The following is a 121993-nucleotide window of genomic DNA, read 5'->3' on the forward strand; positions in this document are numbered from 1 at the left end:
TCAAGAGATCCTCCTGCCTCAGCCTCCCAAGTAGCTGGAACTACAGGCCCCACTGCACCAAGCTCATTATTTTTTTGTAGAGATGGAGATTTGTTATGTTTCTCAGTTTGTTCTCGAACTCATGGCCTCTTGCCTTGACCTCCCAAAGTGTGGGGATTACAAAAGTGAGCTACCACGCCTGGCCCCTAGAAAGTTATTTATGGTTCTTCCCAGTGACTCCTCCCCTCTCCCTCACACAAGCAACCATAGTCAGTTCCAATTTCTATTGCCAAAAATGAATTTTTGCCCATTCTTAAATATCATGTAAATGGAACCATAGAATACAATCACAGACTTGCAGTCTTCTTGTGTCTGGCTTCTTTTGCTCAACCTAATGTTTTGGAGATTCATCCAAGTTGTTACATGTATTAGGAATTCATTCCTTTTCACCGCTGAGTAGTATTTCACTGTATGAGTAGATCACAATTTGTTTATCCACTCTCTGCTTGATGGATATTTGGATATTCAGTTTTTTTGCTATTTTGAATAAAGCAGTATATCAGTATTTTATGGCTGTATCACAAATTACCATAACCAAAATGGCTTAAAACACCACAGGTGTATTACCTCACTGTTTCTCTGGGTTAGGTGTCCACGCATGGATGGGTTGGGTCCTGTGCCAGGGGTCTCACCAGGTTTAAATCAAGGTGTCACCCAGTGCTGTGATCTCATCTGAGGCTCAGGGTCCTCTGCTAAGTTCACAGCATTGTTGGTGGAATTCAGTTCCTTGTGGTGGTTGGACCGAGGCCTTGAGCTCCTAGAGGTCACCTTGCCTGGTACATGGCCTTCTCCACAACATGCCAGTTTTCTTCTTCAAGGCCAACAGGAGTGTGTCTGCTGTGGCATCAGATCTCTCTGACTTCTTCTATCTGGGATCTCTAGACCTTCTTTTAAAGGGTGCACCTGATTAGGTCAGGCCCCCTGAGGGTAACACGGTTTGGATGTGCATCACCTCCAGATCTTTTAAAAAAAGTTTGTGAGTATATAGCAGGTGTATATATTTATGGGGTACATGAGATGATTTGATACAGGCATGCAATGCATAACAATCCCATTATGGAAGATGGTGTATCCATCCCCTCAAGCATTTGTCCTTTGTGTTACAAACAATCCAATTACATTATTTTAGTTATTTTAAATCACCCTGTTGTGCTATCAAATACTAGGTCTTATTCATTCATTCTAACTAATTTTTTGTACCCATTATCCCCTCCAAACCGTATGCTGAAACGTGACCTCCAATGTTAGAGGTGGGTGTAGTGAGAGGTGTTTGGGTCATGGAGGTAGATCTTTTATGAATGGCTCACCATGGTAATGAGTGAGTTTTTGCTCTGGTGGTTCCTGTGAGAGCTTGTTGTCTAAAAGAGTATGGCACCTCCCCCTCACCCCTACTCCCTCTTTTGCCATGAGACGTGCTTGCTCCCCCTTTGCCTTCTGCCATGGTTGGAAGCTTTCTGAGGCCTTTGTCAGAAGCTGAGTGATGTTGGTGCCATGCTTGTGCAGCCTGTAGAGCCATGAACCAAAATAAACCTCTTTTCTTTATAAATTACCCAGTCTCAGGTGTTCCTTTAGAGTAACGCAAATGGACTAATATACAAGATAACCTCCCTTTTGATTGAAGTCAACTGATTAGGGGCCTTAATTACATCTGCATACTTTCTTCACCTCTGTCATATGATTAACCTAGTCACAAGAATGACATCCCATCCTATTCACATTTAGGGTGTGCACTCCAGGGATGACAGTCTTGGGGGCCACCTTAGAATTCTGTCTGTCACAAGCAACTATGAACATTCTGGAGCTTATCATTTAAGTATGCACCTTTAAAAAGTAAGAGTATTTCTGGCTGGGTGCAGTGGCTCATGCCTGCAATTCCAACACTTTGGGAGGCTGAGTGGGAGGATCACTTGAAGCCAGGAGTTGAAGGCCAGCCTGGGCAACACAGCAAGAGCCCTGTCTCTACAAAAAAAATACACAATTAGCCAGACATGGTGGCATGCACCTGTAGTCCCAGCATACTCAGGAGGCTGAGGTGGGAGGCTGCAGTGAGCTATGATCGTGCCAATGGATGACAGAGTGAGACCCTATCTCTTAAATAAAAAAAAGAGCATTTCTTATTAACCCCAAAATAACATGATCCCACTTAACAAAGTAAACACTTATTTCTAAATATCATCTTATACCTGACCCATATTTAAGTTTTCTTGCCAGGCAAGGTGACTCATGCTTGTAATCCCAGCTCTTTGGGAGGCCAATGCTGGAGGATCACTTGAGCCCAGGAGTTCAAGACCAGCCTGGGCAATATAGTGAGACCTCGCCACTACAAAAAATAAAAATAAAATAAAAAATAACCAGGTGTAGTGGTACTCACCTGTAGTCTCAGCTACTTGGGAGGCTGAGGAAGGAGGATCACTTGAGCCTGGGATGTCGAGGCTGCAGTGAGGCATGATTGCGCCACTGTACTCCAGCCTAGGTGACAGAGGGAGATGCTGTCTCATAAAGAAAATATACCAAACTACAGAGAGGGTTGACAGACGGTCGACCCTGTCTCTAAAAATAAATAAGAAATAAAGAAAGAAATTTTTCTCAGTTGCCTCAACAATGTGTTTTAGCTGGTATGTCCAAGGCAGTATCCAAAAAGGGCAACACATTGATCCAGGAATCAGTCTTGTAAAACCAACCATGGGTCAACTGGATAGCATGTGTCTCTGGACAACGGACCCTTCCAGTTGCTTTCCATCTAGCACAGTGTCCTTACTGTGGTTGGCTGGAGAGAGTGGGTCTGTTGTCCTGCAGAATATCTGACCACCTGGTTTGGAGTGGTTGCTTCCTTTTGTCCTCATTTAGCTTGTTCCTATATCCCCTTTACATCTTCTGAACTGGAAATCAAATCTGAAGTTTGATGGACTCAGGTGAACATTTTTTTGGCTGGAGCAAATCATGGGAGATGCTGAGAGCTTCAAACTGCATCACTTGGGGAGACCATGACATGCGGTTGACCCATGGTTGGTTGTGCAAGACTGACTCCCGGATCAGGGTGGGGACCGCCTGGCTCCTCCAGTTCTGTTTCTTCCTCCTGGCCAGAAGGAAGTCTGCAGAGTCTCACTTTGACACCATTTGAATGTCCAGTTATACATCGACCCTTGGCCTAATGGTCTGCTATGGTGTGAATGTTTGTTTCTCCCCCAGATTCATACCTCAAGACCTACTCCCCAATGCAACAGTATTAAGAGGTGGGGCCTTTGGGAGGTGATTAGGTCATGAGAGTTCCACCCTCATAAATGAGGTGAGTGCCCTTAGACCAGAGGCCTGAGGGAGCCTGTGAGTCCCTTTTTGCCCTTTCAACATGAGGACTCGGCAAGAAATTGCCATCTATGAGGAATGGGCCCTCACCGGAAACCAAATCTGCTGTTGCCTTTATGTTGGACTTTCCAGCCTTCAGAACCATGAGCAATAAATTCTGTTGTTTGTAAATTACCAGTCTTGGATATTTTGTTACAGCAGCCAGAACAGACTAAGACATGGTCCTAACACATCAATTGATAACTCTTGCCTGAATCAATGATTTCATTAGAGTTCAGGGTGGAATTTTGATCTGGCGTTCCCTCTCTGTGGAACTATGATTTGGTCTGAAATATGCTTTTGGTCTCTGAGGGCCTGATCTCCCTCCAAGTTGGACCATCTGGCTTAGATCCATCCTCACCAGGCCCAGGGGCAGAGGTGGCCTGAGATGGGAAGGGGTTGGGAGACCTGGTGACTGGTACCTGCTTCTGAAAGGTGGCCACCTTGGTGTGTCTATGCCCCTCTCTCTATCCAATGCCCCTGAGGGCCTGGGCTCTGTCTGGGTGGGGTTGTATCTTCCTGCAGCAGAGCTCTGCCTGTCTGTTGGATTAGACTCTCCTAAAGCCTATCTTGTTCCTTGGGGCCCCATCACAATGAACCTGCCATGCAGAGCTGCATCTGGAGATACAGTCATGCAATGCTGGCACCACCAACCACTGGTAGGGTGTCCATTAGATAACAAACATCAGGACACTTAGGAAAGTTTGGGTGGGGTGCACATACTCTCTCCACCCTGGCCTCCCTCCTGGAAAATGGTTCAGCAGCTGGGTTCTGACATCAGGCCAGTTGCCCCCACCCTCCGGGCAGAGAAATCTGCCTTTAATTTAGCAGTTCTATTTCTTTCTCCCTGGAAAAGTCTTTGTGGTAACAATTAAGGAACTCTTTTATCCCCTCCTGTTTGAGGAGTGAGGAATTTGGGGATAGCGTAGGAAAGGCTCCTTCCCTTGCTAATTCCCAAGACACAGGAACTTTTTCTTGGAAAGGGCATCTGGCAGGAGCCTCTGGGAGAGTCCCGATTGGTGATTTGCTGGTTGACATCTATGGAGGGCCATAGATGCGCCAGGCACCACACCAGGCACACCGCATGGGTTACCTTACAGCATCTTCACAACCATCCCTCAAAGAAGGAAGGTCCTGAGCTCACAAGATCCATTCTAGTAGCATGTTAATGCCATCTCCCAAGTCCTGGGCATTAAGTCTGACCGTGGGTGTTAAATCCGACCATGGGACAGTGCTCCCAAATCAATACACTCTCCCTCATCCAGCTTTAAAGTCTGCTCCCCATCCAACCCCCTTAACTCAGACATTTCAGGATCCAATTCCATGTATATTATCTGGTTCCTGCCACTATAGATTGATAAGACCCCACAGCTCCCCCAAAGGATAGACTTCTCCATCACACAGCAGGCCCAGCACCATGGCCAGGTTGTGACTTGACCCCAGTTATTGGGCTGGTGACCAGGAGGAGAGGTGGGGTAATTCCTGAGGGGGTGTGTGCTGTTTTACAAGGTAGAGGACTCTGCACCATTTTCAAGCAAAGAGAAGCATTGGCCTTTAAAAGGGAGGAGAGGAGTCATTTCTGCAGTGTCAGAGGGTTCAGGACGATCAAGGGTTTCAAGATTCCTAAGTGTCAATGTCCTACTCATTCCCTCCTTCCCAATCAGGGTGCTAATTTTGGCATAAGCAGATTTGCTGGGGTTGTAAATTCAACTTTCTCTGGAGCAGTGCTATTTTTATAATTATGTCTTGAGCTTGAGGTTTTTATACCTTCTTGCTACAGAAGACGAGAGTCTTGTATTTCAACCTTATATTGAAGATTAATCACCTACAGCCTCTCTTTGTCTTTATTTTTATAGGGACAGGGTCCCTCTATGTTCCTAGACTGGTCTTGAACTTCTGACCTCAAGAGATTCTACTGCCTTGGCCTCCCAAAGTCCTGGGATTACAGTCATGCGCTACCATGCCTGGCCCTCTTTGTCTTCCTCTACAGCACTGATAGCCCTCAACAATGGCTATCCATAGTATGTCTCAAATGCCTAAGCTACCGTATCAGCCATCGCATTCCTTCCCACCCTTCTCCTATCCTAGTTCACCCCTGGTGAACATGTGAGCAAATGCACCACTTTTGCATGCAAGGTGTTTTCTGTATTCTAGCTACCACTAGTAATGGGGTCCTCATTCTCAACTGGCCAGTAGGGTGATCCAGTTCTAAAATCCCAATTTAGAGTGACTGCCCTCAGACCACCTCTGTTACAGGTGAGTTTCCAGAGAATCCAATTTTGAGACAGATTTGCATGCAGATGGTTTACTGGGGGACCAATACCTGTCAGAGGCTGTGGGCAGCAGGGCTGGATGAGGAGAAACTGAGCAAGAGTGCAGCAGTCTCATTAGAAGTCTCAGCTGATTCTGTGGGGAGTGTGGGGGCAGGAGAACCCTCCTGAATTGTGTTGGAGACCGAGGATCTGGATCTTTATACTCTTGCACTGACCTGTCACTGGACATGAGTTCCCCAGGGAAGGTGTGTGATATGGTTTGGCTATGTCCCCACCTAAATCTCATCTTGAATTGTAGCCCCCATAATTCCTATGTGTTGTGGGAGGAACCTGGTGGGAGAATCAAGGTGGCAGTTCCCACCATACTGTTCTCTTGGTAGTGAGTAAGTCTCATGAAATCTGATGGTTTTATAAGGAGAAACCCCTTTTGCTTGGCTCTCATTTCTCTCTTGCCTGCTGCCGTGTAAGACGTGCCTTTCACGTTCCGCCATGATTGTGAGGCCTCCTCAGCCACTCGGAACTCTGAGTCCATTAATCTCTTTTTCTTTGTAAATCACCCAGTCTCTGGTATGTCTTTATTAGCAGTGTGAGAACAGATTCATACAGTATGTCACCTTGGGCGAGGCAACTCTTTTTGAGTGAAGGCCAATCTCAGAGAAGAAGTCAGGGATGAGCCATTAGCAGCTAACACCCTTGAAAGATGGGAAAATGAGTACCTCAGTCCTGAAGGGGGAACTGGGCAGCTCATAACAGTATCCACTACAGAGAAGTAAGTTTTTTTCCAATTTTCCTCTTACTATAACAATACTGTAATGAACATCTCTGCACATCTCTCTCCTTGTGTAAATGTTTGAGCAATGATTCCCTGCTTTGCACATCACATAGTGTAAACAGAATATGAGGATTTATGTATAACACACGGGAGTAAATAGGAAAGAGTGTGAAACCCTGGTTGTGTGGGCAGCTGGCAGGGGTTCACACTGCTCCAGGTATCTTCTTCCCCCCACTGCTGCCTCATGGCCTGAGAGGATCAATATTTTCATTCTACACAAAAGGGTCTGAGCTCTCTACTCTGGGTTTGGATGCACCTGGAAGAGTAATCGCTGGATGTAAGGCCTGTACACTGTCATCTTAATGAGGTATTGACATTTTACCTATAAAACTAGAAGATGCCCTTTTACATCTTTCAGGTTTAGTATTGTTGTCAACTCGATAGGTGTGAAATAGTGTCTTATTGCTTAACTTTCCCTTTCTCTGTTTACCCATGTCATCGGGCATCTTTTCACAAGTCTATTGGCCATCTGCTTCCCTCTTCGGAGACTTGCTTGTTCATTTCCATTGCCCTTTTTGCTGATGAGTTGTTCATCTTTTCCTTATTCATTTGTGGGACTCACTGCTCTGCTCCCTGCGGCTGTCTCTGTCAATTCAATGCTCCTGCTGCTATGGTCACTGCCTCCCCCTATCCATATACCAAATAGAGTCTTTGATTCTCTCCGTCTTTATGTCTGGGGAGGTACACCTGGTTGCCTGAGAGAGTTCAAGCCACACACTTTCCCCTGAGCTGAATGGGAGCCTGAGAATATGAGCACCTGGCACTTTCGTCTTCCCTCATTGGAGGTGGACTCAGCTTCTCAACCAGTTTCATAAGGTGAAGAATTGCTCAGAAGGACATCCGATTTGGGAAAGTCTCCCTCAAAAATGGATAAACATCTATCCCAGTGTTAGTAGATCTTTACTTCACAAGGTCAGTGAGGGCTTAAAGAAAATAGAGTATGCAAAAGTGCCCAGCAGATGCTCATAGGATAGCCCATCCTCTTCCTTTGCAGCTTTGCTGGGACAAATGTCCATTCGGGATGGCAAATTAAGTGGACTCACATCGTGTAGGCATTGAACTAATGCAAACTCCACACTCTCTCAACTGTGTGCTTACAGGTTGTGGTAGAGGAAACTAACAGTTTGTCTGGACAGTTGGTTTTATCTGACCAGTGCACAGCTACCTGGGAGTGAATGGGAGGAAACGGGATTCTGTTTTTGCTGTGCCTTCAGGAAAGCTCAGTGCCTCCCTCCCCTGTGCCTCTCCCAATTCCCTGATGGATTCTAGTTTTTAAAGACAGGCATTTTCATACACCCCAGCCTCTCAACAGTAGTCAAGCCCATCACTTGGGGCTCAACCAACAACACAGTGATCTATGGCAAGACTGGAGGAAAACCTCCTGGCTGGACTCATTATGAGCCTGAGCTATCCTATACTTTGTTTGAGATTTAGGAGATTTTCAAGGATAATCTTTGATTTGACACAGTTTTCCTTTCATGCCAGGACTTTAGAATCTACCTTCTGCAGAAGAGGCAATTCCCGACAGAAGACAGCGGTCTCATTTAAAGTGTTGTATGTAATTGATTGACTATGATGGTCTGGAGAGTCGCAGGAAAGAGGGTGGTGATGGAAGGTCTGCCAGGAGGGCAGGAATGGGCACATGTGCACCGGTGCTGGGTATGAGATGGAGCAGGACCCCTGTTAGGTCTTTATGACCTGTATCTTGTGCCGACCTCCTATCTGATCCTGTGACTTAGAATGCATTAACTGTCTGGGAATGTAACCCAGTGGGTTTCAGCCTTCTTTTACCCAGCTCCTATTCAAAATGGAGTTGCTCTGGTTCTAAGGCCTCTGACAACCCTAACTCCTCAGGGAGATGGATTTGTGGTTTCCTCCCGTCTCCTCATTTGGTGGCCCTACAATTAAACCTCCTTCTCTACTGTCTTGGAGAAGAGCCTAGGAAGACACAACCACTAAATACGATGTGGTGTCCCAGTGTCCGGGAAGAGGGCATCAAGTCCAAGCTAAGGAAATGTGAATAAGCAATGGACTTTAGTTAATAACAATGGATGGATATTGGTTCGTTCACTGTAATAAATGTTCCACACTAATGTAAGACATCAGTAATAGGGGAAACTGTGTGTAGGGGTATACAGAAATTCTTTGTACTATATGCTCAATCTTTCTGTAAAACTAAAACTGTTCTAAAAAACAGTGCATTTCATTGTCATTATCAAAAAACAAATACAACCAACAAAAACCTCTTTCTCTGCTGCATGCCAGTGTCTTGGTGTATTGACTTGCTGTGTGCATTGGACAATGGGCTTATTATGGTTACACCCTCTATCAGCCCAAGGTTAATGCTTGAGTGTACTCCTGGACATAAATGTGTTCTGTCTCTTGCGAGTTTGAGAAATGCAGAAATTTCCAGAGCCTGGAGACTCAGTCCAGGTCAGGTCCTGCTAAGCTAAGAGCTGACAAGCAGCTGAAGAGCTCACCCCGGGCTGTATACACTGCTTGGGGGCTGCCAACTGCTGGGCACTCCCCTGTCGATCTGGAGTCCCGGAGCATCTTTGCTGCAGAGGTCTGCAGAGAATGTGTGGTATAACAGAAAAGTATTTAGGCCAGGCACGGTGGCTCACACCTGTAATTCTAACACTTTGGGAGGCTGAGGTGGAAGAGTCATTTGAGCCCAGGAGTGCGAGAGCAGCCTGGGCAACATATGGAGACCTCATCTCTACAAAAAGTCACAAAATTAACCAGGTGGCACATGTGGTGGCACATGCCTGTAGTCCCAGCTACTAGAGAGGCCGAGGCAGGAGGATCACTTGAATCTGGGAGGTCAAGGCTGTAGTGAGTTATGATCGCACCACCGCACTCCAGCCTGGGTGACAGAGCCAAATCCTGTCACTGATATATGTATATAATTAAAAATATATTTCTGATGATGATGAAGAAGATGATGATGATGATGATGATGTATGTTTGGTCCTTGTCCCTGGTTCCTGGCATTGAGCCCCTAAAATCCCCGGAATTTCTCCAGTGATGGGAGTATCTTTTGTTACTACAGTGAGCACCTTTCAACCATGTCAGAGTTTATGCTAGTGAAGTGACTCAGGGTGGGGCCCCTAGATAACCTCAGGATGGGGCTGGTCACCAAAAAGACCAAACACAGGATTAGGAGGTTGGGACTTTCAGCCACACCCCTGATCTCGGGCAAAGAAAGGGCTGGACATTGGATTATAAATAAACTCTTAAATAAAGACATTTGCAGCGCTTCGGGTTGTTGACCACACTGATGTGCCGGAAGGGTGGCGCAGCCCAGGAGGACATGGAAGCCCCGGGCCATCCTGTCCCAGAACCTTACTTCAGGCACATCTTCCATTAGGCTGTTGCTGAGTTTCATCCTTTATAAGGAACCAGTAATAGTAAGTAAAAGGCTTTCCCGAGTTCTGTGAATCAATCTAGGAAATTACTGAACTTGAGAAGGCGATCATGAGAATCCTTGAGTTTGTAGTTGCCTGGGCAGAAGTGTGGGTCACCTACGGACCCCATTTGTGCCTAGCATCTGAAGTGGGGGGCAGTGCTGTGGGACTGAGCACTAAACCTGTGGAGTCTGACACCAACTCTGAGCCATTAGTGTCAGAATTAAATTGAACTGTTAGAAACCCAGTTGGTGTTGGAGAGTTGGAGAACCAGTGTCAGGAAATACCACAGGGCTGGGCACGGGAGCTCATGCCTATAATCTCAAGACTTAGGGAGGCCGAAGTGGGGAGATCACTTGAGCCTAGGAGTTCAAGACCAGCCTGGGCAACCCAGCAAGACACCCTATCTCTACAAAAAAGAAGGAAGAAAGAAAGAAAATACCACATACAGGTCCTCAATGGATATCTGTTGAATGAACAGAGAACACTAGCTAACATAAATTAGGCACTATATCCTGAGTGGTAGGCTAAATACTTTCTATGCACTCATTTAAAAAATACTTTTTGAGTTAGTACTATGTCATGTGCCTGGCTTGGTGCTTGGTACAGCTGTGAACAATTAAGCCAATTCAGCACATCTGTTTTAGTGCCTAACTGCGTGCCATGCACTGTTCTAGGTCCTGGAGATACAGCTGTGGGCAATTTAAGTTTACCTAACAAATATTTATTGAGTTCCTACTGTGTGTCAGACACCTTTCCAGGCCTGCAGAATACAGCAGCGACCGCACGTCAAATCCCCACCCTATGTGCATTTTGCAGGAGCCCTAGGAGGTAAGTCATTTTGCTCTTGAGGAAATTAAGGGCTGGGTGGGCTGGGTGCGGTGGTTCACACATGTAATTCCAGCTCTTTGGGAGGCTAGTTAGGAGAATCTCAAACTCAGGTGTTCAAGATCAGCCTGAGGAACATAGTGAGACTGCCATCTTTACCAAAAAAATAAAATAAAATAAAATTAGCATAGTGGCATGCATCTGTACACCAGCTATTTGGGAGTCTGAGGCTGGAGGATTGCCTGAGCCCAGGAATTTGAGGCTGCAGTGAACCATGATTTGGCTCCGCACTCCAGCCTTGGTAACAGAGCCAGATTTTGTCTCTAAGAACAAAAGCAAACAAACAAATTGAGACTCAGAGAGGTTAATTGTCTTTCACAAGGTCACACAGCCAGGGTAGTAAGGCTAGACCTAACCCTTGCCCAACTGACATCACTGCTTATGTTCTCACTCTCTGGCCTAGGCTGAGTCTTTTTCTGTGTGTGTGTGTGTGTGTGAGAGACAGGGTCTCATTCTGCCACCCAGGCTGGAGTGCAGTAGCCTGATCGCAGCTCGCTGCAGCCTCGACCTCCTGAGCTCAAGCAATCCTCCCACCTCAGCCTCCTGAGTAGCTGGGTCCAGAGGCTTGTGCCACCACACCCACCTAACCAGGCTGAGTCTTAATGTTGGAGTGAGTCCTGTGGTCCAGCAGGCTGGGCAATTTAGGGGCTCCTAAGTCACCCACACAAGCCTCCCTCTTCCAGGCCCCCCAGCCCTGCTCCCTCTTCTCTGGTACACAGAACGCATAATGAGGCTGGCACTGTTCCCAAGTGACACCCCCAAGTGCCGTAATGTGTTCTTGTGTGCAAAACCCTGTGTTCAGCAAATTGCTGTGACCAAGACCCTATCCAGTTACCTGACGCATCAGAGGTATGTTCTGCGGGGCTGCCAAGCAAAGCAGAGAATAATACTTCTAAGAATTTTAACCATTGGGTAGAAAAAGTGTGGTCCTGGCAGCCCCTGGCAGGAGCTGCTGAGTGGGAACCAGATACAAAGCAAATAAGAAGGGCGAGTGGCATGTGTGGCCTGTTGTCCTTGCCGGTGGCTTGGCTGCCCTGGCCCGACAGTCGCGTCGTCAAAGCCACCAGTCGCCTGACTCTTGTTGCTGGCTGGCTGGAGACTGTGGCCCTGGGGTTTCCATACACCAGCTTGGAACTCTGAGCTGAGATCAGCTTCCTGGAGGGGTGGGTTCAGTTTAGACAACCACTGAGCAGAGGGGCATTGGCTCTGATGCCACACTGCAAGCTTCCGTGGCTGTCCCTCATCTCGGTGGCCTGTGAACTTCAGGCAGGTGACTCATCCTCACTGGGCCTCACTGGGGATGGCAATCAGAATACCTCCTTCACTTGGGAGGATTAGAGAAGTGAGTGAGTTCAGAGAAGCAAAAAAGAACCAAATCTGGCTCATTCCTGAGACTGCTGCTGCTAGCTGTTATCTGAAAGTCAGGCATTCATGCAACAAATATCCATGAAGCACTGCCGAGGTGCCCTGCCAAGTGTGCACAACGGTGAGTAGAACAGATGTAGTGCCTGCTTTCATGGTGCTTAGAGTCCAATGGGGGTGATGGGCGGTTAAGGAGTCCTATCAACAAATATGACATTAGAATGGGGTCCAGTGCTGGGGAGAGAGTCCTAAGGGGTCCATGATGGAGGTTTTGTTGGGTAGGGAAGTTGGGGAAAGTCACTCTGGGGGACTTTGTGGGTGCTCTAGACTTCAAAAATGAGGACATTCTCAAGAAGCAATGACAATACAACAGAGCAAATAAACTCTTTTCAACAAATGGTTCTGGAACAGCTGGACATTCACATGCTAAAAAATGAATCTAGATACAGAGTTTATACCCCTCACAAAAATTAACTCAAAATGGATCACAGACCTAAAAGTAAAATAAAAAACTATAAAACTCCTAGAAGATAACAGGAGAAAATCTAGATGACCTTGGGTTTGGCAATGACTTTACAGATACAGCACCAGAAGTGCAACCCATGAAAGAAAGAATTGATAAGCTGAGCTTCATTAAAATGAAATGCTTCTGCTATGGGAAAGACAGTGTCAAAATAATGACAAAAAAAGCCATGGACTGGGAGAAAATATTTGCAAAATATACATCCGATAAAGAACTGTTATCCAAAATATGCAAATAACTCTTTAAAAAATCAACAATAAGAAAGCAAGCCAATTAAAAAGTGTGCCAAGGACTTTAAGAGACTCCTCACTAAAGAAGATATACAGATGGGAACCAGCATATGAAGAGATGCTCCACATCATATGTCATCCAGAAAATTCAAATTAAAACAACAATGAGATACCACCATGTGCCTGTTAGAATGGCCAAAATCCAGAACACCAATAGCACCAAATGCTGATAAAGAGGTGGAGCAACAGGAACTCTCACTCATTGCTAGTGGGAACATACAATGGCACAGGCACTTTGAGAGCAGTATGATAGTTTTTTAAAAAAATGTATATATCTATATTTTACAAAAACTCAGCATACTCATCATAGAATCCAAAAATTGCACTCTTTGGTATTTATCCAAAGGTGCTGAATATTTACATCTGCACAAAAACCTGCACATGGAAGTTATAGCCATTTACTTGTCAAAATGTGGCAATTGGAAGACAGCAATCTTCCCATGTCTTTCAGTAGGTGAATGGATAAACTGTGGTGCCTCCAGACAATGGAGTATTATTCAGTGTTAAAAAAATGATCTATCAAGCCATGAAAAGATACAGAGAAAACTTAAGTGCATATTCCTAAATGAAAGAAGCCAATCTGAAATGGCCACAATTGAGTGATTCCAATGATATGACATTCTGAAAAAAGGCAAAACTATGGAAATCAGAAGAGCAGGGATGGCCAGGGGTTAGGAGGAAGGGATGAATAGGTCAAGCACACAGGACTTTTGGGACAGTGAAAGTACTCTCTATGATCCTGTAATGGTGGATACATGTTATTATAAATTTGTCCAAGCCCATAAAATGCACAACACCGAGTGAACCTTAAACTACGGACTTTGAGTGATAATGATGTGCTCATGTAGGTTCATCAGTTGCAGCAAATGTACCACTCTGGTGGGAGATGTCAACGATCGGGAAGGCTTGGGAGGGAAATTTCTGTGCCTTCTACTCAAGGTAGCTGTGAACTGAAAACTGCTGTAAAAAATAAAGTCTATTAAATTAAAAACAATGAGGATGCTATGAGGGTAAAGGAAGGGACAAGCTTTCCAGGTAGATGGAACAGCGTGGGCAAAGGCCTAGTGGCAAGAGGAAGCCTAATGACTCCAAGGACTTGAGATGAGTTCAGTGTGGCTGACTGCAGAGGGACAGGGAACTTGGAGATGATGCTGGAGAGGCAGGTGGGTAGGGGCTGAGTCTTGTGCACTTAGTAGGCTAAATTCAGCAGTTTAGCCTGTGACCTAAGAGCAGTAGGAAACATAAAAATGCTTTAGCCAGGTGATGACTTGATTTGATTGGTGTTTTAGTAAAGATTACTCTGGCTGCTATGTGGAAAACAGAGCATAAGGGGCCAGGAGGGGAAGCCCAGAAACCAGCAAGGGAAGATGGTGGCTTGGATCCAGATGTGGTGATGGTGGGTGGGTTTGAAAGGCAGCAGAGCTTATTGCTACGTTAGATGTGGCTGGGCTGCAAGGGGTGGGGGAGGGGCTCATAAATGAATGTCATTGTGCCTGGGTTCCTGTGGAGAACCAGCAGGGCCTGCCCAAGTCACACTCAGTTCCCAGGCAGGTGAACCTGCATCTGATTATCTGCCCCTAAGAAGCTTCCAAAGGCCAAGAAAGCCTGAGCTAGCCACAGCTCTTCCCTTGTTCCCCACACTTCCCAGCCTCTCTCCAGGTGCTCATAAAGGTAAAGTGAAGCCTCTGGAGGATGGACCTGCTGCTTTCCCTCCCCTGGTGCTGGGAGGAGCTTGGGGATCTGACCCTCTCTCCTCTTCACTTAGGGCAGGCCCCTCTGATGGCAGCAGCAGCCTGTCTGGAGTGGCTCCTGCAAAGATGCCAGCTGCAGTGGGGAAAGCGTGGCTGGGGCTGCATGTCCCATGGGAATAGGCAGAAGCCCTACCCACTTCTGAGGGAGCAGGGTGGGAGCCCCACCCTCATGGGCACGGCTGCAGCTGCCCAGCTGCAACCACAGACCTGGTGATATCTGCACTCTCAGGGACCTGGGAAGCCCCCTTGCCTCTGCAGGCTCGGAAATTTCTGCTCCTGCTGCCTGGCTTCTCTCCACTCCCAGTACCCACTCTGATCTTGGAGTAAAGTAGAGGCCAAGGCTGGGTGCTGTTGCAACCCAATTGGGTGTGTGGATGCTCAGTGCAGTGCTGACATGCCAGCTCCCTGCCACCTTGGCCTCCTCTAGACTTTGGGTATTGACGAGCATGGGAGGGAGGCTGAGGGGGCATTGATGGCAGTTTGGCGCTGGCCTGCAGGTGCCCCTCGGCAGGAACAGCCTGGGAGCCATGAACAGCAGCAGGAGGCAGACAGGCTGCAGAAAGGGACAGATCCCTGGTGAAGGCCCATCTTCAAACTAGGGATGGCCTGAAGCCTGGGGGCCCAGGCTGCCAGTTCTGTGGATGGGAGTGGGAACTTATAGTTCTTTTCCCAGGCCCATTCATGGTTACCCATGGATCAATCAGCATGCACTTCCTCCCCTCCGAAGCTCATAAAAGCCCCAGGCTCAACCAGACTCAGACATCAGGATGACCTGCCTGTGGAAAGGAGCTAGCAACCATGAGTCTTCTCTCAGCTGAGGGCTGAGCAGAAGTTGGGACAACCTGCCTGCAGAGAGGAGCTACTCACTGTGGGTCTCCTGAGAGCTGTACTGCAGTTCAATAAAGAAACTCTTCACCTTGCTTACTCTTCACTTGTCTGTGTACCTCATTCTTCTTGGATGCGGGACAAGAACTTGGAAAACACTGAAAGAGCTGTAATCCAAACGGGGTTGAAACACACCCCTTGTTTGCCACATTGTGGTAATGAGAAGGGAAGAAGAGAGAGGGAGAGAAGAGTTGCAGCCCTTTGGGGTGCCCAGACCAAGGAGCTTCCTGAGCCAGGGCTGTGACACTCACTTTGGGGCTTGGCAGTCCCTGGCTTCTGGGCTCCAAGTTTCTGGGCACCACTACATTCCCCAGCGCCAGCAGTAGAAGCTGCTTGTCATATGCCTGGTGCAGCCATGGCCTTGCAGGGAGCTGCCACCCATCTGGTGCCTGGAGCTGGCCTCTCTGCCACAGCTGGCATGCCTGGCTGTGTGCAGTGGCTGGATCCCACACTCACTCGTATACCCCTCACTACTCTGCACCTGGCTCATTCTTGGCAGATATGGGATCCAGGATGGTAGTGCGAGCTAAGTGCAACCTGCCAGGCTGAATGGGTAGAATGAGCCCAATAGGCCCAAGCAAGACTTGGGCAACTGCACTGCTGGCCACAGAAGTTTCTGGCCAGAAAAGTGACACCCCAAGAATCCCATGACACCTCCAGGGGGTTTTAGTGCAGTGGCTACAGAACTGGTTTTGGTGTCAGACATACCTAGATTTGGGTCCAGATTTTGCCAGTTACAATTATCTGTGGGACTTTGGGGCAAATTCTCAACCTTTCTGTACTTGTTTTCTTGTCTGTATTAAGCTGGGGGGGAGCGGGGGAGGGGGCACTTAACTTGTGAATTATCATGAGGATTTCAATGAGTTATTCCATATAAAACACTTGGGAAAATGCTGGGCACATAGTAGGTGTTTAATAAATATTAGATTTTTAAAAATTTTTGTTTTAAAATTGTAAGTGGACAAATTACAGTTGTATATATTTATGGAGTACAAAGCGATATGATTTGTGAATACAGTGTGGAATAATTTAACCTAATTAACATGTCTCTCACTGCAAACACTTATTTTTTTGTGAAAATCTTAGCAATTTTTGAAATGCACAATGTTATTACTTAGTATATTTGCCACTCTGTGCAATAAACCTCAATATATCTCAAAGTAAAAACCAAAAAACAAAACATTCCTCCTGTCTGACTGATGCTTTGTACCTTTGACCATCCTCTCCCTCAGCCTCTACTAAAGACCATTCTACTCTTTGCTTCTTTGAGTCTTTTGATTGTTTTAGAGTCCACAAATAAGTGAGAACATGTGATATCTGTCTCAGTGTCTGGTTTATTTTGCTTAGCTTAATACTGTCTGATTCCATCTGCGTTGTTGCAAATGACAACATTTCTTTCTGTTTTTAAGGCCAAATAGTATTTTATTGTGTATATATACCACATTTTCTTTATCCATAAACGTCTCTCAAAAGAAGGTGTACAAATGGCCAATAGATATATGAAAAATGCTCAACATCACTCAGCATTAGGGAAATGCAAAGTAAAGCACAAGGAAATACGACCACACCTGTTAGAATGGCGATCATTAAGAAGACAAGTGCTGATGAAGACATGGAGAAAGGTAACCCCGTGTACTGTTGGTGGGAATGTAAATTAGAACAGCCATCACGGAAAACTGCATGGCGGGTCCTCAAAGAGCTAAAAATAGAATTACTATAGGATCCAGCAATCCCCATTCTGGGTATTTACCCAAAAGATTTGAAACTAGCATGTCAAACAGATGTCTGCACTCCCATGTTCACTGCAGCACTATTCACAATAGCCAGCAATGATATGGAACCAATTTAAGTATTCATCAGCAGATGAATGCATATTAGATATTACCATTGAAAATAACCAGAAAATGGGAATAATGATCACAGGGCTGTTGAGAAGACTACACATATAATGTGAGCATCACAATCCCCAAAGTGTTTTTGTTGTTGTTTTTACAACAGGCTAGGTTGGAAACAGCACCACAATCCAATGAGGATCTTTTAAGTCAGTTCTAGAGATCCATACAATGGAATGTGAAAGAGCCATTAGAAAGTTGTTGTAGGAGGATATTTAAAGGTGAACTTGGTTGTTCTCTAACATGAAGTGAAAACAGCTAAAAATGTATGTGTAGGGCCAGGCGTTGTGACTCACGCCTATAATCTCAGCAGTTGGGGAAGCTGAGGTGGGAGGATCACTTAAGGCCAGGGGTTTAAGACCAGCCTAGGCAGCATAGCAAGACCCTGCCTTTACAAATTAAAAAAACCCAAAAATTAGCCAGGTGTGGTGGTGTATACCTGTAATGCCCCCTTCCCAGGAGGCTGAGGCGGGAGGATTGCTTGAGCACAGGAATTTGAGGCTGTAATGAGCTGTGATTGCAGCACTGCACTCCAGCCTGGGTGACAGAGAGAGAGTCTCTAATAAACAAAACAATAAAACAGAAAACATGGCCTCAAATCCTTTGACCTTCTTCCCCTGACCTCAACCCTTGAATCTGGACAGGCATGTGACTGCTTTGATCAACAGCTGTGGCAGAAATGACACAATGTAGCTTCCAAAAGTAGGTCATAAAAGGCCATGGAATTTCCCTTCACTTGCTCAACCTCCATTCTGGGAGACTGAGCCTTAAGGTAAGAAGTGCAACTATCCTGAGGCCGCCATACTGTGAGGAACCCTAAACCACATGGAGAAGCTATGCATAGGCACTTGGGGCAATGGCCTCAGCAGATTCAGCCCAGTTCACAAGCCAGACATATGAATGAAGAAGATTCTAGAAGATTCTAGTCTCCAGCTGTTTGAGTATTTCTAGTTGAGACTTCAGACACCACAAGAGCAGAGATAAGCCATCCCTTATGTGCCTTGTTCAAATTTCTGATGCACAGAATCTGTGAGCATGATTAAATGGTTATTCTCTCCCAGCAAATTTGGGGTGGTTTGTGATATAGTGCTAGAGAATGGGAATGGGGGATTTTAGGATATTTTTATTCTTTTAACTCTACATTTCTGAAACTTTACTTTTTCATGGTGAGTGTATGTTTTTGTGACTAAGAAAATATTTATAAGGAAATATTTATTGAGTGAATAAATAAAGAAAAAATAAATGAAAGAAAATGGGAGAGAGGAAGAGAGGGAGAGAGAAAAGAGGGAAGAAACTGTTTTGTGGGAAGGCCCCGACTCCAACCCTTTCAGGAATTACTGACTTCAGATAAGTGTCCCTTGAACCTTTCTTTCCTCCATGTACCATTCCTTGAGCCACTTTGTTCTCAGGCCATGACCAAAAGGCAGAGCATTTGATGACTCTCAGTGAGACAGAGCCGGGTTTGAGTCTGATGGCTCTACCTCTTACTGCCTGTATGTCTTTGTACAACTCATTCACCCTCTCTGAGTGCATTTCAGAAAGTGGGGTGCACACAAACACTTGGACATGTGGGAGAAGCCTGATTCAAACCTAGAGCTGGCTGACTCTTGCCAGAGCCGCCCCTCTTTCTCCATTAAGGGGGTCCAGGACACCGCCTCGAGGGACATTGGGAGAGGGGGCTACCCTCAGCCAGCTCCATCCTGGGAGCCCTCTGTGTGGGCTGCCATTGGGCCAAGGTGCCGGGCACAGAGAGGGGAGGCTGGGGCCCAGGCAGAGGCCAGGGCTGCTCCAGTCCCTCCAGGAAGTCAAGCGATCCCTCCCCTAAACCTTTCACCTCTGCACGCTCTGAATGAAGCCATTCAGAGGAAGAAACCTGACCAGCGCATGTTTTATGCATGGTCCGGCTGTGCCAGCAGGGGTGGGTCTCCCAGGGTGGTATTATTTTTAGCTGGAGCGTGTGAGGGGGCTGGGGACTTGAAAGAAGCAGGCTGGTCACCCACCTGTCCATCCTCTTCACCCAACGACCCCCATCCTTGCTGGGTGACCATGGGCAGCACTAACTCGGTCTGTGCCCAGCACTAGGGGTGCTGCCCACAGAGCCAGGCCTCTGCCGAGGCTTGGGGGAGGTGGTCTCGTGGCCCCAGGCTGTCTGTTGTGCAGCCAACGAAAGCAACTGGTCACCTCCACACCTGCGTGCCCTCCCACCCCCAACGGGGGCTTGCTCCCTCACTTTCACAGGTGTTGGCTCCGGGTAAGGCTAAACCCTTGGGAGGGGAACAGGCACCTTTCTGAGACTGGGTGAGAGGATGTCACCTTTATCAGCCTTTCAAAATTCCTCTGTGGCTGCAACACATAATCTGGCTGCTGGGGGTGGCTGGCTTTCAGCACTCCCAGTTTCTTCCTGGACAGTGGCCACAGCGGGTAGAGTGTCCGCTTCAGGGGAGAGTGTCAGGGAATCCTGGGTCATTAACATCTTTCACTGTCAAGTTTCCACCCTGTTTCTCGGCCTTCCTGCCCTGTTTTCCACCAAGTTTCCACTGCAATGTGGCTAGCATTTATCAAGCACCTACTGTGTGCCCAGTGTTTTCACACATCATTGCTTTCCACCTGCACCTGTGCCTCTGGGATACGTACTGCTGTGGACTTCATTTTTCCTAAGGGGAAACTGAGACTCAGAGAGAGAGAGTGACTTACTTCGGGCCACACAGCAAGTTAGGGCAGAGTTGGACTCAGACCCAACCCTGCCTGACCCAAGGAACACAGTGCAATTTGAGGCCTCTGACCTGGTAACATCTTTAGGTTAAGAGGCCAAACTCAAGGCTTGGGGGTGTCTTCTCCTTGCTGTGTTCTCTCCTTTTAATGAATCATCAGAAACTTTAAAATATAGGCATTAGGATCTGTGCAGATCATATTTTTCAGTTGGAGAAACTAGATGGAGGCAACAGAGGCCCAGAGAGAAGAGGATACTTCTTCAAGGTCACTTAGTGCCCCAGGGCTGACCCAGAACCCAGGCTCCTTCTGTTTCTGCACAGGACTCCCCAGTCACCTGACCTCCCCGGGCCTCCCTCTGCCCACCTGCCAACTGGAGTGGTCACTCAGCTTGGCTCCCAGGCCATTGCGGACGGGAAGGGGCTTAGGGAGTGGACAGGCCTGCGTTCCCGACGCTAGCTATGGGAACCCTCTCTCCTGCTTGGCCCACGCTCACCACACACTCTGAGCCTGGTCAGCTCATGACCCCTAAGGCAACTGCCTGTCTCCCTGCATTTGAAATGTCTGGGTTGTGGAGGGTCTAGCCAAGAGCACTTGTTGAGTTGTTACTGTGTGGATGAATGGTAAATGCTAATACTACACAGGTGACTGACGGCCTTAGCCATCAGAAAGTTCTCCGGGGCTTCCTTTCCTTTCCTTTCCTTTCCTTTCCTTTCCTTTCCTTTCCTTTCCTTTCCTTTCCTTTCCTTTTCTTTTCTTTTCTTTTCTTTATTTTTTTATTTTTTTATTTTTTGGAATGGAGTCTTACTCTGTCGCCCAGGCTGAAGTGCAGTGGTGTGATCTCGGCTCACTGCAACTGCCTCCCGGGTTCAAGTGATTCTCCTGTCTCAGCCTCCCAAGTAGCTGGATTACAGGCGCACACGGCCACGCCTGGCTAATTTTTGTATTTTCAGTAGAGACAGGGTTTCACCATCTTGGCCAGGCTGGTTTCAAACCCCTGACCTCAAGTGATTCACCGCCGTCAACTCTCTAGGTGCTGGGATTAGAGGTGTGAACCACCACGCCCAGCTGGGTCTTTCAATTAGAGAGAATTCAGTGGAGGGAACGGATTAGAGAGATTACAAGAGACATGAGGGCTGAGAAGCCAAGCAGAGAAAGGTTAAGCCAGCTCAGAGGTTAGCCACTGCGGGAAACTGTTACCAGGAGGCTGGAAGGAGAGAGAGGAGGTGGAGTTGTGAGAGCTTGAGAGCTGGGTCTGTGCAGCAGGAGGCTGAATTTGAAGGTTAGCGGGAGCTCTCTGTTGGGGGCTGAGAGCTGACACAGCGACGTTGGGGACACCACAGGAAACACAGTGAGGGGAGAAATACCTTAGCTTTTCCCTCCCCTGGCTCTCCACAGTGCTGCCCATTGGCCAAACCAACCCAGAAACCAGGTGGCCAAGAAGTCCGGGGAACGTCTCTCCTGGATTCAGAGCCGAGTGGAAGGGCAGAGATAAGACCCGATATCAAACGGGCAGGTGAGTGGCACAGGAAATTCACATCACTAAGGAGGATCCAGCACTAAGTGTGGTAACAGCAATCACTGATTAATGGCATCACTTGGGGCTTTCCCTGCAGTGGCGCCCTTGCACTGGGAGAACTCGATTATGGGTGAGGAGGCGAAGGCACAGTGCCGTCTGCATGGTCACTCAGAGGGGAGAGGAGAAGCGGCTGTCACCCTGCCTCCTGCTCTGGACTCTGCTGTCCCTTCCAGGCTGCAGATGCCCTCCAAGGCTGGTCTCCACCTGTCCTTAGGAGACCATGGCTCTGGGTTGAGGGATGCTTCCCTCTGACAGCACCGCACATGGAACGTGGAGTTCTCAATAAAGGGTAGTTATTAACACGTCCATGGCCCCATCTCACGGCTGAGAAAATGGAGGTGCCAGCAGGTTATGGGACACCCCCTCGCCCCTGCCAGGTTTCCTAGCTCGCTGGTGGCAGTGCTGGGAGCTTGAAACCATCACTTCTGGCTCCAGAGCAATTGCTCTTAACTTCTGGGGTCCCTGCCCCATCCAGGATACTCCTTGGCACTCCTTCTTGTGGTCACTGTTGGGATCCACACCCAGGCCCCTCTCTGGCTCATTAACTCTGCCAGGACGGCTGGGCTGCCTGGGCTCAGGCGTGATCCACACGCCCAGTTAGAGGGATTCAAAACGCCGTTTACTTATCAATGACCTAAGCTCATTTGATGATGAAGGATGGAGCCCAAACTGTTCTCCAAAGCCACTGTCATCCCTCAGCTGTGCCAAATCCTCTTTTGATCTGCTAATCCTGAGTTTATAAGGGTAGGAGATAAGCAGGCGGAACGAAATTCTGTTCTTTTTTGGTCCACCTAAGTGGCCATGAAACCCCTAACCATCATAGACCTCCTGGGCCGCTGTGGCCTCCCTGTCTGAATAATTCAGACGGTGTGTGAAGGAAGCCCCCTTAGTCCTGGTACGCGCAGGCCATCTGGGGCAGGCAGTCCCCACCGATCAGCCTGGCTCCTCCTTCTCCTGCTCTTCCTTTTTTTTTTTTTCCCCTCCTCTTTCTTGTACCGGCCTCCTTATGCTCACCTAAGACTTGGGAAAACCAGGCAGACACCCCAGCCAATGACCCACCGAACTGTGGGGACCTGCTCCTCCTTGCGCCTCCTTTTGTTCCAGGCACAAATAGATTCCCTCCACCTCAAGCCCCGATGCGTGATATTCACCATGAATAGGTGATAGATCCTGTCCCTAAGGCATTTCCATTCTAGTGGGGGACAAGACTTCAGCCGCTTGAGCCCAAACCATACTTAGGGTGTTCCTGTGGAGAAAGACCCCAGGTATTTACGACGCAATGCTCGCTGAAAGAGCTGAGGGACTCCTCAGCCAGACAACGGGGGTGTCAGTGCCAGCTTTCACCAGCTGTGTGACCTTGGGCAACCAGTTAGCCTCTCTGAACCTCTATTTCTTCATTAATAAAATGGGGATAATGAAGGTACCTGTCATCACGATTTTAATTCTCACAATAAGAAGCAAATGGGGACACCTACAGCCTGGTACAGAATAAACCCTTAATAAAGGACGTTTGTGATGACTTCTGTTCTCTGTAATTACAAGGACAGCTTACACTGTACAGCATTTCCCACTTGCCCATTCTGCAGTGGGTCTGCGGCTGCCGTCTGTCCCCACAGACCCCAGGCACAAATTGGAAGGACCCTGCTATGTTTCTTATGCCAATGATGGGAGAGAGATCCCGGGAAAAGGGATTGCGATCCAAATGGTTGGTGGTTTAGGGAGACATTGCCCCGTGCTCTGGCAAACAGCTCTGGCTGTCACTCAAGCTACAGACTGACAGGGCTACAAGGGAGAACTCAGCAGGTCAGAAGAGGCCCAGGCCACTTTGAAGTGAAACTGTCTCATGGTTCAGCCGAGCCTGACAGGTTGGAGAGCTGGGCGTGGAAGGCAGGTGTCCTGACCTATTTAACATGGAATTCGTGCTTTAGATGCAGGAGGCTTTCAAGGGCAGAAGCTGGACCCAGGGGAGAAGAGAGAGGCTGAAGCAACATGGCCTGCTTGCCTTCCACTGGGGGGTGGCAGAGAGGGGATGAGGACAGGAGCACTGCTTTGGAGTCTGGAGACTGCTTCCATCCTCATTGTACTTCATACCAGCTCTCAGTCCTTGGCCAATTTGCCTCACCTGGATGAGCGCCCCTTGGCCTGGCACCTGCCTCTCTGTTTTTCAACTTTGAGTTCCTTTGAGCTGAGATAGCTTTATTCATCTTGGTATAACCCACATGTCAGTAGAGATCACCCCATTTTTAAGAGGTACATGAAATAGATGTAAACTCTGTGTTCACATCTTGGGGTACAGGTGACTAGTGACCAAGCCCACCTGAGATTTCTGCCAATGTCTGTGTTCACGCCTTCACAGTCACTTTTAGCTCTGCCTGCCTGTTCCCCTCCAGCCATCACCTCTCCTCCATGACTGTTTCTTTTCTCCACTCTGTACTGGCTCCAAAGTGGACCTACACGCTTTCCCCATGTCTCTGTCAAACGCCACTTGCACAAGTGATTCAGCTGCATGGTGGACCCTGGTGATGGTTCACAGTCTCTGGGAGAGGAAGGTTATGCTACAGAAGTGGACATGTTAAAATTATACTGAGTCACCTCCTCTGGAAGAGCCCCTGAGCCCTTGTCCCATAGAAGTTTCTCACTCAATACCTTTCTATGTGGGCTCCTGCCACGCCAGCTCACTGATTTCTCCAGCTCGCCTCACCTTCCTGCTAAACCCTTCTGCAGCGGGATGGAGTTTATCATTACCTTCAATCATGTCTTCAGGGCCCCAACCAAGTCATTTTTCTGAACAAATATTGTCTTTATTTATTTATTTATTTTTTAGAGACAGGGTCTCTATCTCCCAGGCTGAAGTGCAGTGGTGCCATCATAGCTCACTGCAGCCTTGAACTCCTGGACTCAAGCGATCCTCCCGCTTCAGCCTCTGGTGTAGCTGGGACTACAGGCACACATCACCATGACCAGCTAATTTTAAAATGTTTCGTAGGGATGGTGTCTCACTATGTTGCCCAGGCTAGTCTCAAACCCTGGGCATCAAGTGATCCACCTGCCTCGGCCTTCCAAAGTGCTGGGATTATAGGCATGAGCCACCATGCCCCTCCTGCAAATGTTTCTCTCTAAATGGGACTTTGGAGCCAACTGTTAAATAGCTCAAAACAAAACAAAGCAAAACCCCTTTGCTACATCTGCATGCCAGTACATTACCTTCTCCGAGTCTGTTTACCATCTTTGTAAAATGAGGGTCACCATCTCTGCCTTCCCATCCAACAAGCCCGGTTTGCAGGGGAGGTCAAAACAGAATAATGCAGGAGGAAGCAATAGGGCCACACACAAGTTGGAGTCCTCATTGTAATACATATTCCAGGATGATACAAATGGCGCTGTCAAACTTTGCAAGAACTTTGGTCTCTTCTGTTTGGATCTCCAAGTAGGAAGTTTTTGACCTTGCTAACAAAAGAGCTCCTTGCTCTCCCCACTGCTGAGGTCTGCCAATTGCAGGAAGGATGGCGTGGAAAGTCTGTTAGAGAAAGAGAAGAGATGTCTGTCTCCTCTCATTCAAGGCCTCTGGGGGGAGGGGGTCTGCTTTATTCTTCTTTTACCATATGTAAATCTTCCTCTTGGCTTCCCTCACAGTTTGATAGATGATTGGTTCTTGCTTTCAACATAAATAGCAAGGCATATATATTTTTTACTTATACGTAATTCTGTGTCTAAGTTCTCAGGCACCGGGAGAAAACAATATACTTCTCCTGCAGGAGGTAGACTGTGTAAATATATATTAGTTTGGGGAGAAGAAATGAGGAATGATCAAATATTCAGAAAGCGGTCTGTTCTTGAGGGATGTTATTCTGCACAGCCAGAGAGCAGATTAATGACACCGTTTGCAAGGAAGGGAGAACGGCCCCATAAAATATGTATTAGTGGAGCTGGTGGTGGGATGGGTAGGAGTGCCTGGGGTTGGCCATGCGGATCCCAGTCTCAGAAGTTGGCACCCACCCTTGGTCTCCCTCATCAGGGGTCCCGACAGCTAGCTCAAGGACCCTGGAGGGTGAAAGCTCTAAGGTAGGGTGTGCTGACCATACTAGCCAGACATAGGGGACTGAGTAGGTTCTTTGGTAGGACTACTGGGTGGAAAGTCAGGAGGTCTATCCTTGTCTCTAACCTGCTGTGTGACCTTAGGTTAGTCACTTACCCTCTCTGAGTCTTTGTTTCTTCCACCATAAAATGGAGACTAGATGATGATCATTATTCGTTGTTGTTGTTTTGAGACAGAGTCTTACTGTGTCTCCCAGGCTGGAGTGCAGTGGTGAGATCGAAGCTCACTGCAGCCTCAACTTCCAGGGCTCAAGCAATCCTCCCACCTCAGCCTCCTGAGTAGCTAGGACCACAGGTGTGTGCCACCATGCCTGGCTAATTATTTTTTATTTCTCTAGAGATGGGGTCTTACCATATTGCCCAGACTGGTTTTGAACTTCTGGGCATAAGCAAGCCTCCCACCTCAGCTGCCCAAAGTGGTGGGATAACAGGCATGAACCATCATGCCCGGCCTAGATGATTCTTAAGAAGGCTTGTGTAAGTGATGGGTCAGGTGGCAGGGTCACTGGAAATGAAGCAAGATGGGAAGTAGTTGTATTTGCTGGACCTCACCATCAGGGGGTGTACTGGAAGAACACTTCTGTGGTTCTGGAAGAAACTCTTCGATAAATAAGTTGGAGGTAGGGGTAAGACACCAAGGAACATGCATGAGTAACAAAGGAGGGTCCCCAAGTTGCCTTCTAAGTTGGATGGTGCTGTTAACTTTAGACTTTTGTTTGCCTGAATGCAGGGGCGAGAGCTGAATTGCTTGGAGAAGCAGCAGAAGAGGAGAGGCTGAGGGCAGTGAGCACAGGGTTTGGCTTCTCGAAGTCGGGAGTGAATAGATATTTACATTCTATGAGCCTCCTGAGGGACCTGCACATCTTGGTCCAGTTCTGATCCCTTAGGTTACTTCTACCTCGAACATTGCAGGATTTTTGTCTCATCCCTACGCACCCCTAATTCAAGCCTTTCCTCAGGCCTAATGCAACAGAACTTAGCTTTTCTTTTATAGGCAGCTTCATGCTACTCCTTCAGATCTCACACAGCAATATGAACAGTTTTTTTTTTTTTTTTTTTTTTGAGACGGAGTCTCGCTCTGCCGCCCAGGCTGGAGTGCAGTGGCCGGATCTCAGCTCACTGCAAGCTCCGCCTCCCGGGTCCACGCCATTCTCCTGCCTCAGCCTCCCCAGCAGCTGGGACTACAGGCGCCCGTCACCTCGCCCGGCTAGTTTTTTGTATTTTTTAGTAGAGACGGGGTTTCACCATGTCAGCCAGGATGGTCTCGATCTCCTGACCTCGTGATCCGCCCGCCTCGGCCTCCCAAAGTGCTGGGATTACAGGCTTGAGCCCCCGCGCCCGGCCATGAACAGTTTTTACAGCACTTAGCATGCACCTAGGCATTATGCTACAGGTAGGATCTCGTTTCATTCCTAGTACAATGCTAGGAGGTAAATTTTATTATTCTGTTTTACAAATGAAGAGGCTGGGGCTCAGAAAAGTCAAAGAACTAGTCCAGGGTAACACAGCAAGTAGGTGAGTCAGATACAGAGGCCAAGGCCTTACCCACTTATGATGCTATCTTGTCCCATGTCTATCTCCTTTTTCCCAGGTAGACTGAAGCTTCTCGGGGCAGGGTTCTAGTTCCACTGGCCTCCCTGAGGCAGTGCCCAGGCATGGCCTGCGGGGTTCGGCAGACACTGGTAATCCACGGGCTTAGCCATACTAGGCCTTCCCACCCTCGTCCTGGCAGAGTCCTTGTCAGCTTATGGGTTTGAGCGAGTCTCGTGGGAGGATCCCCACTCGGGGTCATGGAGGCTCAGACATCTTGGGTTTAGAGGACTCCCTGCCAGGGTCTTCTGTCATTTTCAATGTCAAGGCCTCACTGACGATTGCTTTTTTTTTTTTTTTTTTGAGATGGAGTCTCAGTATTTTGCCCAGGCTGGGTGCGATGGCACGATCTCAGCTTACTGCAACCTCAGCTTTCCGGGTTCAAGTGATTCTCCTGCCTCAGCCTCCTGAGTAGCTGGGATTACAGGTGTGCGCCACCATACCCAGCTACTTTTTGTATTTTTAGTAGAGACTGAGTTTCGCCATGTTGGTCAGGCTGGTCCCAAACTCCTGGACTCAGGTGATTCACTCCCTTCAGCCTTCTAAAGTGCTGGGATTTCAGGCGTGAGCCACTGAACACCCTACACGGCCTTATCTGTGGTTTCCAGCAGCACCTGGTCAGACCTGAAGACTGGTATGTGAGCCTCTGCTTTATGATGGGGGTCCCAGTTAGGAGCGCAGTTAGTCAGCCCCCACCTTACAGCTGAGAAACTGTTAAGACTTTATGTCAGACGAGTGAACTCCCACGTCACAGAAAACGTTATTGACAGAACCGGGAAATGTTATTTGTATGCATATATCTGAAAAGCGTTCCTATCCATACTACCCAACTAACCTACCAAACACGAAAAAGATGGCAAACAACTCCATAGGAAAGTAAGTGGGCAAATGGTGGGAAGAGTCAGTGTGCAGGGCTGTTGAAGCAGGATGGGTACCCGTGGGCACGCCAAGGCTGCTGCCTGGCTGGGTGTCAGCCTGCAGCCAAGGCATGAGGAGATGCTCAACCCACTTGTGATCAGGGCAAGCCATGCCCCAAACACGCTGCGGCACAGCTCCGGCGGGCCCGCCCCTGCCCTTTGCTGAAGACGCGGCCTCCACCCCCGAGATCCCTCCCACTTGGGTTCTTCCAGTAAATTTTCAGTTCACCAGGTTGTGTTTTTCTGAGGAGCAGAGACAGAAAGACACCAGTTGGTCTTCGGATTCTGAGAATCCACTCTCTGTAGATTCCCTAAAATGGAGCCCTTCCTTCTAACTCAAGATCAGAAGAGGAGGTGCCCTCTCCTTGTCTTCTGTTATGGGAGCTGGACATGGAGTCATAGGAAGCTGGAGGTTCAGTCCCCTTGCAGCTCTAATCTGATTGGGTAAATAATCAGCAAAGCAGAGAGGACTCAGAGAGACATGCTGTCTGCCTTCCTCGAGGGTCTTGGGCTGGATGGCAGGGACTTCCTTCCACACTGCCTTCTTCCCTACAGTGACAGGGGTGGGTGTCTCTCTCTCTCTTTCTCTCTCTGTCTGTCTCGTGCTGTTGAAGGAGGCCTGAATAGCTTAGAGTGTGCCATAACTTCTCTCTTTTCTTTTTTTCTTTTTCTTTTTTGAGATAGAATCTAGCTCTGTCACCCAGGTTGGAGTGCAGTGGTGTGATCTCGGCTCACTGCACCCTCCACCTCCCGGGTTCAAGTGATTCTCCTGCCTCAGTCTTCTGAGTAGTTGGAACTACAGGTGCGTGCCACCATGCCCAGCTACTTTTTTGTATTTTTAGTAGAGACGTGGTTTCACTGTGTTAGCCAGGATGGTCTCCATCTCTTGACCTTGTGATTTGCCCACCTTGGCCTCCCAAAGTACTGGGATTACAGGCGTGAGCCACCATACCTGGCCAGGTTCTCTCTTTTCAAGGAGCCAGAAGACAGCCTGAGAATGGGGCCATTTCAGCATCCAAAGGTGGACAAGGCTGGGCATCGGTCTTAGTGCTGAGCAGAGGAGAAGAGACCCCTCCCTCCACCTTGTGAGGATCTTGGGGAGCAGGATGAAGCTGGCCCCTACACAGAAAATTTTCTTTGGTCTCTACTTTAGGAAACACTGGCTGTGGTTACTGAGCACAGGAACCCTGTCCCTTTCCCCTTGGGTGTAACAGGTGTGACTGGCACTCAGCTCTGAAGGCCGACCCTTTGGCCCCCTGCTACAACCTCTGTGGCTCTTTCTGGAGGCTTCCTGTGGCTGCTGGGATGTGCATAGCAAAAGTGTGGAAGAGCCAACATCCCTGGGATCAGACTTCAACCAATGCCTGACAGTGTCCCTGCCCCTTGGTGGGGCGACTCTCTTACAGTCCCCAGTGGGCCTCAGCCCCAGCGGCCCACAGCGGTGACCTGCTCGTCCATGCACCCCGACTGGCTCCCTTCCCTTCCCCCGTCTCTCATCTCCTGCCAGTGCTTGCTAGAACCACCTCTCAGATAAACTCCCAGTTTTCAAATCCTTGTCTCGGGATGTGGTTCTGGGGAGCCTGGCCTAAGGCAATAGAGGTAGCAGAACTAAAACAATTATGGGCTGGGCAGTCTGATCTTCATGAGTCACGGCACAGTCTGAGGTGAGAATGGTCCATTATACTTCCCTGCCCTGGGGCACCAGCAAATCCGGCCAATTTCTCCCTGGCGCAGGGCCTTCTATTTATTTTTTCAATTTGATTTTCTTATATTTTTCACACCATAAAACATAGAACTGTGGCTTGGGTTTCACAGTTTACTAGCTGATTCCATGTGCTTTTGACAGTTCTGATGCGTTTTTGACTGTTGCTATATACATATATATATACACACACACACACACATATATATGTATATATATGGGGATGTGTGTTCCCCTGAAGCTACACTTCCTCATGCTCCCCATCCCCCAGCCCATGGAGCCTCTGCGAAAGCCAGGGGAGCAGCTCCGAGGAGAGGAGATGAGGAGGCAGAGGGAGCTGGGAAGGTTCCCAGGTCTCCTCTCACAAAAACTGGGCTCACCTTCTCCAAGCAGAATCTGCAGCCACATCGCGCTACTGCAACAAGGGGATGAGTCTGCTAAGTTGTCACTTAGCGGATGGATACCTGCCAGCAAATTCGACTGTGATTATGACGGAGTCATGTTGCAGTTGTGTAAATTTGGTTTCTGGTGGTTGGTCTGGAAGATGGTCCCAGGAAACACCAGCAAAAGCATAGGTTGGTGAGATGGGGAAGGGAAGTCAGGCAATACCAGGCATGTTGTCCATCCAGGTGCCCATGTAGGCAGCTGGAACGCAATCTTGCCGGGGAATCTGGGAAGCAGTGTGGAAGACGTACTTCTGAGTTCTCCCACCTCCCCAAGCAGAAGGGATCTGGGGTATTTAGACACAAGGTAGAGGGCTGTTCCTGGGGAGTGTTAATTTTCTAGCAGCTTGGGGCTCTGGCCATCAGAGAAGCCTTCGGGTAGAGAGATGTGGATGTTGGAGGGAGAAAGCCCAGACATCCGGGGAGGGTGCCACCAGCACCTGCTCCGCTCCTTTCTGGAAGTTCTCCATGGCTCATGCAGTCCTCAGTCCTGACCTTCCAGGCCCTTCACCACCGGGTATCCACCCACATGACAGCCTCACCTCTCACCCCACAAACCATCTTCAGTGTGGGCTCCTCAGGCATCCCTTTCCGTTTCTGGAATCCTAACCTCATCCTCTCCATCTTTCTGAGTCAGTCTTCACTGATCTGCCCTGGTTCCTCTTCCTTTCTCTAGCTCTCACTTCCAGAAGGCTCTGGGAGCTCAGGTTCTCTGTAACACTAACTTTGTCCATAACTCGGGCTGGATGCCATTGGTGTTCTCACTCCCAGAACATGGCTTTTTTCTCACCCAGCTCTGATTCAGTGCCCACAACAGAGTCTCACATATCAGGTGTTCAATAAATGCCTATCGTTATTGCTGATGGTATGATGATGGTGGTGAAGATGGCGAGGCCTCCAAAGAGCAGGTGGTGGGTCTTGCACCTTAGTTAACCTGCTGTGTTTCTTTTTATTTTTTTGATTTTTATTTTTTTAGGACAGGGTCTCACTCTGTTGCCTAAGCTGGAGTGCAGTGGCGCAATCACTTGACCTCCTGGGCTCAAGTGATCCTCCCAGCTCAGCCTCCCAGGTAGCTGGGACTACAGGTGTGCACTCCCACACCCAGATAATTTTTGTATTTTTAGTAGAGATGGGGTATTGCCATGTTGCCCAGGCTGGTCTTGAACTCCTAGGCTCAAGCGAGCCGCCCGCCTTGGCCTCCCAGTCTGTTTCTTCTTGACAAGTCACTCGGTTCCTCTGAATCTGCTTTCCTGTTTTCACTAAGTGGTTCTTTTTCCTCCTGGGCACCACAGCTAAACCACACTTCCCTGTCTGCCATGTGACTGGCAACAAAATGTGGGCAGAAGGGAATCCCCATCCCAGGTTTGTCCTGGAAAATCCTCCCAGGCACGACCCTTTATTGTCCTTTTCTCTGAGACTAAAGACGGAAGGAGCATGGCCCTTGAGTCACCACTGAAGAAAAACTACCCCAGGGAGCCCCACCCATGGACACCAACCTTAGGCTACTGGGTGAACAGGAAATAAACTTTTACTGTTTTAAGCCACTGAAGTTTTAGGATGATTAGAGCATTCTCTCCAACCTGATGAATGTGGAAATCTTTAAACTGAGAATATCAACATCGGTAGGCTGTCATCAAGACTAATGACAGAAACTGTTTAAAAGATGCTCAGTGAATGTTCCTTCTCTTCCTCTCTAGAAAACTTTAAGACACTCCAGTCATTAAGAATGATGTCCACAGCACACCCAGCTTGCTCTGAAATGTAGTGTCTGGGAATGTCATGCAGCTCTTTAATTCAAAGTAGATCCTTATGGACCATGCAGCAGACTTGGCTGTGAACCATCCATCTCTATAGATGGGGGTGCTGGAATCATCAGAGGCTTTCGAACCAGAGCGACTCCACCTTGAACAGGGGCTGGGAGAAATAAGGCCGAGACCTACTGGACTGCATTCCCAGGAGGTGAGGCATTCTAAGCCACAGGATGAGATGGGAGGTTGGCACAAGGTACAAGTCACAAAGAACCTTTCTGATACAACAGGATGCAGTAAAGAAGCGGCCAAATCCCGCCAAAACCAAGATGGCCATGAAAGTGACTTCTGGTCATCCTCACTGCTCACTATACGCTAATTACAATGCATTAGCATGCTAAAAGCACCCCTGATAGCGCCATGACAGTTTACAAATGCCATGGCAATGCCCGGAGGTTGCCCTAGATGGTCCAAAAGGGGGAGGAACCCTTTGTTCAGGGAATTGCCCACCCCTTTCCTGAGAAACTCATGAATAATCCACCCCTTGTTTAGTATATAATCAAGAAATAACTACAAGTATAATCAGTGAACAGCCCAAGCCATTGTTCTGCCTATGGAGTAGCCATTCTTTGATTCCTTTACTTTCTTAATAAACTTGCATTCACTTTACTTATGGACTTGCCCTGAATTCTGTCTTGCACGAGGTCCAAGAACCCTCTCATGGGGTCTGGATCGGGATCCCTTTCCGGTAACAGAATGGTCATTGTGCCTATCTGGATGTTGGTTACTGCGTCAGTGACGTCTCTGTTCATCTGCCACCTGGCTTCCTCTTTCTCCTGCCTCCAATCTGTGCTAGAGAATGCCAAGGCATAATCATGACATTAACTGCAAACAACTTCTTGAGCACTTACTAAGCGTCAGTCATTGCACGGAGCACTCTACATGCATTTCGTCACTGAATCTTCTCTAAGCGGGTCCTCTTGTTATCTCTATTTTAAAGAGAGACTTAGAGAGGTTAGCCAACTTGCACAACACCTAAGAGGCAAGGATGGTGGTTGGGCCAGCAGCTGGGGGTAGGCTGGATAATTTGTTTGATAAAAGATGCAGGTGTTCCTTTTTCAATGCGCCAGCCAGGTGCCGACCACATCAACCAGGCTCGACCCTGACATTTTTATCCCTTGGCTTGGGCTGGAGCCCGCTCTCATCTGCCTTTAGGACAAGAAAGCCCCCTCCAGCCCCCTTCAGCATTCATCCTGAAGTCTGGCCACCCTCCCTGTCGCCATGCCGGTGGCTGGGAGCTTTCATTTGAGTGGAATTTAGCCCAGGACCTTTGTAGCACTTCATTTACATGTATGCCAACAAGCTGAGATGTGCGGCAACCTTGGAACACTTTCAAAGGCGGGAATAATTCCTCTGAAATAGGTCTTCCGAAAGCTTTATCTTGTCCTTTCTCTTTTTGTTAATCTTGGAGCCCCTTAGCATGTCAAAGCAATTTTTCTAATGTCACATCTCCTAGACATTAGCATGAAAGGGCTTTAAGAGATGATTTGAGAAAGAATAAATGTTGAATGAGCATTTATTATAGAGTCGTTTATGCTACATTTGCATTTTGACTCTATTTCTGCCACGCGGGATGGAGAAGCAGGCTGATTTGAAAGTCAATGCTGTCTAAACTGGCGACGCTACAACACTGTTTACACTCAGCTGTTTCCTCCACGAATTCATTTACAAAAAAAGATTTCATTAGGCTGATTTGTTTGCGGGAATGAGATTAAGCCGAATTTGCATGCCTTAACACAGAGATGAAATTGACCCAGTCGTCAGGAGGCCGTGGGGCGAAGGCAGGGGAGGCTCATTCTGAGTCCCGATTTCTTTCTGGGCACCTCTAAGGAAATTAATTAATGGTGCTGCCTCCTTCAGGAAGCTGGCCTGCCGCGCGTGCCATAATGTGCAGTGATCAGGAGCCCAGCCTGTGAGCAGGGGCTGCTTGGGTTTGGCTCCAGCCTCCGCCACTTCCCTTTGTCTCGCAGGGTTAAAGAGTGAATAGACAGAATGTGTCTAGTACAATGCCTGGCACACAGTGGCCACTTTTAGCTGTTAGTCATATTTTCATTGCTTTTTGGCCTGTGAGACTTAGCCAGGGTTCCAGAGGAGATAACCCAGAAGCACTTGCTTTGGGCCAGGTATAGATGTTTCCATCTCTGCCCCTGGAGGAAGTCCATTCTGTGGGTCCCAGCCACAGGCAGGTGGATGTAAGTGGGTTCTGGAGCTGTGGGTGTCTTAGGGATTGCTTCGGGCTCTGTGTGTATTGAAAGAAAGGGAGAGAGATCAGCTTCAAGAGCCGGAAGCCTGCGTCTCCAGCCCATGCTCCTCCCAGTCTTGGGTAAACCCACCACTCCATTTCCTTGGAAGTTTCTCTCTGTCTCCGCATCAGCCAAAAGCTCTTTGAGGGCAGGGGTTGGCTCACATGGATCTTCATCAGCACCTGGCACTGCATGGATGCTCAGGACATCTGTTTTCCACCAACCTTTGGGGCAGTTTTCAAGCTTGCTCTTTTAAAGCCAGCACACATGGGTTCCAGTGCACCCTTAAGTCAGGGCCCAATCTGTGCCGGTTCAGGGGGACTGCACTGGTTGCAGTTGAGGTGGGAGCCAGTTTCCTTGGCAGGCCCTTCCCCCTAGGCCTTTTTGGGGCACAGGAGCAATTCTCCACAAAACTAGGGCACCCCCTTCATTTCACAGGTGAGGGAAGCTGAGCTTCAGGGAGGGGCTTCCCTTGCCCCTTGGTCACACAGCAAGCCAGTCGGCTGAGCTGGGCCAAGCGTTGGGGCCTATTGAGGCTGGGCCCAGTAGCCCCGGCCACCCAGGCCAGTCCTCTCGAGCCCGTCCCATCTCCGGGCTGTGGCGCTCTGCCTCTCTTTGTCTTGCTGGGTTCTTTCTGAAACTGTCCTTGAAGCCAGGCCCAGGTCCAGTGTGTTCCTAGCTCCTGCTACTCACCCCTCCCACCTCTTACCTCTTGCTCCTGGTCTCCAGGTCCTGCCCTCTGCCCGCAGCTCTACCAATTGCTCTCCCGGCCCCAAGGGCTGATACTCAGGCCTCAAACAAATCTCTGCCTCCCCTGTCCTGTTTCCTTGATTTTTTTTTTCAAGAAACAGCAGCTGTACCATTTCTCGAGCTTTCCCTGTGTGCTGGGTGCTGCCGGAGGCTTTTTTTCCTACAGGGCAGATGCCACTGCACGTTCTATTGATGGCTGCCCAAGGTCACGTGGCTCAGGCAGCAGAGCTGGAATTTGAACCCAAGTTCAGACTGACTCTAGGGAGCCTGCTGCTGACATCGGGCCTGGCTGCTTCCACACACGCATCTCCTGCCTTCTGAGGATAGGGTCTGCCCTGCCTGCTCCCCTCTTCTGGAGCTTCTGACCTCAGGGCCAGGGATGCTGCTCAGTCTCTCAATTCAGACTCACCGACTTGATTGGAGGAGGTGATCATTTCCCCCTCCCATTCCTATTCCCAAGGGCCTGATCCTGAGGCACTGCACACAGTGTACCTAAGGGGACAACTCAGGGCCAAAGGACAGGTGCCATTTAATGTCCCGCTGAATCAGGCAGAGTGGGATTCAAGCCCCAGCTCTATTACAAACTAGCTGTGGGACTCTGTGCGAGTTACTTAACCTCTCTGAGCCTCGCTCTCCTTCACCCTCAAAGGGGAATAATAATAGTATCTCTCCTCTAGGATTTTTGGGTCAAGTTCAACACTGTGTCAAGTGCCAGGCTTGTGGTACCTAAGTCCTGAAATGATGGCTATTATGATTCCTGTTGCTGTGACATTCCTGAAGATTGGGGCTTTCTTTTCCTTGGTGCATCTGCCATCTCCTCTGCCATGTGAATATCTCACACCTCAGGAGATCCGGTACTGAGATGCACTCCATTAGGCCTGGGGTTGCTACCTCGACCTCCGTCTTCTCTCCATAGAGTGTGCCTGGTAATCTGCTTCCAGGAGGGCAGGGTGCTCAGAGTTGGTTCAAACGAACAGCATACAAATCCCAGCCTTGGCCAGACACGGTGGCTCACGCCTGTAATCCCAGCACTTTGGGAAGTTGAGACAGGCAGATCACTTGAGGTCAGGAGTTCAAGACAAGCCGGGCCAATATGGCAATACCCCATCTCTACTAAAAATACAAAAATTAGCCAAGCATGGCAGCTCAAGTCTCTAATCGCAGCTACTCAGGAAGCTGAGGCATGAGAATCACTTGAACATGGGAGGTGGAGGTTGCAGTGAGTTGAGATCGTGCCACTGCACTCCAACCTGGCTACAGAGCAAGACTGTCTCAAACCGAAACAAACAAACAAAATCCCAGCCTTGTGGACTCTCTCTGTAGTTTGATGTATTTTCTTTTTTCTTTTTGAGACAGGGTCTCACTCTGCCACCCATGCTGGAGTGCAGTGGCACACTCTTGGATCACTACAGCCTCTACCTCCCAGGCTTATGTGATCCTCCCAGCTCAGCCTCCCAAGTAGCTGGGACTACAGGTGTGCACCCCCATGCCTGGCTAATTTTTGTATTTTTAGTAGGGATGGGGTTTTGCCATGTTGCCCAGGCTGGTCTTGAACTCCTGAGTTCAAATGATCCACCCTCTTCAGCCTCCCAAAGTGCTGGGATTACAGCATGAGTCACCTTGCCTGGTCTGGTATATTTTCCGTATGGTGACCTGGTGTCCTGTGAGCAGCTGAAGGCTTCAGGTCTTCCCTGGCTCAGGGGCTTTCCCTGGGCCCCAGGAAATAAAAGAGCACTGGACTGGGTGTCAGGACACCTGGATTCAACCCCAGCTGTGCCCCAGCCTCTCTGTGAGCCCTAGGGCGAGTTGCTCTACATCTGTGGGCCTCAGTTTCCTCTTCTATAAAATCAAGGTTGAGTAATCTATCTCTAAATTCCCACTTAGCCCAGCAGGTCTCAGATCCCCTGGTGCCAGGACTGAAATTCACCCCTCCCTATTACCCGAGTAGCTAAAAATGATTCATCTGCTTCCCAGAGGGGCCAACAGTCCTCCCAGGCTCCCACCCCACAAGAGAGCCCCAGCAGTCCTGCAGCAGACCTGTAGCCTGGGGCAAATCCCGCTTGTTCTGCAGAGAAAGTGAGAGGGAAAGGTTGCCGATCAGATGCTGCTTTAAAATGTAATCATAAGTTTTGGCTCAGGGAGTGAGAGAGAATGAGAGAGAGAGAGGGAGAAACAACAGAAGAGAGAGGGGGAAAAAAACCACTTCAAGGCCAGCTCCCCTCCCTGGCTGGAAACCTGTGCCTGTGAGGATGAAGGGACCAGAGCAGAGACAGAGGCTGGCCTTCTGAAGGAGCGTGTGGTGCCCACTTTGAACGCGTGGCCTTTGTGCCTGCCTATTCAGGGCGGCCTCAGGACAATGGGGGGCAGGCATACAGGGGAGGACAATGACTGGGACATCGCTGCCGCTTTGCATTCCCTTTGAAGTGGCTCTGCCCTGGCCCCCTGCTGGCTCCAAAAAGAATGCTTTTGTTGCCTGCTCCAAAGATGCTGTAAGATGCTGCGGAAAAAGTAACTGGAGGGGATCTGCCCGATTAAAAAAAATTAAAGATAAGAAACAAATCAAGCTGGCTGTGTGGGGACCAGTGGTAGCTTTGAACCCTGAGAAGAGAAGGGATGCAGTGATCCAACCCTTTCTCTCCCCAGGGAAAGGGACTGGCTTGGGCGGGGGCGGGGCCACTCTTAATGGGAGCAGAGGCCTGGGGGATGGGAGTCGGGGGTGGAGTGAGGATTCCTAGCCCATTGGGGTGTCCTAGAAGGGTCTGCAAAGCTGGGGCTGGGACTCTGAAAGCCAAAGTCCATTCCAGTCCTGGGGTTTGGGCAGAAAAATGCTGGAGGCAAAACAAAATCACAGGTACTATTTACCAAGTTTGCTGTGTGCCAAGCACAGAGCTAATGTCTTGCTTTATTGCCGGTGTGATGGCCTTAAAAATGCCTCACTATTAACCATGTGATGAATATGTGTACACAAGATTACATCCTAGAGATGGACATTAGCATCTGAACTACCGAAATCAGAAATCCAAATTGTTGGGTTCAGGGCTGCAGGGAGCACATTGAACAAGCTGGGCACTAACAAGTTCCAAGGAGTGCCATTTATACTGTGTTTTTTGTTGTGGTACCTCCTGGAGTTGTGCAGTGTACGACCTGTGCATCTGTACATGGTGCCCTTGCCAGGGGTGGTAAAATAATAAATGAAGGGTTCTCATCAGGAATCCACACTCTCAAACATTGTTAACAAAAGCAACACCAGGGTTTGTTAATTAGCATGCGGATTGTTAGAAATAGTTTTTTTTTTTCACTGGGGACATGAGTGGTATTCAAGACAGGTGTTTGGGTGGTAAGACTGTACAGGCCCCACTGCCTGTGAGAAGTGAGGAGTAGGGTCCTGGGAAGCCCAGCAGTCTCACACCAGCTCAGCATGGTGTCTGGCTCACTGTAAGTACTCAGTGACGATCATGACTATCCCCATCCTACTGCAGAGGAGGCCAAGGCTCAGAGAGGTGAAATATTGATCCCAGACACACACAGTTGGTACATAGTGGGACCAGGTTTTTTGATACCTTTGGGCTTTCAAGCCCTGGTCTGTCCTGACTTTGAGAGGGAGCCTTTTTCAGTTGGGCAGTCACTTGGTCAAATCATGACTTTGTGAACCCTCCTCGCAGGCCACATGTGCCAAGGCCACGTGCTGGAGGCACCAGTACCCTGACAATGGGCCCTGGGACATTTTGGACCTATCTGGATGCCCAGCAGGACATTTTGGACCTATCTGGAGCATCTGTGAACCTGTTGGTGGCTGCCACACCTGCGATTGCCTCCAGGGGGCTCTTTTCCCAGAAAGTGTTCCAAGGGGTACGGCCAAAGGAGATCTTGGATGGGCTGCACTGGTGGACCTCGGTCCTCAGCCCAGATTCCCTGGGACTCTTTTTACCATTTCTGAGCACCCCCACCACGCTTCTGTGTGCTTTCAAGGGCCAGCGCCAGCGGCTGGTTTTTGGAGGACTCCCCAGGATATTGCAACTCGCTTTGTCCACACTGCAGTGGGGTTCATCTTTCTCCACTGGTGCAGGAGTATGAAAGCCCACTCCCTTGCCTCAGGTTGGGATAACTTGAGGTGTAACTGGTCCCTCCTGAGGGTCCCTGCAGGATCAGGTTAAAGCTGCCTCTTGCAGGACTTTGCCTGAGCTCACACCCTTACGTCCCCAGCCTGTTTCTCCCACTGTCTTGCCTATCTCCCCTGGGCATATTCCTTGAGCACATCATGTACCCTTGAATCCTCACCCCAGTGCTTCTTCCTGGGGGTTTCAACTGGCCAGTTGCACCCACAGAAAGCCCACGCGGCACAGAAGGCTCGACATGAAATCCAGCTCCATTTTGCGTGGGGACCAAGCATGGTTTTCCCTTGGGGAGTGAGAATGCTGTGTGTGTTTGGAGAAAGTGGTGGAAGTCATGTGCTCTGCCTTGAGGAATGCCAGGAGGACCTGCTGCCACACCCGGGATGCCTTCCAGGATCCCTTCACAGGTCTGCTCAGGAGACCCCTCCGTGTTCCCCAGCTAGTAAGGGACTAAGTCAGGACTCAAACCCAGGTCTTTTTTTTCACAAGTCTATGTATAGCTTAAACACGTATCTCTCCCCAACCCACCCAACACCTACAACTCATTTACTGTCTGCAGGCCTTATGTTTGGGACTTTTCCAAGCACCTCATTTTTCAGGCTCCTTCCTGCTGCCCCACAGGTGACCACAAGCCAGGAGAGACATAGAACCCACAGGAGGGACAGAGACTGTGAGCTGGCCAGAAGCAGAGGACAGAGAGGAAGGGAGAGAGGACCTGAGGGCGCAAGAAGGGTCATGACCCAGGGGTCCAGTGCTCTTCCTGCCTGTCTGCCAGTATCTCTAGGAACTGAGCCCCTTTCTGATTCACTCCAACCCAGGCTGCTCCAACCTGATGGCCTCCTGGACAGATGTTCTAGCTTCATTCCCTGAGGTTACCCTCTTTCGAGCTCCTGGGGCTTCCAAAAAGTCTTCGGTGGCTCTCAAAGATGAAGCCTGGTGATGCTTAGCTCTTGGGCATGCGACAGCCAGTAGGTTGGCGTGGCAGGCGGCTTGAACTCCCACCACCCTGCCTGTGTGTGAAGCCTCTGCCCTCAGGCACCTCCTTGGACCTCTAGGGGCCATAACCCAGTACCTAAGCAGCCTACCTAGCCCCAGCTCCCCACTGGCAGAGCAAGAGCCTGAGAGGGACCCTTGGCTGCTGGATCCAAGGTGTTCAATGTGCCAGGCACTGCAGGGGGAGAAAAGAGAGAGACACAGGGCCAGCTCCCTGCCCTTTGGAGCCTCGGGCCCAGGACACAGGCTCAGAAAGCCCCAAGCATGCAGGAGTAGCTGGATGTCAGCAGCCAGTGGGCTAAGACTGGCAGGATCTCAGCAGAGGGAGAGGAAGCCTAGTTTCAGGTCAGGAGGGCTTCCTGGAGGAGAGAGCATGAACCCAGCTTTGATTCCTGGAGCCAGAGGGCTATGGAAACAATCAGGCAACCATGGCTGCCTTCTACCAGGTGTTTTCCTGGGGCTTTGTGTCTAACCCACCTTGTTTTCCACAACCCTGCAAGGCCTTTTTAAATTCCAGAGGAGAAAATAGAGCCCCAGAAAGGTTATAAGAGCCACACAGTTGCCAACTGGTAGGGTCCAGATTGGGGCTGCCAGTTGGTGGGGGGCACACAGACCCTGAAAAGGAATAAATCCCTCTCATTCGAGGTTGTGTATCCTTTAGTGGGAGAGAAGCACCCAGTGGGTGCGGGTTGGGGACTGGAAAAGGCAGAGAAGGCTTCATAAAGGAGGAAGTTTTTAACCTGGGCTCTTGAAGGATGAGTCGGAAGTTTGTCCAGGGCAGAGGAGCGTATTCCAGGCAGGAAGAACAAGTGCTGGATCTTGGAGTGGGCAAGGAGGAGCTGGTGAATGTGACTGGGGGTGGGGAGGAAGGAAGATGAACCTAAGGGGCAGTAACTGCATGCAGTCAACACTAAAAAATTACTTATTTAAAATCAAGATGTTGCTGTTTTTTTTTTCTAATGGTTTATTGTCCTGGAGCAGTGGCTCATACCTGTAATCCCAGCACTTTGGGAGGCTGAGGCAGGAGGTTTGCTTGAAGTCAGGAGTCTGAGATCAGGCTGGGCAACAGGGCAAAACCCTGTCTCTACAGAAAATAAAAAAGCTGGGTGTGGTGGCACACCTGTAGACCCAGCTACTCAGGAGGCTGAGGTAGGAGGATCACTAGAGCACAGGAGTTGGTGATTGCAGTGAGCGGATATTGCATCACTGCGCTCCAACCTAGGTGACACAACAAGACCCTATCTCTATATTTTTTAAAGGTTTATTGAATGAAGGAAGGAAGGAATGACTGAATTGTACGCCCCCAGGTCTGTTAGTACAAAACAGGAGTTCAACAAACGTTTGTTTAATGAATGAACAAACTGGATTTCCCTCGCCTAGCACATACCAGGCACTCAATAACGATTTGCTGCACTAACCAATGTATTAATGAAGTAGTGATGCACCGCACTAACCAGTGAATGAATGAAGCAGTGATGCACCACATTAATTAGTGCCTCCGTGAAGCAGTGATACACCACACTAACTAGTCCACCCGTGAGGCAGTGATACACGGCACTAACTAGTGCATCCGTGAAGCAGTGATACACCACACTAACCCATGCATCTGTGAAGCAGTGATGCACCACACTAACCCATGCATCCACGAAGCAGTGATACATAGCACTAACTAGTGCATCCGTGAAGCAGTGATGCACCACACTAACCCATGCATCCGTGAAGCAGTGATACACCACACTAATTAGTGCATCTGTGAAGCAGTGATACACGGCACTAACTAGTGCATCCGTGAAGCAGTGATACACCACACTAACTAGTGCATCCATGAAGCAGTGATGCACCACACTAACCGTGCATTGATGAAGCAGTGACGACGTGGAATTAGCTGGGGCAGATAACGCCTGTGTCCTTACAACTCGGATAGCAGTGACTGGCCGTCCCCCTACCGCCGCCCCTGCCCCCAGCCGCGCGAGCTCTAACGCCGAGCAGATGGCGGGGGCGGGAGCCCGGGCGGGCGGGGCTCTGCGCCTAGGCGGCGGCAGCCGGGCCTGATTAGGTCCCCCTCCCGCTGGCGGCCGCTGGCGCTTTGAAGTGAGCCGCTGCCGGGCGGCTCCGGCCGCCTGGCCGTCCCTGCCGCCAGGCCGTCGGACCCAGGCTGGCGGCGGGGCTGGCGGCGCGTGTTGATCCAGGTGCGGGCTGGGGGCTGGGCGCGGGATCCTCTTTCCTGCAGGCCCATCTGGGACTTCAAAGCGCAGCGCGGGGCTCAAAGGCGGCCCGGGTGGGGGTGGGGCGGGGAGGGCGCGCTGGCTTCCTCCCAGGCAGCCGGCCCGGGGCCAGCGGGGGGCCTTCCACGTTAACCCCACCCCCATCCCGTGGAGAGCTTTATGGAGCGCCTACGGGGTGCCAGGCGCTGTGCGATCTGACCTCTCACACAGCTACGGAGGCAGGCGGTGCTGTGATCCCCATACTGCAGGTGAGGATCCCGGCTCAGAAAGGCCAGGGACTCGCCCGAGGCCTCAAGGCCTCCTGACACCCAGGGCCTCTCTGCGCCCCGCCTTTCGCTTCCTTGTGGCTCTGTCTCTTGACGCTGGCATCTCCCTCTGGTGCCTTTGGGCTCTCCAATCCGAGGGCACAGCGGTTAGTTTAGTATAAACGCAGTGGCTGGTATGTCTTGAGCCCCTGCCGCGTGCCGGGTGCGATGGATCTGCTCACACCACCCTGTGAGGTGGTCACACTCCTTGCTGTCCTCACTTCAGAGAGGTCAAGAAACATTCCCAAGGCCACACAGCTAATAAACGCCAGAGCCACAGTTTTAACCTAGGGCCTGTCTGCTCCCGAGTCCTCTCGCTGCGCATCTGATTCTGATACACTTCCTCCACGGAGCCCTCCTTAGGGCCCCAGCTCAGGGCTGTTTCCATCAGCAGAACAGCCAAGAGAACTCTGGTCTGCACCCTCGCCAGGTCTGCACCCTCCCCACGTCTCATCCTGCTACTCAGGCACCTGCAGCACCCCCGTCACCCAGGATCCCATTACTGCACTAACCAGGGTTTCCATGAAGCAGAAATGCAAAATCTCAGACCCCACCCTAGGCCTGCGGAAGGAGAATCTGCTTTTGTAGTGATCCCTGGTGATTCGGTTGCAAAGTTAAAGTCTGAGGAGCACAGGGCTGTCAGGACACTTTGGCTGAAATCCCTTCATGGTCCCTGTGTGGCAACCTGTCTTTGGGAAACTGCCTCCTTCATCAGCCTGGGAACTCCCCAAGGCAAGAGCTGAGCCTTCTCCATCAGATCAGAAGGGCTTCTAGGGCTGTGGCTGCGCTTGCCCCAGCAGCCTGGGATCTCCCTAAGGACAGGGTTTGAACCTCCTTTTCCACACTTGGCCTTTAGCAGAAGCAGAGATGGTTCTAGCGCCTGGACCAGTGGCTTACCTAAAGCCCATGGTGCCTCCTCTATCTGAGTGGGAGCCTCCACAGCCAGTAATGAGTCTCTTTCCTCAAACCTGGGATCCCCTATGAAGTGTGGCTGCCTTTGGGGTAGGAAGCCACCTGCAAGGAGAGGTGGCTGCTGTCCTTGCTGTCCCGTGTGTGGATGGAGCAGCACAGTGGGGAGTGTGCACCCAGCATGCACCGCCCTGGGACCTTCTTGATCTCCTTGGCCCCAGGTGTGCCTGTTAGAGAGACCTGGAGGGGTGAGGGTGGGGGAGAGGGCAGATGCCACAAGCTGGACCATGTGTGCCGCCTGACACCAGGCCTCCCTGGGCACACATTTGTCCTTGTGCGTCACTGAGGGACCATTCAGGCAGCAGAAAGCCCTCGGGCGGGTGCAAGAGTGAGCCTGCCGGCAGCGGGAGAGTATTTTTAGAGCTTTGACTGACACTGACGGCCCTTTATTAAGCTGTTGCTGCCTCCACCCTGGCCCCAGCCCCTTCTGGCCGGGACTAAAAGGAAAGCTCATTGTCATTTTGTTAAGAACAGGATCCTGGCAGCCCTTTTGCGGTCCCTCGCTGACTGGATAGGTTATTTCTCGCCATGTCTGGGGTCCAGGCGCCCCTGCTGGCACTCCCAGCGTGCCCCGCAGCCTGACCCTTCACACATCTGGCAGTGATAAATGGCTTCAGCGTTGCTGCCATCACCTTGCACACTCTGATCCCGCTCACTTTGTTCTCCCTTTAAAGCCAGTGGGCGGGTGGGGGAGGGGGCCTCTCTCTCTTCTTCCCTTTCTCCATCAGCCGTCTCCTGGATACTTGCAGGCCTGTGCTCTGATACCACTTGAAAGGGACCGAGACACTCAGTTATCTGGTCTGGGAAGTCCAGCCTGAGAGTTGTCTGTGCTGACTGGTAGAGTTTGGGAGGGTGGGAGTACATGCCTATGTGTGGATGTATGTGCATGTGCATGAGTACTATGTGCATGTGTGACTGTGCTCGTGTGAGAGTGTGTGTGTGTGTGTATTTAGGGATGTATCAATATGTGTTCCTTTTAACTACTATAGCTTTATAATTTATTTTGATCCCCAGTAGGGCAAGACTGACCCGTTTGTACCGCCTACACAAACATCTTCAGTTCTTTTAAAAAATGTGTTTGTAGTTTTGGGGATATGCCCAATAAAATTTGTGCACAAAGTCTCGTAGTTGTCTCTTGGTCTACATTTGTGTCTTTTGGTGCACAAATGAAAAGACACAAACGTAGACCACAAGACAACTACCAGAATGCTATCTGTAACTTCTCCAAGCTGGAAACTACCCAAATACCTGTGAGCAGTAGAATGGATAAATATATGGGGAGATGGTTGTACATTGGGATATTACACAGAAAGGCGAATAGACGACTGGCAACTCAGGCAACAATATGGATGGATTCTTCAATCATGATGTTGGGTGAAAGAAGACAGATGCAAAAGAGTACATATGGTATGATTCCATAAATAGAAAGTTTAAAAATAGGCAAAACTAGTCAATTGAGATAGAGGCCAGGGGAGTGTTTATCTTTAAACAGGGAGTGACTGCAGGGAAGTTACAAGGGGGGCTTCCGGGGCAGTATTATATTTCTTGATCTGGATATGTGTTACCTGGGCATGTTCCCTTTGTAACAATTTATTGAGCTGCACGTTTATGATTGTGCACTTTCTGTGTATATGTTACACTTCATCAAAAGTTCACAAACTTGTATATTTTTGTGTGATAGTCTTTGTGTGATAGAATTTTTAGAATCAGCTTATTGAATTCAACGAAAAATCCTGTTGGGGTCTTAATTGAAATTGTGTCATGTATTGGAAAGATTTGCCTGCTTTATGATGGTGATCCCTTTTCTCCATGGACATGGTATACCTCCACTTATTCACCACAACTTTTACATCTCAGTAAAGTTTTAGGATTTTCTCCAGGGTCCTGTGACTTTCTGGTTGAGTTTATTCCAAAGTAGCTTGTGGATTTTTTTTTGGTAAAGGGGATTTTTTTTTCTTTTATGTTTTCAAATTGTGTGTGTGTGTGTTTTAAATGGTGATAAAACATAAATAACATAAAATTTACCATTGTAACAATTTTTGGTATACAGCTCAGTGGCATTAAGTACATTCACATTGCTTTGCAACCATCACCACCATCCATCTTCAGAACATTTTCATCTTCTCCAACTGAAGCTCTACACCCATTAAACAATAAATCCCTATTCCCACCTCCCCTCAGCCTCTGGAAACCACCATGCTACATACTTTCTGTCTCTTGATGTACTTAGTTTATGTATCACATGTACGTAAAATAATATATTCACATGTGAGTGAAACATATAATATTTGCCCCTTTCTGACTGGCTTATTTCACCTTGCATAATGTCCTCGAGATTCATCCATGCTGTAGCATAAGTGTGAGAATTTCATTCCTTTTTAAGGGTGAATAGTTCTATTATATGTATATACCACAGTCTATTCATTCATCCATCAAGGGACATTTGAGGTGTTTCCACCTTTTGACTATTGTGAATAATGTTGGTATGAAAGGTGCAATACATATTTGGTCTTTGCTCCCATTTCCTGGTACACAGCTCCTGAAATCCTTGGAATCTCCAAAGTGATATCTTTTTGTATGCTAATAATTGACTGGTAGCTTCAGGATTGGGGCTGGTCACCAGAAAGACCAAGGCAAGATTAGAGGGTTGGGACTTTCAGCCCTGCCCACCAATCTCTGGGGAGGGGAATGGGGCTGAAGGTCAAATTGATCACCAATGACCAATAGTTTAATCAGTCATGCCTATGTAAGAAAGCCTCCCTAAAACCTCAAAAAGACAGAGTTTGGCTTCCCAAAAGCTGATCATGGGGTGGCTGACAGGAAGGTGAACATGAATTCATCCACGTGTCATGAGAGTGATGCACCCCAGCTCTACAGGGACAGAAGCTCCTGGTCTCAGGACCCTTCCAGACCTCACTCTGTGTGTCTCTTCATCTGGCTGATTATGTGTATCCTTAAAATATCCTATAATGAGCTGGTGAATGTAATAGTGTTTCCCTGAGTTCTGTGAGCTGCTCTAGCAAATTAATGGAACCCAAAGGGGGGTGTCATAAGAACCCCACCCTGAAGCCAGTCAGTTAGAAGTTCCAGAGGCCTGAACTTGTGACTGATGTCTGAAGCAGGGGGCAGTCTTGGGGACTGAGCCCCCAACCTGTGGGATCTGATGCAATTGGAGTACACTCAGCTGGTGTCTGCTGTAGAATTGGTTGCTTGCTTGCTGGTGGGGTGAAGTCCCCACATATTTTGGGGTCTCAGAAGTCTTCCATGTTGGTGATTATTGTTGTGTTGGTGTGAGAACAGAGGAAAAACTGTTTCTTTGTTTGGTTTTTTCCCAAAGAGGTGTACATTTATCTGTTTCAATTTCTGCTTTCAAATCTTTTGGGCATACCAAAAGGGAGAATTGCTGGTCATATGGCAATTCTATGTTAAATTTTTTGAGAAACTGCTATACTGTTTTCCACACTGGTTGTGCCATTTTACTTTGTTAGTTTTCTGCTGTTGTGTATCAAAGCTATTGGGTTTTAAAAACTTGCATTTGTGTGCACACTCCTTAGTGTGCATATGCACGAGTGTGTGTACATGTATGGAGCAGCCACACTCACAAGAGCGTGGATCACTTGGACTGCTACTGACTGCACATCATAGAAACCCCACCTCAAGCTGGCTTAGATGGTGAAGAGCTTTATCATCTCATCCACCCTTAACATCAGAGGTGGCTTCCTGTAACAAGAGCGGACACAGAACTCATCCCCATGCATGGATGGTAGCTCTCTGCCTTTCTAAGCAAACTGCTCCAGTAGCCCAAAGGCAGGGTTCTGAAAGAAGTTTCAGGTGTAGGCCATTGGAAAGCATGCAGAGTGGGGGACAGCTGCTTGGAAAGGTGCAAAGCATCAAGGGGGTTGTCTCTGCAGTGGTATTGATTCACTCAGCAGCTGCACTTCATCATGACTCAGAATCCTACTTCCTGTTCATGTGCCTACTCACCCCAGCTACTTTCTCTCCCACAAGGTAGCAGTCATAGCTCCCGGGTCACTTCCAAAATATGACCCTATCTGGCCCATAGTGGAGGGCTGCCACTTCCACTACATCTCATTTTATCAACAAGGAAACTTCACAGAAGCCCCGCCCGCTTTCCCTCATTGGCCAAATAGCATCCAGGCGGATCCTGAACCCTGGGGGAAGTGAGCTTACTATGGCTGGGTGGATTTCTCTAATGGGAGGTGAGGAGAGGAATGCCACCCTGGGTTTGTAGTGGCATGGAGGGGGTGAATAACAGTGGAGACAGAGGTGAGGAGGAGGGCGGAAACTCTGAGCCTTTCCTTCCAGTCTCTCTGTCCTGAAGAGAGGCAAATCTCCAAGGCTCACAATTGCTCTTTGGAGAACAGTGTGTGAGGGTATGCACACCTGTGCACATGGAATTGTGTAGTCAGGGAAGCTCTCCTGCAGGAAGGAGGGAGAGAAGGAGCGAGTTCTCAACTGGGGGGGAAATGTGGGCAAAAGGGAGGAGCCAGAATGAGCAGTCAGAGTGCCACATCTGCAGAGAAAACGCTGGTTGCACCAGATGTGTCTTTCATCTGTACATTTCTTGAACAGAGAAGCAGGCCTTCAAATACGACTCAAGTCTGAAGCCAATGATTCTCTTTCATTTGCTCAACAAATGAAATGTCTTTTGAGCACCTACTCTAAGCAGGACCCCATGCCAAGCACAGATGATTCAGCAGCAGATAAGACAAATGCCAGGCCCTCGTGCACTCCCATTCAAGAGAGCAGGGCTGCCTCACTCAGTCCTCTGTGTAGTGGCTGTGTGCCTAGCTCAGATGGTGATATGATTTGGTTCTGTGTCTCCACCCAAATCTCACCTTGAATTGTAATAATCCCCATGTGTCATGGGAGGGACCCGGTGGGAGGTAATTGAATCATGGGGTAGGGTTTTTCCCATGTTGCTTTCGTGATACTGAACAAGTCTCGTGATATCTGATGGTTTTATACATGGGAGTTCCCCTGCACACACTCTTTTGCCTGCCGGCATGTAAGACGTCCCTTTGCTCTTCTTTTATCTTCTGCCATGATTGTGAGGTGTCTCCAGTCATGTGGAACTGAGTCCATTAAACTTATTTCCTTTATAAATTACCAAGTCTCCAGTATGTCTTTATTAGCAGTGTGAGAACAGACGAATACAGATGGTTAGAGCCATGTCCGCCTTCTATGCCGCTGTGGCCCTTGAGGGCAGAGACCCTTGGAATGAAGTGCTGGTGGCTGCTGGCTCAGAAGAGTCCCCCCTCTGCTAGGGATGTCTGCCCATGGCTACATCTCCTCTCTGTGGCCATCCACATTCAAGGAGTGGTTGAGGTGCAGTACAAAGATCTGGACCCTCTCAATTTGGGACAACTCCAAAGGGCCTATGGGTTTCCAAAGCTCCCTGTGGGGTTAGCAGAGGCCTCTGTTCTAATGACACCTCTGCCCAACTTCTCCCTCTGCTCAACTTCGACACCCTCACCCCCAGGTATGGGTCATGAGAGTGCTCCCAGACAGTCCTCCTGGGTGCACATCTCCATTTCATTGCCTGGATCCCAGAGACCCAGTCTAAGAGAGATCGGTTGTAGTAAATCTAAATGAAAGAACTATTTTAGAATTTTCAAATTTCTCCTTTTGCACATGAACACACACTCACAGACACACATTTATATATACATGGAGGGGGATGTTGAACGCTTGCAGAGTGAGGAAGAGGTATTTTTAATTTAGGTGACAAATGATCAAATTAGGGATATTCAGCTATTTTCTTTCTTTCTTTTTTTAATTTTTATTTTCTAGACAGAGTTTCGCTCTGTCGCCCAGGCTGGAGTGCAATGGCATGATCTCATCTCACTGCAACCTCCACCTCCCGGGTTCAAGCAATTCTCCTGCCTCAGTCTCCCAAGTAGTGGGGATTACAGGTGCCCGCTTCCATGCCCAGCTAATTTTTTGTATTTAATAGAGATGGGGTTTTGCCATATTGGCCAGGCTGGTCTTGAACTCCTGACCTCAGGTGATCCACCCGCCTTGGCCTCCCAAAATGCTGGGATTATAGGTGTGAGCCCGGCTTCAGCTACTTTTTTTCTTCCTCAGTGTTACATAGATAAATGCGTATATCCCACTTAAAAATGCTGCCGTTTTATAACAGATGGCCTTTGTTGAGCATGTGCTAGGTGCCAGGCACTCTGCTGGGCACTTCACATGCCCATCTTATTTTCACTATAACCATATGTGGTAGGCACCATCATGGGCATTTTAAGATGAGGGGAGTGAGGCTCAGAGAGGTTAAGTAACTTGCCTAAGATCACTTACAGAGGGTGTCAGTTGAGGATTGATTGGAGAAGCACAACCTCTACCACAGATACAGCAAAACAGGTTTATTATGGAGCTTAGACCTTACATAATTGTGCAGGTGGTTGCCTCTGCATCAGGTAGAGCCTGGAGTCACGCTACGTCAGCCTCCTGAGGAAGGAAGGCTGCAAGTGGACGAGAGCAGGGTGGATTGGAAGCAGCATCTGCCTGTCTTCACCTTCTCCAGCTTTGGTACTCCGGGTGAGCTGGAGGAAAAGCTGGCGCACTTCCCCATGGAGCTGTACATACACTGGCCAGGACTGGGAGATGCTGAGGGAGGCCTGGGAAAGGGTGGAGAAGCCAGGTGCTATCCCTGCCAATCAGGCAAGACAGCAGGTCAGGGATGGCAATGTGTGAGCTGCCCCAGGGCCTGGGACCCCATGCTGACTTTGAGGATAAATAAATATATATATATATGGCTGCTGCTTCGCTTCCGCCTTTCAGCTGTCACCTAATGTCTGTTTCAGCCAACATGAACTTAGAACCATATGGAAATTCTGGGACAACGTGGTTCCAGCTCAGCTACATTGATGCAGCGCCAAGGCATCGCAGACACGGAAGAGCCAGAATCTGGGTTTGTCTGCCTTGTGCCAAAGCCCATGGAGCCTGATTTTCACTTTGTCCAGCAAGAAGTGGGTAGGTAAGGAAGGGGCTGATGGGGACATGGGGCTGTACCCATGAATGAATGACTTTGGGACTGGCTGGGTAATATAAACAGGGTGAAGTGACCTGGGTTAAGGGTATAGAGTGGTGGGGACTGTGGCAAACTGAAGAACACATGCCCCTCTTAAAGGGGATGGCCACTTGATTGTTGCCATTCAAGAATGTGGGCACAGTGTGGTTGGATCATCTGATTTTTTTTTTTCACTATAAACTGGAGATACTAAGTTTGGTGTGTATGGGTGTATAAAATCTGCCCATTTGAATATGTTGGCAACCAATTTGAATTTTCTAGACATCACTGTGCAAGCCAAACAAAATCTGACTGTAGATTAAATTTGTCCCTGGGCTTCCAGTTTGTGCCCCTTGACCTTGGAGACTTCTCTCCTGGCAGACCCTCCTCAACATGCTGCCCTAACCTCTGAAATGCTGCTGATGGAAGGCTCCCCCGTTCTCCCAGAAGATGGGGAGGCAGCCCCCAGACTCTGGCTCCAGCCCCCATACCAGGATGGTCACAGGAACCTTCTTTTCCCTTTGTTTCTGGCCAAATCTCAATGGGGGACATGTCCAGACCAGACGCAGCCTACAGAAAGGCATTACTGGATTTGAGGCAAGGACAGGGTCTTCTGCCTCCCCTGTTGGTGCTTGCAGTCCCCTCTCCCCTGTGTCTATCAGGGATGTGAATGCCTGTTTTCTCCCACAATAAAGAAGATAGGTTTCGTTTTTCAATATGAAAACATTTTCATGTTTACATCTGTACAGTCATAAATGCAAACATGTGCTCATGTAAACTATTTTTGTCGAGGTACTTTCTCTACCTTATTACTTAGCCCTTATCTACTGTTTTTTCTCCCTCTCCCTCTGAACCCACCCTAGCTGAGCTAGTAGCATTGTTATGAGGTCTCTGGGGTGCCGATTTTTCGGGCTGGAAACTTCTGTGGTCACAACGCCTTTGCCCAAGTTCTTGTCCTGCGTCCAGGAAGAATGAGGTACACAGACAAGTGAAGGGTGAAGAAGAGGAATTTTATTTAGTGTTAGAACAGCTCAGAGGAGTGGGCAGCTCCTCTCTGTAGCCTGGTCGTCCAGCCGAGCCCTCAGCTCTTAACAGAGAGGAGGCCCTGGAGAGGGTGGCTCCTCTCCGCAGGCAACTCATTTGGACGTCTCTGCAGGTCTCTGATGGGCTCAGCAGAGAGGGTACTCCTCTCTGCAGTTGGTCGTCCAGTCCTGTCCTCTTTCTGCCCTCTTAGTTCTCTGGCCATCCTCTGCCCTGCTCTGGCTGAGTCCAGGTCTTTTATAGAACTCAGAGGGGAAGAAGTGCATACTGATTGGTTCATGCAGAGACATGGTGCGGGAGGAGGGAGAGCCGGGTGGAAGAGGCACCATGAGTCCCCACGCCAGTCTGCGGGGTTGGCAGCCCAGGTCCCAGCCTTCAGGCCCTACCTGGCCTGAAGGTGGGGCCTTACTGAGGACCCACCCCTTTCTGCCCAGGACCCTGGCCCTCCGCCAAGAGCACAGACTTGGATCCGTAGCTGCAGTTTGGGCAGCTGTAGCCCCGCCCAGGAGGGTGGGGCTCCTGCCTGCTCCCAGAAGGCCCGGGTCTGCAGCTGCAGTTTGGTTGGCTGCAGCGCACCAGGGAGCTCCTTTCCCAAATCAGAAGGGGTGGGGCTCCCACCGGCACCGTGGAATGTGCAGCCCCAGTCGGGCAATCGGCGTGATGGCAGCAGCCACTGCCATCAGCATCTTCCCATGTTCTTATCCCTTCTTATGTAATCGTATATACACATACATACGTACTTCCATGTTTTTTTTTCTTCTTTTAGAGAGTGAATCTTGCTCTGTTGCCCAGGCTGGAGTGCAGTGGAGCAATCATAGCTCACTGCAGCCTTGAACTCCTGGGCTGTAGTGATCCTCTTGCCTCAACCTTCCAAGTAACTGGGACTACAGGTGCACGCCACTATGCCAGGCTAATTTTAAAATTTTTGTAGAGTCGGGGTTTCACTATGTTGGCCAGGCTGGTCTTGACCTCCTAGCCTCAAGCCATCCTCTCACCTCAGCCTCCCAAAGTGCTGGGATCTCAGGTGGGAGCCCCCATGCCCAGAAAGTCTTTCTGATCATTGTTTAGAATGCCCGGATGAAGCATTATATACGATCTTCTGCATTGCGCTTTTCTTCTCCTACATTTGGCAACCCCGTGGTCCAGGTCTAATTCATTCTTTGTGCTGTCTGTGTAATATTCTTGAGTGTGCTGTGCCATCATTCATTTAGCATTTCTTACTGAAGGACACTTAGCCTGCACGTTAATTAACATGAACCAAGCCTATGCTGTGGCCACAAGGAAACTCTGAAATTGTAGCATCTTAACAAAACAAGGGTGTTGATTTCTTGCTCCTATTGCAATGCAGTACAGTTGGGCAACCCTTGGGTGGCCTCCTCAGAGCTTTCATCTTGGGGATTGAGCTCCTTCCATCTCCGTCTTTGGGTCTTGGCAGTTGCCACAGAAGGGGAAGAGAAAGAAGGGGCATGAGGCCATGGGCTTCATGGCCACACATCACTTCTTCCCCCAGTCCCTAGCCAGAACCCAGTTACATGGTTTCAGCTGAACTGCCAGGGAGGCTGGGAAATAGGGTGTTCCCGGTGTGGCCTGTCTCTGTCATACTGTGTTTCAAGGTTGCTTTTCTTGTCATTATGAAAATTGATTCAATAAACATCTTTCTTTACTTGTCCTCAGGGTATGCTGGTTTCATTTCTATCATATTTCCAGGGTTAGAACTGTTGGGTCAAAGGGAATATTTTAAATGCAAAATTTATATTTTAAAAGTGAAATTTTTCATGTAACTCCTCAAGTTTTAATTGAAGTTGCCAGATTCCTTCTCAAAAAGTCTGTAACAATTTGCATTTTCAGCAACAACGCATGAGAGTAGCTTTTTCCTAAATCTCTGCCAGCCATTGTGTTATTGTTCTTTTCAAGTTTCCTCTGTGATATCTCATTGTCAGTTTCATTTGCATTTCTCTGACCGCTAATGAGTGTGAGCATCTTTTCATTTGTCTGTGGTCATTTGGCTTCCTTCTTTGGTGAATTGCCTATTCATGTCCTTTGCCATAATTTCTTTTGGGTTGCTTGCCCTTTTCTTTTCAATTTGTAAGAGCTCTTTGTATATTATAGATGATAAGCTTTCATCCACCGCATCACAAATATTTTCCCCCAAATGTATTATTTGTCTATCACCTTTGCTTATGGCATGTTTGTCTTTCAGAAGATGAACACATTTGTGAAGTCAAATGTGTCTCCTTCCTTCCTTCCTTCCTTCCTTCCCTCCTTCCCTCCCTCCCTCCCTCCCTCCCTTCTTTCTTTCTCTTTCTTTCTTTCTTTCTTTCTTTCTTTCTTTCTTTCTTTCTTTCTTTCTTTCTTTCTTTCTTTCTTTCTTTCTTTTCTTTCTTTCTTTCTTTCTTTCTTTCTTTCTTTCTTTCTTTCTTTCTTTCTTTCTTTCTTTCTTTCTTTCTTTCTTTCTTTCTTTCTTTCTTTCTTTCTTTCTTTCTTTCTTTCTTTCTTTCTTTCTTTCTTTCTTTCTTTCTTTCTTTCTTTCTTTCTTTCTTTCTTTCTCTTTGAGATGGAGTCTCTCTTCATCACCAGGCTACAGTGCAGTGGCGTGATCTTGGCTCACTGCAGCGTCTACCTCCCAGGTTCAAGCAATTCTCCTGCCTTAGCCTCCCAAGTAGCTGGGATTATAGGCACCTGCCACCATGCCCAGCTAATTTTTGTATTGTTTGGTAGAGATGAGGTTTCACCATGTTGGGCAGGCTTGTCTCAAACTCCTGACCTTAGGTGATTCGCTCACATTGGTCTCCCCAAGTGCTGGGATTACAGGTGTGAGCCACCATGCCTGGCCTATCTGTTTTATTTTTATATGCTGGATTTGCACCCCTGGAGGGTCTCTCCTTACTTGGGTCCTTTAAGAAGCTGCTCTCCATCATGGGCTTTGAACTGTGAAAGGCTTCCCTCATCACCTCTCCTGGGTATCTGCTGTCACCCTTTCTACCTGGCCATGTGATGTCCAATGGTCCCAGACCTGATTCCTACAAAACTTTCCAGGCCTTTGAGAGCTGAGCTATCAAGGTCACACAGAGGGTCAGGGAGGCAAGTATACCCTGGAGGGGCCCTGAGCTTGGAGTCTGAGATCTGAGTACTAGAATTGGCTCTGAGTCACCTGTGTGAGCTTGGCTAAATCACTTGGCCTCTTTGGACCTCAATGGCCTCATCTGAAACATGGGGCATAACCTTTGCTCAGTTGACTTCCAAGGATGCTGTGAATATCAGGGGATACAATAGAGGTCCAGGTACTCTGTACAAGATTTGCAACCCTGTACAGATGTTGAGATGCAACAATATTGTGACAACTGACAATTACTGAGTCTTGACAGTGAGTGACTTTACATGCACAGTCTCATTTAATCCTCAGCAATTCTAGAACATAGGTATCATTACCCTCTTCTTAGAAATAAAGAAACATGGGCTCAGACTGGGTAAGTTTAATGTCCAAGGTTGCACAGCAAGTAAGTGGCAAAGCAAAGATTCCAGAACCTGAGTCACCTCACCCGTAGTGCGTGTGTGTGTGTGTGTGTGTGTGTGTGTGTGAGAGAGAGAGAGAGAGAGGGAGAGAGAGAGAATATGTTGCCCAGGCTAGAGTGCAGTGGCACAATGACAGCTTACTGCTGTCTCCTCTTCCTGGGCTCAAGCTATCCTCCCACCTCAGTCCCTCAAGTAGCTGGGACTACAGGCACATTCCACCATGCCTCATTAATTTTTGTATTTTTTTTCGTAGAGATGGCATTTTGCCATGTTACCCAGGCTGGTCTCAAGCTTCTGAGCTCAAGTGATTCTCCTGCCTTGGCCTCACGCAGTGCTAGGATTACAGGCATGAGCCACTGGGCCTGGTTGAGGACTTTAGTTTTTTTTTTTTTTTTTTTTTTGAGAAATAGACTACGCGGAGCTTGAAGGTTGATATGAGCAACATGGGACATTTTGCAAAATAACTTGGGTGTTTCCTGAGAGGACTGAAAGCTTTCAAGTGAATAGGGGTGGCCTCCAAGCAAAACTGGGGGCAGGGAAGGTACACAGAGCATCCTATATAACATTGTACCAGGCAGAAGGAGGCAGGACCGGCAGTGGGGCCTGGCCCTTGCACCAAGAGAGTGGAGGATTGGCCATGAGAGGTGCTAAGGGCCATGGGTCTGGAGCTCATGGGGCTGAGGTAGCTGTGAAGAGTAGAGGCAGAGGTTCTGCCAGACTCACGCTGGGCTGTGGCTAAATAGCTGATGGGTGGACAGCCAGGGCGCCTTGGGATATGACTGCTGATTCCACAGACTTGAAGTCCCCAGTGGCAATGGCAGGCACTGTGATCACCCCCCCACAGCCTGACCCCCTTTCCTTGCTCATAAAACCCCAATCCGATGGCCATGTCTTCAGAGGAGACTGTCCTTCTCCCTGTCATGGAGGTCCATTTAGACCAGAACAAGACAACCCCATATAGTGCCATTCTCTTGAGCAGAAATGGGCCTGTGATACAATTCGAGACAATGAGAAGAGAAGACAGAAGAGGGGGCCTTCTTGGCTTCTAAAATAAAGCTCAAGGATGGATGCTTCTTTTTCCAGCTTTGGCTATTGTTGTGTCAGGACGTGATGCTTGGCATGGCTGCAGCCATCCTGTAACCATGAGGAGGATGAGCTCTCAAAGGGTAGCAGAGTAGAAGGAAGCAGAAACACAGTGTTTGGAAGTGACGGTACACTTGACCCAGCCCTTGGGCTTGTTTTGTGAGATGGTATGTTTCTCTCATTTAAGTCACTTTGATTTGGGTTTTCTGTCAATTGCTGTCAAATGCAGCCTATCTTAGCATATTTTGCAGGGTAAAACCAGAGAGTCAAGGTCGGATGTGAGAGAAATGATCTAGTTTAGCAGTTCTCAAGTGTTTTGATCTTATAACCACTTTATGCTCTTACATTTTTTAAGGACCTCAAATAACTTTTGCTCATGTGGATTATGCTTATTAATATTTACTATATTAAAAGTTAAATAGAGAATTTGAAAATACATGTATTTAATAATTTTTCAAAAGCCCATCTTATATTAACATAAATAACATTTTTTAAAAATGAAAAAAACCTTAGATTTTCCAAAACAAAAAAGTTTTGTTCAAAGAGTGGCATTGTTTTTCATTTTAGCAAATCTCCTAATGTCTGGCTTAATAAAAAACAGCTGGATTCTCATATCTCCTTCTGCATTCAATTTGTTCTAATACCATATGTCATGTAGACTCTGAAAAACTCCACTGTACACTCAGGAGAGAATGAGATGAAAATGGCAAATGTCTCAGTATTTGTAGTAGTTTTCTGGGGGCGGCCATAACAAATTACCACTAAGTTGGTGACTTCCAACAACAGAAATTTATTCTTTTATGGTTTTGGGGGCCAGAAGCAAGGTCTCAACTAGACCATACCTTCTCCAGAGAACCTAGGAGAGTTCTGTTCTCAGCTTCTGGTACCTGTCTGCATTCCTTGGCTTGTGGCTGCGTCACTTCAATCTCTGTCTCCATCTTCACATTGACTTCCCCTCTGTATTCTGTCTTATGAGGACACTATCATTAGATTTCCAGATAATCCAGATTGACGTCTTTATCTCAAGATCCTTAATTTAATTGCATCTACAAGGATGTTTTTGCTGAATAAAATCGCATTTAATTCGGCAAATGGGCATATCTTAAGACATGGGCATATCTTTTGGGAGCCACCATTCAATCTACTACAGTATTATTATGAAAGTAAATTTGACTGTGGAACCTCTGAAAGGGACTTGCAGATTCTTGGGATCCCTGGATCACACTTTGAAAACCAACGATCTAGTTCAATGGCTTCCACACATGCATAGGTAGGTTCTAAGGCAAACAATGGGAGGAGGCCAAATATTCTTTGCCTAACAAACTGGTGAAAATAAAGTTTCTAGGTAGAATCCTAGGGAAAAGAGCCCAGAAAAGTGGGAAGAGAGATGCACAGTGTGTGAAAGAGGACTAAGACCAGATGGAAGACTGGAGGTTGGGAGAACAATGGCAGATGGAGGGATCAGGGATGCATAATTTGGGGTTTGCTGCATGCTGCTGTGACATAACCCCTTGCATCTCCCTACAACTCATCAAGGCTGATGTTCACAAAGAGCTTCGTGTGAGTGATGCTGGTGGAGAGAGGAGCATTCAGGGGAAGCTGCTGGGGCTCCTCTGTGAAGCAGGACATAAAACAGGACATGGAGAATAGGATGAAATGACCCATAACTTGGCCAGGTCAGATTGGAACTTGGAGGGTAGCAGTGATGAAGAAAACCTAAGAGAGCCCCACAGACTGCAAGAGAGGTGGGGTTCCCATCCCTACACTCCTAGGGCTGGTGGAGAGATCAGCCTGGTGGTTTGGCAAGTGAGGCAGATGTGCTTCACATCTCAAAGGACAGGTACCCCAACCAAGGCCCCAGTTACCTAGTTGAACCATGAGTGGGATCAGGAATCCAGACAGCTCAGACTCCTTTGCATGACCCACCTCCCCATGGTGCCCCTGGGGAGACTGTGGACCCCCTAAGACTAACCCCTAACCCAGGCATGTGGATCACATTTAAAACATCCAAGATGTAGTCCATCCCCTCCCCATTTTACAGACAGGGAATCATAATGAAAATGATTGGTGATCAACACATCAAAAAATGCAAAACAAACAAACAAACAAAAAAACCCTTGGAACCCCATAAACTCCTTTACATCACAAAAATCAGCTTTAGGGTGGAAAAAAACAAAACCAGAAAATGTCTGCCATATATACGAAAGATGAAAGCCTTTCTTTCTTTCTCTCTCTCTCTTTCTTTCTTTCTTTCTTTCTTTCTTTCTTTCTTTCTTTCTTTCTTTCTTTCTTTCTTTCCTTCCTTCCTTCCTTCCTTCCTTCCTTCCTTCCTTCCTTCCTTCCTTCCTTCCTTCCTTCCTTCTTTCTTTCTTTCCTTCTTTTCTTTCTTTTGAGATGGAGTCTTGCTCTGTTGCCCAGGCTGGAGTGCAGTGGCACGATCTTGGCTCACTGCAAGCTCCGCCTCCTGGGTTCACGCCATTCTCCTGCCTCAGCCTCCCTAGTAGCTGGGACTACAGGCATCCACCACTATGCCCAGCTAATTTTTTGTATTGTTAGTAGAGACGGGATTTCACCATGTTAGGCAGGATGATCTCAATCTCCTGATCTCGTGATCCACCTGTCTTGGCCTCCCGAAGTGCTGGGATAACAGGCGTGAGCCACTGCGCTGGCCGTGATGAAAGCCTTTAATATGCAAAAAATAAATCGAGCGCCCTCAGTAGAAAGAAAAATAGGCAAAAGACATGAACAGGCAATTTAGAGAAGAAATACAAATAGCAAATAAATATGAAACAAGATGTTTAGTCTCACTGCTATGGTCTGAATGTTTATGCCCCTCCAAAATTCATATGTTAAAATCTAATCACCAATGTGGCAATAGGAGATGGGACCTTGGGAGGCTCTCCCCTTGTGATCAGGGTTAGTGCCCTTAGATGAACGGCCCCAGTCAACTGCCTTGCCCTGTCCACCTTGTGAGGACACAGCAAGAATGTACCATTTACTATTCAGGAAATGGGCCATCACAAGATGCCAAATCTCCTGGTGCCTTGATCTTGGACTTCCCAGCCTCCAGAACCATGAGAAATAAAGCTCTGTTGTTTGTCAGCCACCCAGTGTATGGTATTTTGTTATAGCACCCTGAACGGACTAAGGCACTCATTAAAAAATGAAAGAAAAACAAATATCTATAATGAGCTATAATTTTTCACATATCAGTTTGGCTACGACTGGCAATTAAAATAATTGATAGTATCCAGCATTGGCAAGCGGGGAAGGGAAATTGACCCTTTGCACTGTTGGGGGTAGAATTAATTGGTACAGTCATTTGGAAGGCAGCTAGAAAATGTGAATCAAGATGCAAAATGTACTTGTCCTTTCACCCAGCAATCCCACTTCTGTAAAATGGGGACAGTAAGAATCCCTATTTCATTGGATTGTTGAGAGGCTCAAATGAGCTAATCTGTGAAAGACACATTAAAAAACACAGTGCCTGGCAGAAAGGGCTTGGGAAATGTCAGCTACTATTCTTAGGAATTTATCCTAGGATGTAAGCTCCCATGTGCAAAATGATGCATGTACAGGAGATGTTTTCTGCCACATTGTTTTCAATACCAAAAAATTGAGTCAAATTGTTTGCTCACCAAGAATCAAGGAGGCTAATTTCAGTAGGGCAGTGCTCTCCACTAATGCAGGATGAACAGAAAAATCCTGAAAGTCCTTGGCTGACTCTTCTGTTTTGCTGCCTGGGTCTGATCCCCTCTCCTGTGCCCTGTTGCCTTAATAACTCTCCTTCTTCTCTTCTTCTTTCTTCTTCCTTCTCCTTCCCCTTCTTGTCCATTTTTTTTTTTTGAGACAGAGTCTCACTGTGTTGCCCAGGCTGGGTTACAGTGGCACAATCTTGGCTCGCTGCAACCTCTGTCTCCTGGGTTCAAGCGATTCTCATGCCTCAGCCTCCTGAGTAACTGAGATTACAGGTGTGTGCCACTATGCCCGGCTAATTTTTGTATTTTTAGTAGAGATGGGGGAGTTTTGCCATGTTGGTCAGGCTGGTCTCGAACTCCTGGCCTGAAATGATCCGCTCTCCTTGGCCTCCCAAAGTGCTGGGATTACAGGCGTGAGCCACCATGCCCGGCTGCTGCTGCCTTAACTTTTATTCAAACCTTTTATTGTTGACTTTTTATGTTGACTTAATATTTCCTGAGATGCAAGGATGTCTATCACAGCATTGTTTATAGTAGCAAAAAATGGGAAACGACCAAAATGCTCACAGTAGGAGATTGGCAATGTCAACAATGATTCCTTCATGAGAGAAGGGAGTGGTGGAAGAATAATTAAAGACATGGGGACATATTCAGACTATAGGGAAGTTAGAAAAGCAGGTTACAAAGCTCTATTTGCAGACAAACTGCTGAAAGAAGCCTAAAACTGAAGAGCACTCTGTGTGACTGAACATAAGGTTGAAAAACAGGCCGTGTTAATCTATGCTACTAGAAGTCAGGATGGTGGTCACTTTTCTGGGGACGTAATAATTAGGAGGGCCCCAAGGCACCACCTTGTGAGGTGCTAGTAGTGTTCCGTTTCTTGAGCTGGAAGCTGGTAACATGGGTGTGTGTCCACTTTGTGATTCCTCAAGTCACATCCTTGTGAGGTGTGCCCTTTTCTGTCCAGATGCTCTATTTCAATAAAGAATAAAAGACACCCCACCAGCATTAGAGTTTGATCTTTGATCTCATCTAAATAGCCATGTACATGTACATACATAGCACCAAGACTAGAGAAGCATTTCCTCTGTTATATCTAAAATTTGTTTCTGGGTGATGAGATTAGGCATGATTTTTATTTTCTTTTGTGTGTTTATCAATTTTTTTACTTGTCTCCAATGAGTATGTATTACTTTTATAATAAGGAGAAAATATGCATCATTGAGACTTTTTGGTTGTAAGAGTCAGACACTCAACTCAATCTTATATAAATAAAAAAAGTGTAATTAATTGGTACGAGTGACTTGAAAAGTCTGGAGATGGATTTATTTTCAGGACTGGAGTCCACGTAGTGACTTAAGCTTTAGTTGAAGCTCTTTAAGTTTGTATTTGTCCGTTTTCACGCTGCTGATAAAGACATACGTGCAACTAGGCAATTTACAAAAGAAAGAGGTTTAATTGGACTTACAATTCCATGTGGCTGGGGAAGCCTCACAATCACGGCAGAAGGCAAGGAGGAGTAAGTGACATTTTACATGGATGGCATCAGGCAAAGAGAGAGCTTGTGCAGGGCAACTCCTCTTTTTTAAACCATCAGATCTTGTGAGACTTATTCACTATCACGAAAACAGCATGGAAAAGACTTGCCTCCATGATTCAATTACCCCCTCACTGGGTCCTTCCCACAACGTGTGGAAATTCAAGATGAGATTTGGGTGGGGACACAGCAAAACCATATCAAAGTTGCAAGTGACAGGCACTCAGTTTGAATTGACATAAACAGCTGGGTGCAGTGGCTCACACCTGTAATCTCAGCACTTTGGGAGGCCAAGGCAGGAGGATCACATGAAGCCAGGAGTTCAATATCAGCCTGCACATTATAGTGAGACCTCGTCTCTACAGAAAAAAAAAAAAAAAAAGTAAAAAATTAGCTTGACTTGGTGGCATGCACCTATCGTTCTAATTACTTCTGTGGCTGAGGCAGGAGGATGGTTTGAGCTCAGGAGGTTGAGGCTGCAGTGAGCTATGATGACATCACTGTACTCTAGCCTGGGCAACAGAGTGAGATTCTGTCTCTAAAACAAACAAAAAAACCCCACATAAAACAAATTGACATAAATAAAAATGAGAAATTTATTGCCTCTGACATAATTAGAAGTCTCTGGGAGCATTTTGCTTCAGGTATGGCTGGAGTAAACGTCTTAAAGGATGCCATTAGGTCTGTCTCTGGCATCCTCCATCTTTTTTCTGTGCCTTCTTCAATTTGGTCTCATTGAGAGACCCTCCCTATATGAGGCGGCAAACATGGCCCCTACATCTCCAGACTGACATCCTCCCAGCCTGGCAATTCCCAAGAAAAGCAAATACCATTCCGTAACAGTTCCATCTCAAGGTTCTGCAACAGAGTCACCTTGGCCCAGACTCACACTGGACCAATCACTGTGGCTGGCCAGGGGATGAACACTCCGATTGGCCAGCCTAGGTCATGGGTCCTTCCCAAGGGCTACAGATGGATAGGGCTGGTTCCCCAAAGAAGATCAAAGTTACTAGAATAATGTAAAATGAATGTTATTCAAGTCAAACTAACAGGTGTGCCCCTTGCCCAGGGAATGCTTGGGACTGTCCATACTGATGTCATGTTTTGGGGTTTCCCTGGCTTTGGGGACCAGGCAGAGCCAGTAGCTCTGAGCACACATAGACACACTTTTAGGAGGGACCCATGGCTTCCACCTCCAGAGACTCACCCAGAGTGGGGCAGGAAGAGGGAATAGTGGGGGAAATCTGGCCATCCCTCCCCTCTGGGGTTGCTGGTGCCAAGTTTCTAGCTGGAGCTTCTCTTTAGAAGACTGGATCACAAAGCTCTGGAAATGGGCATTTGGGATGGAAACACAGACACACAGTTAATTACAGCATCATGCTTGGCGCCACCCTAATTAAGGCAGTTCCCTGGTGGAGGCCAAGATTTAAAGTTCTCTCTTTCACAGTGCCTGGTGGCAAGCAGGCAGCCCTGTCTTCTCCCCTCCCTCTGAGGCATCCCCTTGTTCCTGGCTGGGTGGGGAGAGCACCCGGCTTGCTGGCAGGCGGATGAGAAAAACTGCCTAGGCTCTGTGAGAGGAACACATCTGCCCTCCCAGGACATGGGACAGGACAAGTAGGGACAGTGTGAGGGGGAAAAATGTCAATCCTGGCTCTCTCCTGCTGGGAGATGGTGGGCGGGACAGTCATGTTCCACCTCAAAGAAAAGGTTAGAATTATCTTGGCTCAGGACCTTCCTGAAAGCAGGAAATGGCTTCCAGAGGGCACTGGTGACCTTGGAGGCCAGGAACACCCTCAGATCGCAGTGTTTGGCTTCGTAGGGGATGCGGAACCCAATATCTTCAGCCAGACTTCCAATGTCCTTGGATCCCACCATGCTCTGACCCACTCTAATGTAAATAGAATAGGAAGGGCAGATTTGCTGCCAAAAATTATATTAAAAACTACATAGAATGTCTCTTGAAACCAACAGAATTTCCTTCCATTATCCACAATGTAGAATTGTCTGGTTCTATTAGGAATTCACTGGATCACAGAGCTGGCAGGAACATAAAAATCATTTCATATTTAGAGGTGAAAAAATTGAGGCCAAGAGAGATTTCCCTATGATCCCGGGCTGTGTTAGATTAGTGTAGATGACAGCTGGCAAATAAATCTCACCTCGAGTGCCAGTGCTGAATGATTGGACAGCTGGAGGTTGTGCTGTTAATGATTCTAAGGTCTTTATCTTGCTCAGTGGGAAATAGACTCTTGATTGGTAATGCCTGCCATGGGCACTGGAGGGAGGATGGTGGTTCATGTACCAGGCTTTTGCCATCTTGTCTAGATATCAAAGGGGTGCTTGGACATTGGCACTGAGAGTAGGCAATCCTGGAGGTTTTGTCTGGGTGGATAAACTGAAACCCGGAATAGGTTTATTAAGAAGGGCATAAAATCCATGAAACTCTTCAATGAAGGGTCGCCAAATTGCTATGAGGGATTGATGGCCAGGATTACAAAATGAGAATTCCCAAGGTTTTTCTTTAAGGAATCTTAAAGAAAAAGGAATTCCCAAGGTTTACTTTAAGGAATCTTCTGATACTTCTGATACAGCTTGGGCTCTGTCTCTGTGGCCTTCCCCAGCCTCCAGAGCTGTGTGTCCTCTAGGCCTGTGCTCCTTCAGGGGCTGTGGTCAGTGGTCCTGCTGGAATAGCAGGCCATAGAGGATGGAACGCTTGAGTTGAAAGGCCAGTGCTGAAGGCCTGAGTGTTAGGAGATGTTAAGTTCTCCTTCTGCATCTACCATCATCACTGTGTAAACAGAACAAGCCTCTTCCTTCCCAGAGCCTCATCTATACATTGGATGAAGGTCCCAGTGGTCTCCTAAACTGTTACACTTGACCCATCACATAGTCCAGTTTTAGATTTTTAATTTTGGTAAACTACACATATCATAAAATTTATCATTTTAATCAGTTTTTGGTATGCAGACCTGTGGCATAAATATATTCACATTGTTGGGCAACTGTTACCACCATCTATCTCCAGAACTTTTTCATCTTCCCCACCCAACCAAAACTGTACCCATTAAAGAACAATTTCCCAATTCTGCTCTCCCCAGCAACTGGTAATGGCTATTGTGCTGTAAACTGGGGACTAAGTCCCCTTTGTGGGTCTTTAAGGATCACTCCAACATGACCATAAAGATTACACCCAGAGAGGTATGGAGGCATATGAAATTAGGGGGTTTATACTCACAGGTCTTAGAGAAGGAGGAACAGGTATGCCACTCAGGGGTCGGCATTGGAGGAATGACAAGGGAGCCACTTCAACCAAGCAGGTGGGGAGCAAGAAACACAGAGAGAGCAAGCACGGGAGAGGTGTGGCACACACAAGCAGAAGTCATGGGGAGATGTCACTGGTGCATTTGTAGGTTTTTATTTATTCTTTATTTGTCTTATTTGTTTTTTTGAGACAGAGTCCCACTCTATCTCCTAGGCTGCAGTGCAGTGGCACGATCTCTGTTCACTGCAACCTTCGCCTCCTGGGTTTAAGTGGTTCTTCTGCCTCAGCCTCCCAAGTAGCTGGGATTACAGACACCTACCACCATGCCCCACTAATTTTTTATATCTTTGGTAGAGATGGGATTTCACCATGTTTGCCATGCTGGTCTTGAACTCCTGACCTCAAGTGATCCTCCTGCCTCTGCCTCCCAAAGTGCTGGGATTACAGGCGTGAGCCACCGCGCCCAGCCTATTTTGTATTTTTTGTAGAAATGGGGGTCTTGCCATGTTGCCCAGGTGGGTCTCCAACTCCTGGCCTCAAGCAATCCTCCTGTTTTGGCTTTCCAAAGTGCTGGGATTATGGGTGAGAGCCACTGTGCCTGACCTTGTTGGTGCGTTTGAATGTCACTAGGTCGCAGTTGGCGAGGTCAGTAGGGGAACTGTGGCAGGGACCAGTCTGATCATACTGCTTCACCTGGTCACATGGTGGGTGCTCACAGCCTGTTTGTGAGGATGTCAAGGCATCAGAAAAATATGAAGTTTTAAACATTTACAATACAACCTACTTTCTGTCTCTGAATTTGCCTATGTTAGTTACCTCATATAAGTGGAATCACACAGTATTTGTCTTTTTGTGACTGGCTTATTTCATTCAGAATCATGTCTTTAAGGCTTATGTTGTAGCCTGTGTCAGTATTTCCTTCCTTCTTAAAGCTGAATTATATTCCATTGTATGTATAGGTGACATTGGGTTTATCCATCATCCATTGGTGGCCACTTGGGTTGCTCCCAAATTTTGGCTACTGTGAATAATGCTGCTGTGAACACGGGAGTACAGATATCTGTTTGAGTTCCTGCTTTCACTTCTGGATATATACCCAGAAGTGGAATTTCTGGATCACATAGTAATTCCATGTTTAATTTGTTGAGGAATGACCATACCATCTTCCATAGCAGCTGCGCTGTTTTATATTCCCAGTAGCAATGCACAAGGCTTCTGCTTTCTCTGCTTTCTCACCAACACTTGTTATTTTCTGTTTTGGCGGATTTTTTTTTAGTTTGTTTTATAGTAGCCATTGTAACAGGTGTGAAGTGATTTCTCATTGTGGTTTTGACTTGTCTTCCACTAATGATTAGTGATGTTGACATCTTTTCATTTGCTTCTTGGTCATTTGTATATCTTCTTTGGAGAAATGTCTATTCAAGACCTTTGCCCAATTTTAAAAAATTGGCTTCTTTCTTTCTAGATTGGTTTTAATTTCCCAGCAAGGCCCTGAAAGATTGAAATAGTACTATGGATGGGTAATTAAAACAAATTTTCTTTTGAGATGGGGTCTTGCTGTGTTGCCCAAGCTGGCCTTGAACTCTCGGGCTCAAATGATCCTTCTGCCTCAGCCTCCCAAGTAGCTGGGATTACAGGTGTGTGTCATTATACCTGGCTGACAGGGTCAATTTTTTTTTTTGTAGGTTAAATAAACTTTAAAAATAATTTTATTTTAGATTTGGGGGTACATGTGCATATTTGTTACATAGGTATATCGCGTGCTGGTGGGGATTGGGCTTCTAATGTACCCATCACCCAAATAGTGAACATTGTACCGGATAGGTAATTATTCAACCTTTGCCTCCATCTTGTCCTCCAGGCTTTAGGAGTCCCCAGTGTCTATTATTTCTATCTCTATGTATGCCCTCTTTTTTTTTTTTGGAGACAGGATCTTGTTCTGTCACCCAGGCTGGAGTGCAGTGGCATGATCTTGGCTCACTGCAACCTCCACCTCCCCAGTTCAAGCCATCCTCCTGCCTCAGCTTCCTGAGTAGCTAGGACTACAGGTGCGCACCACCATGCCCAGCTACTTTTTGTATTTTTAGTAAAGACAGGGTTTAACCATGTTGGCCAGGGTGGCCTTGAACTCCTGACCTCAGGTGATCTGCCTGCCTTTGCATCTCAAAGTGCTGGGATTACAGGCATGAGACACCTCACCTGTCCAGCCATGTCTATGCATTGTTTCGCTCCCACTAATAAGTGACAACGTGCTTTTTTGTTTGTTTGTTTAGACAGAGTCTCACTCTGTCGCCCAGGCTGGAGTGCAGTGGTGCGATCTCAGCTCACTGCAACCTGTGCCTCCCAGGTTCAAGCGATTCTCCTGCCTCAGCCTCCCGAGTAGCTGGGACTACAGGTGCCTACCACCGTGCCTGGTTAATTTTTGTGTTTTTAGTAGAGACGGGGTTTCACCATCTTGGCCAGGCTGGTCTTGAACTCCTGACCTCATGATCCACCCGTCTCAGCCTCCCAAAGTGCTGGGATTACAAGCATGAGCCACCGTGCCCAGCCAACAACGTGCTTCTTTGAATTTTTGTTTCTGAGTTAGTTCCATGGCCTTCAGTTCCATTCCCGTTGCTGCAAAGGACATGATTTTAATCTCTCTGATGGCTGTTGGAAGGGCAATTTTTTAAATTATTTTTTCTTTTGGTTATTTTATTTCTTTTCAATATAATCTATAGGTTCACAAGAACGGTAATTTTTGATAGAAGAAGGACTACAGATGGAAAGGCCTAAGCCTGAAGTGATGTGGTAGGTCTGATTTCTCTCCATCTGAGTGGTCTCTTTTTTCTATCTGGCACTGTGTTGGCTTCATCCATGAGCTTCCAGTAGTCCTACCTTGCCCTCATTGCTCCAGAGCCTCCTCTTGTGTTGCCAAAAAAGAGGGAGTGGGAATATCTTCACCTTGACTGAGCAGCTTCACAGCACACTCTCCAGAGCAAGAGTCTTTCCCCAACTGTCCTGCCGAGATCAGGGGCTTGGCTCCCACTAGAATCCAGAAGCCAAGGATGGAGCCTGGGCAGATCCCCTTTCCTTGCACAAAGCTGTTCTCAATCCAAGGAATGGAGCCCCTCAAGTGACCTCAGCAGACCATCTGAGACTCTGAGAATAGGGATGGTCATTGTGACCTGAGTGACCAAAATAGACACTCCTTTATCAACTAACACAGACCCAAAGTTAAGGAAACAAAGTTACCTACAGGTCGAGGGTTCAGGGCCCTACTGCCTGGCAAATTTCTAAATTCCTACAGGGAAATGCCCCAACAAGAGGAGCTTTTGGCTCTGATTTGGAGAGGATCAGCCTTCCAAACATTCTCTTCTGATAAGCGATTATAGTCTATGGCCATCCCACCCTGAACATGCCCAATCTCGTCTGATAAACTACTATAGACCGTAGGCCAGTTTCCACAGCCTACAGAGGCTGTGCGGAAACTGACCTTGTGTCCTACAGCTTCCCCTTTGATGTAAAGAGCCACTTCCACCTCATTTTAATGCTAAAACCCTTCCCCACAGTGAACATGGGTTGTATTGTCACATACATGTTTATCCATGATATCCATTATGGCTCCTCTCATAAATATGCATATCTTTCTCCCCAAATCTGCTGAATATGTATGACCCCAGCCCTGGGAAGCATAAACCCAACCCATCCTTCCTTCCTCTCTTGGAAGAGAGAGCACCTTCAGTCCACGATAGAGTCTCTCTCTTCCCAGCATGCAAGCCAATATCACCAATAAAGCTCTCTTTCTACTTTTTTTTTTTTTTTTTTTGAGACGGAGTCTCGCTCTGTCGCCGGGGCTGGAGCGCAGTGGCCGGATCTCAGCTCACTGCAAGCTCCGCCTCCTGGGTTTACGCCATTCTCCTGCCTCAGCCTCCTGTGTAGCTGGGACTACAGGCGCCCGCCACCTAGCCCGGCTAGTTTTTTGTATTTTTTTAGTAGAGACGGGGTTTCACCGTGTTCGCCAGGATGGTCTCGATCTCCTGACCTCGTGATCCGCCCGTCTCGGCCTCCTAAAGTGCTGGGATTACAGGCTTGAGCCACCGCGCCCGGCCTCTCTTTCTACTTTTAAGCCATCCTGTCAGAGGCATTTGAATCAGCCCAACTCCGTCTTGAATAGGGGCTTGGTAAAATAAGGCTGAGACCTACTGGGCTGCATTCCCAGGAGGTTAAGTCATTCTCAGTCACAAGATGAGACAGGAGGTCAGCACAAGATCCAGGTCATAAAGACTTTGCTGATAAAACAGGTTGCAATAGAGAAGCCAGCTAAAACCCACCAAAACCAAGATGGTGACAAGAGTGACCACTGGTCGTCCTCACTGCTACACTCCTACCAGCGCCATGACAGTTTACAAATGCCATGGCAACATCAGGAAGTTATCCTATATGGTCTAAAAAGGAGAGGCATGAATAATCCAGCCTTTGTTTAGCATATACTCAAGAAATAACCATAAAAATGGGCCACCAGCAGCTCTTGGGGCTGCTCTGTCTGTGAAGTAGCCATTCTTTATTCCTTTTTTTTACTTTCTTAATGAACTTGCTTTCACTTGACTCTATGGATTTGCCCTGAATTCTTTCTTGTGCAAGATTCAAGAATGTTCTCTTGGGGTTTGGATCTGGAGCCCTTTCCAGTAACAATCCTGGTGGTCTTTTGGATGACATCACTTGGAATGCCAGCCAGCTGTCCCCACAGGGCCGTTTCACTGTCCCCTCAGTGGTGTGCCGTTGGGTTTGTCTCTACCTCACTTCAACTTTCTCCTAACTTCTGCCCACTCTCTCTGGCTCCTTACAGCCCTCTCCCCTTCATGGCCTCTCAGCTTCTGCTCCTTCTCCCTCACAGACTTTCCCCTCATGTTTCCTTGTCCAGAAGAGGAGCTGAGGGTACAGGAGGGTTACCGCCCTGTGGAAGGGTAGGACGAAGGCAGCCCTGGGCAGAGGGAGAGTGAGCTGTGCCATAGTCTCGATGAGGAGGCCTGAAGCTGGGAAAGCCCTTTGTAGCTATCCTGGGTAGAGACGAGGGGTTGCGCCTTTATGACCTTGTGCTTCCCAGTTATTAGATGCGGCTGCCCCAGGAAGGAGGTGTGATCTGGGGCGAGGTGACTTGCTTCATGAAAGCAATTCCAAAGGGGTCCAGCAGCTGGGGGCTCTCTGCCAGCCTTCGGTCCTTCGGTTCTGAAGGAAAACCCCCTGTGCCTCCTTCTCTGCCCCAATCCTTTCCCCTCATTCTTGCTTCCCTGGAATTGTGTCTATCAGGAAAGCATCAGCAGGTGAACTTTGACTCAGGCTCTGCTTTCTAGGGTTCGGATGTTTGTCCCCTCCAAATCTCATGTTGAAATGTGACCTCTGGCTGGGCGTGGTGGCTCACGCCTGTAATCCCAGCACTTTGGGAAGCCAAGGCGGGCGGATCACCTTAGGTCAGGAGTTTGACACCAACCTGGGCAACATGGGGGAAATCCCGTCTCTACTAAAAATATAAAATTTAGCCAGGTGTGGTGGTACATGCCTGTAATCCCACCTACTCGGGAAGCTGAGGCAGGAGAATCGCTCGAGCCCCAGAGGCGGAGGTCGCAGTGAGCCGAGATCGCGCCATTGCGCTCCAGCCTGGGCGACAGAGCAAGACTCTGTCTCAAAACAAACAAACAAACAAACACCCCAGAAATGTGACCTCCAATGCTGGAGGCGGGTCTGGGAGGTGTGTGGGTCATAGGGGTGGATCCCTCATGAGTGTCTTGGTGCTGTCCTGGTGGTAATGAATGAGTTCTCACTCTGCCAGTTCCCGTGAGAGCTGCTTGTTAAAAAGCACTTGGAACCTCTTCCTCTCTCACCATATGACATGCCTGCTTCCCCTCCCCCTTCTGCCATGATTGTAAGCTTCCTGAGGCCCTCACCAGAAACAGATGTGGGTGCCATGCTTGTACAGCCTGCAGAACTGTGAACCAAATAAACCTATTTTCTTTTTCTTTTTTGTATTTTTTGTCTTTTTTTTTTAAGTAGAGATGGGGTTTCATCATGTTTGCCAGGCTGGTCTTGAACTCATGACCTCAAGTGATTCACCCGCCTCAGTCTCCCAAAGTGCTGGGATTACAGATGTGAGCCACCTCACCCGGCCTACTTTCTTTATACATAACTCAGTCTTAGGTATTCCTTTCTAGCAATGCAAAGCCAACCAACACGGAATCTGGGTTAAGACACCCACAAAACCATCCATCCTGGTTGGGAAGATTTTTGTATCAAGATATACCATAGGATCTGGGCTAGCCTGTGACATAACTTCTCTCAGGTCAGGTGACAGACTCTCAACCAATCACCTCTGGAGAGGTATCAGCCACCTGGGCTCCAGGGACAGATGGTCTCTTCTTTTTTCATCAGGAGACTGGCAAGCCCCAGGACTGGCGTGTCCAGTAGAATGAGTGCCTACTATTTGATGGGCCTTAACTAGGCATGGGGGGCAGGGAGGGCAGGATGACTTAGACATGGTTTCTGCTTAGGGAGCCCCCAGTCCAGCGGAGTCAACCATCTTTTCTTCTCATAGCCCATGCATGGGAACCCTAATTAGAGGCAAACACCCCTGACTGTTCCCACTCATCCCTGCAATCTCAGGGGGGTGAACTGTGAATGCTCAAAGCCCATTATGGTGGTCAATGATTGGTTTGGGTCTGGACATGAGATTCAGCTTGGTTAATGGCTCCAAGGGGGAAGTCTCCAAGCTAAGATCTGGGAAAGGAATTCCTCACCAATGAAACAGCACACGAGAGGAAACGCCTAATGTTGCTGGGCTGTGTGGGATAGTTTGCAAAGACTGCAAGTGCAGTATGACTAGGGGTGGGGGGGCCTGGTGGACATGGTGAGGACAGCATCTTTGATGATGTCACTGAACCGCAGAACAAACCCACCCCACAACAGCTCTGTCTCTGGGCTTGCAGTTACATGATATGACTAACATTCCTATTGTGTGACACCTATGAAGGAGGCCTCTGCAGCCTGATTGCCTGCTGTGTGACCTTGGGCAAGATGCTTAACCTCTCTTGCCTTGGTTTCTTCATCTGGAAAGTGGACATAAAATAAGACCCATCTCATCAGGCTGCTAGGAGGTGTAAACATGTTTATATATATAAAGGGCTTATAACAGTGCCTGGCATGCAGGAAGGGGTGTACCAGTGTTGGTTGTTATTGAATTCCCCTTTAAAAATAGACCTTAGGTACACAGAATTGGATTAATCATGAGCCTTGATTCATGACATGCCACTGGTATATTTATTAAAATAACGAACACCCATGAGCCCATCACTCAACTCAAGAACTAGAATATTGCCAATAGTGGTTACTCCTCCATATGTGCGCCTCTCGAACTGGCCCTATGACCACCTCCCTACATTTGCCCCTCAGATAAGCGCCATCCTGAATTCTGTGTTTCTGACTCCCTTGTATGCATTTGTATGGTTTTATCACATATGAATGTACATCCAGACAACGTATTGCTTTGTTTCGCCTGCTTTTGAGTCTCACAAAAAGGGTACACACTATACAGTCTTCTGGGAGCTTTCCTTTCTGCAAAGACGTTTTTACTTGGGTTTTCTGCTTCTCACAGCTGAAGGCACTCTGATCACATAGCATCTTCTAGAAGGGAGGAAGAAAAGTCTACTTTCAACAGACAGAAACGCAAGTTAGATCTTTTCTTCTTTCCCATTTCTTGTACTTCATTTGGCTGTGGATCTGTTCTGGGTCTCCCAAGGGTCACTGCAGAAATGCCTTCCTTCTGAATTAGTGTATGAGGGGGTTCATGTGCTCCTGGCTTGGCTGCCCTGCTGGCACAGGGTCCAGGTATGTGGTACCCTGCGCAGAGCCCCGAGCCACACGGAGAGGCCTCAGCCCCTGAGGAATTTTTCTGATGCTTTTGAATCGCCCACAGGGAATCATTTTCCCCTTTTCATCCCAAATATGGGCTAAGGCTCTGGAAGGCGTGGGAGAACTAATTTGACGTGAGTGTAAACACTTCCATGCCAGTGGAACCCTGGCCAGCAGGAATTCCAAGCCATCCAAGAATTCTGCCAACCTAGAGTTGGACTTTGGCTGGGACCCTCTGATGTAGCTACTTTTAGCTGGGAACATTTTTTTCCCAGACTCTGGAAGGCCACACTTGAAGGATTACAATTTCCTCAACAAAGACCCCACAGTGACAAGGGGCATTTCTGCATTGAGCTAACCATTTGCATGCCTGCCTCCCAAATTTCCCCTTTTTGGGGAGTGGAACCTACCTAATTGCTAAGACCCAGGGCTCAGGAGGCAAAGAAACCTGGCTCTACCTCTGGGTCTGCCTCTTATTGAGAGGATAATAACACCTGCCTCTAGAGATGTGAGGATCAAATGAAATAATATGTATAAAAATACTTGCATATGGTAGTGCTTGTACCAGTCAGTCCAAGCAAGGCCATGCTGCAGTAACAAGCATCTCTGCAAGCTCAGTGACTAATCACTACAGAAGTTTATTTTTCACTCCTGTGAAGCTTGCTGTAGGTCCAAGGCCACCCTCCAGGGCAGACTTCTTCCACACATAATACATAATCCAGAAGATCAAATTCTAGCTCCATCACTTCACCTCAAAGCCTCCATGTTCACTGTGGTAGAGGAAGAAATTAACTAAATAATTGGCCAGAACATTTCTGCTCTCAGTTAACTGGCCAAGACTAGCCATGTGGTTCCACCTCACAGGAAGGGTACTGGGATATGTAGTTTTCTGTATGTCCAGGAAGGAAAACTGAGGCTGATGTTGTGGGGCATTGTAACGTCAACCACGGTGTCCAATAAACATTAGTTTCCTGCCTTTATTTTCCACTCTCAAAGAGTTTAGAACCTATTTAAGGTGACAAGCATGTATAGATGAAAAGATCAACATATTTTCCTTAATTCTTTAGAAGCATTCTTAATTCTTCAAAATCCTTTGCATTGTACAGAAGGCTTTTTCAGCCTCATTTCCACAGTCCTCTCAGCAGCATTTTCCTTCTGGAACCCTAGGGAAGAGAAGACAGGGAATACAGTGATGGAGGCGTACTCAGTGACTTGACAGGCAAGTGTCAGAACTGGCTGGCTTTTCAGAGGATATCCAACTGCCCCAAGCCTCCAAGGAAGGTAGAACATGAGGCAGGTACCTCTGCAGTTCCTTGTGGACAGAAGAGACAATGACAACCTCTCCTGTCCATTGAATGTTTACTGTGTGCCAGATGTCATGCTAAATGCTTCATGTGTCATCACTGAGGTGGTTATTATTAGCACCCCAATTTAACCAATGAGAAAACTGAGGCTCAGAGAGGAAAACTACCCTGTCAAAGTCATGCAGTGACAACCCAGGGAGGGAGGGTGGAAAGGCGGGGCAGAGGGATTGGGACAGTCAGTCTCTGGCTTGAGCAGGGGGTCAGGGATGCCCAGGTCCTCTCTCGTCCTTTCTGCTCATGCTGTAGCTGAACAGGCAAAGCAGAGGGAGTTGTTTGCAAAGCACCAAATGTAACAATATTCGGGAGGCCCTACAAAACTCCCGGGTACTCACAGATAAAAAGCAGGATTTAACTTTTCAGGGGGGAAGCAACTATTTGCAACATTTATTTATTTGTTTGTTTTGGTTTTGTTTTTTTGAGACTGGGTCTTGCTCTGTTGCCCAGGCTGGAGCGCAGTGGTACAGTCATGCATGGATGCATGGCTTATTGCAACCTCAATCTCCCAGGCTCAAGTGATTCTCCCACTTCAGCCTCCCTAGTAACTGGGACTCCTGGTGCACACCACCAAGCCTGACTAATTTTTTTTTTTGAGACAGAGTCTCACTTTATGGCCGAAGCTGGAGTGCAGTGGTGCAATCTTGGCTCACTGCAACTTCTGCCTCCCGGGCTCAAACAGTTCTCGTGCCTCATCCTCCCCAGGACCTGGGACTACAGGCATGCACCACCATGCCCAGCTAATTTTTTGTATTTTAGTGGAGACAAGATTTCACCCTGTTGCCCAGGGCGGTCTCGAACTCCTGAGCTCAGGCAACCCTCCCACCTTGGCCTCCCAAAGTGCTGGGATTACAGGTGTTAGCCACTGTGCCCGGTCCTAATTCTTAAACATTTTTTGTAGTGGGAGTGGGGTCTCGCTATGTTACCCAGGCTAGTTTCAAACTCCTGTCCTCAAATGATCCTCCCACCTTAGCCTCACAAAGTACTGGGATTACAGGTGTGAGCCACTGTGCCTGGCCTCATTTGCACCTTTTGGAGAGGAGAGAGTTGAGGAGGAAGGAAAGGATTCTGCAAGTGGAGAGAAGGGTCTCTTCTTCCATGTTGGGATCTTGGGCTGGCCAAGATCAGGAGCAAAGTCCCTTTTCCTTCTAAGTTGGGAAGTTGAGACCCAGGGCAGGGCGGGTTTTGTCCAGAGCTACACAGCCAGAATGGCAGAAGCAGATGAGGACATGGGTCTCCTGATGCCCTGTTTCCCCCAACACCAGTCCCCTCCACTGCTGCCTGTGGGACTGACAGAGAAAGGGAGGTCTATGGGCGCAAAGTCAGCAGGCAGTGCTGGCCCAGTGCTGGGGAGTTGCTGCCCCCTCTCCTCCAGGCTAGCCTGGTTTGTCTTTGTAAGCCTGGAGCAGCAGGAAGTGAGTAGGAGTAGTGACACCCGCACTGCACTTTGGTCTCTAAAAGAGTCCCATTTTCCATAAAGGTGATAGGTAATATATGTTCATGGTATCTATTAGGATTCTGATAAGATGGCAGAAAAATCAAGATCAAGAGAAGGTGAACAAATGGGAGATATGTTTTGCTTTGTGTTTACTACCCCACCCCTGCCAAGCAATGCAGCAGTCCTGCCCAGTAACTCCCAGTCTCACCCTCCTGATATTCAAATAGCACCTGCTCCCTAGCGTGGATATGTCCTGTTCCCCAATCCCAGAACTTGATTTTGCCAGGAACTGAGATGTGGGATCTTCACACTTGGATAGGCTGCTTGCAGGTAGAAGTAGGGGTGAGCTTTGCATCCCTGGATGTGCACAAGCTGGGGATGGTACACATGTGGCATGCTGCAGGGGGTGTCGTACGATGTGTGGGATGCTGGCTGTTCTCTCTTTGCCCCTTCAGACCCTGCTCCATACCCCAGGCAGCTCAGTCCCTTAACCTGCATCTTTCAGAAAATAGGACACTTTTGAAGACCAAAATGCAGTGGAGGTATCACTACCCCTACTCCCTCCCTGCTGCTCCAGACTTGCAGAGGCACACCAGGCTGACCTGGAGGAGAAGGGCCAGCAACTCCCCAGCACTGGGCCAGTGCTATCTGTCTGCATACAGGGACGCTGCTTGTTTAACTTTCATCTTCCTTGTCCTCTGGCTTTCGCTTGGGTTTGGCCAATGGGAGGCACCGCTGGGAGACAGGAAGGAGGTAGGAAAGAGCAGTGGAGCCATCTGTTCTCTAGTCCTCTCCCTGCCAGACCACACTTTGGTGGGTGCAGTCTTTCTCCCCTGAAAAGCCACAGCTCTTATCAAGTGGCCCTCTCACCCATCACGCTCTCTGGGCTCTGATCACTGCTTGGTCCCCTTGTCTTTCAGGTCTAGTGGCTATAAGGGCTTCCCATGGTGCTACTTCCCTGGATGCCCCACCTCCCCTTCTGGTTCCCTGCCCCCGTAAATACCCCCATCATTAAACTCTCCTCAATTACCCTTGGGAAGGCACCATGTGTCCATCTGTTTCCTGCTGGGCCCGACTGATACAAACAGGAAGGATGGGACCTTGACCTCCTGGTCCTAGTCTTTCCTAGATGCCATGCTTCCCGGGTCCCCGTGGTCATCTCACAGTCCGAGCATTTCCGACCACCAAGCCCCTCGGTGTGCCAGGCCTACACCGAGCTCCCGCCAGCCTTATTTATTTATTGAACAACATGCAAGCGCAGTTTCCTTTTGTGTTTAATGTGTCAGCGTTTCAGTGCATTCGGACTTCAAGGCTTGGATTTTGTTGACAATAATGAGATCACCCAGACAATTATCGTTTGATTTTTCAGTTTGCCAGAGAGGGGAAGATTAAAGAAAAGTTAAGAAGCTTTGGCTGTTTCCTGTTATCCATTTGCTGGGAGGAGTGGGGGTAGGGTTGAGGGGCTGGAAGGAATAGAAAATCTAACTGCTTAAAAATGTCCACATCTGGAGACACCCAGACAGTGTGTACCCAAGCGGGCTTCACGCACGTACAAAAGTGCCCAGGTGGGGTGACCCTTGAGGCAGGTAGAATGTTCCTGTCCCCAGACACTTTCCCATGTGAGGCCACAGGGTCTGACAATCCATCAGTTCCGATGTGCAGTCCTCCAATTTAAATCCTGGAGTGAGAAACAGAAGACTGGAATCCCACAATCGCTTATTATTATTATTTTGATAGAACTATTGTTTCAGCACAGCCGTGAATTTGTTGACATGGAATGGCTTCCCTCCTTGGCCCCGGTTTTCTCCTCTGTCGAGCGAGGGGTGATTGAATGAGACGGTTCAACCCTGCCTGAGCCCTGCCTTCTGTCCCCGACTGCTCCCCCTCAGTTTGTGTGGCTGATGGATTCCCCAGGGAGAGGCCTGAGGTTGCCGAGGGAAAGAAGGGTGCCAGAGGGAACAGTAGGTGCCAGAACCTTCTTGGCTTCCATTGTATGCTCTGAATGAGTCCCCAGCCCTGGGAGAGCAGGTCTCTACTGGGGGCTTTCAGAGCACATCCTTCAGGGCCCCACGGAGGGGCGGGTGCCGTGGAGGACAAGACCAGGCTACAGGCTCTCCTGCCTTCCTCCATCCCTCCATCTGGGGTTCCCTCCTGTGAACTCACCCCACTGACTGACAGGATACAGTGTTGATGCTCAGAAAGAGCCTCCAGAACTGCCTCCACCTCTCCATGCCCTCGGCACCCCTTGAACCATCTCATGCCCTTTCCAGGACACCAGGGAGACCTTCTCCCCGTCAGGAGCAGCCTTTCCCTAGATCACCTTCTCCCTGTCTCCTTTCTGCCTGCCTTTCTAGACATGCCTGCCTTTGTGGTGTTGACTCTGTCCCTTCTCCCTGTACCTTCCAGCCTCATCACCTGGCCACCTCTCCCAGGTTGTCACACTGCCTGTCTATCTAGGTGTTGGTACTTTCAAACCACCTGCTGGGTGTGGATGTTGGAAGGTGACCAACTGGGCATGATGGCTCATGCCTATAATCCTAGCACTTTGAGAGGCCGAGGCAGGCAGATTGCCTGAGCTTAGGAGTTCGATACCAGTCTGAGCAACACGGTGAAACCCGATCTGTACTAAAATACAAAAAATTAGCTGGGTGTAGCAGCGTGGGCCTATAGTCCCAGCTACTCTGGAGGCTAAGGCAGGAGAATTGCTTGAACCTGGGAGGCGGAGGTTGCAGTGAGCCGAGATCGCGCCACTGCATTCCAGCCTGGCGACAGAGCGAGACTCCTCAGTCTCAAAAAAAAAAAAAAAAAAAAGGGGGAGGTGACTATCATTGGGACAAAGCTGTTTGTTACTGGGGGGGAAAGAAAAGAGGAATGTCGAAGGGGGTGAAGGGGGAGTCGGAATCAGTTTCTTTGTTTGCTTGTTTGTTTGTTTTGAGATAGAGTTTCCCTCTGTCGCCTAGGCTGGAGCGCAGAGGCTTCATCTCGGCTCACTGCAACCTTCATTTCCTGGGTTCATGTAATTCTCCTGCCTCAGCCTCCCGAGTAACTGAGATTACAAGCATGTGCCAACATGCCTGGCTAACTTTTTTTGTATTTTTAGTAGAGACAGGGTTTCACCATGTTGGTCAGGCTGGTCTTGAACTCCTAACCTCAAATGATCCACCTTCCTCGGTCTCCCAAAGTTCTGAGATTATAGCCGTGAACCACCACGCCCAGCCAGAAGTCGGAATCTTTACGCAAGAAGAATGCTAGACAAATGAGGAAACCAAGGCCCAAGGAGAGGAGAAACCAGTGCCTTCTAGCCTGGCTTAGAGCTGCAGCCCTTCATTGAGAGCTTGAATTCCCCACAGCACGCAAGGGCCGCTCACTGAGTTTTTCATAAAGCTTTTTATTTGCAGAGTCAGTTTTTCCTATTTTTGGTGTTCGAATGTCCATTCTTTTCTGAAATCCCAGTGATAAGGAATAGTTGCTAATTTCCTTTATAAATGTCCTTTCTTGGCCTAAAGCCCATTTAAAAAATTGGCACTATCAGACGAATTCACCAAATCTGACTTTGACTTTCCATGGTGGTCAATATCTGGGAGCATCTACCTCCTTAGCACACTGAGATGTGCATGGACCAGCATTTCCTAAGCTCCTCTCTTGATGGGAGCTCCCAATCTTCCCTGGAATGTGGTTCCAGGGAGCACAGGCTTAGGGTAGCTTCTGGCCCAGGCCAGAGCCTGCAGGTGGACCCAGTACCACCAAAGCGGGTGGAAGTTTGCATCCAGGCCCAGCTACCGTGGCTCCCAAAGCCTCTTTCAGCCTCACATCACTGCGAGTCGGAAAAAGAAGGACAAGATATTTCCTGCTCAATCAGTGATTATGGGTGGTTTTCCATTTTTATTCATTTCTTGGGTATTGTCTGAATAGTTACGATGAGCAGAATAATTTTTATAACCACCTCCAATAAATCATTCACATATTTTAAAAAGTATAGGCCCATAAATCTTTACTCTCCAATTTCAAAAGTAGTAATGACTCCTGGTGCAAAATTGGAAGATGAAGAAAAGGACGAGAATGTCTTTCTCCTGTAAGAAAATGACTGATAGCGTTTTGGGTCTTTCCTTTCCATCCTTAGAACCATTTAGAAATGAAGGGCACAGCTGTCTGCCCTGTGGAGGGGCGTTCATAGAGCAGGCGTCGAACACCTTTGCTTGAGAGAGCAAAGTCCCTGGGGACAGGGATCAAGTACCGCTCCTCTCCGTATTCCCTCTCTCTTTCCAATGGCCTGCCCATCCCCCGAACCTCCCAGGACACTGATGTCAGCGCAGTAGCAGCTTCCTTGATAAATATTTGTGGAACTGAGTAAAAAAGCAGCACAGAAGAGCAAACCCCTTGAGAGATGTCAGCCGACTCCCAGGCCTCCAGAACTCAACTTGATGGGCTTTGACAGACAGGGGTTTGTTTCTTAGTGTTGTTTAGCTCAAACCAGAGCTAAACCTCCTCATCGTCTCAAATGACCTGAAATGGTTTCCCAAGCAACCTGGGCAGACCCTGGGGAGTACAGAAGGCATTCAGGGGCCCTGGACCTCTAGGGCTGAAGACCTGCCTGCTGCTGTCCTGGAGGTCACAGATTCCAGAAGGACAGCAGATGCCTCAAGCCGCAGGGCTGAGGGGAGTGAGTGTGCACATAGCACATATGTTGGGTGCAGGGGAGGGTTGAGCTGGGAGCAGGGTTCCAGCCTGGGCCTAGGGCATTGTCTGCAGGGACAGGGAGCAGGAACTGGCCTTGGGCAGCTGGGGACAGGATGAAGAAGAATGGGGGCCACTCTTCCAAAAGCTGAATGCTTGATCCAGGGTAACTCCCAGGGGTGGGATCTGGCCACTGTTTGTCCAGGGCAAAGTGGCCTGGGGGTCACGGCCAAAGTTTGGCTGGGGGTTCCTCGTAAGAGCAGCCAGTCCCAGAGTGGAAGAGAAGCTGGGGCTGGGACACCATGCAGTTCTGGGATCGGGGGTTTTGGGACATGCAAGGCTTTCCAGTCATCAACAAGGTGGGGAAACTGAGGCCCAGACAGGAGCAAGGACTTTCCCAAGCTTCCTTAATGAGTTAATGGCAGAGCTTAATGAGTTAATGGAAGCTTAATGTGGGTGACTGTGGAGACCTGTGTTTGAGTCCCAGGTCCACTCATTAGGGGTGTGTGTGAGCCATGGGGCTTCAACTTCTCTATTTGAGAAATGGAGATTAAGCACGGTCCTGCAAGGGGCTGGTGTGGGGGCCAGGGCTCATGTGGGCTAGGGGACGTACGAGCACACTGTTTCTAACTGACTCCTCAACCAGAGTCCTGCACACTCTGCCTCACCAGACTCCATGCTCTTGGCTTGGCTTCCAAGTCTCCCACAGCCACCTCTATTCTTTTCCCTGCTCCTCCATTCGGCTTCTTGGGTCCACTGGCTCTTCCCCTGTCCTTGGTCCTTTGTCTTCCCAGTGGAGGACCAGCCTGGCTCCACACTCACTTTGAGTCATCCCAGTCTCCCTTTCAGAGGACATGGTTGGGGAAAAGGTCTTTCTTCCAGGTCTGGGCACTGCTGACCTGCTAAGGAGAGAAGCATAGCTTCTTGGGGAGACAGATGACTAGTCACCCGGGTTAATGGCTTTGAATGTGGGGGGAGACTCAACAAGGAAACTGCCATCTCTGCACCCCAACCAGGTGCCCAGCACAGGATAGTCATTTAAGCCTCACAAAAGCACTGTGATGTTTACGTTTTTGCTTTGCTTTGTTTTGTTTTAGAGTCGGGTTTCACTCTGCTGCCCAGGCTGGAGTGCAATGGTACTCTCGTAGTTTATTGCAGCCTCCACCTCCTGGGCTCAAGGGATCCTTTTGCTTCAGTCTCCTGAGTAGCTGGGATTACAGGTGCATACCACTATGCACAGCTAATTTTGAAATTTTTTGTAGAAATGGAGTCTCGCTATGTTGCCCAGGCTAGTCTCGAACTCCTGGCCTAAAGCAGTCCTCTCTCCTCAGCTTCCTAACTGTTGGGATTGCAGGCATGAGCCACCATACCATTCAATGTTTGTGTTCTTTATTCTCATTATACAGATGTGGAAACTGAGGCCCAAGTTGCCAGAATCTCTTTCCTTTGGATGTTCTGCACTTATCTAGCCTGAATCCTCCAGGCCTAGAGCTAGGACTCTCTCCTGTCTTTCACTTTGATTGGTGGCCTCAGAGGCAGGGCCTGGGTATCTTCTGGCATGGGGGATGATCAGGCATTTGCCTGCTACAGCTCTAAGGGTCCCAGGAGGAAGGGGACCAAGAGACTGGGCATTCCTTGCTACAAACTCCAGCATTCTAAGCATGGGGAAGCCTGGAGCCCAGCAGGGTGAAGGTGCCATTGCTGAGAGATTTTACTGCTATTCCCAAACAGCTCTGCCCTCAAAATGGACAGGTCTGTTTCCCTAGAGAGTCTGGGTCTGGAGGTTACCTTTGGGTGTTTCCTACCTCCCTGCCAGGTCTGCAAGGTCAGAGAAAACATAAACTCTTCTTATCCCACCCTCAAGAAGGCAAGGTCTCTGTGAGCTCTGGGGCTGCCCTCGCCTGTGAGCTCCTACGAAGCCTCACTCAGGATCACACGGTGGGTAGAGACAGCGGAGGGCTCTTACTGGGGTCTTTAGATTAAAGTCCATCTTTGTTCACAGGACACTTTTATTTTCCAAAACATTTTAGGTAAGGAAGTCTCTGCTTGCTCAAGTGACATACTATGTGTAACCTTGAGAAAACAGAGAAAAGGGCCATGACTAGAGGAACACAGTTGAAAATCTCGTCTCTCTGCTGCTCAGCTCCTCAAGGGCAGGGGCAGGGGTGGGGTCTTCCCATCTTTCCCTCTATCCTTGATGATGTCCAGTGCCAACCAGGCCACCAGTTGGATTCTACTTGTAGTGCTGTGCTGTGTGGCCCACATAGTGATTTTTATTTTACTTTTAATTTTTTAATTAAGGGTTTTTTTGCATAATTTACATACTGTAAAATGCTCCCTTTTTGGTGTACAGTTGTATGAATTTTGACAGATTGCCACCATAATCAATACACTGGATCATTTCCATCACTCCCCAAAATGTAACCCCTGCCGTCTCCCTTTTGGCAATCCCCGCCCCCATCTCCAATTCCTGTTAGCTACCATCTGTTTTCTGTCCCTATAGTTTTGTCTTTTCTAGAATGTCCTAGAAATGGAATCCTACACTATGGAGACTTTTGGGTCAGAGTGCCTTGACTTAGCAGAATGCATTTGAGATTAGGCATTTTATTTTATTGCATGTCTTGGTGGTTTATTCCTTTTTTCTTGCTGATTAGTATTCTGTCATGGACATACCACAATTCATTCATCCATTCCCCAGGTGAGGGATTGGTGTTTACAGATAAAGCCATTATAAACATTAATAGACAGATTTTTGTGTGAACATAAATTTTTATTTCTCTTGGGTAAATACCTAGGAGTGGAATTGCTGGGTCACATAGTAAGAGTACGTTTAACTTTATATGAAACTGTCAAATGGTTTCCAATGTAATGGTACCATTTTGCATTCTGGCCACCAAGGTAAGAGAGTTCCAATTGCCCAGCATATTCATTCACCAACACTTGGTATTGTGAGTTTTTTAAAAAAATGTAGCCATCCTAACAAGTGCACAGCATTAACTTATTGTGGTTTTCATTTGCATTTTCCTAAAGATTAATGTCGAACATCTATTCATGGGCTCTTGTCCATCTGTGTGTCTCGTTTGAAGCATCCAGCTCTTTTGCTTATTTTGTTTTTAATTGAGTTTTGAGAGTAATTTATATATTCTGGATACATTACAAAGTGTTTTTTAAAATAAGAATCTGTCACAGCCAAATAAGTGGAGTGGTAAAAAAGAATCAGAATCTGTTTAAAATATTTAAAGGGACTCCGGGAGACTTCATGTAGACATGGATTTCTGGTTTTATTTGTTTTTAAAAAGGAAGATCTGACAAGACTGAGCTCAGCATCCCATGTGGCCACAATGGCAATGGCTGGTGGTGCTTGCACCTTTGCAGGGCTGTGTTGTCCAGTCTCTTTACATACCATCCTGGCTCCTGTGGGCATTTGCGTTTGATACCCCCCGAATAACCCATTCTTTGTTTGACCCGTGATGTGTGTTGTCTGCATATAGAGCGCCCCCTGGGGCTGAGTTCATGTTTTGCACTGCTTTTCTTCCCATCTTCCCAATTGCCCCTTAACAGGGACTGAATCTCCCAAGCCCACTTATTCAAATAACCACAAGATCCCTCTTTCTGCCCCTTGGTTCCTTGATGTTCCCACTTGTCCACCATACTGTGCCATTTGCTTGTAATTTATGTGGTGGGTAGCATCCCTTAGAGTTGCTCAGTGTGCAACCCTCACTGCCAAGCGTGCTGGTCCTCTTTGTTCTTCCCTAGCCCAGGGCTCTGGTGTTTGCTGTTTGCTCACCAGGTAGGAAGATGCTATGTCGCAGAGACCAGAACCTGATGTTGTCTTAAGACAAGCTCCCTTCTTGGTTTTTGGTTTTAAAAGTATAATTTCACTGCAAGGATTTTACTGGACCAGTGGTTCTCAAACTTGAGCATACACCAGAATCCCTTGGAAGGTTTGCTGAAACACAGATTACTGAGTCCCACTCCCAGAGTATCTGGTTCAGTAGATCTTAAGAGGCGGGTAAAAATGTACATTTGAAACACGTTTCCAGGTGATGTAGGAGCTGCTGGTCCAGGACCACACTTTGAGGATTACTGTATTAGATTATCCTGGCAGGGAGAGGGAGGAGGAGAGAGACTCTGAGTGGAGGAGGTTGACTTCGGGAGAGAAGGTGATGAGAGGAAAATTAAAGTTACTGAGAGTGTGAATTCTATAATCCTTAAAGTAGTAGGACAGTACCTGGGAAGAGGGAAGTGGTGGTCCCTCCAAAGGAAACAGCTACACCTAGAGTGGCTGGACTGAGGTTCTAGGTCTTGGCAAAGATCCTATGCTCAGGTGTGACTGGAGGCATCATAGCTGCAGCCTCTGGGAGACCCTGTAGTGTTGTCCAGCTCTGCTGTGGGGTGGGAACCCATCAACAGTGACCAGTCAGGCTGCTGGGAGGGTGGTTGAAGTCATATTTCTTTAGTCTTATTATTGACTATTTATTAAAAATATTTTCCAAGCTTTATTGAGGTATACTTGGCAAGTTAAAATTGTGTATATTTGCAGTGTACAATGTGATATTTTTGAAATATATGTACATTATGAAATAATTACCAGCATCAAGCTAATTAACATGACCATCACCTTACATAGTTGTGTGTGTGTGTGTGTGTGTGTGTTGGGAATATTTAAGATCTACTCTCTTAGTAAATTTAAAGTACACAATATGATTTTAACTATAGTCACCATACTGTCCCTTAGATATTCACAACTTATTCATTCTTCATAGCTGAAATTTTGATCCCTTTGACCATTTCCCACAGTCCTAGCACTAACAACCACTATTCTATTCAATCTTCTATGAGTTCAGCTTTTTAAGATTCCACATATATGTGAGATCATGCAGTATTTGTCTTTCTGTGGTTGGCTTTTTCACTTAACATTATGTCTTCCAGGTTCACCTATGTTGTCACAAGTGACTAGATTTCCTTTTACTCTGAGACTGGATAGTATTCCATTGTATGTGTGCAACACACACACATACACACACACACAATCTTTATCTATTCATCCATTGATGTAATCTTAGGTTGGTTCCATATGTTGGCTATCATGAATATTGCTGCAGTGAACTTGAGAGTCTATTTGAGACACTGATTTCACATCTTCCAGATATATACCTGGAAGTGGATTGCTGGATCATATAGTTGTTCTAGTTTTAACATTTTGGGGAACATCCATAATGTTTTCTATAATGGCTGTACCAGTTTACATTCCCAACAACAGTGTATGAGGGTTCACTTTTCTCTACATTCTTTTAAATACTTACCTTTTGTCTTTTTGATTATGGCAATTCTAATAGGTGTGAGGTGATCTCATTGTGGTTTTGATTTACATTTCCCTCATTAGTGATACTGAGCATTGTTTTTCATATACCTGTTGGTCACTTGTGTGTCTTCTTTTGAGAAATGTCTACTTAGGTCATTTGTCTTTTTAAAAATTGGGTTGTTTCCTTGCTGTTGAGTTGCTTGAGCTCCTTATATATTTTTGAAATTAATCCATTATCAGACATATTGTTTGCAAATATTTTCTCCCATCCCATAGATTGTCTCTTAACTCCTATTCCATAGGTTGTTTCCTTTGCTATGCAGAAGCTTTGTAGTTTGATATAATGCCATTTTTCTATTTTTGCTTTTGTTGCCTGTGCTTTTGAGGCCATATCCAAAAAATCATTGCCTAGATCAATGTCAAGAAGCTTTTTCACTGTGTTTTCTTCTAGTATTTCTATTGTTTCAGGCTTTGTGTTTAAGTCTTTACTCCATCTTGAGTTGATTTCTGTATATGATATGAGATAAAGGTCCAAATTCATTGTTCTGCCTTTGAATATCTAATTTTCCCAACATCATTTATTGAAGAGATTGTCCTTCCCCCTTTTGTGTTCTTGGCACCTTAGTCAAAGATCATTTGACTGTAAATGTGTGGACCTATTCTGGGGCTCTCTATTCTACTGGTCTACATGTCTGTTTTTATGCCAGTATCAGGCTGTTTGATTACTATAGCTTTGTCCTATATTTTGAAATCAAGTAGTGTGATGCGTCGAGCTTTGTTCTTCTTGCTCAAGATTGCTTTGTCTGTTTAGGATCTATTGTGGTTCCATACGAATTTTAGAATTGTTTTTTCTATTACTGTAAAAAATAGCATTGGGAATTTTGATAGGGATTGCATTGAGTCTACAGTTTAATTTGGGTAGGGCTATGGTTTGAATGTGTTCCCCCAGAAACATGTGTTGTAAACTTAATCCCCAATGTGACAGTGTCAGGAGATGGGGCCTGATGGGAGGTGTTTAGGTCATGAGGTCTCCACCCTCCTGAGTGAATTAATACCTATTGTAAAAATATTTGAGGCTGTGAACTAGATCTTTTGTTCTCTTTCATCCCCTCTTTGACTTTACACCATGGATGACACAGCAAGAAGGCCCTCACCAGATGACAGCCCCTCAATCTTGAATTTCCTAGACTCCAGAACTGTGAGAAATAAATTTCTTTTCTTTATAAATAACCCAGTCTCTGGTGTCCTGTTATTACATGCACAAAGCAGACTAAGACAGGCAGTATGGATTTTTTAACAATATTAATTCTTCAAATCCAGGAACCTGAGATACCTTTCCATTTATTTGTGTCTTCTTCTATTTTGTTCATCAGTGTGTTACAGTTCTCAATGTACAGATCTTTCACTTCCTTGGTTGAATTCATGCCTGAATTTTTTTGATGCTGTTGTACATGGGATTGTATTCTTAATTTATTTTTCAGATATTTTATTGTTATTGTAGAGAAATCTCACTGATTAAAATTTTTTTAAGAGACGAGGTCTTGCTGTGTTGCCCAGGCTGGCCTCAAACTCCTAGGTTCAAGTCATCCCATTGCCTCAGCCTCTCAAGTAGCTGGGACTGCAAGTGAACACCATCATGCTTGGAATCCACTGATTTTTGTTTGCTGATTTTGTATCCTGCAACTTCACTGAATTCTTTTATTAGTTCTAACAGTTTTGTGGTGGAGTCTTTAGGGTTTTCTATATTTAAGATGTTGTTTGCTGGGTGTGATGGCTCACACCTGTAATACCAGCACCTTGGGAAGCTGAGGCAGGTAGTCAGATCATTTGAGCTCAGGAGTTCACCAGCCTGGGCAACGTGGCAAAACGCCATCTCTACAAAAAAATTAGCCAGGTGTGGTGATGTACCTCTGTAGTCACAGCTACTTGTGAGGCTGAGGTGGGAGGATGGCTTGAACCTGGGAGGCAGATCATGCCATGGCACTCTGGCTTGGGTGACAGAGCCAGACCTTGTCTCAAAAAAAAAAAAAAAAAAAAAAAAAAAAAGAGAGAGAAAAAGATGTTGTCATCTTCAAACAGTGACTTCTTCCTTTCTGATTGAGATGGCTTTTATTTCTTTTTATTGCCTAATTGTTCTGGATAGAACTTCCAGTACTATATTAAATAGAAACAGTAATAGTGGGCATCCTTGTCTTGTTTCTGATATTAGAGGAAAAGCTTTCAACTTTTCATCATTGAGTACTATGTTACTTGTGGGCTTGTCATACATGGTCTTAATTATGTTGAGGTACATTCCTTCTATATGTATTTGTTGAGCATTTTTAATCATAAAAGGATGCTGAATTTTGTAAATTGTTTTTTATGCCATCTATTGAGATGATCATGTGATTCTTATTCATTTTGCTAATGTGGTGTATCACATTTATTGATTTGCATGTTAAACTATTCTTACATCCTAGGGATACATCTCACTGGATTATGGTGTATAATCCTGTGCTCTTGGTGTATAATTCATGTGCTGTTGAATTCTGTTTGCTAGTATTTTGTTGAAAAATTTTTATCTTCATTAGGGTTAATGACCTATAATTTTCTTTTCTGTATTGACCTTATCTGACTTTGGTGTCAGGGTGATGCTGGCCTTGCAAAATTAGTTTGGAAGTGTTCCTTCCCTTCAGTATTTTGGAAGAGTTTCAGAAGGATTAGCATTAAATCTTTAAAAAATATTTAGTGAAATTCACCAGTAAAGCCATCAAGTCCTAGGCTTTTTTTTTTGGTTGGGAAGTTTTTGATTATTGATTCAATGTCATTAGTCATTACTGATCTATACAGGTTTTCTATTTCTTCATAATTCAGTCTTGGAAGTTTGTATGTGTATAGGAATTTATCCATTTCTTCCAGGTTGCTAATTTGTTGGTGTATAATTTTTATAGCAGTCTCTTATAATCCTTTGCGTATCTGTGGTATCAATCATAATGTCTCCTTTTTTGTTTATAATTTTATTTATTTTAAATTATCTCTATTTTCTTATTCTAGCTAAAGATTTGTCAATTTTTTTTTCAAAAACTAAGCATTCGTTTCATCAGTCTTTTTTACTATTTATTTAGAATTTCATTATTTTTTGCTCTGATTTTTATTATTTCATTTTTTCTGCTAACTGCTTTTGCTGCATCTCTTAAGTTTTGGAATGCGATGTTTCTGTTTTCATTTGTCTCTCTCTCTCTTGTTTTTTTTTTTTTTGACAGGGTCTCACTCTGTCACCCAGGCTGGAGTGCAAGGGCACAATCTCAGCTCACTGCAGTCTCAAACTCCTGGCTCAAGGGATCCTCCCACCTCAGTAGCTTGGAGGACAGGCACACATCACCACGTCCAACTAATTTTTTAAATTTTTTTAGAGACAGGGTCTCACTATGTAGCCCAGGCTGGTCTCAAGCTCCTGGACTCAAGTGAGCCTCTTGCCTCAGCCTCCCAATGTGCTGGGATTACAGGTGTGAGCCATATGCCTGGCCTCAAGATATATTTTATTTCCATTTTGGTTTCTCTTTTTATCCATTGGTTGTTCAAAAGTGTGTTGTTTAATTTCCACATACTTGTGAATTTTTCAATTTTCCTCTTGTTATTGACTTCTAGTTTCATAGCATCGTGGTTAGAGAATGTATTGGACATAATTTTGATTTTGTTAGCGTTGTTAAGACTTGTTTTGTGGTCTAACATATGATCTATCCTGGATAATGTTCCGTGTGTGCTAGAAAAGAATGTATGTTTTGTGACTGTTGAATGGAATGTTCTGTATATGTTAGTTAGGTCCACTTGGTCTATAGTATTGTTCAATCCTGCTTTTCCTTATTGATTTTCTGTCAGATAATCTATCCATTGTTGGAAGTGGGGTATTGAAGACCCCTACTATTATTGCATTGCTGTCTATTTCTCCCTTCATTTCTGTTAATATTTGCTTTATTTAGGTGCTCCAGTGTTGAGTGCATATATAGTCATAATTGTTATATACTTTGGATGCATTGACCTCATTATCATTCCATAATGACCTTCTTTGTCTCTCATGACAGTTTTTGATCTAAAGTCCATTTTGTGTGAAATAAGAGTAGCCACCCCTACTCTCTTGTGGTTACCATTTGTTTGGAATATCTTTTTTCATCCTTTCACTTTCAGCCTATGTGTGAAGTCATAGCCAACTCACTTAAAGTGAGTCTCTTGTAGGCAGTATATAGCTGAATATTATTTTTAAAATCCATTAAACCATTCTATGTTTTTTGATTGGACAACTTAATCCATTAACATCTAAAGTAATTATTGATAGGTAAAGGCTTATTATTGCCATTTTGTTAATTATTTTCTGTTTTGTAGTTTATTTCTTTCTTTTTTCTCTTTCTGTCTTTTTTTTGTGATTTAGGGATTTTTATAGTGGTGTGCTTGATTCCTTTCTCTTTCTTTTTTGTGTATCTACTATGCGTTTTTCTTTTTGGTTATCATGAAACTTACATAAAACATCTTATGTTATAACATCCTAATTTAAGCTGTTAACAATTTAACTTCTACAACATTCAAAAACCCTGTACTTTAACTTCTTCTCTCCCCACATTTTATGTTGTTAATGTCACAATTTATGTCTTTTGTATATTGTGTATGCATTAACAAATTATTGTAGTGGTAGTTATTTTTAATACTTTGTCATTTTATTTTTATACTAGAATTAAAAGTGATTTACACATTACTGTTAAATATTTAGAGTATTCTGAATTTGATTATGTTCTTATTTATATAGTGAGTTTTATATTTTCCACATATTTTCTTGTTGTTAGTTAGTGTCCTTTAATTTCAACTTGAAGAACTCCCATTAGTACTTCTTGTAAGCCAGGTCTGGTTGATGAACACCCATAGCTTTTGCTTGTCTAGGAGTCTTTTTCTCTCCCTATTTTTAGAGAACAGCTCTGCTGGGTATAGTATTTTTGGTTGCTAGTTTTTTTTTTTCTTTCAGCACTTTGAATATATTATCAAACTCTCTCATGGCCTGTAAGGTTTCTGTTGAAAAATCTACTCATCATCTTATCAATGTTCCTTTGTATGTGATGAGTCACTTTTTTCTTGCTTCTTTCAAAACTCTCTTTGTCTTTGACTTTTGAGGATTTAAATTTACCATGTCTGGGTGAAGATCTCTTAATATTTAATCTGTTTGTAGTTCTGTGAGTTTTATGACTCTGAATATTCATTTCTTTCTTCAGATTTGGAAAATTTTCTGTAAGTATATCTTTAAATAAGCTTTCTATTCTTTTCTCTTTCTCTGCTCTTTCAGGGGTCCTGTAATGTGAATATTAGTTTGCTTGATCTCCCATTAGTCCTGTATACTTTCTTTACTGCTTTCCAGTCTCTTTTCTTTCTATTCCTCTGACTAATTTCAAATGACTTGTCTTTGAGTTGCTGATTTTTTTTCTTCTGTGTGGTTAAGGCTGTTTAAGTCTTTTATGAAATCTTTCAGTTCAGTCATGTGTTCTTCAGTTCCATAATTTCTTTTTGGTTCTTTATTATGGTTTATATCTCTTTGTTTAGCTTCTAACTTTGTTTGCATATTATTTTCCTTATATCATTTAATGGTCTGTCTGAGTTCTTTTGTAGCTCTTTAAGAAAATTATTTTGAACTCTTTGCCAGGCAGTTCATAGATCTCCATTTCTTTAGGGTTAGTTACTGGTGCTTTTTTTAGATTCCTTTAGTGGTATCTTACTTTCCTAATTATTTATGTTCCTTGTAGCCTTGCATTGGCATCTGCAGATTTGAAGAAGTAGGCCCTTCTTCTAGTCTTCGTGGACTGGCTTTGGCAAGAAAAGTCCTTCACCAGTCAGCCATTCAGAAACTCTGGGAAGCCTATCTGGTAAGGTCCATGGGCAGGTTTGCTGCTAGAGTTTGAGGACCAGGTATAGTCCGTGGTCCCTCGTTCCTGGGCTGGCAGGTGGGGCTGGTGCCTGGGTCTGTGGGGCAGGCCTGGCGCCAAGGTCCACAGGAGCCAACCTGGCACTGTGGCACACCTTGAGCTGGAGTCCACTGGCACCAGCTGGCTGCTGGGATGGGCTGGGTTCTGTATCTGCAGGGGCTGGCCTGGCACCAAGGTCCCCTGGGATGGACTGTAGCACTTGGGTTCAGAGGGGTGGGCTGGATCCTGGGTCTGTAGGTGTGAGTACATAGGGGCATGCCTGGAGGCTGGGTCCACAAGGGCTTGCCTGGTGCCTGGGCCAATAGGGCTAGCTTGGTGCTGGGGCAGGCCTGGAGTCTGAAGCTACAGGGCCTGGCCTGGACTGTGTCCATAGGACTGGCCTAGTGTGATGGTAGACTTGGAGGCTGGGTCTGCAAGGGACAACCTAGCACTGGGGTGGGCCTGGAGCCTGGTGCTAGGGCCTGCCTGGAGCCTGCGGCCATGGGAGGGGGTCACAGGGGCCGGCCTGGTGTCATGGTTCACTGGGGCAGACCAGGTATTGGGGTCTATAGTGAAGTCAGGTCTGTGCTGTGCTGCCCAGATTTAGGGGAGGGGTGAAGTTGTCCTTTCTACCTTTCTCAGTGTTTTTTCTTACGTTTTGTGCTCCATCCAGGTAGTGTAATGTTTCAACCTGGATTTCTTAGCTTTTGTGAAGATATTTTTGTGCATGGATGGTTGTTCAAATGGATGTTTCCGGAAGAGAATGTGTGCTGAAATCCTAGTCTCCCTTCATGCTGACATCACTCTCCAAACTTAGTTTGATTTAGAAAAATACAACAATGACTTTAAGAAAACACACATACCTAAGATGATGGAGTAAAATTCATGCCTACTATACATGATTTTAGTTTTAAGCATTTCTATCTTCAAACTGCAGTTTAGCCAACAACAAAATAATTCTTTTTCGTGAGCATGGAGAAACTGATGATGGAAAGAAGTCAGTGAAGGATAAAATTGGTTTGTGAATTATCTACAAAGTGGAATAATCAAGAATTGTTTAAAATTACTGCTAGCTCTCCCCATCATCAAAATTTGTAAACAACAACAACAACATTAACAATAGTGTTAAAAACATTAGCCAGGTGCTGAGGATCTACTGTGTTAGAAACTGAGTGCAAGAATCTCCAATTACATTATTTAGCTGAATTGCCTGAAAGCCCCATAAGGCAGTAACTTACTATCCCCACTTTATAAATAGGAGAAACTGAGGTTAAATAACTTTTTTGAAAGCACAGAGCCAGATCTTACTCTGCTTACATGGAGTATTATACAGCTGCAACAGCATAATCTCTCAAGTCAACCTGCACAGAAAAGAATGCATCATAGGCAAGATACAGGGTGATGTCAAATGGCAAGGGATAGAGGTGAAATGGACTTTGGGAGGGTCTGGACATAGAGAGTTGGGATCACCAGGCCTTGGAGTCTGTTTCTGTCTGCACATCAGCTGCATCTTTCTTTCCTTTCTGACATACCTCACTTGCCTGTGGTCCAGTTTGGATAGTCCCAGCACAGCTTTACAGGACTAGGCCCCAATTCCAACTTGCAAGGAGGAAGGATCTGATTGGCTCAGCTTGGGTAAAGTGTCTGCCCTTGGTCCGGGTGGCTGTTTCCAGGGATGGTGGAGTAGGGAACTATAAATAAGGCTGTAGGGGAGGGGGACGGAGGTCAAGCCCCTAGTGGAAGGTGTGTTCTCTGAGCAGACACCTCCCTGCTGTGTAGGGCAACCTGAGGCTCTGAAAAGTAATTTGTCTAAGATCATCCAGCTCGTGATGGACCCAGAATGGAACCACTTGCTGACGTTTTGAGTCAGGCAGACCTGGGTCTCAACTTTGGCCGTACTGTGTAACCTTGGGCAAGTCCTTGAGCCCCCAAAACCTTAGTTTTCTCGATTCTAAAATCTAGAAAATATAAACTGCCACATAGGATTGTTGTGTAGCGTAGATAATGTCCACTCAGCTCCCCACACATAATAGACTCTAGTGTTAGCATCAAGCTAGGTTATGGGATGGCAGCTTGCTGGGCTTTTCTTTCCCACAATAGCGATACTGACCATAATTTCAAAATAAGAGAGAACGAATAAGTGTTCATTCCTTTTGTCTTGTACTTCTTGCATCTTGAGTCTATTATTAACCTCCGTGTGACCCGCCAGCAGCTATTTGAATGCCACAGGGCCTCAATTTTCCCATCTATAATATGGGCACAGTCATTCCCCACTCCCAATCATCTCCAGTGGCAGGGGTGAAGTTCTGGTGGGCCCAGGGATATAAAAGAAGACACTTCAAGGGAAACAATAGTTCATTGCAACAGTTAAGAAAGAAAAAAAAGCCTGCATAGGGTTGAAAACTGGTTGGCTCTTTCTGTCATAGAGGTCCAGTATTGCCAGACATTCTGATTTTCTTTTTTTTTTGAGACAGAGTCTCTGTCTGTCGCCCAGGCTGGAGTGCAGTGGCATAACCTTGACTCACTGCAACCTCCATCGCCTAGGTTCAAGCAATTCTCCTGCCTCAGCCTCCCGAGTAGCTGGGATTACAGGCATGCACCACTATCCCCAGCTAATTTATATATATATATTTTTAGTAGAGATAGGATTTCACCATGTTGGCCAAGTGGGTCTCAAACTCTTGACTTTAAGTGTCACCCGCTCCAGCCTCCCATAGTGCTGGGATTACAGGTGTGAGCCATCGTGCTTGGCTACATTCCGATTTTTGAAAAGAAATTAGAAAGTATTTTATTTCTTTAAGAAATATTCAAGTATCTGATTTTTTTTCAATCTTTTAAAGTGTTTGAATATTCAAATTGGCATTTAAATTAAAAATCATCATGGGGGGCAAATAAGACATTCCCTGGGGCCACCATTTGAGACAACTCTTCAAAAGGAGGCAGGGAAGTTTGGGGTCTTGCTTTGAAAGCTGTTCCCCACTCAAGCTCTGGTCCAAGCCTCTGACCAGGCTACAGAATTCCTGACCTCCACTGTCCCCTCCACCGGAAGCCTCCTCCCTGCCTGGTGCCAGGGATGACTTCAGCTGGAAGACAAAGGGGCCTTCATGTTCAAAGGCCAGCAAGACGGTTCATCCTCTATCCTCCACAAACAAACAGGACGGCTTTGATCTGGGTGGGGGTGGACGCAGCAGCTCCAATTAGGAGATCAGCCCGTGTCTGGGCTAAAGAATGTTTGCAATAAAATAAAAGATCTAAGTGGCTGTAATGAAGGGTAATAGAAAAATGGTGTCACTCGGGATTCTCTCTGAGTTGCTCCATTTGAAGTGGATTAACTGACTGGTACAGGAATGGGGACTAGGGGCCAGTCCCCAGAGCCTCTCCAAGCCTTCATCCTCACCCCTGCTCTGGGATTGAGTGGGCACTACTGGGTACACTCAGGAAGGCATCTAGGAGAGACAGCATGACCCTATTTTCTTTTTTTTCTTTTTCTTTCTTTCCCTTCCTTCCTTCCTTCCTTCCTTCCTTCCTTCCTTCCTTCCTTCCTTCCTTCCTTCCTTCCTTCCTTCCTTCTTTTCTTTCTTTCTTTCTTTCTTTCTTTCTTTCTTTCTTTCTTTCTTTCTTTCTTTCTTTCTTTCTTTCTTTCTTTCTTTTTCTTTCTTTCTTTCTTTGCTTCTTTCTTTCTTTCCTTCTTTCTTTCTTTCTCTTTCTTTCTTTCTCTTTCTTTCTTTTTTCTTTTCTTTCTCTCTTTCACTGTCTCTTTTTCTTTCTTTCTCTCTTTCTCTTCTTTCTTTTTTTTCTTTTCTTTCTTTCTTCTTCTTTCTTTTCTTTCCCTTCCTTCCTTCCTTCCTTCTTTTTTTTAATAAGACAGGGTCTCTCTCTCTTACCCAGACTTGCATGTAGTGGTGCGATCACTGCTCACTGTCACCTCAACTTCCCAGGCTCAAGCGATCCTCCCATGTCAGCCTCTCAAGTAGCTGGGACCAGGCATGCGCCATCATGCCCAACTGATTTTTAGTTTTTTTGGTAGAGATAGGGTCCTGCTATTTTGCCTAGGCTGGTCTTGCATTCCTGGGCTCAAGCGATCCACCCACTTTGCTTCTGGAGGTGTTGGGATTACAGGCATGAGCCACCGTGCCTGGCCAGACCCTCTTTTCTGAAGCATGAACCTCCTCACCTTTGCAGACATAGCCACTTCCACCCTCCTTCACTTGACACATTTAAATCAAGGTGGTCCCCAGTGACTGTCCTTTTGGGGAAAGGTGTTCCTGCTGTTCCTGGCTTTTATTCTCATCTTGCTGTGAGGTTGCTTCCCTCTTGGAGCCTACCGCATGGAGTTTAGTCTTGCATTACAGCAGGGCTTGGGCTATTTTCTGCTAGAAACTCTTTTTCTTTGAGGGCAGGAACCCTTGTGGATTGAGAATGGAGCAGTTCTTCTTCAGCTTTTACATCCACTGTACTCAGTGTGGAGGAAACTTGCAGGGAAGACTTTGAGTTAAAGTCAATGGCTTGATATGCAAACTTACAAAAAAGGAGGCACAGAAGTGGTATCTCCAACATGCCAACTGCTTTATGTTCATCATCAGGACTGACACATATGGTTGCTCAGATTGTGCACTGCACAATCACCAGGGATGCCTTCTATAGCCTAGGGAATGATTCCTTTCATCATTCCATGTATCTTCATGATAATGCTGCGAGGCAGTCATTTGGCTCTCAAATAAGGAAACTGAGGCTCTGAGGGGCTGAATGATATCCCCCAAAAAAGATGACTGAGCTAGGAATATGGAGCTTTCTGGACCCCCTGAAGCTCTCATGTCACCACATCAGACTGCAACGCTGAGTGTGTATTTAGTGCTGAAATGCATAGTGCATGTGTACACTAACCCCTTATACATCCTGATGAAGTGGTGACAGTCATTATTATCTCCGTGTTACAGATGAGGAAGCGGAGACAGAGTGGGCTGGAAGGAACTTGACCCAGGACGCTGAGCAAGCAGAGCTGTGAATATTCGAGCTCAAGCAGTTGGGCTCCCCCGAAGCCGGTGACGTTAACCCTAAGCTACCTTGTCATCATTATAATAGTAATACTTCATTTCTGGCTACTCAGTCTGATATGTTTTTCTTTCCTTTAAATTGGTGATTCCATTCACTGGAGAAAGCCTGGGGAGACAACATTTATTCTGTTCCAGACCATATTTGTCCCTTCCAAGTGGACAAATAATAAGTCAATTAATTATTGTCCTGCTGAGGGACAAACAAGAAGTCCCTCCAGGACTTACTGGGGTGTAGGGTCTTCCCCTTTCTTGGTGCCCTAATCATCCAGAACCCCTCTCCCCAGGAGCCACCTGCAGAGGGGTCCTCTGTGTTCTAGAGGTAGCCGGAGCTGTCCCTACTCTCTCACCCTCCCTGCGAGAGGGTCATGCTTCCAGGGAAACTGCCTGAGCACACACACACTGTCTGGATTTATCTACCATACATAGAATTGAGGGCAGGCCTTCTTTGACATGGAATTCTTTTATTTGTAATTTTTTGTTTCTAATTATTAGTTCCAGTTAATTTGGTATGACCTAACATCCCTTGCTTCTAAATTACCAGTGAGTAGATATAGTTGGGACATTAGCCTCATTCTTATCTAACCAGTGATGTGAGAAGCAACATTTTAAAGACAATAAGGGACCAGATATGATGGCTCACGCCTGTAATCCCAGCACTTTGGGAGGTTGAGGCAGGAGGATCGCTTGAGCCCAGGAATTTGAGATCAGCCTGGGCAACATGGCAAAACCCTGTCTCTACAAAAAGGTTAAAAATTAGCTGGGCATAGTGACACTCACCTGTGGTCCAAGCTGTTCAGGAAGCTGAGGCAGGAGGATCACTTGAGCCCAAGAATTTGAGGCTGCAGTGAGCTATGATCATGCCACTGCACTCTAGCCTGGGCAACAGAGCGAGACCTTGTTTCAAAAAAAAAAAAAAAAAGAAAAAAAAGATAATAGAGAGAATCCCAAGGAAGCAACCATCTTCCATCCTCCTAGTGACTGGAAGAGGGAGATGATCCAAGGAAGGGCAGTTCTGGATCTGTGACTCTGATTTAGCTTTTGAAACAGGAGGTCACCAAACCTGGGAGGTTGAACCAGTTCTTGTCTGAGCAAGGACAATCAAATCAGGAGGTCTCCCTGGAGGCACCTTTAGAGACACACATGTGTTTTTTCTGGCCACAGACTTTAAAAATCCATCTTGCTTTTGAATTAGGTTAATGAAGTCATACCTCTGCCTCACTGAAGCACCACATGCGTGGCTGTGTTCACATCTGAGTAGACCCAAGGCACATTGATGGGGACCCTTGTCCTTTCCAGCTTTCTGGGGTGGTTGAGCCTCCTTTGTCAAGAAACATCAGCTGGCGTCCATTGGCCAGGGCTCTCTAGGTCTGGGGGGCACCTGTGTGCTCTCAGGAGCTCCTAGACAATGACCGACAACAACGCAGTGCTAGGGCTGCCTCCTATCCTGGGGTATAGGAGGTACTGCATGGGGGAATGAGAGATTTCTTTTCTTAGTGTTGTTTTTCAGAGCTCAGGCTCCAGATCAGATAGACCTGAGTTGAAATCCTGGTTTCAGCCTCAACATACTGTGAGAATTTGGGCAATTCATGTGGCCTCTGTGGGCCTCAGTTTTCTCATCTATAAAAGGGGGATAGTGACCCTGTGCAGGCTCAATGTCATGAGTCAACGTGACAATGTATATAAATAACTTAGCAGTCTGACACCCTGTAAGCTCACAGTGGATGCCACCTATGAGCATTGATATTAGAAGTATTATAGATGAATCATGTTATATGTATTCAACTCAACTATACATGTCTGACCAAAGCAGAAAAAAAGAAGCAAAAAAGACACACGCGTGTGTGTGCACACACAATATGACAGCCATGAAGGTGCACCCCTTAAATCTCCCTTGAGGAAAAACGTTGCCATTCAGCTACAAGAAGTGCAGTTGGCAGACAGCCTTCAACTTCAGCATCTTCAGGATCTGCCTCGACTTTCAAGCTGAGGCCATGGACATCTCAGGAGCTCCTAGCCAGTGACTGAGAACAACGCGAGTGCTACGGCCAAAAGTGATATTCTTTCTTGCCAGCGTGGGGCTCCTCAGATGGGTAGTTGTTGATTTGGAGCCCCTTTTGAAGTTGGCCTAGTCTTCGTCAACTTTGGATTGCAGTCAGAGGCTCCTCCTGCCTGATCCTGCGTCCTCCCTCTTGTATCTTTCTCAGGCATTACCCCCAAGAAACTGCACTCCTAACTCCATCTCAGCATCTGCTTCCCAGTCTGTCTTATCCCACTGACAAAGAGATGAGACAGAGATGGGAATGATAGAGAGAGGAGGAGAGAGAGAACAATTTACTTATTATTATTTTTGAAGTTCCAATTGTTTAATGGCATGGGCTTAAGAGAGATAACAATTTAAATGGGATGGGCAGAAACAAGTAAGTGCTCCAGAGGGAATGTGATGACAGAGAGGAGCCTCAGTCCCCATTCTCCTGCGAGAATGGCTCCTGCCTGAGTATGGTTCTCATGCATAATGTCACATGGCCTCTGTATTAGTCAGGGTTCCCCAATAGGATATGTACATATCCTATTGGGGATTTATTATTATAAGGAATTGCCTCATGCAATTACAGAGACTAAGTCCTTATATCTGCAGTCGGCAGGCTGGAGACCCAGGAGAGCTGAAGGTGTAGTTCTAGTCCAAGTCTGAAGACCTGAGAACCAGGATAGTCAATGGTATAAGTTTTAGTCTGAATCCTGCAGGCTAGAGACACAGGAAGAACGGACGCTTCAGTCCAAGTCTGAGATCAGAGAAGACACATGTCCCAGCTCATGCAGTCAGGCAGGAGGAATTCTCTCTTAGCCTTTTTTCTGTTCATGTCTTCAATGGATTGGATGAGGACCATCCACACTGGGGAGGGTGAGTTACTTGACTCAGTCTACTGATTCAATCTTAATCTCCTCCAGAAACACCCTTACAAACACACCCGGAATAGTGTTTAGTCAAATGTCTAAGCACTCCATGGGCCAGTCAAGTTGACACACAAAATTTGCGACCCCAGCTTCCCACAGAAGCCAACTCCCTCAAGAAGAGATGAAGATTCGGCTCTATGTTGCTGACATGGCATTGTGTACACAGAACAATGGTAGGTCACTCTGTGAGTCCCTGTGGGGATTTTCTAGGGTAAATCAGACCTTGATTCATGTTCACCGTCCTTGCTTATGAGTCTTTAGCACCCCTCAGACTGCAACCCCTACAGCCCTTAGATGTTATGCTCACTTTCACCACATCCCTCAGACTCAGCATTTACAAATTTTCCCTCTGACCTTCGCATCCAATCCCAGGGCTTTGGTCATGGGTGGTTCCAGCTGTCTGCACCTCACAGCTGATACCCCCTCACCTCCTGCCTCCCCAGGGCCACTCTCTCCCCATCCCACCCAAGCTGCCAGGGTGACTTTCAAAACACTCTTCTTTCATCGTAGACCCATAAGATGTTGGAAATGGCAGGGACTTTAGAGACAGTGCATCCTCTCTGATCTTCCTTGCAAGATTATAGCTGGGCAACTGAGTTCCAAAGGCAGGAAGAGACTTGCCTGGGGAGGCTGCTCTGGTCCTCAGGCCCTGGTCTTCGTGTGGGTCCCCAGGGGTGGTGGAACTGGTGGGGTGGTGAGAGGGCTGGGGTCATCATGGATGGAGAGGATGTGAGTAGAGTGACTGGGAGGAGTGGGGATGGGAGGGGGACTTGTGGGTGTGTGGCAGGTGTGTGTGCAATGTGCACACATCTGCATGTGAGCATGTGTGGCTCCTACCAAATGACCCGAGGCGATGGAATCTGGAATGGATGGGGAAAGGGAGCTGGGCAAGAGCCCAGCAGTGTCAGTTAGTTAATAGATAAAACCCATTCTTTGGGATTCTCGTTAGGGCACTGAGGTCTCCATCCACTTCAGACTCAACCTGTATCCATGCAGACCTCACTGAGGGCTTCCAGCAGGCTGTTCTGCTCCCAGCTCTCCTGGGAGAGTGGGTGTGGGTTTTAATTCTTCCCCAGAGCCCTGCTGACAGCTGGTCAGCTCCAGCTGTCTGGAGGCAAACCTGGGGCCCAGCTCAGTGGAACCATTTTCAGCTGTGTACCCCAGCGAGTGCTTGGCCCTTCAGAGCATAATTTCTCTCATGTGCACAAGAAGGGGTGGACCAGGATGGAGGCGGTTTCCAAACACCAGTCTTCCATGCCAACGTCTGCCCCCTGGCCTTGGAAAAAACCAGAACAATAAGGACAATGCTGTGAGTTGTTCATGAAACTAAATGCATCCAGTCTAATGGATTATCCTTTATTCTGAGATGACGTCCTTCCTTTTTTTGATATTCAAATGCCCTTTTGAAAATCAAATGATACAAACTCTGTGTGTGTGTTTGTGTGTGCACGTGTGCACGTTTGTATGCTTGTGAATAAAGGCAGGCTAGTGAAAGAAAATGAGTGCTTATCAAAGTGAGGTCTGAGAATGCCTGGAGGTCCCCAAGACACTTTCAGGGGGTTTAGAAAGTCAAAACTGTTTTCATAATAGTACTAAGATGTTATCTGCCCTTTTTACCATGCTGACATTTGCACTGGTGGTGCAAGAGCTACAGCCAGTAACCTGCTAGTCTGGTAGCACGCCTCAGGCTGGGACGTTCTTGCAGTAAAACAAAAAAGAGAAAAAGACACAATGTCACTTAAGAATGTCCTTGAAGCAGAAAAAGTTATTAACTTCTTCATTTTTCGACCCTGAGTACAAGACATTTTAATATTCTGTACAACCAAGCAAAGGTGTGCATGAAGCATTTCTCCTGCATACTGAAATACAATAGTTGTCTTAAGGAAAAGTACTTGTGCAATTGAGTTGTTAGCTGACCTAGCTGAACATCATTTTTACTTGAAAAAAGAAGACTAACAGAAGAATTATGGTTATTCAGACTCAAGTATTGGTACATGTTTTCTTGAAAATGGATAAAGTGTGCCTGTCACTTCAATGAAAATAACGGACCATATTTGTCACCAACGATAAAATTCAAGCTTTCAAGATAATGGCGATAAATGCCTGGAACAGAGTGGCTGTCCAATAAAGTCTGTCTTTCCCCTCTTTCTCCTACTCCTATTTCCTCTTCCTTCTCCTTTTTTTCCTTTTTTTCTTTTTCTTTCTTTTGACAACATCTGACTCTATCACCTAGGCTGGAGTGCACTGGCACCACTTCAGCTCACTGAAACCTCTGCCTCCCAGGCTCAAGCCATCCTCCCACCTCAGCCTCCTGAATAGCTGGGACTACAGGCACACACCACCATGCCCAGTTTATTTTTGTATTTTTGTATCTTTTTCTTTTGTAGAGATGAAGTTTTGCCACATTTCCCAGGTTGGTCTTGACTTCCCTCTCTTCTTGGTGGAGATTAGCTCGTTGGCCCTGCCTGGCAAGGTGTCTGAAAATTGAGCTTGAGATGGGGTAGGAGGTATTGGTTTGGGCACAGAGTAAGCTGCTGTAAGAACAGTCCCCCAAATATAGCAAGTTCAACAAGATGGAAGATTATTGCTCTCATGGAAAACTCCAAGCTAGGAAGGGAATGGAAGACAATTTGACGCCATGAAGCGGATCAGGAATTCAAGTGACTTCCTTCTTGTGCTCTGCCCTCTTTTTCCATGTTGGAAGCTGGATCTCTGTGCTGTGTCTATGTTTCAGTCTGCAAGAAGGCAGGGAGAAGATGGGAAGGGCTAGCACACATCACTTCTGCTCACATGCCATTCACATATGGCCACATGTAACTGCTTGGGAGGCTGGAAAGTAGTGTAATTTCTAGCAATGTGGCCATTCTATGACTAAAAAGAATAAAGGGAGAATGGATACTGGGGGATGGGTGACAGTTTCTGCCACAATGTGAGTGGGGTAGGATCAGAAGAGAAAAATGTAGGAATAGCAGAAATGTGGCACCTGTGAGCTCATAGCTTCAAAGAGATGCTCAGGTGAAATCCCAGAGAGGCCCACCTAGACTCAGCACCCTGGTGCTGCTACCTCTTCTAACCTAATCAGTCTGTGCACGGTATGTACGCCATGTGTCTTTGCGTTTTCTCCAAACATCTGAACATGGTGGATCTAGAAGGCACTTTAGAGATCCTCTTTTTTTCTATAAAAGGAGAGGCAGAGCCCCAGAGACAGAAGACTCTTGACCAATGACACACAGCAATTCAGAATTGGGATTGGGACTAGGACCAAGCTTTCCCACTCCCCAGGTCCATAGCTCTCTTGCCATGGCACATAATATCTCTTTGATGATGCACCAGGCCCATTCCTTTCTGATATATCAGATGGCTACCTCCCTGAGCTGACCATCTGATTCCTTATCCTGTGTTACCTTGAAAAGCATGAATATATGTTAAATAGGAAAGGAATGAAGCAAACATGTATCACACAGTTGAAAAGAAGAACAGGCATAGGGATGTAGTGTAAGTAAGGTTATTCAGGGAAGGAGCATTTCGATCCCTTTTTATTCATACACCACCCAAGAGTCTTTTGGATGCAGGTGCAAAAATCCCACTGAAACCTGCTTACAAAATTAGGGAGGATTTATTGGCTCATATAGTCTCCAATTCCATATTTTTAGGATGGGTCACTTTTAACACCCCACTCCTGATACCCATTTCTACATCACTTGAGATGTCTTGTTGACAAGCAGCAGCCATGGGCTCTGACTAAACTGAGACTTTTAGGCATTTATTGGAATAATCCTGGGGTGGTTTCAATGAAAGGACTGAAGAAAGGGCTGAAGAAACAGATCTGGAACTTATATCTCAGAGGATATCAGCAGCAGAAGAGTCTGCTACCTTCCAACCCTGAGTCTGTATGCAGAGGTCAAGTGTGGGCAAAGGAATTCTGATTGCATGCCTACCCCATCTGATACCAGAAGAAAATGGGGTAAACATGGAGAGCTATGACAGATAAAAACAATCACCCTTTTCCCCCCATAAATGCATACTGTCATTATCCACATTTGCTTACTAGATTTGTATTTTTTTTCTCAAGTTTTAACTTACAGAAATATGTATAGCTCTTATTGATGGCATCTTTCTAATGGGAGCAGTACATGTAATAGAACTTCTTGGCTCAATACTTCCTAACTATATAACTTGGGCAAGTTACTCAACTTCTCTGAGACTTGATTTCTTCATCTTTAAGATGGGGATAAGAATTTCTTGTAGGGTATTTGAGATCATTAAGATAACTAATGCATGAAAGGATTTAAAAGTAGAGTGGTTGCCATTTTTATCATTTTAATTTTCCTCTCTCTCTACCATCTTGGGCTGGATTCCCAGAAGCAGACTCTTAGAGAAGGAAATGTGTAGGGGTTGAGAAAGCGGGGCAGAAAAGGAAGCAGATCAGGCAAGGATCCAGTATCAAGCAAAGTCCCACAGAGGGTAATTTTGGCTCAATTCCACATGTGAGCTTTGGAGACATAAGTCACAACTCAGAGTTGCATGAGCAGGGAACAAGGGAGCTGGGGTATTGATACCCCCATGTTGCCAATCATTGGTTGGGGTGTCTGGCAAGCTGTAGAAAGCATTCTGACAATGAGGTGCTAGTGTTGGCTGTTGGGAGTCAAAGCACATTGGGGATCAGGAAAAGGAGCAGAGGAGGTATGGATGAAGCATGCTACCTGTCCTCAGTGGCGCTCATTTGCACAATAGACTTGAAGGGGGTTTTAACAAAGGGGCCAGGGTTAGAGAAAGCATGAAGGTGAGACTCAGCAGCCTGTCCCATCTGGGTCAGAGGTCACTCACTCTGACTCCAGGACTTTTTCCTTGGAGCTGCCAATTTGCAAATTGTAGGCTCAGCAAACTTGGAAAGGCAGGATGCTCAGCTCAAAAGCTGAGAGTATTTGTTTAAAATCTGGGGCTGAGCAATCAGGGATTCTCACCTGGAAGCCTTTTTCACCATGGCATTTTGCCAGCAGGCCCTGTGCTGGGTCAGGCTGCACACACTGGCCCAGGCTCCCAGCAGTGCAAAGAAATGAGTGGTTGTTCCCACTGCCCACATTGTGAGGGTTTAGAGGTAGGCTCAGATTTCACAGTTGGCAAGAGGCTCCCCTGCTCAGGTATTCTCCCTGTACTTCCTGATTACCTGTAAGACCTCAGGCATTGACCTCAGCACTGGGGAAAACCTCACGTCTCACAAGACCACAGATAACTCTAGCTCCTGTGCTGCATCAAGAAGGACAGGCAGATCAAGTGTGTTGGGGGCATTGAGAAAAGAAACATCACTTTCCACCTCATCAGGAAAGGTCTCAGAGAAGGGGTGGCTTTTAAGTTGTCCTTGAAAAGAACAATCAAATCGTCTTATTTAGCCAATGGTCTAAAAGTTACATATTTAATATTTATTTTAAAAACACACATGGCATTTATTACATGCCAGGAAAAGTTCAAGAGCTCTACATGTATCAACTCTGTTCCTATTTGTAGGGAATGTGAAGCTTACTGGGGATGCTTGTGGGGATCTTGGCTGCCCAGTGTGGGACCCCTGTCCTCTTTAAGTGTCTAACACATGTTCTCTTTCTCTGTGATGGCTAAGGCATGGCTGGCCAACAGGATGCTTCCCTCTCCAAAGGAGCAGGGAGAGCTGGAGATACCCTCCTTGCAAACAGCAGCTTGAGGATCCAGCGCCTGGTGCACAGGTAACCGGTGGTGGTCTCTTTCTCTGCCTCGACTATGCCTGTGGCCTCTTCCGGCCCTGGCCACACCTGCCTGACTTTCCCTGCTTTCCATTCATTTTTTCTCAGTTTGATTTTACAGCCACCTTGGAGTCCCTTTTCTGTTAGGGTTCATGAGCGTTGGATTCTATTTCAGTACCCAGAAACTTGATTGGTTCAGAAAAGGAAGCTGGGAGATGAGGCCAGATGGGAACAAGACCAAGGAAGGTCTCGATTGCCAGATGAATCGTTTGTGACTTTAGCCTTTGGTCTAGTGGTTCTTAATTGGGGACATGCTTTAGGATCATCTGATACTTTGGTTAACTATTACCGCAATAATGCTACGTAACAAGTGACTTCCCACCCAACCAGGGCATACAACAACAAAAATTTATTTTTCTCACTACAGCTCTGCAAATCAGCTGGGGTGACTCTGATGAACTTGATCAGTATTGACTGAACTTGGGCCAGGGTACACGTTGGGTTCAAGCCTGTTCTGTATATCTGTCATTTGGGGACTCAGACTGAAAGGGTAGTGTCCATCTGGAGCACACTCATGGTAAAGAGCTGGAGTGCAAGAGATAGGAGTGGAAATATTCAATGCCTCTTCAGACCTTGGCTTGGAACCGGCACAGCATCACTTCTACCCACATTCAGCTGAGCAGAACGCATCACACAGTCGAGTCCAACATCAGTGGTGTGGGGTAGTCCCGTCTGCTCACAGTAAATCATGATACAGGGACACAAGGAAGAATTGTGGATTTATAATTTAATCTATCACACAAGAGGTGTTTTTTCACAACCTGATATCCTGATTCCAACCCTCTGAGTGGAATTTTTTATTTTTTATTTTTTAAAGACAGGGTCTTGCCTGTCACCTAGGCTGGAGTACAGTAGCGTGATCATAGCTTACTGCAGCCTCAAACTCCTGGGCTCAAGTGATCCTCCTGCTTTAGCCTCCTAAATACATGAGACTACAGGCATGCGCCACCATGCCCAGCTAATTTTTATTTTTATTTTGTGTATAGCTGTAGTCTTGCAATGTTGCCCAGGCTGGTCTCGAACTCCTGGACTCAAGTGACCTGCCTTGGCCTCTCAAAGGGCTTGAATTACAGGCATAAGCCATCATTTCCAGTTGGAATATCTGTATTTTGAAGAAGATGCCCTGGTGATTCTGATGTGCACTGTCACTGGGTAAGTACTAAGTACCGCTATGGACGATGAGAAGCCACTGAAGGCTTTTGAGCAGAATGACATGAGCAGTTCTTGGCTTGGAAAATAACCTTGGGAAATAGGTGGCGGTGGAGGCTGGCATATCTGCTAGTTAGCAGACTTGCAAATGACCCAGAAGGGATGATGAGGACTTGAACCCTGTGTTTCGGGCACCTATTGCTGTGTAAGAAACAAGCACAAGACTCGTGACTCAAAACACACCTGTATTTTTTTGTTTGTTTTTTTTTGTTTCTTTTTTTGAGATGGAGTTTCACTCTGTTGCCCAGGCTGGAGTGCAGTGGCGTGATTTCAGCTCACTGCAACCTCCGCCTCCCGGGTTCAAGCAATTCTCTTGCCTTAGCCTCCTGAGTAACTGGGAGTACAGGCACGTGCCACCACACCTGGCTAGTTTTTGTAATTTTTGTTGGGATAGGGTTTCACTATGTTGACCAGGCTGGTCTAGAACTCCTGACCTCATGATCGGCCCACCTCAGCCTCCCAAAGTGCTGGGATTACAGGCGTGAGCCACCGCGCCTGACCAAAACAATACCTGTTTTATGAGCGCTTGTGACTCTGGGGGTTAACTGGGCTCGGTAGGGTAGTTCTGCTCCATGGGACTGCAGTCAATGGGGACCCATTTGGGCCAGACATCCTGGATGGTGCACACCTATGGCTAGCAGCTGTGGCTGGCCATCTGCTGGAAGCTCAAGTGAGGCTGTTGACTGACACACATACATGACCTCTCCATGTGGCTTGAACTTCCAGCACAGAAGCTGGGTCCTGAGAGGGAATGTTCCAGAAGTGAGCATTCCAAGAGGGAGAAAACAAGAGCTGCTTGTCCTCTTAAAGGCCATGGCCAGCACGAGCATGGCATTGCTCTACCACATTCTGCTAGTTCAGTGGCCACAGGGCCAGCCCAGAGGCAAGGACTTCATGGGGAGAGTGATGAATAATGTGTATCCACGTTTAATCAATCACATCTGGACAGTGGCAGTGCTGAGGGAGGGGACGCAGACTCAAGAGAGGTTTAGGGAGAGTGGACAGGACTTGGCACCTCATTGGTCATAGAAGGAAGAACTGGGGATGCCAAGAAGGTGTTGCCCTGAGCATCTGTCAAGATGATCACTTCAACCCCCAGAGCCAACCATGGGGTTCTGACATGGGGCAGTCTCTCTGCTAGGTATTGCATGTGTTCTCTGGAAGGGAAAGATGATTGGCACCTTTGCCCAGGACACTCACAACCCTGCTAGCATCGCATCCTAGTCAGATGAGCCAGGCTTCTCATAGAGCACTAATGGAAGCGGGCTCATGACAGGTAAGTTTTGATAGCAGACGAGGTGGAAAAAGAAAAATACTGGATGCTTCTGGGAGATAAGAGCTGCAGAAACCAGGATGAGATGTGGTATGCACAGGTCAGGGAGATGGACAGAGACTGGCCTCTGATTACCCTGAAGCATTAAGTTCTTGCAGATGTTGTCAGAGACTGAACTATTCCCCTGCCTCCCCCAAGTGGTGTTAGCTGATTCAGATGGGAGTCAGATGGCAGCACCACTTCATGATTTCCCTCCATCCTTGGCCCAGGGCTGTCTGGTGAAGGATGTCCTATAGTTCCGCTCAGTAGGAGAGAATCCAAAAATCACCTTACCGAACATCACTAAGGTCAAGCCCTAAAGGGCAATCCTGAGGCAGTGTAAGATATATATTTTTATTTCTTTTTTCACTAAAGTATTTTTTTTTCCTCCAGCTCCCTGGCTAAGCTGGCTTTCCTTCAGATCTGGGGCTTCTGGTCTCGAGGTCACCTGTGTTTCCTGGCCAAGGATGGTTGTTAACTTGCTCCTCGGATTGTTCAGTTTCTCATTCCTGTGCTTTGACCAAGAGGCCAAGTCCGTTCATTTAAAGTCATCTCTAAAGACCAGGCTTGTTTCTGGACATGGCGGGACTGGCTCAGGCAGGAGGCTGACTCAGTCGTGGGAAACATTAATGCCTGCCCATGGTCATTCTTTTCCTTCTGAATGCCAGGTTCGTGGAGATTAGATGTAAGGAAACTTATAGAGGCAGATAGTCCTACTGCTCCCAGGGCTGCCACTTATAAATCATGTGACCTTGGGCAAGCTATTCTATAAAATGTGAGACTCGCTATCTCTATCCATAATGTTAAACTAAGACCTCTCAGGCAGACCCTGAGTTGTGTGCATTGGACAGACCCTGAGTTCTGTTATGAGGACAATCTGCCTTCCTCAAATAATATAATGTCCCACTTCCCTCCTTCCTTTGGGCAACTTGATTCTTCCCATCCATACTGTGGTTGAGGTGTGGTCACCAATCAACTCCATCTGGCCACAGGATTGGGCAAAAGACTGTGGACTAATCAAACTCCCACAGTGACTGGTCCAGGAATAGACATATGACCCAAGTTCCACCAATCAGATTCCTTCCCTAGGACTTTTCTCACCTGAGCTGGGGAAGAATTATCTTTTCATTCTCAAAGCAAGGTTGTTAGGTTCTAAGACTGAAGCTGCTCTTGATCTCTTCTCCCAACACCTGGGTTATGTGAGCTCATAAGTTTGCCTTCTTCTTGGACTAGTTTCAGCTGGGTTCTGACAGTGTACCTTACAATCAAAAAGTCCTGAAGAAAGCATTACTTTTTGATGCTATTGTAATAATAATAATGAGAGCTGCTTTATTATATGCCTACAGCTTGCCAGGTTCTGTGCCAGGTGCTTCCATATATTATCTAATAGTTTACCTCGACCTGTGGTTATTTTCATGCCTGGTGGCACTCCCCGACTGCACCTAATCTCCTGGAGGTTGATTTCATCTCAACATTGCCCAGGGAACCCCGCTTGGTGCCTGTCCTGCACCTGGTGCATGGCAGCCTGACAGCCCCTCAGGGGGTCACCTTGGAGGACCACACGGAGATGCGTGGTCTGTTGCCATACGTGTTCCACAGGTCACATGGAGTTGGCCCTCTGGCCAGAGGTTGGATGGGTATTGATCTTCATGGGGTGGCTGCATAAAAGTGGGAGCCCTACCCACTCCTGCCCTCCTGCAGACCCCAGCCTCAGCCCCTTCTTTCCTAAGCAGCCTTTCCTAGTATTATTTTAACAGCTGGCTCCAGAATTTTTTCTGGATACTGAGTAAAGGGTATGGGGAATAAGGAACTTGCTGCTCCTGCTAAGCCACCCAGGGTGAAGGTGAGACCTCCCTAGGGCTCCAGCTGGCTTGTGGAGGAAGAAGTAGCATCTATGCTGGGACTGACAGGTGGGCAGGAGTCAGGAGTTGGGAGAGCAGAGAGGGCAACCGCACAGAGAGGACCCAGGCTTAGGAGGCTGCGTGGGCACCTGAGAAACTGGCCAGATGGTGGCGCTCAGAGAGACCTGGGGTGCGAGATGAGGAGGAGCCTGGACGTCCCAGCACTGGCTTTCATTATTCTAGCACATCTCAGGATTTTTTAAGAACAGAAAACCTGGCATTTATATTGGCAATGAAAAATGTTTGAAATCTAAATTATTTTCATCTGAAGCTAGAAATATCCAGAATGGGCCGGGTGTGATGGCTTATGCCTATAATCCCAGCACTTTGGGAGGCCAAGGTGGGTGGATCACCCGAGGTCAAGAGTTCGAGACCAACCTGGCCAACATGGCAAAACCCCATCTCTGCTAAAATACAAAAATTAGCTGGGTGTGGTGGCGGGTACCTGTAATCCCAGCTATTTGGGAGGCTAAGACAAGAGAATCGCTTGAACCTAGGAGGCAGAGGTTGCAGTGAGCTGAGATTGTGCTACTGCACTCCAGCCTGGGTGACAGAGCCAGACTCTGTCTCAAAAAACCAACCAAAACAAAACAAAAAAACAAAAAGAAAAGAAATCTCCAGAATGTTACATGCGCACTCAAGCACTGAATTGAATGAAGTACTGGTTTTGATGGTAACTACAGCTTTCCATCGTTTAAAACCCTTTTAGGCTGGACGTGGTGGCTCATGCCCATAATCCCAGTGCTTTGGGAGGCTGAGGTGAGAGGATCATCTGAGCCAGGAGTTAAAGACCAGCTGGGGCAACATAGCAAGACCCCATCTCTACAAACTTACAAAAAAATTAGCTAAGTATGGTGGTGCATGCCTGTAGTCCCAGTGACTCCGGAGGCTAAGGCAGGATGGTTGCTTGAGCCTGGGAGGTTGAGGTTGTAGTGAGCTATGATTGTGCCACTGCACTCCAGCCTGTGTGACAGAGTGAGGCCCTGTCTCAATAAATAATTAATTAAATAAAACTTTTTCAAAATATCTTATTCTGTTTAGTTTCCATTTTCCAGGTTTTTAATGAGGCTCAGGAGCTTTTCAAAAGTTCACTCTGCCCCCCTATCATTTGGGCTGTGTAGTTCAAGAGGACCCGTAGCAACCTTTTACAAAGAACAAGGTTAAGGCATTAGGGGAGGAGCAGGGAGCACAGAAGGAAGGAGCTCCCAGGCCCCATTTTCAGCCCTTCCTTCCCCTCCTCTTTTCTTTTTTGAGGTCTGCTCCATTCTCTTAGGGCCTGATCCTGGTCTGCCAACCCCGGATAAGGTGTTGTGACCAGGCTTTCCTTCCCCCAGGGTTCCCCCTGGAGAGACCCAAGGCAACGGATGGAGGATCCTTGGCCCCACCCCATCTCCTCACCCCACTCAAGGGAACAGCATCTGAGGACAGAGGGCAGCAGGTAGTGTGGCCCCACCTCACTTCACATTGCAGGGAGCTCTGTCACTTTGCTCCTGTGTTGCAAATACCACTGGAAAGGCCAGTGCTGTGCTGCCCAGTGAGGTCTTCAAGGTGTTGGCCGGATGCCTGAAGAAAGTGGGAGCCATGGAAGGTTGTATGCAGGAGAAGGGCATGGCCCCTTCTGAGCATGTTTCCACTGGTGGGAGGCCATAGAGAGAATGATAAAGAAGGAGCATGAGGCCACATGGATGACAGCTAACCCCTGCTAAGAGCCCATTCTGAGCCGTGCACTGTATGCCATTTACAGGAGAAAGAAGTGAGCATGAGTAGGTGGTCAAGGTCACCCAGCTGACAAGTGACAAAGTCAGAGCCATCAAATTTCACCTGAGATTCCTCCCCAGTTGTTTCAGGCATGTTCAGTTCGTTTCCTGGCAGTAACTTTGCAAGGATGGTCCTACCGTCTCCATTCACAGGTAAGAAAACTGAGGGCAAATGGTAGAGCCAAGTAATGAACATGTTCTGCTTGGTCTTTACTTCTCTTAGATACTCAAGGAAGGCAACAGGTCTGGGCAAAGAAGGAAGGTGTTTCTTCACCAGAAGCAAAATTTGTGTTGGAAAAGGGATCTTAGAAAAGCCCTAGCCTTGACACTCCTTGGCTCAGCCGCAGGGCTTTATACGTACTTTGATGAACACTTAATAAGTTGCAATTTTTCTGTTCTACCACAGCGTCAGCGTGTACAGTTGTACAGGTTATGCACTACATAATTCATGGAGTTCCATGGCCTAAACCTGAGGGACCCATCTTGCAGCCCCTGAGACGGTGTGGAGTGGTGTCCACATATGAGGGCTTGGCTGACAAGTAGTGGGGTTTGAATCTAGACTTTGCTACTTGGTTGAGGAGTTTTTTCTATTCTCCTTGATCCCATTTCCTCATCTGTAAAGTGGAGATGGTATCATCGTCTCTTCTGCCTTGGGGGCTGTCAGGATAGCAGGAGAGAACACACAGCATAAGGCCTTTTACACAGTGCCTGGTGCTAGTGGGGCCTTGGAAGAGTTCAGTTTCTCATACTTCTGTTTCCCTGAGTGGGCTTGAGGGCAGGCAGAGGCCCCATCTAACTCATTCCTGCATCCCCCATGCCCAGTGCTGTCCTTGCATTTGGGAGGGACTAGGCACCCATTTGCTGAGGGACCAGAGAAATCATGCTGGAGGCAGCGAGGGGATTTGGGGAACACTAGGGCAGCAGGCCCCAGTCCGGCATCCCCACCCCTCTTTTCCCCTCTTGGAGACAGCCTGGTCTGAGTTATTTGCCTTCCCGACACTTCCCTGCCTCCAGGGCACATTTTCTCCGGGATGAGTCCACCCAGGCAGAGGGCGAAGCTGGCAGGCACAGGCTGGATTCCTGCAGAGGCACGCGTTTCATTTGGCCTGCACCATGGCTTCACGTTTTTAAAATTAGTTGCCGATATTTTACAATTTGGAGATTTCACCTAGAAACCTGGATTTCCAGCTATTCTTGAAAAATCAAAAGATCTAGCAGCCCTGGGCCTGCAGCTGGCAGCTGGTGTGCAGCAGCCACTGTTCCTTTGTGTTGGGTATATGCTGCTCAGTTTGCCACCAGATCCACCTGGTCCAAGTCCCCCTCCCTTATGACTCCTGCCCTTCCCATGGTGAACCTGCAACCCCTGGCTCTATGGAGTGCCCGGGCCATCCCACCGACCTCGCAGGTCTTGGTTTGGCAAATCATGACCATGCCAGGGTCTTTACCTGTGGAACGGGTATATCTCATCAGAGAGAATCTGTGGGGGTGCCCTCCAAACGTGCCAACCAACGCTCACGACCAAGCCTCCAGTGTAATGATCTGCCCACTTTCTTTCTCCTCCTCCCCCTGCCTCCGTGAGCCAGCGAGGCTGCTGCCCTGTTTTGGGACACAAACATACACACGTTATTAGAACCTCAGATCAAAGGCGGCATCCTACAGCCTGCCTCTCAATGGTCCCTTTGTGCAGGCGGAAGCCTGCGAGAGAGTTAGAATCCAGGGAGAGCGGGAGGGGCTGGAGGGGGTGCTCAGCACAAAGATACTTGTCACCCGGAGAAGTCCACAGAAATGATGTTAAAAGAGGCGCCAGGTGGAGGATGTACGCTGGCTCGCTGTTGGAAGATGCAAATGGATAATTCTCAGTTCTGCAGAGGAGAAGGAAACACCGATCCCTTGTGGTTTCAGAGGAAGGGGGCAACAGTGGCTGCCCACCCCCTCCACCGGCAGCAGCCTCCGTCTGCCTGCCTGCCCTCGCCAGGGGTGTATGTGATACTGAAAAGGGTTTCTTGGAACGAAAACGTGACAGTGACCTTGTCTTGGGCACAGTGTCAGAAGAAACAAAATGATGTGGGAAGGGGGCCTGGGGAAGGCCAGGGGAAGCCGTGGGGGCAGTGTCACCTCTGGCCAGATGGGCCTGTGTGTTCAGCCCTTCAGGCCTACAGCAAAGCATTTCAAAAGCCCCTACTGTGTGCCAGCCACAGTGTGATGCGAGGCAGGAGCAGAGAGGATTAACTCGGGGTCAGGACCTCAGCGGAGGCAGAGAGGGCGACGCTGTTCTAACCAGGGCATCAGAGAGAGCTAGCATCTGCTGAGGTCCCCTCGGCTGGATGCTCTAAGCGTTTTACACACATTGTCTCATTTATCTCTAGGGTTGGTTTGAACAAAGAAGTGCTTTGAGAGTTCAGATGTGGAGCCAGGAATCCTGCCTGCCATGGGATGCAGGGAGAGGGGTGGCGAGCAGGTATGGAAGAGGGGGTTCTCTAGCAGGGGAACGGAAGCCAAGAGGCCACCGTGGTGCTGGGATGCACAGGAGTTCACGGGTGTCTGCGGCCTGCGACACTTGCCAACCTCTCATATTTGCAAGGCCCTGGGGCTCTCTCCTTGGGCCTCTTCTGTTCTCTGTCCACAGTCATTCCCCAGGGCATCACATCCAGTGTTGGACTTTCAATTCCATCTGCATGCTTATGAGGCCTGGGCGCATATCTGCAGCCTGCAACTTGCTTCTGTATTCTAGGCTCATAGATCCAACTGGCCACTCGATCCCACTGCCAGGACACTCAACGGTCCTCTCAAAATAACGTGCCAAATGGAGCTCCCCTTCTTCCTTGCCCGGCAGACCAGCTCCACCCGCAGGCTTCCTCATCGCAGTTCATGGCAGCTCCATCCTGGGAGTTGCTCAGGCCCCACATCTTGGCAGCTTTCTTAGTTTCTCTGTTTCTCTCCCGCTCCACGTCCCATACATTTGCTAATGCTGTTGCTTCTAATTTCAAAATACATTCAGCCTCCAACTTCTTCTACCTCCTCCACTGCCATCACCTAGTCTAAGTCGCCATCATCTCAGTCCTGGCACCAGACCATAGCCCTGTGACCCACACTTATTCTCAACAGAGCAGCCCAGTTGCTCTGGTTACTACTCTCTCTTTTTTTGAGACAGGGTCTCACTCTGTTGCCCAGGCTGGAGTGCAGTGGTGCAATCTCAGCTCACTGCAACACCTGCCTCCTGGGCTCAAGCAATCCTCCCACCTCAGCCTCCCCAGTAGCTTGGAATACAGACATGCATCACCTTACCTGACTACTTTTTAAAATTATTTTTTGTGGAGATGGGGTTTTGTCATGTTACCCAGGCTGGCCTCAATCTCCTGGCTGCAAGGGATCATCCCACCTCAGCTTCCCAAAGTGCTGGGATTACAGGCATGAGCCATCACACCCAGTCACAACTCTCTTCTAGTAACTCCTGTCTTTCTCCAGGAAAGCTGAAGTTTTTGCTGAGACCTACAAAGGTCTCATGATCTGTGCCTGTCATCTCCAACCTCATCTTCTCCCTGCTGCTCCCAAACTGTGGTCTCTCTGCTCTTTGCTGTTTCCAAAACATTCCTGGCACATCCTTACCTCAGGCCCTTTTCACATGCTGTTCTCTCTTGCTTCTTCCTCATTTTCAAGTCTTTGTACAAAGGCTATCCTCTCTGACCTGTCAATCTAAAATCATTAGCTCCTGCCCTGGTATTTTTTCTTTCTCTTTATCACTTGAATTTTTTCTCCCATAGACACACCGCATATTTCATTGACTTACGTATTTATTGTCTCTCTTCCCCCGTGAGAATATAAGCTCCATGAGGACAGACACTTTTGTCTGTTTCGTGGACACAAGAGCCTGATGTAAATTAGGCCCCCGACAAATCTTCATTGAATGACATGATAAATAAAAGAGAAACACCTTTATTTCTTGGTTGCCTCCTCCCTGACTTTGGCCTCTCCATCTCCTCCCCAGCATGGCTGCTTACACGAGGCAAGGGCAAGCTATGTAACCTTGGTTGCTTCTCAGAAGGCTTAACTTTCTAGAGCCTCCAAGTGTGTGTGGTGTGTGGTCTATACACCAGCACCATCAGCCTCACCTGGGAGCTGGTGAGAAATGACTCTTAGGCTCCACTCACACTGCATTTCAGCAAGATCCCAGTGAATTCATATGCACATTAAATTCCAGGGAGCCCTCCTCTAGGCTCTTTGACCCTATCTCAAGAAAGAGGGATTAAGAGTCTTACAGGGAGGGATCCAAGGTCAGAACATACAGTTAGTCAGGGACCAGTCCGTCTGTGTCTCTTTCTCCCTGGGGTTTACTATCATTGCTTTCCCCTAATGGTTCTTACTCCGCTTCTTCCTGCTTATTTTTCAGCCCACAGCGACCCCAAGAAGCTGCTCCAACCCCTGGGACTATGGAGCTCTCCAGCTGTAGAGACCACCAGGAAGTGGACTGCAGGCCCTGGGCCTCTTGATTCAGATTCTGCAAAGAGATCCTGATGGGTTTGGCCAATGGGTCAGGCATCCAAACATCTGTGGCTAAGGGGTGAAGGAGTCAGGTGTTACCAACATGGTGGCAGGGGCCACCTTAAAGCTGTGTTCTGTGCCATAGAAGAAGGAGGAGGAGGAGGAAGCTAAGCTGAAAGGGAAGGCAGGTGATACAGGAAAATCAACTATGAGCTTTGCTGTAGTGACCATTTTTCCTTCACTCCTTGAGCTATGACCTTAAGAACTGTGTACCAGTGGGAAGCACTTGCATAGTATGTGTTCAATTGCTGAACACTTACAGAGGGGTGTAAGTGGACAAATATGTCCAAAAACACATGAAATGCACACCATCAACACTTGCAGATGGTCTCCTTCAGGGAAACTTTTCACACTGGCTCTCCCCTCACTGAGCTTTCCTTCCTATCGCCCTCCCAGTCTAGGCTCCTGGAGTCAGTAGTTGGAATCTCAGATGGGAAGAAACCTTAAAAGTCATCTGGTCCAGCATTTTTCAAAGCATGTTCCATGAACTTGTTTTCCAGAAATGGTTTCCTGGTCTGGTGAGTTTAAGAAACCCTGCTTACGACGATGCTCTCCTCTTAGAGAATCACAAAGCTTGGCTACTCAATGAAAGCTCTGACAAGTCCTGCAGGAAAAGAACTTGTCTCCCTTTGCCTAAGCCAGGGCTGCCCAAAGTTTCTCATGGAGTCCTTTCTTTCACATAATAATAGCATCTCATAAACCAGTGGTCGGGGGAACCCATTATGGGAAATGCCAATCTTCCGGACCCTTCCTTCTATTTTACAGATGGAGAGGCTGTGTGGTGGTCAGGTTGGCTGCATATAACTGAAAAACAAAGGCTTAAAAAGATAGGGGCTTCTTTTGCTCTTTTGTTAACAAAGTCTGGGAATAGTCAAAGACTGGTGCTGTGACTAGAAAGGCTTCTGATATGGTTTGGCTCTGTGTTCCCACCCAAATCTCACCTTGTGTTGTGATGATCCCCACGTGTCAAAGGCAGGCTCAGGTGGAGGTAATTGAATCACGAGGGCAGTTAACACCATGCTGTTCTTGTGATGGTGAGTTCTCATAGGATCTGATGGTTTTATAAGGGGTTTTCCCCCCTTTGCTTGGCACCTCTCTCTCCTGCTGCTATGTGAAGAAAGATGTGCTTGCTTCCCCTTCTGTCATGATTGTAAGTTTCCTGAGGCCTCCCCAGCCATGCAGAACTGTGAGTCAATTAAACCTCTTTCCTTTAAAAATTGCCCAGTTCCGGTATGTTCTTGTAGCAGCCTGAGAACAGACTAATATAGCTTCTCTGACCAGCGTCAAGAAGAGCAGAGAGGCAGGGCTGGGAGGAGAACAGGGCGCCTGCCAAGGAGATGGTGAGGCTGGGCTGGCATTCTCTGTCCTCCAGGCTCACCTGCGAAACCTGTGCTCTAAACTTGCTCAAACACCCTGAACCTAGGAGGAGTTGGTGGCACAAAAATTCAATTCAATTCAACCAACATCCAGACTGTACTCAAGCAGCTGTCTTTTGGCCCAGTCACCTCCAACCTCATCTTCTCCCCTCTGCTCCCAAACCATGCTCGCTCTGCTCCAGAACCAGGGGCCTCTTTGCTGTTTCCAAAATGTCCATAGCAGTCCCCACTTCAGGGCCTTTGCATGTGCTGTTCCCTCTGCCTTTAGTACCCAAACAGAGTGGCTTGGAGACCCCAGCCCTAGTTCCTGGGGAAGCCCAGCCTCCTCCATCTCATATCCAAGGCCTAATGCCTCCTGGCTGCCTCTGGCTCCCATCTTTTCTCCTGCAGGATATCTCCACTCTGAAGATTGCCCTTGGCCCCCAAGATGACCTGTGGGGGTCATCTTTCTGATTCCTTCATTTTGTCCTGTGCCACTAACCCAGGGAAGTGGCTAGGATTTTGCTGAGGGCTTGGAGTAACAAAGGAAGAAGAGAACACTGCCAATCGCATGTTAGAGCTCACTGTCCCAAAAGTGAATTGGCCACTCCCCACCTTGCTGGCTGTGCCTTCTTAGGCCCCATTATCACTCTCTTCTCATGCTGTTTCTTTTGAGACCTTTCTCTTCCCTTCCCTCCAAAATGCCTGATATTTTCTCATGCAGAGTAGTCTAACTTTCCCCTCCTCACCCAAACTAGGCTTCCAGGCCCCTTAGCAATGCCAAAACTCACCAGGGAACGATAAAATAAAGCAACTCAGGGATCCAGGAGGAACCAGTGGAGACTTGGGAACTGATTTTCTCCTTCATATATCCCAGATCATATTCTTGGCAGTACTCCCTCCTTACTGAGCACAACATGCTCCTGGCTAAGGCTGGGCAGAGTGAATTTCTCTCCTTCCACAGCAGGTGTGATGGCACCTGCTATAGGCAGTGCTGTGTTCAGCATTGCATTCAGAGATGCAAGTCAGGCAAGAACCCTGGCCTCAAGGAGCCCTGGCTCCAGGAGTGAAACTTAGCCTCATCCATAAAAAATAATTGGAGATGGGAGGGGGCAGGGAAACCTTGGCTAATCAGAGCAGAGAAGAGCCCGTCAGGTTGGAAGGTCAAGGAAGGCTTCCTTTAGGAAGTGGCTTATGAAGGGGGCCAGATCAGATGGCTTAACTTGGGGGACAAGCATTGGGGCAGCCAACCTGGGTGATGTAGGTTTTTTGTTTTTTGTTTTTTGTTTTGTTTTTTTTAAATCTCCCAGCCCTGTGTCTGACAGATTTCACCTAAACCAGCCTTGTTAAATCTCAAGCCCCATGAAACCCGTTTCTGTTATAATCTCTCTCTCTTATCTCTTCCTTGCCTTCCTTTCCCATTCTCCTCCCCCAAAGGATGGGAAATCTTCAAAGAAAAAGATGTGTCACTGTAAGTATACAGCCCCAGAAATGGGCCAGATAAATTATTAAAACACATAAAAAGACAGTTAGTTGTGGGGTGGGAAGCCCTCGGAGGCCGAATGGCCACCCCAGGTGGACAGCATGCTGGTGGCCCCTGGAGACCCCCTTCTCAGAGCCCTGGACAGGCTAACATTTTGCCACAAGGCCCATCTCTTGGGTTCTCACCCCAGACCCAGTAGGGGTGTCATGATTCCAATAGTGGTGAAGCCCCAGGCGCCTGCTGGGCTGGGAGGCACCAGGGTGAAGGTGGAGGGGGGCTTTGTGTCTGGGCTGGACATTTGGGATTTACTCCCTGCAAGACTCAAACTGCTAACTGCAGTTTTAGTTCCTGCTTTTATCTCTTTTTGAACTGTAAAAAGAAATTCCCAAGGGGAAGAGGGGATACTTTTTTCTCATGAAAGAAGAAAGCCAGGACTGGTTTAAGAAAGTAACCAACTTTCTAAGCACTGTGAGAAAGGATGCTCCAAGTTTTGCTTTGATTTAGAGGCACCCTGGTACCAGTGGGGAGGGGTGAGAAAGGCAAACAGAAACCCCAGATGAATTCCATTGCCTTTTTGGGGTCTGAAAGAGGGTGCCTACTCTGACTCAGATGCTCAAACCCCTGCCTCCCTCCTACTCCCGACCCCTGCAGTTCTGCCTCACTTGTTCATGCTCCTACAGCCCAGGGGTTCTTACTTCAGCATTACCCACATTTGATGCTGGGTCACTTGTTCTGGTGGGGTGGGGGTGGGGCTGCCTTATGCATTGTGGGATGTATAGCAGCAACCCTGGCCTCTACTCACTAGATGCCTCCAGGCATTACCAAGTGTCCCCCAGAGGGCAAAATTGTTTGCTGCCAGCTCCTTATGGGACGGAAAGAAAGAAAAATGGCCTGTTACCTCTGGTGTAACTTACCACACTGTTTACTCATTCATTACATTTATTGTTTCTTGCCTATCTTCCCCCTAGGTGAGTGGGAGTTCCATGAGAGTGGCAGTTGTCTGTTTTGTTCACTGATGTATCTTAAGTGCCTAAAACAATGGTTGTCACATAGCTGGCCCTTCATATTTGTTTCCAGATGGGAGACTCTCTTTCTGGTGGTGGAACATTAGTTTTGCACTGTGTTGGAACAACCTGATGTAGTGAAAACGAGCCTGGGCAATGAAATAAACAGATTGGAGTTCAGTTCCTAATTGGGTCATGGATGAACTGTGTGACCTTGGGCAAGTGAGTTCACCTCTCTGGGTTGAATAGGTTTCCTCCTTTCTAGAACAAGTATGAGTCTGCATCGGAGAGTGGTTGCGAGGACTATGCATGATGGAGGACGAGGACTGACACATCAGAAGTACTGAATGAAGAACTGTAACATAAAAATGACAACAGTAATATATTTTTGTGGTTTCAGCACTCCTCAAATGAAACCACCCAGCCAACAGGATTATAATGTACCTGCTTATAACATTAGCCTTCGTTTCTACCAAAAAGGGTGTGTATAAAAGGAAGCTTGGAAGATGAAAGTAAGACACTTGGATGAAGAGGTTTATGACTCTGGGGGGCTGTGAATTCCTAATGTCCTTTTGAGACATGTAGATCTTCTGGAGCGATGCTTCCCAATGCAGTAGCCACAATGCCAAGTGCAAATGATCACTTGCAATATGGCTAGTCTTTGAGATGTGTTTTAAGTGTAAAATACACACTGAATTTTAAAGACTTAGTGCAATACAAAGAATGTAAAATATCTCATTATATCTTGAAATTATACTATTTTAGATATACAGTGTTCCCTTGGTATCTTTGAGGACTGGCTCCAGGACCCCAGAAGATACCCAAATCCCCAGAATTCAAGTCCCTTATATAAAATGTCTTGTAGTATTTGCATATAACCTACACATACCCTTCTGTATACTATAAATCATCTCTAGATTCCTTGTAATTCCTAATACAATGTAAATGTTATGTAAATAGTTGTTATACTGTATTAAAAAGTTTTTTATTCTTTATTTTTGCTGTATTATTCTGTTTGTATATTTTCAGTCCACAGCTGGTTGACGCCGCAGATGTGGAACCTATAGGGAGGGCTGACTGTATTGAGTTAAGCGAAATATATTATTAATATTTCATCTATTTCTTTTCACTTCTAAAAGATGCGGCGACGAGAAAATGTAAAATTACAAATGTGGCCCACATTATATTTCTATTGGGCAGTGCTGCTCTGGAGAGTCGGCAAAAAGGGCAGAATGGAGCCTCCATTTTACAGATCACAAAACTGAGCAGAGGGAATTCACGTCAAAGGTCGGGGCTGGTTTCACTCTGAGCTCCGGCTTTTCTTTTCCCACGCCTGGGCTGCCTGGTACCAGGACGAGCGTAACACGGACCTACAGTGTCCCCAGAAGGGGGCAGGCGTCCTGAGAGCCACAAAGGTGGGGTTCAACCCCTTGATGTCCACCGCCCCCCCACCCCCGCCGCGCAACCTCCCCGCAGAGACCTCCCCAGACAAAACAAACAAACCCATGGGTCTGGCGAACTGCAGCGGGGAGCGGAAACCAAGGAAGATCAAAGACCCAGCGGTTACCCCCTTCTGGGCCGCGCAGTTTGGCAGCGCGCCCCGACCCGGGCGGGCACCCACGGGCCCCTGGACGAGGAGATGCGAGAGATTGGCTGATAACGGGGCGCTTTGGACGTTTGTCGCCGCCAAGAGAGGGCTGGGCCCACACTGACCCGGGGTGCGCTGGGGTCTTCTCCTGGACTTCCCAAATAAGAAACTAGAGGAGTGCGCTGGTGGGGGGCGGGGCACGGGGCGGGTAATGAACACTTTCTGTAGAAGGTAGGTCGTGGGAAGACTGGGAAAAGGCAGCGCTGTCGAAGCTTGCACCTGAGCAGCTCAGGTCTCCGCTCCCGACCTCAGTTTCCCCACCTGTAAATTGGAGCCGCCGAGGCTCGCCCTGCCGGTTTAGAAGGAACCTGGAGCGGAGGGAAGTGACAGTACA

General features: G+C 47.3%; 1 long non-coding RNA gene across 2 annotated transcripts; it reads left to right on the forward strand.

The window, feature by feature from the left end:
- Positions 1 to 21620: 21620 nt before the first annotated feature.
- On the forward strand, positions 21621 to 96717 carry LOC105492252 (uncharacterized). Of its 2 annotated transcripts, none has more exons than XR_011616146.1 (3): positions 21621 to 21709; positions 50758 to 50926; positions 96609 to 96717. It is a non-coding gene; the product is annotated as an uncharacterized lncRNA (long non-coding RNA). The 2 variants fall into 2 exon arrangements; XR_011616147.1 differs by lacking the exon at positions 21621 to 21709 and adding an exon at positions 42598 to 42614.
- The last annotated feature ends 25276 nt before the right edge of the window (positions 96718 to 121993 follow it).

Source organism: Macaca nemestrina, chromosome 18, assembly GCF_043159975.1.
Source record: "Macaca nemestrina isolate mMacNem1 chromosome 18, mMacNem.hap1, whole genome shotgun sequence".
NCBI lineage: Eukaryota > Metazoa > Chordata > Mammalia > Primates > Cercopithecidae > Macaca > Macaca nemestrina.